Source organism: Callospermophilus lateralis, unplaced genomic scaffold (assembly GCF_048772815.1).
Source record: "Callospermophilus lateralis isolate mCalLat2 unplaced genomic scaffold, mCalLat2.hap1 Scaffold_66, whole genome shotgun sequence".
NCBI classification, from domain to species: Eukaryota; Metazoa; Chordata; class Mammalia; order Rodentia; family Sciuridae; genus Callospermophilus; species Callospermophilus lateralis.
The window spans coordinates 7,860,080-7,984,967 of NW_027514882.1; the positions used below are offsets into that span (position 1 = coordinate 7,860,080).

The 124,888-nt window shown below is 40.9% G+C and overlaps 1 protein-coding gene across 2 annotated transcripts; it reads left to right on the top strand.

The window, feature by feature from the left end:
* The first annotated feature begins 3,432 nt into the window (after positions 1 to 3,432).
* LOC143389847 (WW domain binding protein VOPP1-like) lies at positions 3,433 to 98,829 on the top strand. 2 transcript variants are annotated; one of them, XM_076842617.1, is made up of 5 exons: positions 3,433 to 3,644; positions 54,430 to 54,488; positions 75,575 to 75,652; positions 81,343 to 81,479; positions 98,598 to 98,829. In XM_076842617.1, the coding sequence occupies exons 1-5, from the start codon at positions 3,591 to 3,593 to the stop codon at positions 98,786 to 98,788; spliced, it is 519 nt and encodes a 172-aa protein (XP_076698732.1). In that variant the 5' UTR covers positions 3,433 to 3,590; the 3' UTR covers positions 98,789 to 98,829. The 2 variants fall into 2 exon arrangements, with proteins under 2 accessions (XP_076698732.1, XP_076698733.1); XM_076842618.1 differs by lacking the exon at positions 54,430 to 54,488 and having other exon boundaries at positions 3,598 to 3,644.
* The last annotated feature ends 26,059 nt before the right edge of the window (positions 98,830 to 124,888 follow it).

Below are 124,888 nucleotides of genomic sequence, written 5' to 3' on the forward strand. Positions count from 1 at the left end.
GAGGCTGGCTTTGAACTCACAATCCTCCTGCCTCAGCCTCTTGAGCTGCTGGGATTAAGGTGTGTGCCACCAAGCCTGGCCTTTCTTCATCTTTGAATTCAGGTCTCACTATCTTTATGAGAGTCTAGGTCTCCAGCCCCTCTGATCCTATCCCAGAGTCTTTGATTGATAATCTTGTTAGGTTTCCTTTCCTACCTGAATGTCTCTGCTCCTGGCAACTTGCCACAGGGATCTGGTTTGACACCCCTATGTTTAGTAACACTCAATCCTACTTCCCAAATGCTTTATTTAATTTATTTTTCTTCTTGGCACTTAGTTCCATTGGACATACACTTTTATTTACTTATTCTATTATTTGTCATCCCTCCTTAGATTGATGTGTACATGAGGGCAGTCACTCTGCCAGCTTTTCCCCCACTGCATTATCTATCTTGTTCAAGTGTATCAAAATCTAGACTAGTGTTCTGATCCAAGTAGATGTAGATAAATCTTTGTTATTTAAAATTCATCACCTGTTCATCACCATTCATGTAGACCCCAGAAAGTTTTGCAGGGCAGCTGCAGGTCAGGTTCAGTCTGTTATTCCCTTCCTTTGGTAACACAAATGTCTCAGCTTCTGGGTCCTGTCTTGCTAGCTCTTAACTGAGGTGTGTCCAGTCCTACCCCAAACAACTGATCAGAGAATTTCTTTCTCTGAAAGTTGTTCTGGTAAATACTGTTCTCTTGTTTTATTACTTTTTCAGTGATACTTGATGCCCTTACAATTTGTGCAATAGGAAACAGCCTGGCTTGCCTCTCACTCTCTTACTCCACCAAAACCAAGCAATCACCATGTCCTTCAAAACTAGACAGAAAAGACACATGAAGGGTATCAGAATGGGGGAAAGCATAGTTAGCATTCTAAATTCACACTCTGGATATTTTTATTCAAATTATATTAAGTTGAACTCATCAAAACAATCTTCTCAAGGTGGAGACAAAGAGTATTCTTGGTTTGTATCTGGAATACTGCCCCCACCACCCCCACCATCCAAAATCTCATGTGTTCAGAGGTGGGGCTTCAGGGAAGTGATTGGATTATGAGGCCTCTGACCTCATTCTGGGACTAATACACTGATGTTCAATGGATTACTGGGAGGTGGCACCTAGTTGGAGGAAGTAGGTCATTGGGGTCATGCCCTGGGAAAGGTTTATCTTCTTTCAGGCTTCTTTCTCCCACTCCCTTTTTACTTCCAGGATGCCTTGGGCTGAGCAGCTTTCACCCTCCATGCCCTGCCACCATGACATTCTGCTTACCCCAGGCTAATGCAGTGAAGCTGCCAATCACAGACTGAGACCTCTGAGATCCATAAGCCAAAATAAATCTTTGCTCCTCAAAGTTGTTCTTTTGAGGTATTTTGGTCACAGTGAGGAAAAACTGACTAACACAAATGTAGGAAGTGGATTGGATCAGGTATTAGTATATTGTTCAAAATGTAATAGAAACATAACATGCATATAAACACATGGTGAACACAGGTCAAAGTTCCAACTTAACTCATTAATGAAGGAACCAGTGTTGCTGAAAGGTCGGGCCTTGTCCTCAATGCTAATCCAATAATGAAGACATGGCCAGCTTTGGGAAAAAAAGAAAAAGAAGATTTATTGCTTTGCTGGCAAAGGAGAAACACAGGGGACTCCTGTCCTAGAGACTGATTCTGCCCAGCAGTAGGAACAGGAGCTTTTAAAGAAGTGATTCAAAGGCTACATTCCACATGTTCTGTGTTGGAGTTGTAATAGTCATTTCTGAGATCTTCTGGTGCCATACCCAAAGTCTGGATTACTTTATTCTTATGGTGGGTATGTATTCAAGGACAGATAAATCCACCTAAAATGAGGAACAAAGGTAATCCTATTTCCCTTGAGATTGGGGAGGGGAGATTAGGGACAAGCAAGGAGAGGAGAAAGAAACATGTCCTCTAAAAAAAATAAGTTTCAATGGCAAAGCAGCAAGGGCTACAGTCCAAGCATAAAGTGGACCACTGTTAAACCAGTAGGATGGCAAACTCCTTCAAAGAAGAAAACAGGTGATCACCCCTCTCCTGAGTATATAGCCAGTTGAAAAGTTGGGGGAAGGAAATTCTTGGAAAGAGAATGAAACATTAGAAAATTAAAGTTCTAACCCCAGCAAGGCACACTAAATTTTTACAGGACACTGATCATTTACATTGCCATGAGGTAAATGGTAATACTTGGGTCTCTTTCATACAACACACTTTTGGCTATTTTCTGCAAATTAATTTCTGACCTTAATTTTTTTTTTTTTTTAACTGTGGTGCTGGGGAACCAACTCAGAGGTTTGTCATGCCGAGACTGTGCTCTACCACTGGGATACATCCTCAGTCCTACTTCTGCCCTAAAAAGAATTGTAATTAAGGCCAAGTCACTACAATACACTGACTGACCCTTGGCAGCCTTGTGGTATAGTTCTTTTCTGCCTCACTTTTAAGTTCTAATAGGTACAGTCTGGTGGCGCACTGAAGACTGGAACAGTGAGGTAAAGGGTATTTGCCTCAAGTGACATTTATTTCCATGAATCCTTCTCCTTCCATCTCTAGTTATGGGTAGTCCCTGACCTTTATGCTCTTCTATTATCCTGTACTCTACACTCAGCACCCTGATAGTTAAGTGTTTCTCCCTCTAGACTACAGGAGTGTTTTTCTTGTCCACCTCTACACAATCTACCCGTTAGCTCAGGATTTAATACATCTTACAAATCTCAACAAATGTTCATTGAATATCTTTACAAATAAATGGGAACTGAATTGTGCTGTGAAAAAATCAAACGGCTTTGAGGGGTACTTCAAGGTGGGGTCAATGGTGTCAGGGCAGGAAGATATGCTGGAAGAAAAATATCAACATCTAAGTGAGAGGTGAGGTGCAGGGAGCCTTTATTCCACAGTCAACCTTCCTCGCCCTTTGTCCTCCCCATCACACTTGGGCGGGGTGCTCGACCCCCCACCCTGCTGTAGGCAGAAAAGGAAGGGAGAGAAAAAGGTGGAAACCAGGGGGCGGAGAGGGGGCGTGCAGAAAGAAAAGGAATGAGAAAAGAAACCAGAAAACCAGGAGGCAAGAATGGGTTCCTCTACAGCCACCTCCGCCCCTCCTCCATCCGCGGAGACTCTGCCACTTTTAAAAACCTTTTCGGTCTATCAGGTGGTGACACTATACCGTATCCCCCGAAAGAGAAGACATGTGGCAGCTCCTCTCACACTGGTAGGTCCGTGGGGTCCCTCAATCCATCCCTGGCTCATGCACTTCAGCATCTCGGGTCCCCGCGCCCGACAGCCGCGCCCCACTCTGGCCTTCGATTCCGGGTACCAGCGGACGCGCGCGCCGTGCGGGCAGGTCGGGAGCGCGCGCCGGCCGGGGGCGGAGCGCTGCGAGATCTGCGCCGCGCGTCCCACCTCCCGGCTAGCTTGCTGCTGGCCCAGCCTGCGCGCGCCGGCTCCCGGCTGGAGTCAGCCCATCTGCCCACCGCTCTGGGGACTTGCCCCGGACCCGCCTGCGAGCCGGCAGCCGGGCGCACCCGGAGAGGACAAGGAGGAGCCATGAGCCGCTTGCCCGTTAGGGTGGCGGCGCTGCTGTTGGGGCTGCTGGTGGAGGTAGGGACCGAGCCGCTCCCGGCGCCTCCCGAAGCGCTGGTGTGGCGCGGACAATGCTAGGACAGAAGGGGGGACGCAGTTATGAGGCTTCTCTACCCCGGGAGACTTCCTGGGGGAGTCGAATTGTCGAGCGGCTGAGAACTACAGCCCCACGGACCTGCATATGTCCGGGTACGGGAAGGTGTAGGAACCCCGGTGACAGGGAAGCTCTCCTGGCCCTTACGCTGCTTCTCCCTGTCCTTCCCCTTCTATCCGTGTCCCCTATCCCCAGCCCCCTCTTGGAAAGCTTATTTCTTCCGCTTCTTGCTCCGGTTTGCAGCACTCGGGAGTGACCTTTGTGCCCTGTCTGCCCACCCTCCCTGCTGAGGAGGGCCGGAGATCGGTGGGAGTTGGGGGGGGCGGGGGTCCCCGCGAGCAGAGCAGCGCAGGCGCGGAGAGTCTGGGACGCGAAGCGGTTCGGGGTTGTGGTGGGACGACTGGGGCGGGAGAGGGGGCGAGTTGCTAGTAGGCGGAAGGGAAGTGGTGAGAAATGTCACGCGAATGCCGGAGAAAATAGCCGAGATGGGCAGCAGGAAGAAACATCGGTGCTTTTGAAAGTGAAGCGCAAAGTCTTCAGGTGTGAGAAGAAAATTCCACCGAGAGCTCGGGTGGTGGGTGCTGATTGGAAGCCTAGGGAACTTGTGGAACTGCTAAGAGGGTGGAAGCGGCGCCCAGCGACCACAACCCTCGTGGGGACTGCGGCTCCTCCTGCCGAAAAGTTGCATCCTGTGACAGGGGCCACCCCCTTCTAGCTAAAGCGGGTTCTTTAAAATGGGCCCTGATGGATTCCAGTGTGGAGGATCTGAATTAGGACTTAACTCCCTGCTGAGCCTGTTTATTTGGAAAGAAATTTGTGTTACATTAATTAAGTCAATGTAAATGAGAAATGATTAACATACTTTTTTTTTTAATGTCCTAGTTTAGACAGTTGTAAAAACTCTCCCTTAATAGTTGAGCGATACTGGAAATGACGACTTTGTTTTTTCCGTGTATTAAAAAGAAATTGTTAGAAAATGTTAGAGGGCAAGTCTTAGTTCTCTGGAAAAGAAGGTTGATGGAAAAGTTTTTCCTTGCTCCAGGCTCTACCATAGCAGACTTCCTGTTTTTGTTTGAAATATCTCTCTCGTTTAGTATTTAATGTTTTTTTGTGGAATGCCTCCCTGCTCCAAATCTTTCCATTTGTTCAGAATTTTAAAACCTTAGGAATCACATCCCCTTGGTGACTCAACATAGAGAACAACAGAGAAATGAATCAGAGACCGCTATTTACATAAAAACAAACATGTGTGTACCTTAATGCATGGGTGTCTACATTTGCAATCCTTCTTGTTTTTAATCGCTGCTTAATATAATTAACTAGCCTTCCCTTTCCTCTGCATTTGTACCACCCTTGTCTCCCAGGCCTTTTTTTTCTCTGTGGTTTTGTGTCTGTGTGTATCCTAAAGAGCCTTGGAGACTTGGTTCTTTCCAAAACAGCTGTTTTGTTGCGTAGGAATTTATCATCTTAATCAGGAGTTCTGATCTTTCTGAAAGGTTGAAACATTATTAAAAGCAGAACCATGGCATAAAACTAAAACCTAAATGACTAAGAGGATGCTTTCATAGAGTTGTATATCTGGACATACAGATATACAACTGGTAATTTTTTTTGTTTGTGGGATGGTGTGGGGTACCCTTATTTGCATGCAATGATTATCCTGGGTACCTAATGTATGGTGGAGGAATTAAGGAGATTTCTTTATAGTTTATCACATGGAATTTTATATGTGAAACTTATATCTGTGATTTTTCATCTTAAATTGATTGCTCTAAATGTGTTTTATTGGCATACTTTTGATGCTTTTGAAGTCCCCAATCACATACATAAATGTGCGATTATGGATTGTGTGGGGAGCAAAGGGTACTCTTCATGTTGAGTGTTTTAAAATAATTGAGAGAGGTATTTGTTGGCTTCAGGCTTCTTTCTGACTGCTAGCTACAACCTGGGACATTTGTCTTTGTTTCTTTGTTCTATTTGAGCCAATTTCAATGTAGAAATTTAGTGTGTAGTTGATCATAAGGTAATAAGGGAAGCCTTGTGGCAGTGAGTGTTCTATTTCCACCCTCTGAAACCCTGTAACCCTGTTGCCAGCTGTCTTCATCCAGGATCAAGCATGTTTTTTTTGTTTTGTTTTGTTTTTTTAATTATTTTTTTAGTGTCAATGTACCTTTATTTTATTTATTGATATATGGTGCTGAGAATCGAACCCAGTGCCTCACAGATACTAGGCAAGCACTCTGCCATTGAGCGACAACCCCAGATAAAGCATGGGGTTTTTATGTCAGTGAGGGGTATCTGAATAGGGAGGGGATCTAAAAAGTTTTGAAAAGAGCCTTCCTGCCTTGCATCACCATTTCTTTGTATAAAATTATTTCCCTCTTAGACAAAACTGCATACTTATTTTTATTTGGTAAATATTCATAGAATGATTACCTGGTGCCAGGCACTGTTCTAAGCACTTTACAAATGTTAACTCATTAATCCTTTCTGGCACTTACTTTCATCCTCATCCTTGTTTCAAATGGGAAATGTTAAATAACTAGTCCCAAGTTTCACTGCTTTTAAGTATGAGGGGTTAGAGCTGTAAACCCTGAGAGTCTGGCTCCTGTCTGTGCCTTCACCATGATATTTGCTGCTTCTTCCATACTCTGTCTACATGGGGACATGCAGGAATTTGCACATTGTGTAACCCCAGGTCAGTAGTGGATTGGGAGAGGTTCGTGACCTAATTTACAGGTAAAGCAGCAAAATCCCTGCTAGAAACTCAGTCACCCTTTCATTGAGGGACCCTATAATTTAAAATGCGACACTTTGGAGAGTGAAATTGGGTATTGATTGTTTGTAATTGTGCCTGAAGAGGAGACATCAACAGTACTGTCTCGGAAAACGTGGGTTGTGTGCTTATCCTGAACATACATCCTGGGCAGAGCTCTAAGCAGGAACAGGCAGCTGACAGCACCATCCCGCCCCCAGGGAGGCTTCTTGGAGCTCATTAATGGAGTGACCTTTTTTCTCTTAACTCAGAATTTACTATGAATTATGCCAACAGCTAGTAAGGGCTTTATTTCTTCTCCTCCCTCCTGCTTCCCCCGGTTTCTCTGCCAGCTGCTTAAGTCCAGGGACTGGGTCACAAATGTAGAAGATTTTTTTATAGATTGGCCATAAGTTCTGGTTCCCACAAATAGGAAAACCCAAAGCCCTTTTGAATGTTTCTGTTCTGGTGATGAGATCTCCTGCGAAGTTCTTGTGTGAAGAATGAGGAGTCTAAGTTGTCTCCTGCTATTCTTGGTGGAGTAATTCCTAGGGGCTTTCACTGGGTCACAACAGCACCTTAGAAACCAAAAACAAAAAAAGAAGAAGAAGAGGGGGGAGGAAGAGGAAGAGGAAGAAGAGGAAAAAGAAGAAAAGAAAGCCCTGATTGTACTTTGGTTGAAACTGGAGAATAATTAGGCCTCAAGCATATGTACCTCCCTGGGGCTTTTCAACAATGTATTGTTTTCTAGACATTGTCATTGCACAGTTTGTCACTGCAGAGTTTCTAGGGCTTAGGTTATTGATACTTTTGAAATACATGTTGCCTTTGCCAGAAATGTATAGTATACTACTTTCATTTGTTTGTTTATTTATTTTTTTTTGTGTGTGTGGGGGTGCTGGGGATCAAACACTCCATCACTGAATTATACCTTACACCCCCCAGTATATTATTTGATATAACCTTTACCCATGCAAGTGCTATAGGTTCATTATGTTCATTCACAGAGGGGAAGAACTCATTTAAGGGACCAGCCTCAGTATCTTTCTGATATTTCCCTGGAGCCCAAAGCATTTTTTTTTTTTGGTACAAAGGAGTGAACTCAGGGGTGCTTTACCACTGAGCCACATCCCCTTTTTAATTTTTTTTTTTTTGAAACAGTGTCTTGCTTAATTGTTTAGGGCCTGGCTAAATTGCTTAGGCTGCCTTTGAACTTGTGATCCTTCTATTTCAACCTCCCAAGCCACTGGGAGTATAGGCATCTGCCACCATGCCCTGCCAAAACTGGACACTCTTAACTGAGGCTGCCTCATGCTTCAAAGTTCTGCAGAAGAATCAACAGCCCTTGAAAGGTTGGACAGTGAGCATTATCTTTGAAACTAGGAAAAAGGGGATTACTGAGTATTTTTCTACAGTCCTGTGTATTTTGATGCCTAGGAATCTCAAAATTAGAACCAAGTTATGGTTAAGGGTGTTTTTTTGTCTCTTGCCAAATGTTTTTTCATGCTCTGGAATTCCAACAAATGTGGCAGCCACTGGCTGCCAATTTTCTGAAATAAACCTTTCAACCCTCCTACTCTTTTTTAGTTTTTAGCATCTAAGCAACATGCAATTTGAGTGAAAAAGAAGACTATAGGGATTTATCTCTGGAAACTTCAGGGGAGCCTGGGTACTTATGGTTGAGAAAGAGGCAGCAATAAATGAACCAGTGAACCAGGTGGCAAAAACTTCACTCTGAAGTGGAACAAAGATGGGGCCAGGTGTTGGTGGTGGGAGGAGGTCTGGGAGACATCTCCCAGAGCTGGGCTCTACTTAGCCTTTGTTTTCATTTAACTGTTCAGACCATAAAGTCTAACTCGAGGGAAGAGACTCCAGAAATACATAACAAGGACAGGATCAGGGTAATGGCTCCTTATTTATCTAGTCTCAGGATGCATGTTTTTTTTTCCTAGAACTCACTTTTGTCATGTCTTCTTGATGAAGCCTCTCAGATATTACCTTCTTGATGAGACCTCACTTGACTACCTTACTTAAAATTCCATTCCACTTCCCCTCCCATTCCATCTTACTCCTTCTCTTTCCAGTATCCATCACTTTCAAAATATGATGGAATTTATATTCCACCAGATAAGCAGCTAGGGATGAAAATTGGTTCCCAGCCTGATACTATTGGGAGGTGCTAGAACCTTAAAGAGGGAGGGCCTAGTGGAAGGAATATCAGTCTCTTTCTCTCTTTTTGCTTCCCAGCCACCATGAGGTACACAAGTCTTCTCTATTATGTGCTTCTTCCACAAAGTACTATGCTGCCTATAAACAAACAGGGTCAAGCGATCATGTATTGAAACCTCTGAAACCAGGAGCCCTAAAAAAAAACATTCCTGCTTTTAAGTTGATTTGTCTCAGGTGTTTGTGATGGTGACAGAACGCTAACATAATATCTAAACCATAAAATACTGCTAAAAATGCTAACAGTCACATGAACTGTTGAAAAAAAAATGGTTGCCATAAAAAGACAATATCTATGAAGCACACTAAGGCAAAGTACCATAAAAACAGGTATGCCTGTACTCCACATCTGATCTGTGTTTGAACACCTCTTTAGGGAAATTCATTCTTTCAAGATAAAGCATCAACTTTTGGGAAAGGCCAGCATTGTTTCTACCTGGTCCTACTTCTGCACTCTTGGCCTTTTCAAAAGTATCACAATAATATCCCTTCAGCCTTTGGTCACAACTGTTATAGTCCCCAATAAGTGTGCTCTTGTCCAGGATTCATTTCCTATTGTCATTTCTCCCAAGATGTGATTTCAAATCATCTCATCACCCTCAAACCTGCATTTGAAAACTCTGAACTGGGCAGTAAGTGGAGAATCCTCATTGTCTAAAAATAATTGGACCTAGAAAAAGTTGCCTCAAAATGAATCCACTTGAACCAAATTTCAAAATGCCATGGTGAATAGTGGGTTAAAATGTTTGGTTGGGACTTTTTTTTGAAAAAAAAAATACAGTGCATGTTATAAAAATAATTTGTTTTATCCTGAGTGATTATTTTAGAATGATGTCTCAATTTGGAGGGCAGAGTGTCATTTTTTCTGACAAAATGCCATGATGCATAAAAAGAGAGTTTTCACTTGATTTCTATGGTATTATCATGACATACTGAGTTATTTGCTCTAGTTGCCAATCTCCTACCCATCCCCATCTCCAAATTCTCTTAGTCCTTTTGTTTTGTATTAGTCTGCTTTGAACAACTATTGGGTTATTAATAAATGGCTTATTTGCAGTATTCTTGGTTCCTTTCATTGACTTCATGGTTATACTTTATCTTCATGAGATCAGAAGGTTATTTTTCTGTCCACCTGTGTTATACTCTCCTGTGATCCTATGAGCAGAAATTGATTTACAGTTACTTGGGTTAAGAGAGGTGCTGGTGATCTGTTTTAGAAGGAATGGTAAATGTTCATTGTTGGTGAGTCAATTTTGTCAGGAAGTCATTGACTCACATTTCTTCCCCACTGACACTTATTTGAACAGTAAGGATGCTCTGTGCTTTAAATGTGGTCTGATTGCATTGTCTTGTTTGTACCTTGTCATCATGCAGTTTATATCTGTGTGTTGTCCCACCCCTAACCCACTGCCCTGCAGCCAAGAGATTCACATTGAGTTTGCCATGAGACTTCCATGGTTTTTTTTTTTTTTTACATATGTTATTGCTTACAACAATTATGGAGCTATTATTTTTTTAAGAAACTAAATTGATGGTTACACATTTACTCTGTTTCATACTTCATCCATTCTGTCTTCTTAAGTCTATCACAGTCTCTACATACTATTTTTAAAATCCAGTAACCTTATTTTGTACCCTAAACAGATTTGATTATCAGACCATTATTAGTTTTATTCAATCAATTAATAAAAATGTTGATTAGAGCAGAATAAAATACACAGACCCCCTTTTGAGGCATTTGAGATTTTGACTTGAACAGCGATGTCCTTAAGGAGTCAGAATTCAATTTTAGATGCTGGTTTTGAGGTGTGTGATGATGTGCCTTTGGTGAGACGAGATCCAACAAGATCTCGAGAGTCAGAGTTTAGTAGTTTTCTAAAATAGGGAGTTGTTTGCATTCAAAAACTGTGAAACAATAGAAAAGGAGTCCTCCAGAGACCCTTGTATTTGGTGATGGGAAATGATGACTTCACTTGTTGGGGTTAAAGAGCCCAGGGCTTAGTGAAGACAAGGAGGCAGTGGGTTTGCATTTCACAGTTTCAGGAAGTACAGCTGTTACACTTCAGTTTCTGACAAAAGAAGAATGTCTTCTGAATAGAACAAAGAGCTATCTTATGAAGTGAGGTTTGAAATTAATCAATACCTTGCTGAAAGCACAGAGGATATCCAGATGGTAGTTAGGTCTCCTGTTTGTGTGGCAACATGACCAACTATTACAGAATCTCAGTTCTTTGTGTATTGGCAGGGAGTCTGAGTAAAAATTATGTGCTTATGCTCTCGCTGACACAAAAACCAGTATGGAGAGTGGGGAGTATGCGTGGGCATGGATATGTGTGTGTGCGTGTGTGCCTGTTTTGAAGAGATTACTTTTATAGAAAGTTCTAGTTCCTGGTTCTTCCTTTAGATGGATTGAAAAGCCAGGTGTGGGTCCTGATAGCCTAATCTTTCTAAAACCGGTTCATATACCTTTAGAAAGAAAAATAGCTCAACATTGATGGAAGCTTTCCACAAAATCACCTGATTTGAATTTAACTTGTGCCACAGTTTGGATTAAGAGATTATGAGCATTGTCAATCATAAACAATGTTCTGTGACCCTGCAAGGATGGAGACTGCACATCTACAAAAATGGACAGCTCTAATTACGCTTCTGTTTAAAATTTGCGCTAGCTTATGTTGTTTAATATGTCAGTGGTTAGATTAAGAAACTTGGTCATAAATGTCCTTAACAAGGGAAAAGAAGATCATGATTACCATCATCCCTGGCTCTAATTTCTGCCATGGATTAAGACAATAAAAGGATAGAAACTAGTCTTCTCTTCCCCTAACATGCCATTGGGACAGCTGAGCAGAAGGCAATAGCATTTTGACATTTAATTAACTGGGAGTAAAGAAGAGTAAAGCTCTTTAGCTGGGCTCAGTCTCTTGGTGTTTTGTGAAGTGTTTAGTGTCATCAAAAGAGTTATAATTTGGCATTATGGAGAGAGGAAGGACAGGCCTTAAACCATTATGAAGAATAGGGAGTACGCATGGGTATGCGTGTGTGTGTGTGTGTGTGTGTGTGTGTGTGTGTGTGTGTGTAAGAGATTACTTTTGCAGAAAGTTCTAGTTCCTTGTTCTTCCTTCCTTAAGATGGATTGAGAAGTCAGGTATGGGTCCTGATAGCCTAAGGGTTCTTTCTAAAACCACAGCATCTCTTAGATAAAAGAGAAAACCTTTTAGAATCTTTTCAGAAACCTGTTTTCTCTTTTTCTAGCTTTCTCCCCACCCCCTTCCCCATATTCTTGTCCCTTTCTTTCTTTTTTTAACCTCTTTCCTTTGGAACCATTTTCTTTAGCTCAGAGATAGTTAAAGATTTTTGTTTGTGTGCTCTCTTAACGAGTTTTCAAAAACGACATTCTCTCTTACATAGTTTAAAGTTGAACATATAATCCTTTTTTTAATCATTGACTTTAAATGGTTGCAATGATTTGGTTCTTCATGTATTGTAAAAAAAAAAATGTTTAAAATTAAACCGTGGCATCACTCTTAAAGTATTCAGTGGAATCTAAATACCATTTGCAATTTGATTCTGTCACCAGAGGAGTTCCCAGAAAAGGGTGCCTTGACTGAGGATAGGTGGGGGTCCTTGAAGTACGTGACAGAAAAACTTCAGCATTTGTCAATAGCAGCACAGATATTTATTTAGGAAAACAAAGAAAACACATCTAAGAGAGAATGTCCATCTACAACTACAAAAAAAAAAAATTTAAAAAAAAGACTCTTGTGATTATATTTGGGCCTACCTAATGAACCAGGATAATCTCCCCATTTTAGGATCCTTAATTATGTCTGTAGAGTCCCTTTTTACAAGTTTCATGGATTAGGATACAGTCCTCTTTGTGGGGAGGAGAGGCATTAGTCTGCCTACCAGAAGGTTGAAAAAGGTATTGCTTGGAGCAATTACTGTCCCTAAGTTACTGGTTATAAAGGTTTTTACACTCTATTAAAACATTGTGATTTAATTCCAAGGGGCACTGTGCAGTCGGTCCAAAGCCTTGCTCAGGTGGACAGTGAGTGAGTGGATGCTGTCACAGTTCACTTCCCTTGATGCTGGGACAGAAGGCAGGGTGGGGAAAGGGTAACTAACATAGTACATAAGTCTGTTCATGCCTTGAATTTCTTCTTTCTTTCCTTCTTTCTTTTTTTTTTTTTTTTTTTTTTTTGCAGTGCTGGGGATGAAATCTAGGTCTTCACTCGTACTAGGCAAGGCTTTACCACTGAGCTAATCCCCAGCTCTATTTCATGCTTCGAGTTCTTAGTAGAAAGTGTAAAAATACCTGGTTCTTTTATTAATGGCTGGTCATAGTAGTGGAAGCTTGAGATTCAACTTTAACTTTGTGAATTACACAAGATACATTGCAGATGTATGCAGAGGCTTTTTCTCATAATGGGAACCTTGGACCAATTGAGACCACAGGTTAATTGATGCACTTGAGGCTTTGAACACTTCCTGGCAGAAAAGAAATGAGTCTTCAAAATCATGACCCTTGGGCTCTGATCGCCTGAGCCCGGTGTGAGAGTCCATCCACTGTGATGGCTTGTGGGTCTGCCAGTGGCACAGTCAGTACTTGGGGCAGTGGCTGCTCTCCAAGGCTTGCTGATGGACAAGTTATATTCCTCCCATAAGATAAAAAGGACAGGCTCCTCTCTGGTCCCTTTCCAAATGTCAGCATGACCTGGTGATGTGTTGAGTGAGGCTACTGAGAGTAGAGGTGGAATCATTTAGTGATGATTGTCATGACTAGAATCAGTACCATTTTGCGCTGCAAATCTTTTGATTAGAATTCAGTTGTGTGTGTAATATTTTTGTTTTTGTAATTTTTTTGGTAGTAGTTCAGGAGCTCATTGAAACTATCATCCCAGAGGAGGAGAGACCCAGATTAAAGAAATACTGTAATATCCACCTGGCAATTATTTACTTAAGTTGTTTATGAAGTTTGAGCACAAATATAATCAATACAGTTATGTCTTCAGAAGAACCTTAAAAGAGCATAACACATTCTTTGAGGCTAGCTGTTCTCTACCTTGAACACTGACTTTTCCTTTGTTTATTGTACTGAGTCTGCATTATTATTGCTTAAAAGGTCTCAACACTGAAATAGTTCTTTTTTGGCCAGTTGGCTTTTCTAATGATGCCAGGGTTTCATGTCATCCTTTTAGCCAAAGTATATTTTAGGCTGTACTCTGAAGTTCTTACTTTGTCTTTGGGAATCTTTGGCCCCGGGAAGCTGAGACTTGAGTATGGAAAGATAGATGGGTGAATACAAGACATGAGGGGCTCTACAGCACATGACCTATTCATGCAGTCTTGTATGAGGGCTCTCCAGAAGCAGAACACAGGTTGTTAGAAATTGGCATTATCAGAGCATTTCTGGGTGGTAGGACCCCTTCATAGATTACCACAGTATCTGTTGTCTGTGCAGTGTTCACATGTAAGTAAGATAGCCGGTGTGAAACATGCATGTTATTTATATGAGCTTTCATGTCTGAATGAACTTTAATGTAAACATAAAACAATTGGAAAGGTTTTCTTTTTCTAAAATTTTAACTTTTTTATTCAATTTTTCTATGTATGAAATATGTATATGATTAGCATAACCCACTTGATGAGTTTGGTAATGATTGTGCACTCATGAAACCATCTATACTCCATAAATCTATTATCTCCAAAAATTTCTACCTTTCCTCTTATTTATTATCGTTAGTATTATTATTTTGTGGTAGTGGGGATTGAACCCAAGGCTTCACCCATGGTAAGGAAGTGCTCTACCACTGAGCTACAAACCCAGCCCTGTTTTAAAATTTTTATTTTGAGACAGGGTCTTGCTGGGTTGCCCCCACTGCCCTTGAACTTGCAGCTCTCCTGCCTCAGCCTCCCCAAGTAGCTGGGACTACAGGTTTGTACCACCATGCATGGCCGTTATTATTACTTTTGTGTTGCTGATAAGAACAGATAACACATGACCTACTTGGAAATTTTTTTTTCAGTTGCTGATGGACTTTATTGTCTTTATTTTTATGTGGTGCTGAGGATTGAACCCAGTGCCTTATGCATGCTAGGCAAGCACGCTACCACTGAGCCACAACCTCAGCCCCATACCTTGGAAAGTTTGTAAGTCTACAGAATAATATTGCTAACTATATAATCACTTGGCTGCACAACAGATTCTCCATGACTCACTCATCTCACATAACAAATTCTGTGCCTTTTCTGACTAAACCTCCCCATAACCCCGGCAACCACCATTCCAGTCTCTTTAGGATTTTCTTATGTGTCTCTAGGTATAACACTCCGTGGAGTACTTATTATGCTGTGTGCTAATTAAAATGCTTTTGACCTAGAGTAACTGAAAATTCAATTCAAATGGTGTAATAAAATTTGAGGATGATTATTACCCAGTTTGATAAGAAATCTGGAGTTACTTCAAGCTTGGCTTGTTCAGTAGCTTGGTGCCATCCTGGGTCCTTTTGGCCTTTCTGTTCTGCTCTTCTTTGGAGCTTAGTCCCATCCTTGTGGTTGCTTAGTGGATTGCAGCTGCTCTTTATGCAGTGCAACAGAGTCAACATGGAGAGTGCCTCTCCTAGAGCATGTTTGTGGTTTTGTTTCATTATGGCCTGGCAATATTCCTTGACTCTCATTTTTCCCTCCCCCTATTGTTTCCCAAAGGGACATTTAGGTTGGGTGGAATAGTATTTGGATGGCTCCTTAAGGATCAATATTTTCAAATTGAAAATGAAACCAATGATTCAGATAGAACCAAACCTAGAAACCTTCTTGTCATCATGTGGAGATTTTTGTTTGTTTGTCTGTTTTTTTAAGTCCAGGCTGGCTTTGATCTTGGCTTAAGAGATCTTCCAGCTTTAGTTTCCTGAGTAACTGGTACCAGAGGCTTGCACCATCACACCTGGTTAATCATAGCATTTTCTTCTGTGAGGTTTCATCATGGTTTAGACTGGGGAAAAGTTCTGGATGATGGCTTATGTGGTGGGTATTCTGTTCATTAGGCACTGAGAAATTCTATCATGTTACCCTAAGTGATGTGTCTTTATTGTAAATAGGATATGAATTCAGAAGACGGGAATTTAGGCTCATAAAAACCAGATATGGATGATTAGGTCTGACAATTGGAAGGTGGCTCAGGAACCAGAATCGCTCATTGTGGGCCTAGGGATGGTCTTTGCAGCCTTTGAAGCTAAATGCAAATTATCATCTCCCACTGGACTGAGTGCCAACTGCCCACTGCCTCTCAGTTTGCTGGTAGCCGGAAGTCAGGGGCCCACACTGATCACTCAGTCTTTTGTGGGTTTGGTGAAGATCTCAGAAGGAGTTTAGGAAGCCATCTGGGAGAGGACATCTCCAGAAGCAGCTTGCAGAGACAATGGATGAGCACAGTGGCTTTCTAATTCCTAAACTAAGTACTTGGTACCCTGTATAAGTGTGCAAGTATTCCCGGTATGCAAATCCTGGTATGCAAACCCATGTCCCAACATGAGGAAGGGACAATGTGGTAACATCTGAGAATGAATGTAAAAGAAAACAAACCAGTGAGTTCTTTTTTTATAGGCTACTTTGTATTATCCATTAATTTATATTTATTTACTCTGGTTTTGGTTTATTAGTAGAGCTCATTGAAGTGAATCCAGTACAAGCAGTCTTTATAATATTTTAGTCCTTGAAAGTCCTTTGCAAACAGAACTTAGGTGAGCAAAGTTTGGTTTGCTTTAAAAGTTAATCATGGGAATTGTGTTCTCAGCCAGGGGCATGCTGCTTGTATAGAAAATAATTGACCACTACTGTTATGTTTAAAAATAATGAGGCATGGAGCAGGGAAATGAGGAAGAGCCCATCCTTCATGGATGCTTTACACTTCATGTTTAGCAAAAGGACCTCTAGAACAACACATTGGACCAAAATGGCACCAATGCTGCTAAGAGCTGGATCTTATCTAGCACTTAAAATATATGGGACACTGTTCTAGGTGTTCACCTTACCTGTGTTCCTCACAATAACTCAGTAAAATAAATATGGTCACTCATTATGCAGATGGGCAAACTGAGGCTGAGAAGTTACTTGACTTACTAGAGGTCATTTGTGTAGCAAATAGAGGTGGCAAGGGCTGTTCTTTCTAGTTGTTTGTTTACTTGTTTGTCTATTTATTTATTTATTTTTGGTTGTCAATGGACCTTTATTTATTCTTATGTGGTGCGGAGAATCGAACCCAGTGCCTCACACGTGCTAGGCCAGCACTCTGCCACTGAGCCACCACTCCAGTCCCTCTTTCCAGATTTTATGTATTGGGGAAACTGAAGACAATGGAGGTTAATGACTGTCCCAAGTCATAGTCTAAACTTTGATACTGTATCGTTCCAGAGGCCAGAGCTTTTGCTGGGAGGTAGAACGTGGGGGCCTGGGACCAGTAGCCTGTTCTCTCTTTCTTATCCCTTCCTGCCTTCCCTTCCCAGCTCCTGAATTTTGTTTCTTTAATTCCCTTTCTTTCTGTAACTTCTCCAAAGTCTACAGGCAGTTTGGTAATTTTATTTTAAGACTGTTTCTTTTCCTGAAAATATATTTCTCTATGTAACTTAAGTCTCGGGTGGATTTTTCTTTTGGCTTAGAGGCACGTTCCAATGAGAAGGTTGATTTTAGAAACAGCACCTCTTCAGGAAGATCACCTTTCGCTTGATTTTCTCCTTTACAAGAGGCGGCAGGATGCCCCCTCTTTAGTGCTTCTTCACTGGGTGCCTTCTTCATCCTGCTCCCAGACCTCATTTGAACCTCAGATATGGCAGTCTCCTATGCTTGGTTGAGAATTTCCTCCTCTTCCAATATGTTAAGGATCCTTGGGCATCTCATCCACATGTAAATCTTAAATGACAGACACTATTTGTTTTTTTATTGATTCTAAAAAAAATGACCGCGGAATACAATTCTTATTACACATATATATATATACCACAATCATGTTATTTATGCTGATATTTCCCAAATCTATATTTTCTATCTCAAGAATTCCCTGCTGAGCTCCAGAATGCCCTCACGTGTCTCAGGTATCTCCTCCAGGAAGGCCTAGCAGCCTCTCAGACACTGTATCTAAAGCAGAGCCCTCCCTTACCCTCAGGGATCCCCCCGGTGGTTTCTACCTCAGCCAAGGGCATTGCCACCCACCCAGGGTGCTACTCCAGGAACCAGGGACATTCCAGCCCCATCATCCCTGCGTGTGCTGCAGTTCCTGAGTCCTGCTGACTCTTCCTTATTACAGTTTCTATCACAGGCCTCTTTCAGGCCTTCATCTTCTCATTTGCCTCAACCCAGGCTATTCTCCCTCTGCCTCTGTGAACCCTTTCCCAATCCATCATTTGCCTAATCGAAGTCCCTTAAGTGCGCTGTTGGCCTACAGAAAACATTCCAATAATGCTTAGTTCACAGTGCTCTTCAGAACCCGGAAGGCTCCAAGATGTTCCTTCTTGAACCTGTCTGATGCCGCAACCTTGCCCTCAACCAGGTGCTACCTTAGACGGGGAGGTAGGGGACATCACATATGTTTTAGAAATATATTTTTACTTTCAACAGACACATAACAATTGTACATGTAAATGGGTTACCATGTGATGTTTCAATACATGTATTTTAAGGATCACATCCGGGGAACACCATACCTATCACCTCAAACTTTATCATTTTTTATTTTGTGTTGGTAATATTCAGAATCCTTCCTATTAGATATTTTGAAGTATGCAAGTGATTGTTATCATCCATAGTTATCCTGCTGTTCTGTAGAACATCATTCCTCCTATCCAGTGCACCTGTTAGTTCTGCTGTCTTTCTGTGCACCCTTCCTAAGCTCTGGTAATTACTGTTTCATTCTTCTGTGAGGTCACTTTTTTAGCATCCACATAAATGTGAAATGACATTGGTCTTTCTCTGTGTGGTTTATTTCACTTAGCAAAATGTCCTCCAGTTCCATCCATGTTGCTTCAAATTACAAAATTTGTGTGTGTGTGTGTGTGTGTGTTTATGGCCAAATAATGCTCCACTGTGTATATATATACCACATTCTTAATCTATTCATTCATTGATGGATATCTAGATTGATTCCATCTCTTCACTCTTGGAACACTGTTGTGTTCAAACAAGTGAGTGTAGATATTTTTTCTACATACTGGTTTCATTTATTTTGGATATGTACATACCCGGCTGTGGAATTGCTAGATCATATGTCAGTTCTATTCTAGTTTTTTGAAGAACCTCTGTTTTTTTTTTTTTTTTTTACATAAAAGATGTACTAATTAAAAATTCTACTAACAGGGTATGAGATTATGTCTTCACATCCTCTTCAGCATTTGAGATTTCTTGTCTTTTTCAGGACATGCCTGTCAAAGCATAATCTTTGTAAATGGCACCCCTGAGTTGTGCAGTACACAACCTGTTATACTGAACATGACAAACCCGAGAATATCCCTGCTATTATGCTCCAGGATCTGAAAGGAAATGATTCCTGATTCTAGGCCTAGGAAGGGTGTGTGTGTGTGTGTATGTGTATGTGCGCGCATGCGTGCGTGTGTGTTCATAGTAGTAGAGAAAGGAGCCCAGCAATACCAGTGGAATCCAGGACTCGGGTAGGGCTCCTTATGTCGTGATGTATGAGGTCAGCAGCTGTGGTGTGTGTAGTCTTAGGTTGTTGGGGTTAAAGACTGAGTGAGAGCTTCTGGTAGAATTAAAAGTATTTACTTTGAATCCCAGTTTGTCTCATTGGTCAATTTCAGGTAAATATTTAAAGCAAAACCAAAAAAGTGAGGCCTAGATCTGTACTCTAAATATAATTTGTTTTGTAGTCAGTAAGTTTGAGCTTACCCTGGTCATCTCTGGATCTGTGTCAAAAGAAAACGGCATGGCTCTCCAGGACATTTTTCTGTCTTCCTCATTTTGGGAAGCAGACCGCTTACAAAAATTCTTACTGGCAGCTCCTTCTCCCAAGAGCTGCAAAAGTGGAAATGGAAATGTAGCCCCAGTAAAATCCTGTAATAACTCCACTGAAAACTATCCCCCAAATGCCTCATTTTTGAAAAACAAAATCCATGAATCCAAAATTTAAAAATAGCCTCTACAACAGATGAACTGCTGTTTCTTCCGAACAATACCTCCTGCTAGGGTGACACATATATTGGGAATGAGGTTATGAGATATAATTAGCTCATGTGTCTATACTGTTATTCCCTGCGTGTTTCCAAGTGTGATCTATTTTAGGAAGATTGACGGTTGTGATTATGTTGTCAAGCTTTTGTCATGTTTTGCTGTAGCAGCATTGAAACCCAGACACAAAGCAACAACCTGACTTTGATTAGAGTAGTGCAAGTAATAGATTTGGGTTGCCTGCCTTCCTAAAGTGTTTGAGCCTTTGTTAGTAGTTTGTAGCCAGCAGAGTGTATAATTTTTTTTCCTGTGGGTTCAAGAATATAGTCTAGGAAATCCTACCTTGTTTTCATGGTGCTCCATCACCTCTCTGGTTTTAACAGTTGAATGGCTAAGCCACTGAGGTCTCTTGAGAGAACAGTGCCTTGTCCCTTACTTCTCTGAGTGCTATTTGCCAGAGACCTGGATGGAGATAAGACTCCTTCTGTAGGAAGAAGGTTAGGCTAAATGCTTGCCCAGTGTTTGGAGGTGGTGTAACGTGGAAGGAAAAGGACAACTTTGGAGGCACACAGACCTAGTTTTAGCGTTTCCTCTTTGGAGACATTAGTCACCTAGCTTTTGCCTGGATTTCATTAGTAGCACTGGAAAAATCATGTCTGTCATGTAGAAGATGCATAAGCTTAGAGATCCTGTGAGTGTGTACTTTTGACACATAGTGCATGTGTCGCAAATGGTAATTTAATATGTCCTTAATATGTGTCATCTGCTTTCTGATAAGAAAGGAAGATAAATATTTGCCACCCCATTCCTAGAGATCTTATGAGAACAGCTTTTTAAGCAATTAAAGATTCTTAGGAGAAGAGACATTTTGTGCAGAGGTTTTAAAATCAGCCAATTTATCGTATTTCTCTCATTGCCTTTCAAAATCCAAAAGGTGCTTGCATTGGTCCTTCTCATCTAAACTGTCAGTGGACTAGCTTGCCCCCATTGTAGTTTGAATGTGAGGTGTTCCTCCAAAGACTCGGGTGTTGAAAGTTTAGGCCCCACTGAAACAGGGTTCAGAGGTGGGACTTTTGGGACATGATTAAATCTCTCAGGCCTCTGACGGCATCAGTTAATGACCTCATCATTCATCCATTGAGGGATTTATAGCTGAGTGGACCACTGGGAAGTGGTGGAAACTGCAGGAAGTAGAATCTAGTTGGTGGGAGTGGATCCCTGGGGGAATGCCACAGGTACAGGTATAGAGCCTGCCAGGTCCAGCAGGTTCTTTCCAGCTGTTTCACTGGTCCTGAACCTCAACCTCAGCACCAATTTCATGTTCATTCTCCTGCTTCAGCTTTGACTTTCTCCGTCAGTGTGTCTGTTTGCCCTCACGGTATGCAACAGGCCTTCTTCCACTGCCATCCTAACGGGTCAGCTCTTTGACCCCTTCCCCACTCAGTGCTTCTTTGCTTTAGGAGAAAGGAATAAGGCCTCCCTCTCCCTGCTGTGAATTTAGACATTTGCTTCAAATGGGAGAATTGACTTTTGAGATGTGCTTGGGTAGCACTTGTAATCTGATTTAGCACTGAAAGCTGTTTTCTTTTTTTTTTTTTATTAAATATTTTTTTATTGGTTGTTCAAAACATTACAAAGCTCATGGCATATCATCTTCCATACATTTGATTCAAGTGGGTTATCAGCTCCCATTTTTACCCCAAATACAAGTTGCAGAATCACATCGGTTACACATCCACATTTTTACATAATACCATATTAATGACTGTTGTATTCTGCTACCTTTCCTATCCCCTACTATCCCCCCTCCCCTTCCCTCTCCTCTTCCCTCTCTACCCCATCTGCTGTGGTTTAATTCTCTCCCTTTTTTTTTCCCTTTCCCCTCACAAACTCTTATATGTAGTTTTATGTAACAATGAGGGTCTCCTTCCATTTCCATACAGTTTCCCTTCTCTCTCCCTCTCTCCCACCCCACTCGTCTCTGTTAAATGTTAATCTTTTCCTCATGCTCTTCTTCCCTGTTCTGATCTTGGTTGCTCTCTTTATATCAAAGGAGACATTTGGCATTTGTTTTTTAAGAATTGGCTAGCTTCACTTAGCATTATCTGCTCTAATGCCATCCATTTCCCTGCAAAATCCATAATTTTGTCATTTTTTAGTGCTGAGTAATACTCCATTGTGTATAGATGCCACAGTTTTTTAATCCATTCATCTATTGAAGGGCATCTAGGTTGATTCCAAAGTCTAGCTATTGTGAATTGTGCTGCTATGATCATTGAAGTGGCAGTATCCCTATTGTATGCTCTTTTGAGGTCCTCAGGGAATAGACTGAGAAGGGCAATAGCTGGGTCAAATGGTGGTTCCATTCCCAGCTTTCCTAGGTATCTCCATACTGCTTTCCATATTGGCCGCACCATTTTTCAGTCCCACCAACAATGTACAAGTGTACCCTTTTCCCCACATCCTCGCCAGCACTTGTTGTTACTTGACTTCATAATGGCTGCAGGCTAGCATCATTCTAAATGGAGAAAAACTGAAGGCATTCCCGCTAAAATCTGGAACAAGACAGGGATGCCCTCTCTCACCACTTCTATTTAATTTAGTCCTTGAAATACTAGCCAGAGCAATTAGACAGACAAAAGAAATTAAAGGCATAAAAATAGGAAAAGAAGAACTTAAAATATCACTATTTGCGGACGATATGATCCTATACCTAGAAGACCCAAAAGGGTCTACAAAGAAACTACTGAAAGCTGTTTTCATCCAGTGGGCAATTTCCGCCTACCTGGGTATATAGAAGGGTGTGCTTATGGTGCAGAGTTAGCCTGGCATTCTATGTCCTAATATCCCAGGGCATAGACCTAAATGAAAGTGATCAAACTACCACAGGCATGGCAAGTAAATTTCATGTAAAATGCTGTTGATCTTATTGGCAGAGATGGCCTGGAGAGCTTTCTTGGAAAGAAGTCTGGAAGAATGCACTGGATGATAAGGGGAATGGGCTCTGGGTGAAGGGGCTTGCATGCCTTATGTTTTCCCTCTACTGATTTGTGAACCAAATCAGAGCCTTCTGGGTTTCCATACTATTACTGCCCCTCTGGGGACATCCTTTCTCCTTGTCTTTCATTTCTTATTTCAGATGCAGCCTTCTCCAGGAAGCCTGTCCTAGGACCTTTAAGCCAATGCAATCTCTAACTTACAATTCGATTGTGGTTTACTTATTATGAAAATAAACCCAAATCATCCTAACTAAGGAATAATTAGAAAGTAGAGAAATACACAAAGAAACAAAAACTTGTAATTCACCACTCTAATATAGAAGCCTTTAGCATTTCATATTTTCTTTCCAGCTCTTTTCTTTGCATTTTCCATTTGGTGATCATAAAGTATATTTGATTTTGCATTTTTATGTCAGAAACACTTCCATTGCATTAAAAGTTACCAAAACTTTTCTTTACTATATATATAATACTTATTGATGTGGCTCTGGGATGCTTCTGATGTTGGATTTTGGCTTTTTCACATTTTCCTCTACTATAAGAATCCTAAGATTAACATCTTTGTGTATTTTGGAGTTTGTTTTTTTTTTTTTAAGGATAAGCTTCTAGAGTGGAACAACTAACCAGAAATTATCAGCAGATTTAAAGACATCTGATACATCTTGACAGAGTATCTTGACAGAGCGACAGAGTGACTTTCAGAAAGTTTATATTTGTAACCCAATTTATATTCCGTCCTATAGAATATGAGATCACAGGATTGTTAGCTTTCATTATCTAAGAAATATTACAGATAAATCAATCTATAAAGAAAAAAAGACTTATTTTGATTTTTGTTTTAAAGGTTCTAGTCCAAGACTGACTGGCTTTGTGACTTTGGGCCTGTGGAGAGGCAGCACATGGTGGCAGGAGTGTGTAGTGGAGCAGAACTGCTCACCTCATTGGTCAGGAACTAAAAAGGGGAAGAGGAAGGAACTGGAGTCCCACCATCCCTTTGAGGGCACACCCCAGTGACCTAAGTTACCCTCCACTGGGTTTGGCCTTTCAAAAGTTCTATCACCTCCCAGTAGTGCTATGGGTGTGGACCCTGCTTTTCACACATGGGCTTTTGGGGGATTTTCGACATCAAAACTGTAGGAGGGTTAAATATCATCTTTGCTTCTTTGAGCAGAAACAATAATTTCTGGTGTTAGGAAAGATTTACAATCTTAGCCCTTGTTTTCATGCAGTGGATTTAGTAGCTGGCCAGTGCAGTACCTGGCCTGTTCCTACACCTTAGAGACTAGGTCTCTTGGGCTGAAGGTGAAGTGGCATCTTCAGTTCTGAAGGCTGAATTATGTTGCACCAAGAAATGGATTTTGCTAGGAAGTCTTGGATTGATGTACAAAAGGAGATGCTGTGCTTTCCTCCAAAACAGGCATTTGGGGACATCCTCCCTCATCATGGGGAGTGGTGACTGTGACATAGTTTTTTGGTCCTCTTAACACAGGTTATGCAACATCCAGGCCATATGCTCTGGGGAGTGATTCAGCTTTTGATGTACGTGACCCATGGATTCTTTTCCTAGTCAGGATAGTCCATTTCTGCAGTGGTGGGAACAAAAACCCTTTTCTGATTTGAGAGCACGGTTCTCTTCAGGGAAGAGGGGAGTACAGCTTTTTAATATGTAGGATATTTTTTCTTTTCCTTTTTTTTTTCTGTGCATGGACTTTCTCTTCTCTCTCTCTCTCTTTTAAATACTTTTATTTGTTTGTTCATATGTGGTGCTGAGGATCGAACCCATGGCCTCGCACATGCTAGGCGAGCACTCTACCACTGAGCCACAACCCCAGCCCCTCTATGCAGGAACTTTCTTATAGAAATACACCATGCTCTCTTGACTGGAAAGAAGTATTCTTCATAGAGTTGGATGTGTGTCTGTTTGGAAAGTACTGTTAGGGTGAAGGAAGTAGATAAAAATCTTCTCATCAGCAGACATTTCCTCCTTTTGTTTCTGTTCCCAAGGTAACTGCACAGTGTACCAGGTGCATGGTTGGCCCTGCTGTGAAGTGTTAGACAATGTGTCTTTGCTTCTAACAGTCACCTTGGTGCAGATGCTTTTTCTGCAAGTAGAGAGAACAGAAAAGGGCTCTTGAGAATATCAAGCCCTGAGCAGGTGGCACACACCAGTAATCCCAGCGACTCTAGAGGCTAAGGCAGGAGGATCACAAATTAAAGCCAGCCTCAGCAAGTTAACGAGAACCTAAGCAACTTACCAAGATCCTATCTCAAAATGAAAAGGACTGAGGATGTGTCTCAGTGGTTAAGCACCCCTAGGTTCAATCCTGAATCCAAAAAAAAAAAAAAGAATATCAAGCTCTAGTTTAGCTACAGCTACAAAGTGATGCTTGGAAGATACCTTCCTTCTTTGGTTTTTGTCTAGACTAGCAACATATTTAGAATTTTAGTGGAAATTAAGCCATAGGCTACATGCACCTACCTGTTCCAAGGGAGTCTATGTGCCTGACCTTGGTTGTCAGTTGCCCTGGGGGAAGGGCAAATGATTAAAAGGCTTGGACCCCTTACAGTTTTGTTTTGTGTGGTCCAGTGACTGAGTATAGGAATAGGCCTTTGATTTAAGAGCTTGTATCTTTTTAATGACTTAGAGTGGTTTATGATGATCTGGCACTGTCTCCCTTATCAAATTTTAGTAATTTATAGTCCATTCATAAAACCTGATCTCTAACTGTCTGAGTATCCATTATCTGTTGGCAGACCTCTTGTATGCAGTATTGTTCCTGATGGACAGGACTGTACCTGCATATCCCCCAGTGCATAAGTCCACCAACTCCTATACCTCATAGTTGGTCTACTCCAGGATCCTGTGTCTTCAGGTGCCCAGACCCACTACAGGCACCCCTTGTTGTTATAGACTCAGACAGTGATAAAACAACATCCCTTCCCCAAGGTTATAGGTTTTGTTGGTTATATGAAATTCTAGGATTTCATTATTCTGAAATACAAACTGCAAAACCTATAGTGTATTCTGGCTTTCCTTCATCTTTTGTATACTTCGCTCTAATATGTGACTCTAGAGTAATAATGGAATATACTTTCCAGATTTCTGTATATGTGGTCTTCGGCCAAGAGGAAGGTGGCAAACCCTAGCACAAGTTGGTAAAAGTAAAGATGTTTAGAGCCTATTAGAGGTCGTACACAGGAGAGTTACCAAACTTGCCAACCCACATACTGCACATCTTCTTAGATGGTCTGCAGAGAAGCCACCCTGTTTTAAGAATGTGTAAATCATGTGAGTGATAAGTATTAGATCTGCACCTATATGAACTAATTTAGATTCCTCCAAGTGATGACAAATATCCATCCTGACAGTAATGTGAGAAAATGAATAAGGTGGCCAGCCAGGAATTCTCTGTGCAAAAGGTGGCAAGTGCAGGTGCCTACAGGGCTCAGGAAGTGGCACAAACATGCACATCCAGCCAAGCTATATCTTGGGCAGTGAAGGGATATGTAGTAAAATAGAAAAGGTTTCACATGGGAAAGGTATGGCAGGCAGGTGACAGAGAACCGGGCAGTTAATTGTTGGCAGATTTTTGGATTTTTCACAATGAGTTGGACATCTAGATTTTTGTGTAAAGTTTCATATTATTAAACTAATATGGGTTAGACAAAATACATTCATGGATGGCCAGTTGAAAATCACCATTCCAATTCAATTTCCAGTAAGATCTGTCAGTATAGCCAGGGATTGCATGACTGACACACTTAGTTTTTGTGTACAGATTTCTCTGCACAAAGACCTTTTCTTTAATTCACATGACATTTTGTAACTTCCCAGAAGTTGGAACAGTTGATTGGTATGCAAAGGCTTACATATTTGTATTATAGATTTCTATATTTAAATGTCAGAGAAGTACAGGACTTCTCTAAAATTAGCCAAAATGTCTTTCCTAGTCTCAGTGTCTGTATGGCTAATCATTTGAACCTCATCGGCCACCTGGCCTGCTTCTCCTCACATATATATATATATATATATATATATATATATATATATATATATATATATATATATATATTTTTTTTTTTTTTTGGTACTGGGGAGTGAACTCAGGGGCACTCAACCACTGAGCCACACCCCCAGCCCTATTTTGTGTTTTACTTAGAGACAGGGTCTCACTGAGTTGCTTAGCACCTCACTTTTGTTGAGGCTGGCTTTGAACTCTTGATCGTCCTCTCTCAGCCTCCCAAGCCGCTGGGATGACTGGCAGGTACTACCATTTCCAGCCAAGTAATTTTTCTTTTTTTTTTTTTAGAATTTACCCATTATTTATTTTTTTTTGTTTTTATGTGATGTTGAAGATCGAACCCAGTGCCTCACTAGTGCTAGTAAGCACTCTACCACTGAGCTACAACCCCAGCCCTCCTCACATTAATCTTTTTCTCTAGAGGAAAGATCACCTTGTTCCTGCCAGGATCCTATTATCCCTGGCTTCCCCAGAGTCTTGTTAGTCTCTCTTCCTAGCCTCAGGGGTGGGACAGTGTTGGGACTAAATGTGAGCAGGCATTAGGTGAAGACAGTACAATCAGTACGCAACCCACCAGTACCTCCCAGAGCCAGCTTTTCCCAAGACTTCACAGCTCCTGTGGGCTGTTAAAATCCAGGTCAGAGGGTTTATAATGTGCCTGGCCCTCTGCCAGTCAGCAGCTGGCATAATGTGGGCCAAGGGATCTGCTGAGTAATCTCAACTTCTGCTGTTTCATTCATCTGCAAACCGAAGGCTGCCTTTCTCTGTGTCTCCAAGGTTCACTGGACAGAAATGCCTGAAGCTTATGTTTATGGAGGGACTTCTCATAAGACTGAGGATAAAGACTCAAATTCTTCTAACAGGATCTTCAAAGCCCTACATGCCCTCATCCCTCAGGTCTGCTGCAGCCCCTTCTCCATCATTCCCACCTTGCTTTCTGCATTTCAAAGCCAAGGGCCTTAATTCAACTTCTTGTTGGTGTTTGTTTTTGTGTGGTGGTAGAGGGCACAACATATTTGTATAGTTTTAAGTCAGATTTAAATTTTGGAACAATTTTAGATTTACAGAAAAGTTGCAAAGCTTATACAGAGTTTCTACGTGGCTCTTAATGCCATCGCCACTAATGGAGCATCTCACATTGCCTTGCCACATTTGCATAAAAAAGAAACCAATATTGGTTTATTACTTAGTTGAACCAACCCTAGGCTTTATTTGAATCTCATTGGTTTTTATACTAATGGCCTTTTTTCTCTGTTCTGGGATACAATTCATGATATGATATTGAATTTAAGCTTAATTCAGTGCTTCCTATCACCTCCTGGTCTACAGGATGGACGATTAATGTTTTCCCTTTTCTTGAACATTCTGTTTGTACAACCATTCCCAGCTTAGTGAATTCCCTGGGGGTTAGACCTTGGTCTATGGGTTAGACTCTATATGTGTCTAGCTTCCTTGGATACTATGAGCTTCATAACGTAGGTACTAACTCCTCTCTGCTCACTGCTATGTCATCAGCTTCTAGGACTAAATAGTACTCAATATCTATGAATCTACTCCAACAGTTGGACTCAGTAAATCCACTTACTATTGATTTGCTTTTAAACTGTAAACACAATTTTATTACACAAAGCTTGTCACACAATAGAATATTTCTCTTTATGTGATTACTCTTCCTTTGCACAGGAAGGCTACTTCTGAGCTTCTCATCTGGTGATACTAACCCTAAAATCCTCATTTTGACATAATAATAGTAAAAATGTTTCAGTGACTTAAGTTAAAAGCACTACATTGTTATGTAGCTTTTTTGCACCCAGTATTAGGAATGTACAAATGTATTTTTATTTTAAAACATGCAAAAGAAATTATCTCTGGGCATGGACAGTGATAGCAATAAACCATTACATATTGTCAACTGAAATTAGTAACTGATGATTGCAGTGATTTCCTCAAACATCAGCCAGCCTTCTCTCTGGTCATTTTTCTCCAACTGACTTCTCTATAATTATTGGTGAGGAACTCTGCTTTGAGCTCCCTGTCACAGTTCATTAGTAACCAAAAAAGCTCTATTCTAGGAATCAGAAGTTGTTATCCCCATGCCATCAATTCATTCATTCATTTATTCTTTCTTTCTTTCATTCCAGATCCATCTGTTCTTTAGGGGTTTCTGTGACTATTTCTTCTGCTATACTTAACAAAGAGAATGCCCCAGCAGCGTCCAATAAAAGCATCATTGTTGAGGCAATGATTTCTTTTTCAACCACATTTACAAAGTCTCCAAGGACAACATCATCACCAACTTCTGAGGAGCTTTGCAGAATTTTCTCACTTTCAAAGATCCTTCAGCACCTGCATTCTTAGCAGCAGTCATTGAAGGAATTTTGAGTTTTCTTTTAATAATTTCTAGACCATTTTTTTAAAAATCTTCATGTGCTGGAGTTAATGAGTCTAAGGCTGAAATGCACCAGGATAGGGCACGACTGCCTCTCAGCAGCATTCAGAGCATCTGTAACTCTCTCTTTTCCTTTATGTCCCACCAACCCTCAGCACAACTACTCTTTTTAAACACAAGAGGTTCAACTCCCCCAATCAATAGTTCTTTTAGCCTTGAAGGTACACCACTGAAGACTAGTGCATATGTGATGTTGTCAGAGCAGGAACCTTAGAAACAGTAAGATCAGGTGGTATTTAGGAACAGCTGATGCCCCCTTGAGCTCTGTTAGGTATGTGACCAGTGTGACCTACAAATCCATCTCCAACTTCAGTCACATGTGTTTCATTTTTCCTGTCACATTGGGGTTTAATCACACCGTGTTTATCTTAAGGCAAATTCAGCTATGCACGCTGAGCCAGAAAGGGAACAGTATAAAAAAAAACCCTCCTCTTTCTCAGCCGGTACACTTCTGGGTTTCTCAGTTATGACACGTGTCAGATATGTGCTGCTCTATGTTGGGGTCATGGGACTCTGAAGGAGGCAGGAACTAATTGGCAGCAGCATATGCTCCCACCTTGGAGCACCAGAGGCTGCAGTGGCCAGCAGGATGACCCTCTTGATGAAAGAGTATTTTTCTTCTAACAGGGCTCATCTGGTGTCCTGTGAAAGAAATGGTAGTCATGAGTAATGTTCATCATAAGTGAATTTTCCTGGCAGGAAAGGCTTGTGTTCAGATTTTGAGTACACATTGGAGCATTAAGTTCAACATATTGTTCAGTTTAGAAATAGATCCAAATGAGGTATTGAATTTGCTCTTTATTGATTTGCTGTATGTAACAAGTTGATTTATTTTTTTAAGATTACCTTCAGGAAAGTAATACTTGCATATATGTAGAAGATTTTAAAATTAAAAGTACCAAAGCTTAAAAGTAAAAATAATGACGGGCCTTTCATGCCTTGCTATTTGTGTTGTTTCTCAGAGGCAACTACTTTTATTTCTTTTCTCTGGCTCTTTTAATGTTTACCTCCAAATTTTAAAATAGTGTACCTTTACTTGTAACTGTTAATTCAACACTATTAGACATTATTTATTTAATCTTTTTTCCTCTGTCCTCTCAGTGTATCCAGTTATATCACAAAATATACAATAAAAAAACTCTCTGTGTTTGTGAATGTGTGTAATGTATATATAATATTTTGTTATATCCATACTCAGTATTTAAACTTTGTTGACCATAGAGGTATATAGAATGCCAACATTTCACTTCTTTTATTGTACAACTTTTTTGTTTTTCCTTGAGTTCAAAGTGGCCTTATGTTTTAATTAGTTTACTTTATTTCACATGAGTGGCTTAGTTCGCAAGTCTTGCACCCATGGTATAAACCCTTCAACACAATTTTTCAGAGTTAAATGTCAGAATATATCTGCCAGTTTCAGTTCCCCCTCTGGTGAGCTCCTTTCTGAAATCCTCCACTCTTCCATGACATTTGGGACTGGGTTCTCTTTGGGAAGACCCTAAGAAAAATTTCCATCACATTTCAGTGTCACAAACTATTTGCTTCTCATTTTTTCTTTCATGTGATGGATACTGATACTGTGATATTTTGACTGAAGGTGTTTCCTGTTTTGCCTAGGTCCCCAGCAACCTTGGAGCCAAGAATAGGGCCATCCCTTCCTCCACCAGCCCTGTGGGCACAAACCACCAGACTTGCCATTTTATGTATTCAATTTTTTTCACTTTCATAGTATTTCCCTCTCTCTTTTCCCTTTTGGTCGGCAGCCATCTTTTAACAAACATATTTTATCAATTAATAAAAAAGAATACATGCTGGGCTTTCTTATATTTTTAAAATGCTTTTATTGAGATATAATTCACATGCAATCATCAAACAATTTAAAGTGTACAATTCAGTATTTTTTAGCATATTCACATGGCCATACAACCAATTTTAGTATATTTTGTTCTTCACAAAGGGAATCTGTTCCTACTAGTATTCAGTCCTTTGCCCACTTTTGATGGTTTGTATTTTTATTATTATGTGGTGAAATTTCTTTAATGGTTTCCTTATCAGCTATACAATTGGCAAATACTTTTTTTCTATTCATGGATATCTTTTAAAAATTTGTCTCTTTCCTGGAATCCAGGACCTCACCCATGCTGAGCAGCTATTCTACCACTGATCCCCAGTTTTACTTTCTTGATGTTTTTGTAGCCTGCAAATTTTATATTTTGATATTGTCATTACATCTGTTTTTGTCTTTTGTTACTTTTATATTTGGTGTCATATTTTTTCCTTGCATTTTTAATTGTATTTATTTCTATAAACATCCTCAGTCCCTTTTTGGATTATAAGATGAACTTGCCAATAAAACAAAGCCATATAACAATGGCATCAACTCTGTCCTAATGCTTTGTTCATAGTGAATTCAGTAGTAAGTTCCATGTGTGGATGTCTCAATAGAGTGAAGATATAAAAATGCTGCAAAGCAACCTTTAGTCTAGTTCAACAACTGCAGGGGACAGCATTCACAGTGACTGGAGAGATAGGGGGCTGCAGGTAGAACCTGTCAGAATGTTAATCCTTAAGAATAATGAAGTACAGAACCTACAAGAAACCCAGGTTTCTTGTGTTGACCAGGTGGCCTTACAGAAGGCATGGCTATTTCTCTTGTGCATCAAAGTAGGTAGAGGGAATAGTGTAGACACAAGATCTCCTCAGCAAACAGTTCTGGACCAAAATGGGAGTTATTTTATAAGCTAAACAGGATCTGTTGACTAACCAGAAATGTACACCATCGTTTCTGTGAGAAAATTAGCACTAAATTTTATATGATCAGAAAGTTGGGAATGTATTTGTGTTAATTCACTAGTGTTCTTTTCAATAGCTATTCCATTTTATGGGGGACATTTGTGTGCATGTGTGTGCATATACATATATATGTATATATTATATATATAAATGTATTTATCCATTTGTCCCAATTATTGTCTGTATCGTTGGCTCAGCAGCCATTTATGGAACCTGTCTGTGGCTGCTGTTGTTCCAGGTTCATGGCTGGGAGGCACACTACTCTAGGGCCTTGGTCCTCCCTCAAGACCTCGAGATCTGTCAGGGGTGAACATGAGCTTCATCCAAGTCAGGATCTATGTCAGGCTGTCAGCTCGCTCATGGACTCATGGCAGAGCTGATTATTCAGTTGTGAATTATTCAGATCCTTTGTTTCTCTTCCTTTCAGCCTCACATTTGGCTGTTTCACAGCCCATTAGTTTTGTTTTAAGGACAGGCAGAGGTTTGTGTCGGGGAGGAATATTGAAATGGCCTTCTTATATCATCTGGTGATTTAATCTGTATTGATCTTATTCCTTATTTTCATAATTGATTTGATGGTTTTGAATTTTTAAACAAAATGAATGTATGTAGAAAGGAATAACAAAATCTGTGGACCCTGTTTCCTCCCCAATTTATTATTCTCAAACCTAAACCCTCTCTGCAGAGGTGGATGCTGTTAAGTTTCTTGTGCAGCCCTCTGAATTTTTTAATTTGTGTACTCAAATATTTTGTTAAAAGTACACAGATGGGGGCTGGGGATGTGGCTCAAGCGGCGCGCTCGCCTGGAATGCGTGCGGCCCGGGTTCGATCCTCAGCACCACATACAAACAAAGATGTTGTGCCCGCTGATAACTAAAAAATAAATATTAAAAAAATTCTCTCTCTCTCTCTCTCTCTCTCTCTCTCTCTCTCTCCATCTCTCTCTCTTTAAAAAAAAAAAAAGTACACAGATGGGATCATTTTATGCACAGTGTTCTGCATCTTGTTTCTTCTTCTTTTTTCCCTAAAGAGATTTTGCTTGGAGATATTTCCATATTGGCAGAACAAACCCACTGGAATAACAAACCCCCCAGAATAATAAAGTGTTTTATTCTATTATATGAATGAGCATCACTCATTTTAATCAATTCTCTCTTGATGGACAGTTAAATAGTTTCTAGTTTCTTCCTGTTACACACAAAGTTCTTATAAAACTCTTAGGTAAGTATCTATCTTGTGCTTTAACTTACAAGTTTAACTGTTTGATTATTATGTTTGTCTTGAAGTCATGAGGGTTGCATATTTTTATGGTGATTTGTCAGCCAGGCTATGGGATAGTGAGGCTTTGGATGGTCAGGTGCTTCATTGTGTGTGGTTTGAATTCAGCCTGGCAGGAAAGGCTTGTGTTCAGATTTTGAGAACATATTGAAGCATTAAGTTCAACATATTGTTCAGTTTAGAAATAGATCCAAATGGGGTGTTGAATTTGCTCTTTATTGATTTGTAATGCTTTGGAGCTGGAGGGACCTTGGCTAAATCCTTCCTTGGGCTTCAAGAACAATAAGAGGTAGTAACTTGAATGGAGAAGAATTGTCCAAGTAGAAAACAAGTAGCTTTCCAAAGTGCAGAGAGCACAAGCTGTACTATTTGGGAATAGCGGCCCATTCTGGTTTGTTGTGATACTGACTTTGCAGTATTCTGTTCTGGAAACATTTTTGCAATGAGACGGGCCTGGGGACATGGTCTCTAGAGTAGATTAGCAGTAAGAGTTCTCTTCATTTCAGCTGAAGAAGAATCTTTTTTGGGGGGAAGGGGAAGGTCTTAAAGCCATAGAAACAGAAGACAGCTTGACATGGCTGAGCAAGGCAGTGTGTTGGGATCTGGCTGTGACAGCAATGCCAGGGACTTCCCTGCTTGGAGCATGAAGCTGCTGGTTTGCCCTGGCTGGTAGAGAGGAATAAGGGATGTGGGTAAAGGATATCAGCTCTGATTCTTTTCAGCCTCCACTCCTCTGTGTAACATTTGGTACTTATTAGTACTCAGTAAGTGGTAAGGATTTGGGGAGAATGAACTTCTGTGGGTGGTTTGAGATGTGAATTTTTGTTTCAATGGTTTGGAGTAGTTGAAGTGGGAGGAAAAAGTGAGGCTGTCAGAAGGTGATTATTTCTGGACTGGGAAAGGGAAAACAGACACATGCTTTTATACACATTATCTCCTCAGTAGATGTGGATATTAGCAGGGTCTAAAATTGAAGTCAAACAGAGGTTTTATTATGTTTGTGCTATAATTGTTTTCATTTCCCTAAGTTGACAGGGAACTGGGGCATAATCCACTGATTGTGCTTCTTTGCTTATAATGTTTTTAGCTCAGGTAAAGCTGAACTGAACACAGAGGATATGCTCACATGCTTAGGTGGTTGATTGGCTGATGGTTGAATTTGCTGAAGCCTAGCCCAAAGTCTGGGTTTCAGTTCTCAGATGGAAGAGCCTTGTTGGGAGTTATACATAGTTATACATAATCCTCCAGAAAAGTGGAACATAAAGTTATCTGACTTTTTTTTTAACCTCTGCAGTCTGAGTGGCCTAATAGATGTTATTTGTTGCATTTGGTTCAGGTAGATTTTCTCACAAGCTCAAGTGCCCAGGGGACCTGTTACAGAGATACTTCAATGAGATATTCTACTTAATCTTTCATGACGTGTTTGAGTTCTCTGGGTGCTTGGTGTACAAAATAGATGTGTTCAGCCCAAAGGAAACAAGCAAAAATCACAGAGGGTAGAGGGCAGAGTGTCAGTGCTAACTAAAAGGGAGGAAGCAGAGGCTGAGAATAGAAGTTCACCTGGAGCCTCTGAGGCAAGCTTTCTCTACCAGTAAACATCAGGAAGGATGTATTAGTCAGCTCCTCATTGCTGTGACAAAATACCAGTGATGGACAATGATAAGAAGGAAAAATTTATTTTGACTTATGTTTTTAAAAGTTTTAGTCCATGTTCTGTTTACCTTATTGCTTTTGGCCCTGATCAAGCAGCACATTATTGCAGGTAGTCTGAGGTAGAGTGAACTGCTCACTTCATGGTGGCTGGGAACAGAGACAGACCTCCAAAGACCTAACTTCCCACTAGGTCCCATTTGCTAAAGATTCCACCACCTCCTGATGGTGCCACAGGTTGGTAATCAAGCCTTTAGCATGTGGGCTTTGGGAGACAGAGTCAAACTATTCCAAAGAGTCAAGATATTACAAAGAGATTTCTTACAGTGTGAGGGAATTAGATGGGGTCAGGTTGAGAGGTTTGGAGTCATATCAACACTACTGCCAGAAAATGGCTGGCCCTTTCCTTCCAGAAGCTGCTTAGAATTTCTGTGCAATCCTTCAAACTTCTTAGACATAATAACTTCAAATCCCAGTGTTTGCTTCCAGGCAATATTCGTAGCCCCACATTCTGCTGAAAGAGCTCTGGATTTCATACTGTCTGAACTCCATTCTGTTCACTTTCTGTTATAGTTCAGGGCAATTAACGGAAAGTGAAGCTGGGTGCCTGTCTCAACTGAAATGGGCACGATGCCTTTTCCTGCAGCTGACACTCTACTTGAGCGATCAACCTCTCTATCCCAGTCTTTCATCCCGTGCCATGATCAGTGTTCCTCAACATAACAGCGTTGTGTGTCTGTATCTGTTTCATGGCTCAATCCTGTTTCCTGCCACACGCTTTGCCATAATGCTGTCTCTTCCTTTCCTCTGCTCTAAGAAAACATTTGGAGAGACATGGTCATCACTGAAGTGTGTCTGTCATTGTCTGCCTTAGCACATTGTGCTCCTGAATTCTCTGTCCCTTCTGTGCTAAATCTTGCCTGGGTTGTAGTCACCCCAAGTGAAGCAGTCAGGGCCAATCTCCAGGGTTTCTGGTCAAATCAAATCAACATTTCTGATTAGGCAGAGGAGGAAGGGGGTACATAAATATTTTAAAATTTTTTTATTTTATTTAATTTGCAGTTTTTTATTGTTGAATTATAGTTGTACATATTGATGGGATTTGTTATGCGTTCATACATGCAAAATATATGTAACAATATAATTTGGCCATTATCACTCCCCAGCACTTCTCCTCTCCCCCTTGGTCCCTTTGCTCTACTGATCTCCCTTTGACTTTCTTTTTCTCCCACCTTTTTTTTTTCTTTTTCCTCCCTAGCTTTTGCATATGAGAGAAAACATCTGACCCTTTACTTTCTGAGTTTGACTTATTTCACTTAACGTGGTAGCCCCTAGTTCCATCCATTTTTCTTCAGATGCTATGATCTTATTTTTATTTATGGCTGAATAAAACTCCATTATGTTTATCCATTTCCTACATTTTCTTTATCCATTCATTCATTCATTGATGAGCACCTAGGCTAGTTCCATAGTTTGGCTATTATGAATTATGCTGCTACAAGCATGGGTATCATGAGCATTTTTACAGAAATGTTTCTTGCACATGCAGCCTGATTCAGGTACTGGGGTTAAGCAGATAATTGAGGCAGGACCCTCATACTTGAGAGGCTCCTGAAAATGTAGAACTGCAGGAGGAAGCCGGGCCCTGCATGCATGATCATAGCACAGTAGCACAGCACAGGAGATTGTCACCAGGGGAAAAAAACACAACCTACGGAGGCAGCTGCAGACCAGCTATGGGATGGAAACCACATGCTGGGCTTCTATACAGAGGAAAGTCCTCCTCCAATTGGTTAGGCACTGAGCACACTTCCCGGCTGATAGTAGGCTCTTTTACACAGTATGGCTAGAAACTAAAGAGTTAATGTAAGTGAAAATTCATTTTAAGGTGAAGTGCTAGTCGTTACTATTTCAGAGCCTCAAGGAGAAAACAAATAACTGACAGTCTGGAAATTGGGGAAATTTTATCTAAGTGATGCTGATGTTAAATCCCCATGGTGGAAACTGTGAGGGAGGGCAATCTGAGATAGATGGAACCAGACTTTATGGGACAGGTGGGTAGAGGTGGTCGGGGTAGGGAGAGAGGTGGAGAGGAGACAGAGACAGGAAGTACTCAGTGGAGTGGGTGTACAACTGGGCCATCACAACGCTGCCAACGAGTCTGGAATTTGCCTCTCAGTGAGGCATCAGGGTTCTAAGAGAAAGCTAAGAGCACCCCAGGTTCTCTGAAGTTGGTCAGAGCCTCCTTTGTTTGTGTAATGGAGCCCCAATAAGAAAATGAGAGAGTTTGGTCAATGGTCCAGTATTACAGTCAGATAGGAGGAATAAGATTGGGTATTTGAGGGCATCCAATAGTGACTGTTGTTAACATTAATGTGTTATGTATCTCAGAAAATATAGAATGTACTCACCATAAGGAAATCATAAATGATTAAAGTGATGGATTTGTTAACTACCTGCCCTAAGTTCATCATTACACAATATAAAATATGGATAAGACATTAAATTGTACCTTATAATATTATGTGTCAAAAAAATGATTTTTTTAAAAAAGAATAAAGGGTTTTGTGACCTTAGCAGGTGGGAAGCCGTAATTAATGGGGAACCCCTGGAGATTTCATAGCTGGGAGATGTTGTGTTATGGTAGGTTCTTTCTGGGGTTTTTGACAGAGCCCTATATAGGCCCCTATGCTTTGTAGCATCCTATGAGAAGTTAGGGGGTGGGCTTGGGGTCAACCACCACCCAGACAGGATACCAGGTACTAGAGGTCATGGGCATTGTCTAGGATGCTGGAGTGATTCTGGGATTGGCTTAGCTCTCCCTTCTCCCTTAGTCTTTACCTGTATCTCCTTTTTCTCCCATCAGCAAGCTTACCTCTTGACCCCTGTTATCAGCAAGGATGGTAGTGGTTTTGATGGCAAGATAGGAAAGTGCTAGGGAGAGACAGGGCTTGATGGTCACATGGATGGAGTGGAAGAAGGGGACCTGGGGATGGCATTTGGCCAGTGTGAAGGTAGTGTGCTGTTCCCTGAAATCGAGAGCACGGGGTGGCAGAGGCTTTCAGCATTGGAGATGTCTGGTATGAGGTTCCTGTGGGAAGATTTTCTTACACCTGGTCAAGATTCTATGCAGCAGCTAGACAATGTCTCCCTGGCTCAGGAGAGAGACCCCTTCTGATGCTGTGCAGCATCTTATTCTGGTATTCTTTCATTAGCAGGACACCTGCAAGAAGGCTATAGCTAGAGAAATGTGTGGGCCCAGCCAGAATGGGATCAGAACTGGGCAAACCCTACAGTGAGCTCAAAAGTAAAAACCCAGTTCTGGGAAGATACACAGATTGGGACTCTGAATTACAGATGCTGAGATAATATCTTTGAGTTTCCTTTGAATCAGAGAGAGGCTTTTAGCAGCCCCAACTTCCTGACACAGCTGCTTACCAGAGGAAGTGAGAGTTGGCCTGAGTCATAGGTGCTATCACCAGGCTATGCACTGGCCAAAACTGAAGGATTTACAAAATTATATGAGAAATGAAGCAACAGATGATTGTCTTTTGACAGCTGAATTTATCAACAGAATCTAGATATTTGAACTAGAAAATCAGAGGATATCTATCGGGTTGTTATGTGTTTGTAGAAATTTTTATCAGCTGCTTACATTTGCTATTTCTTTACTTTGGTAGTACATTATCTTTTCTCCATCTCCTATTCTCCTAAGGGAGGAGGGGAGCACATGAAATAATTTCCAATATACCTTTTAACAAGAATAACGCAAAGGTAGCTATTAAAACTGGTAGCTGACAGAGATGGGAGACAGTCATAAAATGTTTGTTTGATATTATTCCATAAATGAGTTGTTCAAGGCAGAAAAGCCATTGCTTATTTGCAGTACTTAAATGAGTTGTTTTGCTTTTAGAACTGATTTCTACCATCTTCCTTCCTGTTATATTTTCATTCACCTTCCTACCACCAACCCACACACCAGTAAGACAAAAAGGAAAAAAATGAGGGTCAGAGGAAACTAGAAATAATCAGAAATAATCATGAGCTGAACCCATGAAATATACTGAATGTAGCTGTAAGTCAGAGGTGGGTAAGAAAGTCCCTCAAATCATGTGTCCAGCATGTTTTGGGTATATATTTCCTTTAATTTTTGAGCACATGGTATGCCCGTGTTTTCTTGTTTATGAGAATGAGAGGAAGTGAGTAGAAATTACCTGTATTAATCAATTTTCTTTTATTGTAACAAAGGACCTGAGGCTGGATACTTTATGAACAAAAGAAGTTTATTTAGCTCATGGTTTGGGGGGCTGATCAGTCAGGCAGTTCCATCTCTTTGGCCTTTGATAAGAGCCTCTCTGGCTGTTTCACAGCGTGATGAAATGTTGCACAAAGCAACATTGCTATATGCAGAAGGGACCGTAGAGTAAGACAAGAAGCAAGAGGGAGTCAAGGGCAATGCTTGTTTTTTTATGACAGCCTCCCCTCTCAGGAACTAACCAGGTCCTGTAAGAACTGTCTCCATCTCTTTCAAGGGAGATGATCCAGTAACTTAATTACCTCCCATCTCTTAAGAGTTCCACCACCTCTCACATCATCAAACTGGAAATCATTGTAATTGTGTAAAGCTACCAAAGAAGAAGTATGGGGTATAGAATGAGAGGGTCTGGCTCTCTAGGGGAAGGGAGGTGGGTGGCATCAAAGTCCTCATTGACAGATTCTTGTTTAGGAACAAATTCATATTTAAGTTAAATAGCATTTAGGTGGTATTGAGATAGGGTGCCATGGGTTTGGAATGGGGATGCACTGGTATATTGAAGCCCCAGGAAATTGTCTGGGACTTTGCAGGGCCAGAGAAGGGACTGGAGGTGCTTGACCTGAGAGAGGCGTCTGAGGTAGAGACACAGGCCCAGGTTAGGGTATGGCCTTGTATCCTGGGAGCTCTGGGATGGGGGCTGAGGTTTCTGGGTGAGCAGCGTTAAAATGAGGTGTGAGATTTTAAAATAGTATGATATAGGTTTGTAGTTGATTGTGGTCTAAGGCATTTGAATTAATTTGCATAGTAAATGATCATCATCTCCACATTGATAACTGAGAATAAAAGGCCAGGTGGGATTTAGGTCTAAAATGAGCACCCTTTGATGCATCCACATAGCAAACATATAATCCTGTTTTTGTTTACTCTGTATCTAACTCTTCTTTTCCATTCTCCCTTTAAGGGAATTTCTTTGGGTGGACAGTAAGAGGATTTCTGCAGAAGCTGAGAGTTGGGAATTTCCAGGCCTGAGACTGAGTCCGGATGCTTCCCTAATATCTTACCTCACAATGCTACCACTTCCTCTTTTGTAGCTAGAAGCCCAAGGTAAACAACACATAATCAATAATCCTGATCCCTAAAGCTGACTCACTCGAGGAGTTTTCTTTTGTGTTACGGGAAATTATAAATCAGAGTATTGTAAGGGACAGCTCTCTGGAGATCCTTAGATGGGACCTTCCTGAGGTAAAACTACCTGAGGGGTTGACAGTGGTGACCTTCCTGAGAGGGATGTTGTATTCTGCCTTGTCCCCTTGGGTGCTGCCCCATGGGAACATGTATGTAGAAGGTGCAGATAAATAAGCCTCTCTGTTTGTCCTGGAGGTAATTGATTGAACCAGCTTTAGTAATTGCCAGGTTTTTGTTCTCGGACTAAAAGGCCCAGGGGTTACTCCAATTGAACTGGGCTGACTGGGCTGCGCAAAATAACCACACAAGAGACACAAATACCTTTTCTTTGGGGTCACTGTGACGGCTCTTCTGACCTTAAGGGTCCACAGGAAGAAAAAGAGAGAGAGAGAGAGAGAGAGAGAGAGAGAGCGCACACACACACACACACACACACACACACACACACACATTGACCCCTTTTATTGAGGAGAAGCTATTCAAATGAGGCAAGGGGTCAGGTTTCAGGGGGCTGAGTCTACCTTCATGATGTCCACTGTCAGCAGGTTGACTGACACCTGGGTAGGCCACACCCAAGGGCACAGTAAGAGAAGGGGACACACACAAGGCACTTCCATGGAAGATTCTATCCTAAACAGGGCAAGGGGTTATATTACAAAGGAACAGGTGAGTATAGCTTCACCCATGGGGCTGTAGCAAGACCTACCCACATGAGACACCGACCCTCGAACCCAAGAAGGGTGGGGAAAGCTCTGCCACATTTCTGTGACTGAGCACCTCAGCACCCAGCTGGGGAGTGTGACTCAGTCTCATGCAAGGTTGGTCTCCTACAAGTAATCATTCTTGTGAGCTGGTGTTAAACAGAAAATGATCAAGTTGATGGTGTTCAGGATTGAGACAGAACTGACACTTAATGTTCTTAGCCCTCAAAATTTTAGCTTATACATGTGCAACATCTGAGTTCAGCCATCCAGTTATCCTCAGTTCCACTTTCCACAGTTTAGTTACATGTGGTCAGCCACAGCCTTAAAGTACAAAAAAAATATAGTAAGGTATTTTGAGAGAGCAAGGGAGAAACTATATTCATATAACTCTTATCACAATTATTGTTATGTTATATTTTATTATTATTATCATGCCTAATTTATAAATTAAAATTTATCATAGATATGTATATATAGGAACTTCATAGTATATATAGGGTTTAGGTACTAGCTATGGTTTCAAACATGCACTGGGAGTCTAATCCCCCAGATAAGAGCCAAGTGAATATACTTTTTAATAATAGTGTATCAGGACAGCACAGAACTGCCTTTCTGTTTCTCCCCAAAATTTGTCTATGAAAATTAGTCCCTTAACTTTTAAAAGTAAACCTATTCAAAAGAGAAAACAGTCTTCTAGACCCTTGGAAATAGCTTTTTGACTTTAGTATAGAATCCCAGGCGAGAGGCCTGACTCAGTAAGGGGGTCCTATCAAACCAGGTCTAGTTGTAAACTTTTAGTTTGTTCTAATTCACTATGGTTGAGTTCATAGGTTCTGTGTTCCCACTATCCATAGAGACATCATTGAATTTGAACTGCATCTTTGGTTGAGTTTTTTGTGACTATGGCTCTCAGGAGTAAGCCCTCTCAGTATTGGATATGACAACTTGCCAGAAGATGCCTATAGTAGTTGTACATGTGCAAGGCACTTTGTATGCCTTATTTCATTTAAACTTCAAGACAAGATAGGAATATGTCCTCTCCTTTTTGTAGAAGAACCCAGCTAGATGGCATCTGGTGACCTGACCAAGGCCACTCAAGCACAGAAGCAGGTGTTGGGCCAAGAAGTCATATTGGCTTTAAAATGTGGGTGACAGCAACATGGATTCAGCCTGAAGGCGTGTTTTAGTCACATCTCAACTTTTTTCAATTTCTAGTACATCTTTAAGTGAGAATGTAGACATTCGGGAATTTATGTCATCGAAGAATTTAACATGCACTCCTTCTAAAATGTAATCCAAGTGGGAGGGAGATATAAAACCTGTTAGAAAATTCTTATCCACTTTTTTTGACATTTTGTTCCTGCCTGTAATACTTAATTTTTTTAGGCATTTCTGTCCAAAAAGGGTGAAAAGTTGACATTTATTCCTTAGTCTTGATTATTAAGTTTTGGATTTACTGGCAGAGATTTTGGCCCGACTGGAGAAGAGGGTGTATTTCAGTTGTCCCATTCTGGGGGTACAAGTCATTGGAAACAGCGTTTCACCGTTTTCAGCCACATCCTATGATGTCATTCAAAGCAGGTGCCCCAGTTACAGGTCAGATGGTTGCAGAGCAGACCTGGAGACTTTTCTGTACCCCAGCTCTTACATTCTGTGTGATTACATTTAAAAGGGTGGATTTTCTGGATTAGGCCCTTAGGAAGAGCATCCAAAGGTTTGGGCTCTGTTAAGTGCTTTTGTTGGAATAGGGCCCATAATTAAGGTTGCTTATATTCATTAGTTGCCAGCAAATAACAGTAGCACTGCTATTTCCATCTGTTATCACTGCTTTCAGACCATTCTAATTAAATTTCCCAGTCATCAATTTTTGAATGAATGCTGTTTTGTGGCATTTGGAAAATTTGTCACATAAACCTTTTTGGCTGAAGCCCATATATCATTTCACATTGTTCTGTGTTCCAAAGTCGTACCTCTAAATAGTTTTAGCAGCTAAAAACTCTTTTCTGAGCTTACAAGATAATTTTTTCATGGGTCATCTCCTGGGTGAACTTTGGGCTCCTTTCCTTTGTGATTTATTTGTGATATGTTAGCCATTCTGAGCACAGAGACCATTCTGAGCACAGCCTCCTTAGCAAAACCGATCAGAGCTTTGTGCCTTATTTTATGCTGAGATGAGGAATGATGAAAGATAGTGTTTCTAGTAAGTTATAAAACTTATTTCAGAGGTACAGTAATACAATAAGGTCTTCCATAGGAATTCAGTTGTCATTTTAGTTTTCTTTTAGCTAGTAAAATAATGTCTACAATAAATCTTGGGCCATTTTCTTGTGTAAGATATGATGGACATTCCAAAGGACAGGAATTTGGATTTTGGTGACATCTCACCACCATCAGAGAAAATATGCAGACATTGTAGACCAGCAGACCTTAAGTCAAATCCCAACCTTCCACTTGTTTCTTGTGCTATCTTTGTAAGTTAATTCACATCTGTGAGAACTTTGTTTGACTATTTGTAAATGGATATGCCTCCTAACTCAGAGGGGTTATGCTTTTAAGTGAGATTTTGTATGAAAATCAATTGTAGATAATAAACATTCCACATATATGACAGCTACTGTTTTTACCTTTTAATTGAATTAGAGTGAAAAAATGCTCTTCATCATTAGGCATTAGGGAAATGACAGTTTAAACTACTATGACATGAAATTCATCTGGAAAAATAGGAGACCCAGAATAGTCAAAGCAGTCCTTAGGCAAGAAGAGTGAAGCAGGTGGCAACACTATACCAGATCTTAAACTATACTACAGAGTAATAGTAACAAAACAGCATGGTATTGACACCAAAACAGACTGGTAGACCAATGGTACAGAATAGAGGACATAGAGACTAACCCACATCAATACAGCTATCTCATATTAGACAAAGGTGCCCAAAACTCACATTGGAGAAAAGATAGCTTCTTCAACAAATGGTGCTGGGAAAACTGGAAATCCATATGTGCAAAATGAAATTAGCCCCTATCTCTCACCATGCACAAAACTCAACTCAAAGTGGATCAAAGACCTAGGAATTAAACCAGAGACCCTGTGCCTAATAGAAAAAAAAGTAAGCCCAAATCTCCATTATGTGGGATTAGGCCCCAACTTCCTTAATAAGACACCTATAGTGCAAGAAATAAAATCAAGAATCAATAAATGAGATGAATTCAAACTAAAAAACTTCTTCTCGGCAAAAGAAACAATCAGTGGGGTGAATAAAGCCTATAGAATGGGAGCCAATTTTTACCACACACACATCATATAGAGCACTAATCTCTAGGACATGTAAAGCACTCAAAAATCTTAACACCAAAAAAAATCCAATCAATAAATGGGCCAGAGAACTGAACAGACACTTCTCAGAGATGATATGTAATCGATCAACAAATATATGAAAAAATATTCAACATCTCTAGCAATCAGAAAATGCAAATCAAAACTACTCTAAGATTTCATCTCACTTCAGTCAGAATGGCAGCTTTTAAGAATACAAACAACAATAAGTGTTGGTGAGAATGTGGGGGGAAAGGTGCACTCATGCATTGCTGGTGGGACTGCAAATTGGTGCAACCAATCTGGAAAGCAGTATGGAGATTCCTTGAAAAACTTTGACTGGAACCACCATTTGACCCAGCTGTCCCACTCCTTGGTTTATAAGCAAAAGACTTAAAATCATCATACTTTAATAACACAGCCACATCAATGTTTAGAGTAGCACAATTCACAATAGCTAAATTGTGGAATTAACCTAGATGCCGTTCAGTAGATGAATGAATAAAAAAACTATGATATATATATACACAATGGAATATTATTCAGCAATAAAAGAGAATTAAATTGTGGCATTTGCAGGTGAATGGATGAATGCCAAATGTTTTCTCTGATGTGAAGATGCTGATCCATAATGGGGATGGGGTAGTGGGTAGCATGGGGGGAAACTTTAGATAGGAGGGGATGGAAGTGGGCAGGGGGGTAGGAAAGACGGTGAAATGAGATGGACATCATTACCCTTAGTACATGTATGAAGACATAAATGATGTGACTCTACTTTGTGTACATCCAGACATGAAAAATTGTGCTCTGTATGTGTACTATGAATTCAAATGCATTCTGCTGTCCTATATAACAAATTAGGACAAATAAATTTTAAAAAACTACTATGAGATGCTAATGTAGTACCAAATGGTTATTTTCTAAGAGACAGATGAAAAGTGTTGGCAAGGTTATGGAGAAACCAGAGCCTTTTTTGTTGTTGTTGGGAATATAAAGTTGTGTAGCTGCTTTGGAAATCTTTGACAGTTTCTCAAAAAGTTATATGTGAGCTGGGCATGGTGGTGCACAGCTGTTATCCCAGCTGCTTGTAAGGCTGAAGCAGGAGGATCACAAGTTTGAGGCTAGCCTGCATACCTTAACAAGATCCTGCCACAAAATAAAAAATAAAATAGAAAGGGCTAGGGATGTAGATCAGTGGTAAAGCTCCCCTGAAGTCAATCCCCAGTACCAAAACAAGAACCACAAAACAATAATAACAACAACAACAACAACAAATGCAAGCCAGGTGCAATGATGTGTGCATATAGTCTCAACTACTCTGGAGGCTAAGGCAGGAAGATCACTTGAGCCCAGGAACTGAAGGCCAGCCTGGACAACATAGCCAAACCCTGCCTTAGAAACAAAAAAGGAAGGAAGGAAGGGAGGGAGGGAGGGAGGGAGGGAGGGAAAAGTTATGTGAGGAGTTATCATGAGGGCTGGCAGTTTGGGACATGCATGCAATGTTTTAAGCAGGATTATTCACAATAATCAAAACATAGAAACAACCCATATGTCTATCAGCTGGTGAGTGGATAAATAAAAATGTAGTATATCCATTCAATGGAATACTGCAAAGAAGTGCTGATATGTGCAACAGGGTAGATGGATTGAATGCAGACATAAAAGACTATAACTTGCATAATTTCATTTAATAAACCTTGTAGAAAAGGCACAACTATAAAGATAGAAAGCAGGAAAGTACTGCCATGGTTTAGAATAGCAGATGGAGTTCACTACAGAATGGCATGAGGGAACTGTTTGGGGAAAAGGAAATATTCTAAGACTGGATTGGGGTGATGGAAGTATGAGTGTATACATTTCATAAAGTTTACCAAACTGTACATTGAAAATGAATGATTTTTATAGTATATAAATTAAGCCTCAGTAAATTGAGCTTGAAGTCACCTTCAATTATGAAGTCACCATGAATTATACTTTAAATGAATGGATAATTGTTTAAAAAGATGTCATGGTTTTCAGACCTGTTATTCTACATGAGAATGAGTAAGACTTCTGAATGTCTGAGTGTGTATGGGGTTTTCCAGTGGATCTCACCTTTTGCATTAATCTAAGACTCTTATATTCCCCTTGCTTTGGCCACAACAATTTCTAGCTATTGTTAGAAGAATTTAAGGCTTAAACTAAGAGATATTTTTAACATAATTTTCCCTATAAATTTAGCTTAAGTGATTACATTCTTTTTCATATTAATATGTGTGTGTGTGTGTGTGTGTGTGTGTGTGTGTGTGTGTGTGTATCAGTGAAATTAAACATATGCATTTTGGTGCAATGGGGGGGGCGGTGGGGGGAGAACCAGGGAATCACATCCCCAAACCTTTTGAATTTTTTTCTTATCTTTCTTTATTTCTTTTCTTTTCTTACTCCTCTGTTACTTTTTACTTAATCCCTAGTTGGATAGTTTTCTTTTTGTTTGTAACCACTTATATTTCTGTATGCTAAATATCTCTTCATATCAACTTTCCATTTCCATCTTGGATACTAGGTGGTCTGCTTTTTAAAGTAAAATTTATTTGAGATTTAAAATAAAATTCTATGAGTTCTATACAGAAAATTTGAAGACTACTTAAATCTACAATGCAAAGAAATCATCTCTACTATAACTGAAAAGATAATTAATTATCAGTATTTTGGTACTTACCTATTTTAATTTCTTCCTCCTACAATTTATAACAAAAATCCCTAATTCTAGGTATACTGTTTTATTGGCTTTTAAAAGCAGTATATTTTCATTTTAGCATGTAATAGTATCTCTATTTCAAATGCTGACTAATATATCTTTTGTAATATTTTGTTAACCAAAATTAAACTTTAAGTGTAATTTGAAATTTTATATCTTAAAATATAAATTTCAAATTTTTATTTTTGGTTATTTCTAGTTTTAAATTTTCTTAGTAATGCTTATTCAATTATTAATACTGTCTGTGGGTAAATGTCATAACCTCACTGAAATTATATATATTTCTGGATTTTTTTTTGATACGTGTTGAAAAATTTTCCTCCTGAGACATTACATTTATTTTTCCAGTAGTATTATGTGACATGGCTTTTGCCTCATACCTTTGTCAACAGTGGATGCTTAATAAAATTAAAAAAATAAAAATAAAACCACATTATGATTTACACTTGTTTGATTATTAATGAATACTGTGTCTTAATTTTTATTATTTGGGAATGAGATTTTTACCTGCTTGAGTTGGAGACCTTGAAGAAACCTGCTCCCCTACTTAAAAACTAAAGCAGAAAAATCAAAGAAAATTTATTCAGAGTAAGTCATGAGAGTTCACAGAATTTTCCCAGGGATATGTGGCTGGGACTAATTTATGTCTTACACTAAAAAATTTCCACAGAATCTTCAAAAGTAGGCAGTACCAGAACTCTGATCATTACTTGTGGCACTATCTGAATTGCTGATGTGTTTTTTTCTATAAGTGGAGGATGTTAAAAGTTTCTCTGTGTTCTTTCCTTTAATAAGTGATGCTTGTGAGAAGCCTCATACTCTTATCTGTAAAAAAAAATAATCAAGATGTGTTTCTTTTCATAAACCCAGGGATTAAGTAATTAGCACATAGGGAATTGATGAAAATTCCAGCATGGGAATTTAAAGTATGATCATTCCTATTTATTAATTGAAATTCAGAGACCTTTAGATAATTACCCTCAAGGGGTATGTCATCCTCTGCATAAATTCCTGTCGTGACTTGAATGGGCCTCTCACAGCTGCCCTCTGCCTCTGTCTCAGGTCCTGAGTACCAGAAAGGCCAGCATCCAAGAGGCTCCCTTTGTTCTCAGTCTCTACAGAGTGTAAAGTGCCCACTCTAATTGGGTTGGAACTGTGAACAGCCAGGATCTCATTGCCTGTGTGTCAAGTTCAGCTTTTGATGAATGTGAAAGCAGCACTGTGGCTTAGCAGGGGCCTCTCACCTTTGACAAAGACAGACTCCTGGGGCTGATCCTGCTGGGCTGTCCCACCACTTCAAAGCAAATCAGGAACTTACTGGCTCAGGACAGACTGTTTGGCTAAAACTATGGACATGATAAGTAAAATAAAGGCCTATTCTTTCAGGTGTCAGGGGGCCTAGTTCTGTTAGTGAATCACTAGTTTGCTAGTTTGTCTGCAATTCACCTGAAGATCTCACCTCAACTTCTACATTGAACAAAGGGGAGAGGTAGAATTTAAACAAAATTCACATTGATTTGAATCTCTTAGAGACCCTGCTATTTATTTCTGGGTGTCCCAAAGTCATAGCTTCAAATTCTCACAAATTCAACCATATCTTAGTGTGGTACAACTATTGCTTTAACTTGGGATTGAAAAAAGTGTTTATTATTTAATTTGGAAATTGTGTCCTGGGTCCTCCCATATTCTGTACAGGTAGATGTGGAAGAGTTTGTGTCAATTGAGGATTACTCTTGGAGATTAGCAAGGATTTGTTCTTCTGGTCTTATTTGGATCCTGACTAAATATGGATAACTATTTTTAGGATGGCTTAACTACCTCTGTAGGTATCCTGATCCTTGAATTCTTTTTTGAGTACGGATGTATTACAGACCTTTCCAGTTGAAATCATAGATTCCCTCAGTTGAGTTGTTCCTGATGTTAGCATGTTCTCATGATCCTGGATACTTTGTTAATAGTCTATGCATTGTGTATTACTACTCTTTGTGATCTCTTAAAGAAGAGATTTGTTGTTTCTGTTATACTTATGAAAGAAATATTACACAATAAGTTCACAGAGGACCTGTTGTTTGCCAGAACTTAGTACAATGTCCTGACTACTGAGGACGCAAGATAACAGCTGGCCTCTTCTGACAGATATTAAAGATTTATGTTCTGTTTTGGTAGATGGTCAGTCTTTAGGGAACCATGGTGGTATTTTGCAAAACAGGTAGAATTTAGGAGTGGGTAAGAACCCCTAAAATTGACTTTTTTTTTTAAGAGGGATTTTTTCTTTTTAGCAGATTTTGGAAACCAAATGTTGCATAAATATAATGTATTCCATATTTAGAATCTTTGTCCTCAAGAATTTTGAAAGCAATGGTTTTTGGTTAGAGGATAAATGATTATAATAAAACAAGCCTTGGATTCATTATCATTTATCCCAGACACATAAGAAAACTTGCTTTAAGATACACATTTAAGGACAGAGATGCTATCTGGCTGTGGCATTCATTGAACTAGGTAGGTCTCAATATGATATATTTAATTTCATTTTCTTCATAAAGGAATTTGAGAGATTAAGCAGGGAAAAGTATATTCTTTTTTAGAAATAAGGAATTTCAGACACAGACTAAATGGCAATGTGGTTGGTAAGTGTCAGTGAGAACCAGAATCTATTTGTCCAGTTCTTTGGTTCATGTTCCTCTGTGGGTTCTTCTTTGTCCCTCTACCTGGGTGCTTCTTGCAGTAAGACTGAACACAGTACCTTCTTTTTCACTTTCCCCAGTCCACATCCCCTGCTTGCCATTGGAAGCCACCTCTGAGAGCCCACTAGTGTTTGGGAATGCTCAGGAAACCCCTCTTCCTCATTCTTCACAAACTTCCCTTTAGACCACAGCTCCACAGTTCCTGCTGGCTGGCTTTGCCCTGCATATTGGAGCTTATCCTAGACTTGGACCTGGTAGGTGAAGCGGTCCTTCTCAGTGAACTTCAAGTTGATGTTATCTGCTCTTCAACCCTGGGTTGTTTCCTGTAGGAATTTTCCTCTCTACCTCCTGCCCCTATGAAACTACTCTGCATTCTAACCACAAAGGGAGTGTGTTCTCTTGCATCATTCTGCAGACTGGCTGACATCTAGTATTCAGTTGGCAAGCATTTATTAAAGGAAAGGCTCAACAATACAAATAATTCAGACTTCTGAGGCCTCATCCAGCCTCATTAATTAATTGAAATTTCAACTAATTAATGAGACTTTATAAATTTGTGGTCTTCATATTACTTAACTGTCAAGTGGAATAATGCCACATATTAACTTTAGTGAGATATTATATGTACACCTAATTATAATCTTACCACTCCTTAGAAGAAAGCTGTTGCAAAAATTCAGCTACCAAACCAGTGAAGATGTTTCCTATATATTAGCAAATTTCAAAAGCTTACACTATTTTCAGTAGTGACAAAAGCAAGCTGTATTTTAATGCTAGGTAGCTCAGTAGAAGAGGTGTTTTCTGCTTTAGGAAATATAGCTGTCCATTTCTGCTTTAGGAAACGTAGCTATCCATTTTCTTTTTATTTGTCTGTGGTATTGGGGATCAAACAAACCCAGGAAGAACTTCATGCATGCTGGGCAGACACTCTACCACTGAGCCACATCCCTAGCCCAACAGTCATCCATTTTCTTAAAAGTGGCTTTTAAAAAAGGGATGATGTGGGGTTTATACTTAGGTAAGAAAAAGTCATCAACAAATAACTGTGAATGAGCATGAGCAACGAGTAGGCACCAGTGAAGTTACAGAATATCCCAGCAAAAGTGCCAGAAAGAGGGCTGGGGACATAGCTCAGTTGGTAGAGTGCTTGCCTTACCTGTGCAAGGCCCTGGATTCAATCCTCAGCACCCCCCTCCCTCCAAAAAAAAAAAAAAAAGCCAGAAAGAAAGTTTTGAGAGGTATGAGGAAGAGTGAAATAGAAATGATGCCCTCACAAGGGAGGGTCCCAGGAACAGAGTGTGTGTGATTTTCTTGTGAGCACTAAATTTATAGTGTCTGTGCTACTTGGTTGCTTCTGGCTATGAAGTGGTATGTGCATACATATCATGATAGCCCTTAGTAAGTGTTTTCAGTCTCAGAACAGTGGGTTTTATTGTTTTATGTATTTATTTTGGGGTGCTAGGGATCAAACCCAGGGCTTTGTGCATGCTAAGCATGTATTCCATCACTGAGCAACACCTCCTGCCCTCAAGACTGTTTTTTTTTTAAACCTTTCAACTTTACTTTTTGTTTTAATGTGAAAAATACTCAATCCAAAAGTCAAACTATATAAAATATATCCTCAGAGAAATCTCATCCCTCCTTCCACCCAACCCAGACTCCAGAGTAAGCCCATGCTCATTAGTTTTTACTGTTTCACTCCCTGATATTCTTTTCTGTAAAAAGCCAAATGTACCATTTTCCTTTTTTATAGAGGATTGCACATGGTGTGCATCCTTTTGCATAATGTGGATTCACTTGGAAATATCTGGGGTCTCTGAGAACTGCGTTCTTTTGGGCTTCATAGTACTCTGGAATGTGAGTGAGCTGTCGTTTATTATTCAGCCTTCTCTGAACAGGCATTTGCCTCATTCCTAGGATTTTGATATTAGAAATAATGCCACAATAAGTAATCCTGTGCATATGGTATTTCATATTTATGAAGAAGGATCATAAGCAATTAAAGAGAAATACATCAGTAGTTTTCCTGACATTTTTGTAAATGTCTTTACCAATAGCCATGTCTGAGAGTACTTGGGAGTTGTGCTGCATATATATAACAGTTCAGTGCATTTATTGAACACCCACATACATAAATTCAAATACACACTCTACACACACACACACCAGAAGTGCAGCTGAAGGTCAAAAGGTGGAGGCTGGAAGAGTGTACTTTCCTCAAATTTTCTTAACCTACCAACGACAGAGCTGGGAGTACCATAAGTTCTGAATGTCTTCCTGTGCCTTTCTGCTATCCTGTAGTCTTAGAACAGTGCTAGGGAGCTGGAGCCAAACAAAATAGGCTTCTCAGGGTAATGTTGGTTAGGCCAGGAGAAACAATGCCAAGGGGTGTTAATTTCATTATTATAAAAAAACTTTGAGCAGAACACCCACCCTTTTCTGAGCAGGACACTCACTAAGGGTTTAAATTTGTGACATGGTATTCCTAACATTCACATATCCAGAGAAAATATAAATTCAGAAATGTAAAAGTACTTTGAAAGAAAAAAATCCTTTCTAAAGTTCAGTACATCAGTTCTATGTGTTTGGCATCTGAAGAACCAGGGAACCTGGGGCTGGTCTATCAAATTAGTGACCACTTTAGGGAACTCTTGAAAGGGAAATTCCAAAGCAGGCAATGCTGGAGGCAGGAGTCTTTATTTCTCCACATAGGTTTTGTCACCACTGACCCTCGTTCTTTGGCCTGTGGACTGAGTCTCTGCTGAGCTTTCCACAGGAGCAGCCAGTGCTACAGGAAGGGAGGGTTTCAACTAGAGTTCTGATGTTCCCTGACCTTTGGGGCCAGCAGCCATTAGGAGAACCTGTTTCCTGACTATGGCAAGCTTGAGCATCAAGTTCCAAGAAAGTTTGCTTCTGATGGAAAATAAAGTAGACCCATTTAAAGTGACACATGGAAGAAACACCCCGTCTCCCAGTTTATCACAGAAGACTCTGGTGAAATGAATTGTAATTTGGGGCAGAGACCTGAAATTGCTCTTCCCTGCCAAAATAAATTGATTTCTTCGGCTGTCTAAACCTCATTTCTTGAACTGGACAGGAGCTCACCTAAGCTAAATTAAACTCATTTTCCATTAATAAAAACTGGGTCACTCTGGACTGCTTGAGTATGCTTCTGAGTGTCTTAAAGCACATTCCAGAAAGCCCAGTGTTTCAATGCTATTTTCAAAACTCACCTAATTTAGCTAGCATAACCCATAACATTTGCACACACCTCTCCCTTGGTGTGCTGCTATAGATTTGGGGTCTATTTCTAACTTCGTTATATCTGTCAGTCAGATCGTAGCAGGAAGACATCCTTACACACCTAATGGGGCTGGAGAAAGGCCAAAGGGATGGACCGGCTGCCTGCCTACCTTGGGCCCCTGCCTTGCCCAAAGAAAGCTTGGTTTTCTCTGTGCCTTTGTTTTCTCTGTGCTACTCGTAGCTTTGCTCTACAGTATTCTGGAAGTTTTATTTATACCTAGGGGCCAAGAGACTGGATCTTGGAGGTAGAAGTTGTACAGTATAAAATAGATGCCATACGTGGAGCCATCTTAGAAAAGGTTTATTCAGGGAGGTCAGAGCATTTCTGATTTGAGATCTCCCTGAGCAGTTGGTGACATTGGCTTGTTCTTAATCATTGGAGGTGGATGTGAGCCACTAGGGTGACATCTGGTCTCCTACTCCAAGGCTTGTGCATATTCAGCTGCCCTACCTTTTTGTTTAGAAACCCATCTCTACCATGTCAGGAGTTGGACTTATTAGGAAAGCCCATTGTTCCCTCTCCCACCTTTCTCTTCCTGCAACTGAGAGAGGGCCTAGGGTGGGCCTCATGGGGGCTGCCCATGAATCCTGACTTACACTATCTGGAAGATATAAGTCCCAACTGTGGGGTGAATAGTTTAAATAAGGCATTTGGGATATTGTGAAATATAAAGATCTAGAAATATTAAAATAGTGGGAGATGTCTTTCAAATTAAAAAAATGAGAGGTGGATAAAAATCTTTGTAGTACTTTATTTCATGCATTCTTTACTAATCTGAAGAATCATACCATGTAACTTTTTAAAAATGGGACTGGAGGTATAGCTTAGTATAGTGCTTGCTAGCATCTGAGACCCTGGGTTCAATTACCAGCACCACAAAACAACAACAAAATTTACCTTTCTACTGAAATAGTCACAGTATTTAGAAATGTGGAAAGCCAGCCAAATAATAGGAAAATAAATGCTTACCCCTGTTTTCCTTCCTTTTTAAAAAATTTAAATGAACAGTCATGAGAAACAAGGGTGGGCCTCTCTTTAACTTTTGGCCTGCCCTGATTGATCACTCCAGATTTTCATGCTTTTACGCTATATTCTTTCCTCCTTCCTTGTTTGTTTGAGATCTTCTCAAAGATATTCAAGTTACTCACCACTGACAAAGTTTCTCTTACTTCTGTTTCTAGTGCACAGAGGCCAAAAAACATTGCTGGTATTTTGAAGGACTCTATCCAACATATTATATGTAAGTATTTGCCTCTCTGTTGATTTGAATCTGGGATCATCTCTTTTTCTGGGAATTATTTCTTTAATATGTAGTTGCCTGGGTTATGGGATGGGGAAAGCCCAGGCATGGCCCAACCTCCACCCCAGGATTTTGCCCTGCCTGTGCTCATAGATAGCAGGTGGCCTCCCTGAGGGCATTCAACCTGCTCAGACCAGTCACTCTGAGCACATGAAATAATACTACATGCTCTGTGAGGTATCTGAGCTCCTCCTAAATGATTGGTAAAAAGGTGCAAGGTGTTTTTGGAAGGCAAAACTTATGTTGGTTTATATTTTCCTAAGCAAAAGAAGAAGAACAATTGGAATAGATTTATGTCTTGAGCAAGACAAGAAATAGTTTTCAGCTGAGCTCATGTAGTATGTGCACTTGTATGGGGAGGAGGGATGAAAGAGAGAGAAGAGAGAGAGAGAGAGAGAGAGAGAGAGAGAGAGAGAGAGAGAGAGAATGAGAATGTGTGAAAGAGAAATCACAACTTCATCTCCCTCAAGCCACGCCCTAGACAGGTGCAGCTGTAGCTCTGCTCTGCATAGCTCTCCACTCAGGTGGCAGGGACTGTTCCTTCCTGTGCCCTCCTCAGTGTTTGTCAGGCTTGCTCTTATGAAAGTGTGCTGGGCTTTCTCCCTATTACTATTATTAATATCTGCTGGGTTAGCCACAAACTCTACACAGCCACCTGCCTAGGTAACTGGTTACCTCTCCAGGATATCAATTACTGTTTTTGTCTGTGTTTTGAAGTTCCATAGGTTTTGTGTGGACTGTTCCAAATCAATTTTTGCCAAAAGCTCTGATATCTTAATTTAATTCTGTAAAACATCAGATTTTTCAATAATATACACAAATTATATTATAGCAGAAGCACAGTACACTCCAGTATATAGACTAATTAGACAGGAAATGCATACTACAGCCAGCCAGACACAGATTATCCCCAAATTGCGTCTATTCTAAATGTATAGACTTTTTCCCTTGTCATTTTCCCCTAAACAATAGAGTGTAACTACTATTTACATAGAATTTGCATCATATTTGGTATTATAAGTAATCCAGAGATGATTCAGAGAGATATGCATGAGCTCTGTACAAATGTTAGGGTATTTTTTACGAGGGAGTTGAGCATCCTTGGATTTTGGTATCTGCAGGGGTACTGGAACCAATCCCCTTAGGTTTCCGGAGACAACTGTAATAACTAAAAGTGTTGTTTCTTAATTTGTCCAGGTTGTACATTGTTTTTTTTACATTGTACATTGTACATTGTTTTCTGTTATTCTTACCTGTCTAGGGAGACCAATCTGAAAGGAGGAAGACTTATGCATATGTGAAGCACAGGGAAATTGGCAATGTCTTGTCTTGGTTTCATACTGAAAATCAGGAGTCCTTAACACCCCACGTTGCAGGGGTCCTGGCAGAAAGCCTTTGCAACTGTAGAAAGACAAAACCCACTTATAAAATAAAGCAGCAGCATAAGGACTTTGATTCTAATTACAGAGCTATCAGGTTGAAGAAAAATTGTTATGAGATAACAGGGAGATCAAATATTTTGTTTCTTCTCTGTTTAATGAATATCCATTAGTCTACCTTCTTTCCTTGATTCAGCTTCTTGCATCAAGGTGCATTACCTGCTTCTTCAAATGTGTTCTTCCTTGAAAACAGATATTTCTCCAGTTGTTTTGTAGATCAATTTGTGAGAGTCAGCAGCTATTCTTATACTCATTCATTTGTTTCTTTCTTTATTTTTACTACATATTTTGAGAGTATTTTTGCATTAAGAGAGAACACAAAGACAAGTCCTGCTTTCATCATTCAGACCTGCTGTTTTGGTTTCCTTTCCTTTTCTCCAGTGGTGAGAAGGATCCAGATGTACTATCTCAAAAGATGAAAAGTCAAGTCACTTTAATGACTTAAGATACTGACATTAAAATACTGACACTCAACATAGAAATAATAACAAGTAATACTTATTGCACCTAATATAGGCTAGGCATACCCTAGACTTGAATTAATGCCGTTAATCTCATAGCCTTTGGAAAACCCAACCCACAGCCACTCGTCCTCTTGATTCTACTTCTGATCTTCCTGTATTTATAGTGCCCTCATTTGAACCCAGTCCTCTCTAAATGCTCATGTGAACCAAACAGAAAGTTTTGAATGCATCTTCTCTCCTCCAGATCTTATACCTTCTAAATTTTCATGTTCCTTTTATGAATACAAACATTACAGACAAAGTTTAGCTTGATCTTTCTTTCTTTTAAAAATATCTTCTTTCTTTATTTTGAATTCCATCAGAGCTATGACTTACACTTTTTGGAATTTCCTGTGCCTAGAATAGTGCCTGGCACATTCCTAAATGTTGAGGCAATGCCTGTCCCTCCAGTCCCCACTATGCACTCAGTAGGTGACTTTTTATTGAAGTCTTCCATGATTCCGTTTCCCTTCCCCTAAGTCAGAACTTCCTCCTTCCCCATTTGGCTCTGATATAGCACCTTGAATAGTCCTCACTAACACTAGTTGAACACATGGTGTGTTCCCTGAAGGCTCCCAGGAAGTGGCAGTGAAATATAAACATTTTACATACATAACTTTGTCCAATGCCTGACACAAGTCAATGTTTGTCCTCTGATTTGTGCAGCTTTCTATCCCTGTCATTATTTCTTATATTCTGGTATCCTTTCCCTAAGCATAGATTTTAAGTAGGTAAAAAAGATCTGGACTCAAATATTTGTTCAATTTTTTTTATTTGAGGTGAAACTCAGCAAATAAATTAACCCTTTTAAAGTGAACTATGTAGTAGCACAGAGGAATATCCTCTGTGCTACTGTTCACCACCTCTATCCAGTTCTAAATAGCTCCATTACTTCATCCTATTATTTACCAGCTCTTTGACCTCATCAATTTCCTCCTCTATAAAACGTGAAGACAAGTTCTGACCTTCTGGATCATGGTCAAAATTGAAGTCACATGTGAATATCTACATACTCAATGCTAACATACATTTCCACTATGTAGGTTCATGTGATTAATTCTTCCACAGACTAAATTTGCTACTTCTGTGCACATTTAAGGAATGTCAGAGTCCTGATGTAACCTTGAGCCCATCATGATGCCAAGAAGAAGAGCTACTTAACTTCAGGCAGCCAGCACTTGGGATAGTTAACACTCAAAAGCCATTCTCCCTGATCTCTAACAAGTTGGATAATGAAATGTTTTTATCCAAAGGGAGTAAGGAGAAATTGCTTCCATATCAAAGCTGGTCTTGCCCAAGGATAGATTTGCTGCAGGTCATGTGGTAGCCACAGAAGGCTCACAACACATACTAGAAGTGCTTGGGATTGCAGAAGACATGGCTGTCCAATTAAGCCAATTCTGGGGATTCTGTGGAGTTGAACCTGACATGGGTGCAGGTAATGGAAGACTCCTAGCCAGCCTGGGCTCACCGTGTTGCTCAGCCAGGACAGGATCAAGCCTCTCTATGGACTAGCGATCTGTTTTCTTTACACTGCCCCTGACCTCTACTCTCTACACATTTATGTGCAAGGTGCTCTCCAAAAGCAGTGACAGCTGCTCTTCATTCTCTCAAACCCAAGTATTTGTTGAGTGTCTGCCACATGTCATTTGTGTATTGCTGTGCTATACAGGACAGGGAAGGTACTTGGGCCTCAGGGTTATGGTGTAATACTGTGAGACTGGTTATTTCTGAAGCAACTCTAACATTACATTTAAAAACCTACAAGTTATAGCAGATCTCATTTTAAAAATACATTTCCAATGTATTATTCCTTTCATTTCTTCTGGGTAAAGTGCTTTATATAAGATTCTCCAAAATGGATAATTCCTTAAAGATATGTTGATTCAAGTTGGCATCCTTCCATGCTGTTATAGATTAATTTTTTTCCCATGCAGGAAATATATTTCAAATAACACTGCTGTTTTGTGACTGTAACTTACCATGTAGAATTCATTGGGGGAAAGAACATCTAGGTTGCAAACTTGTCTTGGAAACTTTGCTTTTATATTTGAAAATCTAATTTCTTTTTGTCTCACCAGAAATCCCATCTGACATTCCTCCTTCTTGCCTCTCTGCATGTCTCTGAATTTCATTTCACTGTTCTAAGCTCATAGAGGCTATTTTTTTTTAATGATACTTAAGTTTCCATTGGAGATACCTAGACATATATCACTCTCACCTGTTCGGATTTTGTTATGTTAAATTTAACACTCTTTCTGCCCTCTCCTTAGCAAGTTTTATTTCCATTTGATATTTTAAAAGAGTTGAGCTGAGAGACTACATATGTATATGTACCAAAAAAAAACATCTTATTTTTGAAGAAAAAATTTGTCCTTTGGGATCCATAGAGAAACACATATTTCAAGCCTCTCTCCTTTTTTTTTTTCTTTCCCTACTTTTCACTTCATAACCTTTCTTTACTGTTGCAGCTGCCCTTTAGAAAGCTCTTAATTAAAATGGAGTCTTTTTTTTTTGTACTTTGGTTCTGGGCTTACTAGATGTCTCCTCTTAGCAACAGTATGGTTTAAAAATAGCAACTGGTCATGTGGCCTCCCCAAATCCGGTTCCTTTGCTCAAGTCTGTACTTGAGTTTTCCTTCCACCCAGGATTCCCTCACTCAACCCCTTGTGTGCAAGGCTTAGAACACAGTGTGAGCTGCCAAGAGGCAGGAGATGAGAAGATAAGGAAAGGCCCTGCCAAGGAGCACAGCCAAGGGCCCTGCAGGCATGGATCCAAAGGAGTACTCTTTCCTCCCCGTCCAAAAAGTATAGCAGACAAAAGTGGCATTTATCAGAGAAGAGGCTCAATACAGTTTCATATCCGGGAGCTCACTTCCACACCCAGGTAGCTACAGGAAGCACTGTGACCTTCTATCTCATCATGCAATAGGGAGCTCCCACCCCTTGCAGGTTCTGCATCTGGTGCTTCTGCATGTGCAGAGCAGAAGCCACTATAAGGTACTATGCGTTCATATTACCTACCATCTTGGGTTGTTGTGCAGTGTATCATCAAGTTTGTGATATATAGAGGAAGGACTCAGTAACAATGTGTAATATCTGTACTGTGGGTAACACTTGTGATTTCATTATAGCAGTTTTTCACACACTGAAGCTTGGAGAGGCAGGGTTTGTGGCTGAAGAGGAAAGGATGGAACTCTGACTGTTAAGAATCGGGGACTACCGCCCCGAGGACAGACCTGCATCATTGTAGGGCGCTGATAATTCTGAGAGAGCCCTGCCATTTACAGCAGCTGCCAGAGGTTATTTGGAAGTCCCCTTGGTGCCTGAATTGATACCACATGGCAGTAACTGACCCCTTCCCGACAGTGGAGTCACATTTTAGATAAAGAGCAGTGTCTCTTGTCTACAAGAGATATACTTTCTAAAAGCTGAAGTTTGTGGTCTCAGCTCTCCAGAGGCTGTCCTGTCCATAGTCATATCCAGGGAAAGATCTGGTGTCTGGAAGATGGCTTGGAAACAGCAGCAGGTAGAGGTGATCTGGTCCATGTTAGTATGTCAGGCATATGATATGACACAAAGCCCAGGAATAAGAAGAGGTGATGTTTACACAGAGCACCAACTCTGTGCAATGTACCTTCCTACTGATCATAAATATATAATGCTCTTTAGAAATCCTTTGACAAGGGTCTTTCTCTCTTTCTTTCTCCCTGTTCTAGCTGAGGATTGTGTGTCTAAGAAGACCTCAGATCATGTTTCTTCACATGACTCATTGTTGGTGAAATGAAAGTCTGTTGTCTCCTCACTAGTCTGGGAGTTCATCAAGGGCACAGGTTCAGTCTTGCTGAGTTGCCTATCTTCTGCACTAACACAGGACCTGGCCCATAGAAAATATTCAATATATATTTAATAACTCAGGCAAATGGTAGCCTAGAGGAAGGATGGAAAATGGAGACGTGATTCAGGCAGCAGTCTTGGGTGTTGGAGAATGTTTTAGGGGCTGGAAGTCAAGAGACTTTTGTGGTTCAGCTCTGCCATCAGGTTGCTTTGTGGTATTGGGCAAATCTCCAAACCTTTCTGGGCCCCAGTTCCCTATGCTGCATAGTCCTCAAGGATTCATTGTGCTTGTTCCATGACACTCTAGCTGGCTGCTCACAATAATTTATAGCCTAGAGATTAAAAGGCAAATGATAGAAATGGTGCGTGTGTTATACCTGAGACAAAGCAGCAAATGTGAGATGGATTTTAGCTCATTAAGGGTCCAACCTACTTGCCAAATACAAATCTAGCACCTTATATTTTCCTTTCAAAGCAGTGAGTCTTCTGCAGGTCTGCATATTCTGACACAACAGTAGGAAAGGGTGTGAATCCCACAATTGGGTAGTTGGGTGGATCTGTGAGCCTGTGCCCACTCATTGGTCCAGATGTTGAAATTCCTTAAACATCATATTAGATCTGAATTGGAGCTTTCAAACTATCAGGTATATAAATATTAATTTGAACAACGACTTTTCTTCATGCCAAAGAATGCTGATGATCTAGATGTGCAAGTTCCTTGTTCTCTTAATGAAATAGAAGAGACTCTGTCATCACCCAGACAATCAAGGGTAGATTAGAAATGGTTGAGCTTTCTGAACTGGACATCAGTGATTTAAAAGAGTGAATAAACCCTAATGCCTTCTAAGGAGCTGGCAGGTAGAAAAGATTTTACCCCAAAGATGATGCCTAACTTACCATTATTCTTAGAATGCTGGGGATACCTTAAGACCATTACAATCTAATTTTACTAACGAATGACACCAAGATAGACTCATCATTTCCCTGGGCTTGAAGTATGATCAGCAGTCTTACATGACTGGACCACATTTCTGGTTGCCAGAGGGATGGAGCAGAGGTACAGGGCTCAAATGAATTCTTGGTGTTCTGTTGGCTCGCATATCTTAGTTGTTGATTCAGCTATAAGTGCCCTGAAAAAAAGAATGTGGAGAATCATTTTTGAAGTTAGCTTCATCTTCATTGAGACTATAGGGAATCTGCATGCTCTGTTGTTGAAGGGAGAGAACGGAAGGGAACAAATAGATGGACGGCGTTTTAGTAAAGATAACAAAAAGATAGGGTACATGAAGCAAATAAGGAATAGGTCCATCAAGGTCCTGCATTTCTGAGGACCTGTTATTTCCAGATTATCATTAAAAGGGAGAGAGCCAGCAGAGATGGTGTGGAGTCAAAGACCAGGAAGGCAGGGCCTGCCCTTTGGGCACTCCTGGTCCCTGGCTTATTCAGCAGTGGACAGAGGCTCTTCTTTCTAGTATTACTCTTCTCCGCTTATTAATTTCAACCAAACCATTCTCAGACCATATTTCTAAATCCCTTGTTGGAGTGTGAAACTTCTTTTAAAAGACTTATATTACCCTATGTGGTTGTCTCTCTCTGGATTCATTTCTCTGCTGTGAATAAATAATGTCATGAATGGCTAAAGTGATGTTCACAGGTATCAAATTAGGTTCCCCAAACAAGCTTTGCAGAGCCAGTGCCCAGCTGGGTCACTTTACCTAGAATAGGAGGTGCCAGGGTCAGATCCAGTGTCCACAGATACAAGGCCACCTTTGACCAGTAGGAAACATAGGTGTGAGCTCCCCTCAGGGTCCCATAGTCAGACACTGGGGCCTGATGTGTGCCATATACCAGGCTCTCCTTCTAGCATGGAGAACTTTGGGGATGTACAGGGTGGAAAAGGTGAGTGGAGGAGGGGAGGAGTGCTTGCTTCACTCTGCATTCTTCCACATGTCCCTTTCCAAACCTCTGCTGTTCTGTTCTAAGTGATGAAAGGGTTAAGCACTGCCTTTAGTTAGCAGCCTGGAGAGGCAGGCTGGGAAACAGATATTCTAAAGCAGGAATTCATTTCTCACTTTCAAGTTCTTGTTGAGCTTATCAATGAATATTCTTGGTATAAGAGATATTTTCTGCTTCATAACAGAGAGGAATATTTCACTTGTAATCTTCCACTCAAGAGCACTAGCTTGACCCCTAAAATGTGACCATTTATATATATATTTTGATTTTTTAAATTAATGATGCATAATAAAATTCTTCTAATTCTGTATGCAAAGCAACCTCATCTTTTTTGGTAGTGATAGAGATATACCATAATTTATTTTCACATTCCCCTATGATTATTGTCAATTCAGGAAGAAACAGCTTTGGAGGTTGTTGTTTGCTTGTTTGTTTTCTACTGTTAGAGGTTCACAGTTCCTTAACTGTATTCCTGAAATTTAAAGCAGTGCTCATAAGTGAATTTTCAGTATTCACTTGGCAGCTAGAACAGATTCGAACAGACATGAAGCTTTTCAAAATTCTATTTAGAATGATGTTTTCTATATTTCAAGGAAGATCCTGCTGGTGGTATTATATAACACATGGTGTTTCATCTCTTATCGTTTGTGAATCAGTTCTGAGTCCAAGAAGTTGGAAAAGGATTACAGTATGCCCCAGTAATTAATAAAGGCATCTTCCTACATACTGTCTTTATGCACTAGAACTTATTTTTTTGTCATGGGTTAGGTTGGCAGAAGTAGAATTGCTGAATCAAAGATTATGCTTATTTTATCTCTGAATAAATACTGCCAGATTATTCTCTCTGAAGGATGCCATGAGGTAATGACCCATCCTTGTGTGAAAGCACCTGTTTCAAACCATCCTCACCAGCTTTGTGTATTGACATTGTAATCACAGTGTGCTTTATACTCTTTGAGTTCATGTAAATTAATGAAGTGTTTCCATCTGTGGTGATTCTCTTTTCTGCTACAATATCACTTGTGCTTAAGGCAAAGCAGCTATGATGTGCCAGGAACCATGGTAGGCTCCTGACTAGACAGAGGAATGAAACGAACTAGCTCTTCAGCTTGTATCTGATGTGGATGACGGATGCCTTTAACAATTCACGACAAAATCGTGCATGGTGAAAATTATAAATTGGAATCCTGAAAAGGAAAAAAAAACATAATGAATGGGGGAGGACATGGGGCTTGTGTTGAGAAAGATTTCACAGAGCTGATTTAAATATATATATATATTTTTTTTTTTTTTTTCAGTGCTGGGCAAGTTTAGGCATACTGTACCACTAAGCTAAACTCCCAGGCCACAGAGCTGAACTTTGAAGCATGAGGGGCAGTTTCAGAGCATGTAAGAAGCATGGAAGGCATGAAAGTATGGAGACGTATGGTATTTGGGGGGAATCATAGGCTAGAATGATTGTAGGGTACCTGGAAGATGGCTGATGGCAGGAGAAAGGAAGGTGACGCTTAACCAGAAGGGTCTTAAGTGGCCTCCTGAGGAAACAGTACTTCCTTTTGCACTGAGCAAGGCAACACTGTCAGCTTGGTCTTTGAGAAGGGTGTTTGGAAACAGGGTGGTACTTAGATGGAAGGAGAATAAAATATGGAGAGTCTGATCTTTCAGTGGAAGGGAGCTGAGGAAGAGGGCTATGGGTTTAAAAAGCATTTCTCAAGATAACTGATATGAAGATACAGGGAGTCAAGTAATTCAGAGGTCTCTGGTTGGGCAACGAGAGAGAAATCTTGAAAAAAGTAGGTTGAAGTAAGCCTTTAGCAGAAGAGTGAGCGGAGAATATCATTTGTGTTTATGGTGTAGAAGTTCTTGCAGAATATCTAGAAAGTAGAGTCACTGGAGAATTTGCTTTTGTAGCTCAGGAGGGAGTCAAAGCTAGGATGTGGATTTAAGAGTTCTGGGCAGGTAAATAATAGCTAACCAACTGCTATGCTCTGAGTGTATGTCCCTCTAAATTTGCACTTTGGAACCTAGTATTTAGTATAATACATCAAGAGTTGGGGCCTTTGGGAAGTGATTAGTGCCTTCATAAAAGTTGGAGAGAATTACCTTGTCTTCTGCCTTGTGAAGTCACAGCAATAAGACATCATCTATGAAGACCTTACCAGATAGAAATTAGTTAATACCTCATCTTAGGCTTTTCAGACTCCAGAAGTGTCAGCAATAAATTTCTGTTATTTGCACAGCACCCAGCCTGTGCTGTTGGTTAAAACAGCCTGAAAGGACTAAGACATTGACTTAAGCAGAAGTAGAGTTAAGAAAGTAAGCCAGGTGTCAACCTGATTCTAAATTCCCAGATTTGGGGGTACTAGAATCTGTCTCCCTTCCATATCTCATTGCTAAACTCATATTATTCTGTTCATATTTATCATGCCTGTATGATTTCAAATATAAGAACATTATTGTCAAATTGAAATATCGTAAGATCATAGAATGGCTGTTTTGTTGTTGTTGTTTGGTTGGTTTTTGTCATTGTTGTTTTTTACTATATTATCTTACTATTCTGGCCAGGGTTTATTTTTTTAATCTTATATGTAATCAGCCGAAAATTAGAAGGATTTTTTTTTCAGAATAGAATTAGATAGAACTGATTTTTACATGAAACCAACAATTTACTGAAACAACAACAACAACAAAAATCTGTACCCCAGAAACACTAGGGTAGAATTTCAAAAACTGGAGTTAGCAAAGTACAGCTATAGTTTAAAAGCACGTCAGTTCATCTTGTCTCATCTCCTCACCTTGACTTTGGCTGCAGCTGGGCTATTCAATGGGTTAAAATGGCAAGAAAATGAGCACTTTCTAATCCACTTGGTTTGTTAATTATAGGGTTTCTAATAAGCATTTATAGTACTTTCTTCCATGGTAGAAATAAAAATAAAGTTTCCCTAGATAAATCCAATATGCCACCCAAAATACAGGCAGTTTGGGTTTATATTAGTTTGAGAAAAGTGTCTTCTGTAATAAATATGTCTTCAAAGGAAGGACTGGCAGGAAAGCCTTATCTCCCCTCAAAAGTTACTGACAGGCCTCCTCAGAGCCACTGTTGTCCCCTCCTAGAGCTCAGAGGTGTTTGACTTTTCCGTGGGACATGTTGACCAAATGAAAATTAAAGGATCATCAAAATATGCCTGTATGTCTAAATAAACAAGCACACTTCTGCCTGTCAGGGAAACTGCATCAAACTAGGAAGGAAGATTCTAATGTATGCGTTGTCAGAGTTGAGAGAGAAAAAAAAGTGTCAGTTCATCCTTAGTCTGCAAAGCTTTAGACTAATAGATAAAAAGTCTAAAACTTTGTGTCTGCCAATGTCTTTTTAAAATGTACCCATTAGCTGGGTGCAGTGGTGCACACCTGTAATCCCAGCAGCTGGGGAGGCTGAGGCAGGAGGATTATGAGTTCAAAACCAGCCTCAGCAAAAGCAAGGCACTAAGCAACTCAATGAGACCCTGCCTCTAAATAAAATACAAAAATAGGTCTGGGGATGAGGTTCAGTAGTCGAATGCCCCTGAATTTAATCCTTCCATACCAAAAAAATTAAATTAAATTAAATTAAATTAAAAAGTACACATTAAATATGCACAAATGCTATGGTATCATGGCATTTGCATATATTCAAGCTCTTGGTATACTAATTATATCTCAATAAAGCTTAAAAAAATGATCATAAAAGAAAAACAACATTCCCCACTCCAAACCCCACATATACCTGCTGGGTGCCATGAGAAGAATAATGGGCAAAAAGCCTCCAAATTTAGGTAATTGATTTTCAGCCCTGATTGTGTACTAGAATTGAGGAATGATTACAAATCAACAGGCACCAGTTTTATTTATTTATTTATTTATGTTTACTGTGGAATTAGGATTGAACAAAGGCCTCACATATGCTGGGCAATTGCTGTATCACTAAGCAACATCCTCAGCCCTTTTTATGTTTTATTTTTAGACAGAATTTTACTGAGTTTCCCAAGTTGGCCTTGAACTTATGGTCATCCTCCCTCAGCCTCCCAAGTAACTGGGATGACAGGCATATGCCACTCAGCCAGCCTAGGCAGAGGTATTTTTGTAAAGCTACCTGGTGATTCTAATGTGTCTTCTGGTAATAAATGTGTCTTCAATGCTGAGAACACAACTTGCCAGAGTGCTCATCACAGAGCAAGAACATCTGAAGCTGCTGAGGTCCCACCTGACCTCCTTCTCCCTACCTGAGTTATGCCCACATAGAAAGGGTTCTGCAGGAGTGGGATTCACTGCTGCCTGGTTCAAATGGAGAGGACCTTCCCAGGGTAGTTTGGAGTCCTAAAAGAAACACTGGAGATGTACTCTATAAGTGAAGCCCTAATAAGACTGGAAATAATTACATTTTTGTCTAATGAAAAAGCTTGTTAGAGGAAGTCAGAATTGATAGTGAGTGGGAGATTTTTAAGTAATAGACTCAGTATTAGGGAAGATTTGGGTGTGACTCTTTGATGTACACCTGAAAGGAAAGTGCTTAAGCTAGTTAGTGGGAAAATGTCACAATGCTGACAAATAACCTTTCTGTCGGATGGAAAAGTCAGGAATACCCAGGACACCAGTATGCTCAGGAAGCAAGCAGCCCACCATGCTGACATTTCAGAAGTATATGTGTGAAAGATGGAATTCAAGCTCTTTGCTGTGGGAAGTCACAGGAGTGGTGGGGACCACTAGGAAAGGGATGCTTTGTGATCATTTGGAACTAATTGGGGTTTGCCCCTCTAGTCTTAAATCAAGTTGGTCTTTTTTTTTTTTTTTTTTTCCTACCCCAGTGGGACCAGGAGACTGGGACATCTCTGACAGGGCATGGAGTTATTTGATATTGTCTTACTCAAATCTCAGCTGATAGATAGAAAATTCTAGTTTAAACAACTAGGCTAGTTAGGTGGACTGGTAACAGCAAATGACAATAAGTAAAATCCCAACATGGCAGGAAGGTCTCTAATGGAATTCACCATCGGCTCCATCACTGACATTTTATCATTGATTTTGATACTGCGGGTTATCGATGATGAGTTCCACTTCCCCACATGTTGAGGCTTGAACATTAGAGAAGCACGCCGAGGCAAGCATATAGAGCAGGCTTTATTTAAAAGGGATAACATAGACTTCTCCCAGGAGGGAGAAGCGGGCCATAGCTGGTATCCTGATATCCCAAGAAATGAGGTGTTCTGCCCTTTTTATATGTCCTAGGCTTCCTTTGTTCTCCTGCTTTTCCCCCCTTATCTTTTTCCTTCCTGCATATGTGACTAGGCCCTGTACTAGACCCAGGAATGCTTGCTGTGTTGGCCCAAAAGTGGGAAACTGGTGGGCTGAAGGGGGAAGGGCAGGATGGAGTAGCAAAGAACACTTAAGAACCTTATAGCTCCCTGTAGGGAGGGGCAATTCCTGGGACTGGTTACCTTGGCAGCAGGTTGGAGCTGGGGCAGGTTCTTGATAAGGATGGAGGAAGGGCTCAGAGGAATTAACATATCAATCTCTCAGGGGACAATCTCCAACTTCCCAGACTTAGTCAAAATTGGCCTCCTTGATCCGACCTGATTCTATTTACCTATTTATGCTGACTGCCTTTCTAATTCTGGCTTCAATTTGAATGAAAATATGGAAGGCATGCTATGGCAGTCATCAGGAAAAGAGGTGGTGTCCATTCTTCCTTCCCTGTCCCTCCTTCCCTCTCTCTTTTCCTTCCTTCCTTCCTAAATTGAGATATAATTCACATATCAGAGAGTTTATTTCCCCATTCATTTTATCAAGGAAACTGGTTTGCTCCATTTGCAGAGAAGACATCTAGCTGTGGGCTAGGCCATGTTTGTGAAGGCATCTTCCTCTTCTTGCCTCACCCTCCCTTGCCATCTACACTCCTGGTGTCTTCCTCTCTGATACTCCGTACAGCTAAGTGGACTCACTCTGTTTTGTGACATCTTTCTTTCTTTGATTTTCTTACTACAGGTAACCTGCTTTGACTTTAGGAAGCTCTCCTGTTTTATACCCCAGCTTTAGATCAGGGAAAGATTCTACTTCATTTTCAGGCCTAAGTCTCATCTCCATCTGACTAGACTATGGAGTCTTCAGACATTGTGCTAAGGCATCTGAGGCACAGAATCACTGCTGAAGGAGGAACAGAATTGACTGGGTGGCATTTGGAATTCCTGGCTCCCAACAAAACCTTAACTCTTATCCTTAAATGACAGAAATTGTAAGAAACAGTGAATGTTTGAGTGATAGAGTAGGATCCAAAAACTGTTGACAGGTGAAAATAATTGGTTAGATTTAATACATTAAAAAAATATGGACAAGTGTAAGATACTAAACCTTACTGGATCAGTACAGGATGGGAGATAAAACTTATGGAGAAAATCTTGGATGTTTTAGCTGATATAAGGCTCATTACAATTCACCTATGTCATGGTTGCTTAAAAAAAAAAAAAAAAAGGTTAATACTGTCTGAGGCTGCAGTAAGTGTGGAAATGGGAGCAAACTGGTATTCTTCCTAATGATGGGAAACCAACATTGTACCCAAACTTGACAGTTTCTTGGGGGAGAAAAGACCGAGGAACTCATGAGAGTCCCTTCAGGCACTAAGAGGAATGGCTTTGTCTGTTGAGAATCAGACCAACTATGGGCCAGTCTTGGATTCTGAACAAGAGGAATGCCCATTGACACAAGGCCTTGGGGATTCTCTGTCTGGCAGTGGACAGTCTCTGTGCAGGTAAGTTGAATGTTCCTTCACTGAATGTAGTTGGAATGGATTCCTTGTTCCAGGGATGGTGCAGAGTTCTTTAGGGTCTCATTATTTTTCCCAGGCTGAAGAGATTTTCCTAGTGTGTTAGATGAGCTAAGGATCAACCTTTCTCCAAACTGTGGCTTTGCGTTTGGAATTTTCTACTGAAACGTCACAGAGCTCTGTGTTTCATTTTTCCAGAACACTCAGTTTCTTACAGGTACTTAATTGATAAGCCTATGGTAAACCTCATTGTATTTCCTGATCCTAACTCAGGAAGCATGGAAACATCTGATGTAGGCCTAGTTCTGTGGGAAATTCAGATGTTAATAAGAATAATGTAGATGATAGGCCAGATATCGAACTAAAAAAATCTTGATATTAGACAGGAAAAAGAAAGTATTGTCCTGGCAGGAACATAGCATTCTACTTAGACTTAATCCTGCAGACAGGGGAAAGGATTAGAGTCTTGCTGTTGTTTGTTTGTTTAAACTGCGTCTCAGTATTTTGCCCAGGCTGTCCTGGAACTGGGCTTAAATGAATCTCCTGCCTCATCCTCCTAAGAAACTGAGGCTACAGATACATGCCACCATCCTGGCTCAGGATTAGATAGTAAATGGAATGATGTTGAAAGGAATTCACTTGAAATTCTGAGTTTTTCCTTTTAGCCATACCCTCTTATTTAACACCAATAATATTAATGATTATAATCATAATTATTATTATAGTTATTTACAACTCCCACACACTCTATTGCTAGATATGTACCTTGAATACTTACATTATAGTTGTTCCATCAGATGCAGAGAAAATTTTTTACTGATCAGTTTAAATATGACTAATTACTATTTAACATTGTCTTGTTCTGGACTACTATAAGAATACCAAAGGATAAATGGCTTAAACAACACTCATTTATTTCTCACCATTCTGGAGTTTGAAAGCCCACAATCCAGATGCTGGCAGATTGGGGTCCTAGGTTGGAGATACTGTAATTTCATAAGGTAGATAGCAGAGAGATAAGGAAGCCCTTCTCTGCCTCTTGTTATAAAGCACTCCACCCTCATGAACTAATCATCTCCCAAGACTCTTCCTCTTTATACCATTCCATTGGGGATTAGTGTTTCAACAAGTGAATCTGGCAGAAGGTGAGGGTACAGAAACATTCAGTCCACAATGATATCACATGAAAATGTTTACATGTCAACATTTGACTGTTATTAAAATAGAAATATTTTGTGACTTTATTAACATTGAAATTCCCTGACCTAATCTGTTTTTCTTTTCTTTTCTATGTTTGTTTTTCTTTTCTACTCTTGAGATACACATGACCTAGAGGCTAAGAATAAATGTGTCTTGTAGCTAGACACTCTTCACTCCTGGGCAGTACTAAGAATGACGTACTTATTTCTCAGGCTCCAGAATTTCCCAAAGGACCATCCAGTTATGTTTGCATCTAATCACTGCTGTGACATATTTCTCTCTTGTAGCCCATATGCTTCCAGACATGTGCTTCCTTGTACATTGTACATCTTAAGGATTGCCTATCATTTAGGAGAAAGGGGCTAGACACTTCTGATTTTATCTTTGTAATATACTGAGTTACAAATTAACACCTACTCACAGTGGACCTGACCCATTCTCTGACCTTATCCGAAATCTACATTTGGATCCTGGCATACAGTCAGGAGTACTTGGTTAACAGAAAGCAGTTCCAGAGACCATTTCCACCAAAGTACATACTCTTTCCACTCTTTTTAAGGATCATGTGCATTTCAGAGTCCCAGACCTATAATTAGATGTGCTGAAGGGCGGATTTGGTTATGAGTGATGTTTGTTCTTTTCTATTGTGAGCCTGAGAATTTTTACATCTGGCACATAGTAGAACAAGAAGGAAAATCCCAGTCTGTTGTCTCCATCCTCATTTGTTCTGCATCCAACTTAGCTTTGCAGAAGTCCATTGAAATTACAAGTGCCTTTTGGAGGCTTACAGCACTAGGAGCACTGGACTTGAAGTGTTGAATGATGGGCTTATTTAGTGTGCTAGACTGCCTGTAAATGTTTACTACTTTTAATTAAACTCAATGTTACAGTTAACATTTTGTTTATAATTTCAGCTAGTTACAATGTCAGTAGGTGTGTGCTTTGGGCCCCAATTTACCAGCAGCTTTATTGGAAGAAAGCAGCCAAGGGAAAAGGGGTAAGAATGTCACCCCATGAGTAATTGTGTGCTCCCTCGAGTGCCTGGCACTTGCCAACATCCACACTGGGAGCTGGGCCAGAACTACAGATGAGCCTCAAGGATGCTTATAGTAAACGGGTCTTCAGCTGAACAAGGGAGCATAAAGCATGCTCTGTGTTTTGAGAGAAGAGAGCAGATAATCAGTTGACAATATGTATTTGCTGCTGGTGTTTCAAAATTGGATCCTGAAAAGTGAGCTCAAGCACTTAGGTATTGAATCTTGCCAACAAGGAGGAGTTTCAGTTAGGAACTCACAATCCATTATACTTGTAGTGTAGAGTACTTTCAGGCTGAAGGGTGAATATATGTGTGTGTGCATGTACATATGCATCCTAGAATCTAAGACGAGGGGCTTTAAATGTGTCTAAAAGCTTTGACAGATTTTGGCCTGTTTCTTCTCATATGGGAAATAGGATGCTGCAGAGCTTAGGTCTCAAAGCAGCAAATGCTTCTATATAAGTGTAACCGTGAAAGTGAAGTATTTTAGAAATTCAGCTCTGGAAAGACGATTCAGTTACTAAATTTAGTACTGTATACCTGCTGTCCTTTTTTATACCAGGTTATGGTTATCAATATTGGATGTATTCCAAGCCCTGACATTTTAAAGTTTCCTGAAATGCTAGCCAAGTCCATTCTTGATATCAGCGGGCAGTGACCTGGATTGAGGGGTACAACATCCCCAGTGTCTTGTTTTCTAAACTTATTTAAAACACGGCACTAATAATATTTACCTTACATATGAATCCCAGACATTTGTGATGCACTTAACCTGGTGTCTGTTATATAAGAAGACTCATAACTTGGAATCGTTGTTTTTATTTATTCAGTTGCTGTCTAATAAATTACTAAAAGATTTCCAGATTGGAATAACATTCATAATTATTATCTCACAGATTCTGAAAGTCACAAACGTGGACACAGCATAGATGGATTCTCTGCTCAGGATCTCATAAGGCAGAAATCAAGGGTTGGCTCAGTTGTGTTCTCATCTGGCCCTTGGAGTCCTCCTTCAAGTTACTTCACTTCCTTCAGTTTGTTGGCAGGGTTCAGTTCCTTATGGTTTCAGGACAGCTGGGATTATTCACAGCTACTAGAAATCACATTCAGTTCTAGCCACATGGCTCTCCTATAACATGGCAGCTACTCCTCAAACCAACAGGATAATTCTCCCATCTATACTGTATCAGTTATATATATATTTACCATGCTTATTTACCATTTCATAATCATGGAAGTGGCCCAATGTGTGCATGGGATGGGAGATTTAAGGGGAGGGGATTATGCAGGGCATATACAATCAGGAGGGAGAATCTTGGGGCCATCTTTGAATTCTGCCTATAAAACTATCATATCATCAAGAACACTCACCCTGCAAACCCATGATAGGGAACAGTGAAATGTGTAAATACCACTGACTCTAACAGCAAGAAATCCTATATCTCCCTTGAATGCTCCCCCTCTTCCTCCACACATATATGCGTACGTGTGCACGCACACACACACACACAAACACACACACAGAGACAGACACATACACTTCTTACCAAAGAGCAAGAAGATTTTGAGAAAAAAGAACACTAAGCAATTACAGGTTGCTGTTTATATGGTGCTGGGCCCTTTGCCTAGTCCTGGTTCAGTACCCCCCACTCCACTGGGCATTTCATTCTCTCACGTTCTGTGTTTAAACACCCTTCTCCATAGTGCATCTGCGGGGCCTATGGACCAACGACTGGAGGGTCCCCCTGCTCCCAAACACAGCCCCTTCTGCTAGCACAGGTCATCTTGAGACTAAATTTTAATGTGGTTTCTGCTCAGATGTCACCTTCTCAGAGTCATCCCTGAACACCCTATTTAAAATCATGTTACCCATCACCCTGATTCTCTCAACCTGCTTTATTTTTCACTGCAGTAGAATTTATTACCATCTAAAACAGGTCCTGTTTTTCTTGTTTATTGTTTGTCTCCCTCCTTTAGAAAGAAAGTTCCTCCACAGGCGTTCCCATTTAGGTTTGATTTCTCCACGCCAGGACTCAGCAGTCCTGGGGTGGCTGTTCATCTGATGTGCACTCTTTAGGGGTCTCTGCTACATGTTAGTTGATGCAAGTCACTGCCTTACAGGAGCATCTCATTGAAATCATGACAATTTGGGTACTAGGTAGAGAAGTGCCTGGGAAAACTAGTTGTAAAAAACATCCATATTATTTGTGGGGTTTTTTTTTTGTGTGTGTGTGGGTGGGTATGTATGTGTGTATGGAGGGTGTGGTAGTTGTTGGGGGTGCCTCTCAGCTTAGTTAATCCTTGAAGAATATAGGATTTAGCTTCAGTCCATGCTGTGTGTTTACAAAGAGGCAGAACAAAGCTAAAAATTCCTACATATCCTGCTTTGATTTTTGGCATATGTGTGTTGAAATGTCACACAGCTTCTAGAAATTAACCCTATTAATATGTACAATTAATACATGTTAAGAAAAAAATACGTAAAACCTGCTAATAAATATAAGAAATTTGAACTGTATTTAAGAAAAATCAGAATAAACATAACCTTAGAGAAGTAGCTTTAGAGATCTGGTCTGCTGACTTCCAGGCCACTATCCTTTTTAACTAATATTTTCTACATTTTTTTAACTTAAAACAAGCCTGTCTGTATTGCAAATTCAGTGCCAAAAATCTTCATGGAATTGTATGTTTCTTCCAGCTACTTTTTTAAAGAAAAAAATTTTTTTCACAATTAGGTTATCATTTTACATTACTGAGGAGTAATCTACCACCATTCCCACCTGGACACAGATTGCTCTAATAAAAGCTTCTCTTTGGCAGAAGTTTCTCACAAAGGGTTTGAACTTTCCTAACATTTTCCCTTTCCAAAAAAAAAAAAAAACTAACAAAGGAAATGGGGAAGGGTAGAAATAAAAGGAACTGAATGACTCATCAGAGGCCTGCAGTGGGTCCCATTCTCAACTAGGGCCTTTCCCAGGTGGCTTTTCTGAGTCAGGACAGCTCCTGAGCGCATGCTCTCCCAGAGATTCCAAAGCCTCAGGTATGGTTAGGTATGTGGGGGAAGGAGGCAGCATGAATAATCCTAACCCTCATCAGCACTTTATGTATGGATCATGTCCTAAAAACTTAAATTATCACTCTGGTGTTATGGGCCAGGCTATATGGGTAATGACCAAACAGATTCCATTTTGCCCTGAGACTCCTTTTCATATAAGAAATGCTTCTCCCAGGAAAAGCCCCACCTCTGTACCCATCAACAGTTGTTTAGCATAGCATGTTTGACAACACAAAATGGCAATTCTTATACAATGTAAAAGTGTTCTCTCTTTGGTTCCTGTTTTTCTTGGACAATACATTCTGTCAGAGTTTGATTGTCCAGATGTTAGTAACCATTCTTTAACTTGTACACAACTAGGGATGTTTTAGCCCACTCTCTTTTCTCTTATGATTTTGGGTCTCATGACATTTTTTTGTGGTTTTGAATCATAGCAACAGCCACGTATGCTTTAATATGGTTTTGGACTATAAAAGGGGTACTCAAACCCTGGAAGGGGGTCAAAGGGTGTAGACCTACAACCTACCTCTTGGCCTGCCAGCTGGGGGATCCAAATCGCCTGGTGAATAAAGTTTCTGTCTCTTGCTTTAAGATTCACTTGGTGATTTATTGCAATCTCAACTTAACAAAGGGCCCAACCATTCCACTCATTTTGCAAATGAAGAAACTGAGCCTCATGAGGTTAACTTGCTAGAAGTCCCACCACTAGGAAGTGGCAAGATCAGGACTAAGCCTTCTAACTTTTTGGCTCCATTATCTCTGCTTTAGGCATTAGTGAACTTAGTGGGGGTAGTTCCACCTTTTCCCCATGATCAGGATTGTAAACTGATCAGAGATCAGTGCATATTGCTAATAGTCTGTGGTGGAGCTTCCTTCTGGGTGAAAATGTGGCAGGTTTTGAGTCATGATGCCTTCCCAGAGGATCCCATTGTGAGTTGGCACATGAAATACATAATAAACACAGAACTTTGCATGACGTGGGCTGCATCCATCTCATACCTTTCCTTTGGGCCACCAGACCGACAATAGGCAGCTCTGCTAGTTGTATGAAATGCAGTGGTGGCAGCAATGTCCTTTCACCCATCTGTTTTTTCCTTGTATAATGCTTATATTGAAACCTGGCCAGGACCATGTGACTGATTTGGCTCTTCCTTCTGACCCAGAATGGTGACCAACCAGCCTGTGCATTCTCTCTTTCTCTCTTGCAGATGCCGCTCCTATGAGGACTGCTGTGGCTCCAGGTGCTGTGTGCGGGCCCTCTCCATACAGAGGCTGTGGTATTTTTGGTAAGTCGTGATTCTCTCTTGTTCCCAAGTGCTGGTCTCTACCATTGCCCCCAATCCTCAAGAGCTCTGCCTACTGTCAGTATTGTTACTACCTCGGTTCTGTCACCTTCACCTTGGATTACGGCATTTGGGATGGCCTAGGCCAACGAAACCAGTACATAGGTTGGCTTCCTGAGAGTTGGTTATGCTCACAGAGTTTGCAGAAAGCTCATTCCACTTCCACAGGCTCCTGGCTGGGGAGGAAGAGTTATGCTTTTGGAGAGGGGGCTGGACAATAGCCTCTCCCTCCATCACCTGAGGAATGAATGGAGCTCTTTTGGGGAAATGGAGCTAAGGCTGATTATCTTAAGGAATTAGAATCAGCAGATTGAGACTTGTGATAAAGTTTCTGCTGTCTGGAAGGAAATTCTCTCCATTCACCCTATGTCAGCTGAATCTTAGCTTTCAAGATAGGCAGCCTGCATCCTTATCCCTCCTCCACCTCGTTGGAGGGGAAGTTTGAAGAGCCATGTGAAGTCTATCAAATTGGACTTAGGAGGATGGGATGCTGAGCTTCTACTCCAGAGAGAAGCCTCAATTTGGCTAACAATCCCCAGAGGATGCCCCTTTGGGGATTTCTGAGAATCCATTTGACACTACTGATAATAGGTATGTTAGTCAGCTCTTCATAGCTGTGACCAAAATACCTGACAAGAATTTATTTAGAGCTTATGGTTTCAGAGCTTCAGTCCATGGTTGGCTGACTTCATTGCTCTGGGTCTGAGATGAGGAAGAACATAATGGTGGAAGGGTGTGGGGGAGGAAAGCTGCTCAGCTCATGGCAGCCAGGAAGCCAGGTGGGTGGGGGCAGGAGCCAGGGACAAAATAGAATCCCCAAGGGCACATCCCCCATGACCTGCTTCCTCCAGCCATGCCCCACCTGCCTACAGTTACCACCCAGTAATCTATTGAAATTACAAATCCATCAAATGGATCAATCCACTGATTCATTTATAACTTTCTTAATCTAATCTTTTCACCTCTCAACATTCCTGCATTACCTAAATTAGCTTTTCAGCAGCCACCTCCTATCCAAACCACAGTAGTTTTTGCTTACGAAGTCAGATATGGCAGAGCACCATGGGGAGGAATTTCTTTAAAACCAAAAGAGCATTTCTTAGACCCACCCATTTCTCTGTTCTCATGTGATGGTGATATCCTCAGGTGAACTCCACTAAGGGTTAAGACTTCATGCTCTTCCTGACTTAAGCTCCTTTATGACTTTAAGATTCTGACCTTATTGGCACTTCAAAGATTTTAAAACCTTACTGAGAACATTATAGCAGCCACTTGAATTTTTGTGAGGTTTTCTTTAACAATTCTTCCCAATGTGTGGTCCGATAAGCCAACAGGGAGTGGGGGCTGCACTTGTCACATGAGCCTTTTCTTTAACAGCAATAGCTCCTTGATTGGACTTTAGACGTTTGGGAACTGAATCTCACCTGTACCCTTAGCACCTGGCCAGGCCTCCCTGAGGATCACCATAGGCAGCCTTGACTGGATGGCTGCACCCTACTGAATGGGAGAGTGTTGACGCCCTGCTTCCCCCACCTCACAGTTGCTAGTGTCCAAAACTATAGGGGAGGTTGGATTGCTTTAGCCCAAGACTTTACAAATGTAAACAACTTTATGTAAATTTCTAAGTGGAGAGGACTAGAACCAAAGTGGGAGAGGACAGGTGGGAAGTGGCATTTCAGAGAGTGACCTCGCTTGAGGACATGCTCTTACCCAGGATTATCTTCGTGGGACCTCATGGCAGATGGAGGCAGAACTGTCAACAGCATGAGATCCTGATCCCTGAAAGGATTTGGAAGTATTCGAGTTGTCTGAAGCACAAGATGAAAGATGATGAGTTTGTGGGAATGCCCTGGAAACAGACAAAACAAATGTCAAAGATTGTTATGTGATTAAAAAAGAAAAAAACAAAAATGAGCGTACACAAGAACTGCTAAGGCTTGGCAGCTTCTGTTGGTCTTCCTGGGAAATTTTACCTAAACTGGCAACCAGGTGCTCTAGAGCTGTTGGCTGGGGTCACCTGTCAGAAGCAGGATCCCTTGATATGATGGCACATGGTTACTTACCAGGATCCCATACACACAGAAGCTATGTGAGTCCTGTTGAATGAGGTCAGGCACTTGCAAGGTCAGATCAGAGTGCCAGCTGCCAGAAGGTTTCATCAAGTTGCTAGAACTGAGGTTCTGACATAAGGTTCAATTTGAGGTAGAGCCAGAGAACACCTTGCTATGTGAGTTTGAGGTGCCCCAGTTAAAATGCAAAGGATACTAAAGTATCCTTTCTGCCTCATGCCTTCCTTCTCTCAGTAAATATCAGATGCCTAATGCACACCACGTGTTCTGCTGTGGGTCCTGTGGAGAGGCCCTTATGGCAATCAGGCTTCTGAAAAAGACAGATGACTAAGTAGATAAGTACAGGTGGATAATTTTAAGCCAGTGTTCTGCAAATAGCTCACAGATCCTTTGATGAAGGTTGAGAAAAGCTAGAAAACTTTTGAGTAGGTAGATCTTCAGAGAGGGTGTCCCCATCAAAGAGACAGCACAGTGCAGGGACAGGAGCATAAGAAGAGTACACACAGGAAGAGAGTGATGGGAGGCTTCCAGCAGGGGATAGACATTTGGTGAAGAGGATAAAGCTGACCAACTCTAAAATCTTGAATGATCTTTAGCCAAGTAGATGTGAAAGAAATTGTCAGGGTTAGGATTGGGTGGGCTGGTGATACCCTTAATTACAACTGGAAAGCACACAGGGTCCGAGACTGGCAGGTCCAGCTCTATGGGTGAGCCTGCTGCTGGGGCTTCCCGTGCTGGGTTCTGGAGTGGGTTTCAGGCAACAGAGTTTGCGTAATAGCTGCACCCTGGCCACCATGGCTCTCAGAGTTGAGAAGGGCTATACTAAGGCCTAGGGGGAACACTGTGAAGAGTTGCAAAAACAAACTAAAATTAAGAAACTAAATTGCTTCTAATGATAGAAAAGGAACAAGACTTCCTCTCTTAATCCTTGGAAAGTTTCCAAACCCTACCAAGCAACAAAAGATTATATAGTGAATCAACTTGTAGCTCTTAATTCTTTAAGAACTACTTTTCTTTATGTATCATACCTTTATCTCTTCACTGGCCTGTTGTGGCCATATCATTCTTCTGCCCTTTTATCAGTTCCTTTCTTCTAAAATAAGTTCTCAGACTAATGAATTTCTACAAGGAATGAGTCAGGTGGCGATTGATACCTCAACTAGGAGTTGGTCTCCTGCCATGTGACTGTGTGCTATATGTTTGCCTCATACTTGTTATCTGTCACTCTACAGTATGAGGTACAAGGTCATTTTTCTTCAAGGAAAATTGTTTTTTTAAAAAAAGATCCATTTGGGAATGGAATCAACATTTTGGCTTTATTCATGGAAGAGACCAATATCTCAGATGACATCTGTATTTTGCAATTCCTGGGAATTGTTCTCTTAGCAGTCATAGTAAACCCTTGCATACACTCACTCAGCCTCTCTATGGTTTATATAGTACCACTTAAATGTTTTCAGTTGCATTCAGTGTTGAAGATCTGACTCCACCCAAGGGAAATGAGTTTTCTTTCTTTCTTTTTTGTTTTGGATTGGGGATTGAACCCAAGGGTACTTGACCCACTAATCCACATCCCCAGCCTTTTCTTTCTTTCTTTCTTTCTTTCTTTCTTTCTTTCTTTCTCTCTCTCTCTCTCTCTCTCTCTCTCTCTCTCTCTCTCTCTCTCTCTTTCCTTTTCTTTTCTTTTCTTTTCTTTTTTTTCTTTCTTTCTACAGGCTCTCACTAAGTTGCTAAGAGAGTCTGTCTTTGAACTTGTAATCCTCCTGCCTCAGATCAGCCTCAGGAGCCACTATGATTACAGGTGTGCTTCATTGCACCAGCAGGAAATTAGTTTTAAGAGACAAATTTGTTTTTCTCTGCAATCCCAGCATTCTTATTGCTGACAGCTGCCTTACTCATCAACACCTTGCAATTTGGATCTTTGACTACCAGGTCTGTACCCACTGTCCACACCTCCAGCCACAGAGCCTTTCTTTCTGGGTCTCTCCCCTGAACTTTTCCTGCCATGGCACCCTTACCTGCACTGTTCTTTCCACCCAGAATGCTCCTTCCCTCCTCTCCAGCTTGTCTCTTCTTATTTCGTAGGCTCCAGTTCAAATGTCACTGAAGGGCAGGATACTTTCTTGATCTTCCTCAGTACAACAGCTACCTTTGTGTAAACCTTGTGGTGCACTGAATTGGACATTGAAAAACGTTGAAAATTGTGAATTCTGTGTAATGTATATTTTATCACACACACACAAGAACCTGCAAAACCCATTCTTTTATCCCTCGTTTTTCTTTCTTTGTACGTATCAGAGTTATAAATAAGTAATTGTGTATATTTTTTGTTTACTGTCTCCATTCCCTGTTAGAAATTAAGTTGTGTAAGGGAACCCCACCTGCTTTTCCTCACTGTCATTCTCAGCATGGTGCCAGGGGCATTCAGGAACTTAACAATTGCTTGTTGAATGAATAATGAATTAGAAGGCAACACAAAGGCAACACATGCAGTTCCTCCCTCAATCATTTTCTGTCCCCTACCTCTGATTGTTTTCTCTGCTCGATGTTCCAAAGTTATCCAGTAGGTTCTTGTTATTTGACCTTGTACTTAGCATCATTATTAAGTGAAAGGTCTTACCATCAGCTCCTCCCTCCCCCCCCTATATATAATGGTGCCATTGACCATGACCAGCTCACCCTGTGCAAAGGTCTCATTAATAGGCTTTCCTCCGACAATGTGGTATGTTGTGTGAGATTCTGGTAGATTCTATGGGTCCCATCACAATTTAAGTTATGAAATGGGCAAGAGTTTCTCAATTTTGTCTGTTAAACAAAAGGTCTATGGGAAGAAGTCATTCATTCAGTCATCCTGTAATCAGTTGCTGAATGCTGATAATGTGAGTCAATGAGAATTTTTACATGAAATGCACAAAGGTGCTATGCTTAAGGCACTTGGAACCACAGTCAATTAGGTATTAGGGTCAAATGTTTATCCGTATTTAGAACCTGAAGTTTTCTAAATTGTCAGCTTTTCTGTTAATTATATTTTCTCCATTCTTGTAGTGTATCTATAATTAAGGTATGCTCTAGGAAGCATAGTTTTGTTTCATTACAGATGTTCATATAGCAATGGAGACAGCTGCTGGAAAGATTAAACATGTTCACTCTCATGGCTGTGACAGTGAAGAATGGAAAATGGGGAAAACAGGCAAAGTCTGTATCTGGTGTGGTTTTGAAACAGAATTAAGACAGCATCTTCTGTTCAGACTAAAATATTAACCTGATGTCAGAGCCATGGACGTCAGAAAGTAATTGCATCAGTGCTTTGAACCCAGCTAACCATTTGGAGCTGTTTGAGACAGACTTCTCACAGAGCACCTCAGTATCAATGGCTTCCATCCAAGGAGCTCCCAGGAGTCTACAGGCCAAGAATCCCTGTGGCCCCATCTCACTATGCCCTCTGACCCATCCCTGGATCCCCAGGGAGACCATGAAGCCTGCAAGTCACAGGCCTGAGCCCTGGGGCCTCCTCTCAACCTCCTGCCTGCTCTGAGCTCCAGCCTCATATCTGGCTCTCCTCAGGTTCCTCCTTATGATGGGTGTGCTCTTCTGCTGCAGAGCTGGCTTCTTCATCCGGAGGCGCATGTATCCCCCACCGCTGATCGAGGAGCCTGCTTTCAACGTGTCCTACACCAGGCAGCCCCCCAACTCGGCTCCAGGTCAGCCAGCCCCCTGTCCTTGTCTCTCCTCCCTATAGTTTTTCCTGTCTTCTATAAACATTTATAAAGGGTACTGCCACAGAGTATGCCTTGAGAGAGAAAATTCAGGCCATTTAATTCATTTAAATGTTGATGACCAAGATTAATATTCATTACCTCATATTCTTACGTCATTATTGATACGACTTGTATACCGTTCATATATGCATATTAGTTTGCTCTATTCCTTTTTCCTTAAAAATTATTTCATGTATAAGTTTCTGGGTAGGAACAGCAATTTCCCTGCCATTCTTAATGCCACTGAATTTACTGTTGTGTTACTAAGTAGAACTTGCTTAACTCCTCTATGATTGCTGATAATTTTTGGTTTTACCTTTTATTTATACATCTATTCAATGTATTTATAGTGCACTTACTAGTATTATAAGTGCCGCTGTAAACATTTTTCTTAAAGTTATATTTGGTCTTTTTAGAGCATATCACCTAAAGCAATGTGTCAGGGTCCAAGAAAATGAGCTATTTCTTAGTTATTTTAAAACATTTTGCCTTAACTTTGAATCTCCTATCTACTGTGGTGGGCAGCATTGGCTTTAAACATTGGCTGGTGCACTGGTTTTGACATTGTATGTGAGGTCCCACTTCCTTAGAAGGAGCTTTCTGAGAATACAAGAGAGCCCAGAGCCTCAGAGGGCTGGTAAGGCTCTGTTCATCAGAGCTCTGGGCTTGTGAACAGGTGTGCAGTGAGGATAAGGGTTAGGTTTGTGGCTTGTGTTCATGCTGCTCTGCTCCCAGTTTCTACCTGAGAGACGGGGTGTTGGGGGGTGATGACTAGTTGATTGCATACTGCAAGTGGATTATCAGAATTCCTGGAGCAGTTCTTGCCTTGCTTTTACAAAGTTCTGGTTAAACAAAATGAATTAGTCTTAGAGCATCCAGGCTAGGATGAATAAACTGTGATGTAATAATTAAAAATTTGTTAAGAGGGTAGGTCTTAATATTAAGTATTCTTATCACTCACAAAAAAAATACTAATAGTAAATAAGAGGCTAGAGAAAACTTTGGAGGAGATAGATATGTTTATGCTATACATTATAGTAATGATTTCATGGATATTTAGTCATTGGCAAACCCATGTTTTATACATTGCATATAGCTTTTTGCATATCAGTCACACCTCAAGAGTGTAGTTAAAATAAAAGAGAGAATTAGGGGGATTGAATGTAAAAAGGACAGACTGTCCTCAAGATGCAAAAAGAACAGAGATGGTCATTTACACATTGCTTTTTCATGGTTTTCTTCTACCAGATATTTTGCAGGATTTTCCTTTAAAAAAAGAATTTTCTAGGTTGGGCATGGTGGTTTGAGACCAGCCTTGGCAATTTAGTGCGACCCTGTCTCAAAACTAAAAAATAAAAAGGACTGGGGATATAGCTCAGTATTAATCTTCCCATGGGTTCAATCCCCAGTTCAACTCTACTGCCCCCCCCAAATAATTATATTTTTATTGATTATTTTTTAAAATGTAACCCAGAAAGATGAGTATAGAAATACATTAAACTGTCACTCAAGGCTAGTACCATTTTGTAAGTACACATGAATTTTATTCTTTCATGTTTTTGGTTTGTTTGTTTTGGGTTTGGGTTATTTATTTGTTGGCAATGCTGGAAATTGAATCCTAGGCCTAAGGAAGCACTCTACCCAGTGGAGGTACGTTGAGCTACACCCCAGCCCTTATTAGTGTTGAATTCATATTTGATCACAGTGTGAAATCCAAATTTTCAGCTAAACTGGAAAGCCAAAGCCATCATACATTGAATTTCATCTGGATTAATTAGAGAACTTTTGGTACAGGGGAAGCAGCCCAGGCCCTCGTTGGCACACATAGCCACACTGGCCCCACAGATGCAAGGTGCATGTGTCCTTGGTTCTTTGTGCTAGCTGAGTGTCAGGATATGTTGCTCCTCCATTCATCTGCACTGGGACAAACATAAGCAGGTGATGTTATTAGATCCACATTTTAGCTGTATAGTTTCCCTTGAATGTCCCATGGCATCTGGGTATTAGCAGAAGAGAATGCATCCCTGTTTGCTCTTCTTCCTCATGCTGGTCTCTGTTTTCTGTGTAGCCATGCACCATTTCTCTTGGTGGAAACATTTGTCTCCCTTGCCAACTGTATCCAACAAATAAGTCATTAGATTTTACTGAATTTTACTTCAGACCCTTATCTCACCCTGAGCAGCTCCTATTACAAGTTTTCCTAGTCATGGGTCTCCACTAACTCTTCTCTGTCTTCCACATATTCATCAGAAAGTTCTAAGAAAAAGAAGAATGTAATTAGTGTTATTGTTCTGCCTCAAACTCTTTGTTGGCTTCCTTTGCTCATAGATGCAAGTCTAGACTCCATAGCCAAGGACCCAGGCCACTTCATACCTCACCCAACTTCTCCCTACACCTCTACATCTGATCCTCTGTGCCCAGGCTGAGTGACCTCCTCCATCTAGTCCTGCCATCCCACAGGTCCCACACCTGCCTGAAAACACTCACTCTCCTCCAAGATGTTGCTCTGTGTTGCCCCCAGGGTGAGATCACCCCTGGCCATTCTCTCTCCTTCACTTTCTTCCCTGGGTGTTCTGCCTCCTGCTTTAACAGCTTTTACTATGGTGGGCTTTGGTCTTGGTCTATTCTGTGCTGCTATAACAGAATACCAGAGTCCAGATATTCATAAAAAACAAATTTATTTATCATGGTTCTGGAGGCTGGGAAGTCCAAGATTGAGGGGCCAGTATCTTACTGGGGCCTCCTTGCTATTTCATAATGTGGCATAAGCTATCACATGAGTGAGAACTATTAAGAGATTGAACTCATGGTCCCAAGCCCATTTGTAATTGGCATGTAATTCATTCTTGAAAGTAGAGACCTCAGTGACCTAAATGTCTCCAATTAGGCCCACCTCCAAACATTACTGCTTTGCAGATTAAGTTTCCAGCTTGCTTTTACAGGGGACACATTCAAATCATAGCATTGTTAGTCCTTCATGTGTACAATAGACTCCCCAATTCAGCTGTGAGCAGTACTCAGGTCTCAGGTACCAAGAAGATGCCCAGCCCATGTCTTGGGCCAAGGGAACTGCAGTTGCTCCTGGGTTTACAGCCTGGTAAAGTTGGGCTTAGAATACAGGGCAGCCATATTTGGAGCTTAGAGAAGCCCAGACCAGTAAGAATTATTCTTTTGGCACATATTTACTCTAAACCCACTAAGGTACCTGCAGGTGTGTGGGATACCAGTGCACAGCCTGAATTCCAGCCCTGTGTGCATTGCATAGCTTTCTCACTGGTGTGATAGCCCATAGCACAAAAATAACTAGTCTGCCCTCCATATCTGAATGTTCCACAACTGCAGATTCAACCAAGTATTTATTATATTTGAATAAAAAGCATCTGTACTAAACATGTAGAGACTTCCTTCCTTGTCATTATTCCCTAAACAATAGAGTATAACAAATATTTATATATTGTTTGCATCATATTAGGTATTATTAATGATCTAGTAATAATGTACTGAATATGGGAGGATGTGTGTAGGTTATATACAAATACTAAGCCATTTTGTGTAAGGGACTTGAATATCTGCAGATTTGAGTATTCAAGAGGGGTCTTAGAACCCAAGGATAACTACATATAGTTACTGACCATAATATATATAGTTACTGCACAAAGTTGAGGATGCTTAGAAACCATGTAAATGGAAAACTCCATCTGGAGCTCAGATCCAGGAGGATTCCCATGGAAAGGTCATTTGGACTGAAGAGTAAGTAGCAGCATTTAACCAAGACTGAAGTGGGAGAAGGGGTGGGAAACTGAGAACTGGAAAATGAGGTCCTATCCTGTCTCATCAGCCTTTTTAAAATGCCCACAGAGTCTCCTAAGTTACAGAGCTCCAAACAGCTGCTGTCAGTCCCAGAAGCCAGTGATAACTTTAGTATTCTTTTTTTTTTTTAAAAAAAAAAAAAAAGAAGAAGAAGAAAGAGTGAGAGACAGAGAGAGGGAGAGAGAATTTTTTTTTAATATTTATATTTTTTAGTTTTTGGTGGACACAACATCTTTGTTTGTATGTGGTGCTGAGGATCGAACCCGGGCTGCACGCATGCCAGGCAAGCACGCTACTGCTTGAGCCACATCCCCAGCCCTGTAGTATTCTTTAGAAGGGATAAATTTAACAATCTAAGTCAGGAGCCAGGAGTATATGCCTGTAATCCCAGTGGCTCAGGAGGCTGAGGCAGAAGAATGGCAATTTCATACCAGGCTCAGCAACTTAGTAAGGCTCTAACCAACCTAGTGCAATTTTGTCTCAAAAAGGGCTGGGGATCTGGCTTATTGCTTAAGCACCCTGGGTTTAATTCCCACTATTAAAAAAAGGGGGAAAAAAATCTAATCCAAGAGAAATAACAAAAAAAATCTCAACTATCTCTGTTGAGTACCTCTGAAAGCATTTCACTCTTTTTATTTTTTTTTAAGTTTATGTGTGTAGTGGTGACCAAAATGTAGCAAGAGAAAGTCAGAGATTCCTGAATGCTACAAACCCCACATCCTTCCCCATCGTGCTGCTGAGAGGGCCTCATCCATGTGCCCTCCATGTTAAAGAGAAAAAACAGATTTCATTCATTCTTTCTTTCAATAATTCACTCAGGAAGCATTAGCTAACTAACACCAGGGGCCAGGATTTGAGTGAAACATGCTCACTACCCTGTAGGAACACAAACAGTGGAGAAATCAAGGCAGAGCCATGACCTATAGGATAGGAGGGACTGGATTTCAGGAAAACCTGAGAGGTGGCCTCCACTCAACTCAGTGCTTTTGTGGTTGAATGAGAGGAGGGGGTAGTTCTGGAGCTACAAAGGAAAAGAAAATTAAATTATAGTCTGTCTTCTGTACGTGATATTACATAGCTACTGAAGCTGATAGGCAAGGTCAAGGCTACATAACTGTTTGGCAAGAAAATCAAAAGACACACTTAGCACAGAGAGAGGTAGGTAATATCTTCAGATGAACGGCTACCCCATTACCAGTGTGATCACACAAGTGTACGTAGAGAGATTGGGCTTAATGTTAATGAAATCTTTGGTGTTATTTTTATTTAAGTTTTTTTAAAAAAATATTTCTTTTGATATTTTGTTTTAATGATGTAGTTAGAAATAAATGGAGGACACCTCAGTTGGTTCCGTAACTTAGCTATCGTGAATTGTGCTGCTGTAAACTATAGTATGCTGATTTTAAATCCAGATTCTGCAGTCATGTACAACTAAAAAGAAGCAGAAGGGGGCGGGGGAAGTATGTGGAACATGCTCATTGGGAGATAGTCTCATTTCTTTCCAGCTGCACATTTGTAACGTTTTTATTGATGGTTTGCCGACTGTTCCAGTGTCTCAATCCTATAATAAATCTGTCAGCTCGCAGTGATGGTGGCCACCTAACTAAAGGACATCAACTGTAAGAAAATGGAAATGGGGGAGGGTGTTTTGACAGTTTAATTGCTTTCCAAATCACAGCTGAAATACAAACAGGGCTGCTTCCACAGTGAACAGTCATCTCATGGTACCCATGGGAGCTTGATTCCAGAACACCGCCCACTCCTGTGGATCCAAGGATGCTCAGGTCCCTAATTAAAAATGGTGTAGTATTTGCACATAACCTGTTCATAGCCTTCCATACACTTTAAATCATCTCTAGATGATCTGTAAATACGATACAAATGTCATGTAAATAATTATCCTATATTATTTAGGGGATAATTTCCAAGGGAAAGAAGTCTGTTCCTCTATGTTCAATATGGTCTGTTCTATGTTCAATATAGATGTGGTGTTCTCATGAATATTTCAACCTGTAATTAGTTGAATCTGAAGATGCAGAACCCAATGAGGGCCTACAATAATCATTTTTCTACATGATGGTACTTTAGCTTTGCAGAGATGGTTGTGGAGGAGTCTCTCCCCATCTCTAACCCCTGTAGCTCTTATATTCCCATTCTTGTTTTTTTCCCCCTGAGAGGAACAGTGGGTTGCGGAGATGTGGGTGGGTTTTTGGAGTCCTGTGCTTCATGGGGTCTCACATTCATGATTTTTCCACTTAAATGGCTCCCGATGGCCTTCTTCAGAGTGGCATTATTTTAGATTTTATGGTTTTAGTGAAAGAAATTAAGTGGAAGTATTTGAAGTTATTTGTTGAAAAAGCATAGGTGGCTATCTCCTAGTAACACTTTCATGGTTACCAGATTATTTCTTACCAGTTGTCCCTGATGGCAAAAGGTGACTGATTGGCAATGGAATTAAGGTAAAAAGCTTGTGGTTGTGACAGTGGCTTCATTTGGAGAAGCCCACAGTCTGTCATTGCCTCACAACGTGACGTGTCTCCTGCTGCCTAGGAGTATTTCTCCTCAGAGTTCAGTGCTGTCTGTCAGCCTGATTTTCTGTGTCTCTCCCTCTGTCATTCTGGCTCTAGTTGTTCTCTTTCCAACCTGGACATCCCCCTTCCCTTTCTCCAACAGCTCAATTACCCATTACAATTTATTTGCACTATCCAGTTCTCATAAAGTAGACACATAGAATGTTCTGCTGTACAAAAGTGAGAGGGCTTTTTGTTGGTTTTTGTTAAAAGGGACAGATATCACATTTCAAAAACAGTCTTTTCATACAAGAAGGGATTTTTTTTTGTTGTTGTTTTGATTTTCTGAGACAGGGTCTTGCCATGTTGCCCAGGCTGACCTTCAACTCCAGGGCTCAAGAGATTCGTCTGCCTTAGCTTCTTAAATAGCTGGGATTACAGATGTGTGCCACAAAGGACAGAACTTTTTACCTATTGTTAGAATTAATCACAAGGAGCTTTTAGACCCATAATCTTTGTTTAGGGGAGCAGAAACTTACAATAAATTTAAGTCCCCTGATAATTGTTCTCTGTTTTGCCAATGATAGAGCAAAACAGTCTGAGCCCCATTTAGAATGACTGTTATTGGTCCTTCCACAGGTGGAGAAAGGGGAAACTTGGGCCAAACAGTACTGAATGCTCATGTATTATAGTGAGGCCTATGGCTCCTCCATGTGTATACACCCTTCAGTCATTAACCAGATAACAAATGCTTTTTGAGCAGGTGTGTCCTGTGTGTTGGCACTGTGCTTATCCACTGGGCATACAGTAGTGTTAAAGAATAGCAGCCCCTGCCCCCAGATTCTAACCTTTGCTTCTAATAAATACTTCTAACCCCTTTTGTCTAATAGAAAAACATAGATGCTAATAAAGCCCAAAATAAAAACTGAATTTTGAAATCCTTTTTATTTCATTTATATGTTCAGATTATCTGTGAAACTTTAACAAAAATATGTGTTTTCCATTTTATCTTCTTTTTATCTTCTTAGTTGATAAGCAATAGTTTCTTGTGCTGTAATTTTCTCTTTTTAAAAAAACTTTTAGTGACTTCAAAACGATAGGAAGTCCTGTTTTCTTGTCTGCTATTTGTTGTGTATTAATATTTTAGACGTTACTTCTCTATGGAGGAAAAGCTGTCCAGTGGGAAAGTGGCCTGGCTACTCATATGAGACCTGTAAAGATTATCATTATTTTTCAAAACAAAGAGGAAGAGAGAGAGCATTCAGCTGGGAATGTAGCTGACAGAGATGTTTTATTAATTCCCTTTGATCTATTATAGACAGAAGGAGAGGGAAAAAATTATTAAATCATTTAGGAGTGGTCCTAAACAAAAAGAAGCTGTACAAATTGTTTAAATTATTAACTAAATTTTTGTTAGCATTATTGGTATTTTGATAGTGCTACCTGTGCATGTTGTAGGCTAGGAAAGCTTATGTTATAGGTAGTTGAGAAGAAGAAGATACATGTTGTATTAATTTCCTTAGATTCCTCTAACAAATTACTATAAACATGGTGGCTTAGAACAACAGAAATGTATTTTCCCACAGTTCTAGAGCCAGAAGTCCAAAACAAGGGTTTCAGTTGGGTTGGTTCTATTTGGAGACTCTAAGAAAATTAGCATGTACGTGTCTATACTATTCTGTAAGTCTTTTAAAGAAACAGTTACCTTTTTAGATATTTCTCCCTTTTCTTTTTGCTTTAAGGAACCCTTTTCCCTCCCTTTTTCTTAGCTTTGTTGCATGTTTATCTTGTTAAATATTTCAAAGAAAAAATTTTAAAAGAATCTCAGGGCTGGATGGGATTCTGAAGGAACCAGTAGGACTTACTAAAGCATTGGAGTGAAAGGGTGGTATCTGATCTTCTTATATGATTCAGATATCTCTTTTGTAAGGAGTAATGCTAATAATATTATGCCATGAGGATCAGTAGGCACTTATGAAGTTTCTTTCTCTTGTTACTCCAAGTGTGGGCCACAGACATACATGGTCCCTGGGAGCTTGTTATACAGGAAGACTCTCTTGCAATACCCCCAGCCCTGCCCAGACCTGCTGAATCAGAATCTATATTTTAACACAATCCCCCCATAATGCAGAATAGTGTCTGCACAGATAAGGTTTTTGATAAAGAACAAAAAAGAATAAAGGAAGGATGGGCCTTGGTGGCAACAGTAACATATCCTGCAGGTTAAGCATTAAAAATAACATGAGAACCTTTGAAAACCCACAGGATCAATGTGGAATTTAGTCTTTGTATCTGTTGGAGTAACATTATTGCTATAGTTTTAACTCGTGGCATATACTTCCAGATCTGTTCCAAAAAAAATTATTTTTATTAGCCTAGTTATTTTTGCTTTTGTTTTGAAACATCATCGGTAGTGAATAAAACTAAAGCTGTTTTTTTATTCAACTCCTGATTTATAAAACCAGGAATGAAAAAGTGAAAACTCTTCTTGGGGGCATTTTATGGGATATTAGAATGACCTTGGATTCTTAAGACAATGTCCATGTGTGTCTCAGCATTATTTCAAATGTATAACATCTACAAATATTGATGAGCCAGCCATACAAGCCTGCAACCTAATACAGATATGTCTTTTCACTCCCTTCCTCTCCTCTTCCCCAAAAAGCAATGGAAGAAGGTCTTTTTCTCTAGTGGATAATCTATGCACCTTTAGAGCAAACACACAAAGTCTCTTTTTCCCAGTCCCCTTCCTCAGAATTCTACCCTTTCTGCACTCAGTCTCCCCATCTCACTAAACGCACCTCTGCTCTTCCTAACTGGTCTTGTCTTTTTGTGCTCACTTTTCCCTGCTTCCATCTATTTCCTACAAAGCAGCCAGAGTCAAAAACTAAGAGTTTCTGCTTCCAAGTGTCCAGAGGTTACCCATAGCATCGACATCAAAAGTACTTTGCATGGCCAACATCCTTCTCAACTTCATGTCCTCCCAAGCTGCCTGGCAGGCTTGGACCTCACCCACTGCTCCCCACCTGGCCCATTCCACTCCTTCCACACATTGGCCTCTTGTTTTCCTCAGATCTCCAGGCTGCCATTTTGGTGTCTTATGCACTGAGATTCTTCTACCGGAAAGGCTCTTTCTCCATCCACACACACCCCTGTGCTTACCCTCTCACTAGATACACATTTTCATTTTTACTACTTATCACCAACTAACATACTTTTCTTATTTATCTTGATTCTTGTCTCTCTAAACTGCAAGAGCCATAAAAACTAAAGATTTTGTGTATTTTTTATTGCTACATTCTTAGTGCATTCAGCAAGAATTCAGTATCTTTTGAATATGAAAATGAATAAAGGAGTCAACAGACATGTGACTACAAACACAGATGCAGTGCATGTTAAGCTGACTTTTAGAAGTAGATTTGTAATCTAATTCTTCATTAAATTTAAAATATGAACGCAAATGAGCTGGGCTGTCCTCAAGAGTTTTAGAAACTAATCAAATAAATTTATAGAAAGTAGAAAACATAAAAATGAAAATAGAAATTAATTGTATAAAACAGAAAGATAAAATATCTGAAAGTGCTAGTGTTTGGCAAAAAATAATAAAATAAATAACATTGTATATCCCACCCCTGAAACTCCAATCAATAAAAGAGAAAAAAGCAAAAATATAAATATAAATTAAAAGACTACAGATCCAAAGGAGTTTAAAAATTAAGAAACATTCATGAATTGGGAAATTTTGGTAAGATGAGAAATTGTATGTTATAAAGATGAATCGAAGTACTGAAAATTTCAGTAAACGGAAAAGGAAGCGAAAACTTGAAGAAGTTTCTAAAGAATTATCTGCTTGAATGACTACATTCTTGTGGGGTTTTTAAAAACTTGTAAGAAAAAGTTCATAAATATATGGATTACTATAGAGCATGCAAAACTTAATGTTGTAAAGCTATTATAACTTGGAAACAAACCTCAAAATAAAATAATATTGAATTATATTTAGTAAGTACAGATCAAAATCAGGAAACAGCATTAAATAATATTTTAAAAGGATAAACCATCATAACCACACATGATCTAAGAAAGAAAAGATAATTTAATATTAGGCAGGCTAGGGCTGGGGTTGTGGCACAGCAGTAGAGCGCTCACCTAGCATGTGTGAGGTGCTGGGTTCAATCCTCAGCACAACATAAAGATAAATAAAATAAAGATATTTTGAATAGAAATGTTCAGTAAATATTTTTTTGTAAATAATTTTTGAACAAACTACATATGTTGATCCATTGCCAACATTACATTTAAAGAAACCATAAGAATTCCCCTAAAAATTAGGATGCTTAATATCAGTAATATTTAACATTATTACAGAATTTCTGACCTAAGTATTAATATGAAAAAAATATTGAACCATTAGGAAAGAAAAATAAAGCTATCTATGTTTGGAAACAGTATTTCAATGCAGGTAAAAAAATTCTTGAGATTTCAATGAAATGAAAAACATTATTAATAGCTGAGACAGTTTGTAAACATTAATAGTTATAACATAAAACCAGATCAAAATACAAGGCTTAGAGGAAAGAAAGGGACCAGTTAGAAAGGGGGAGATTTGTCAACTGATAATGAAAATATTCTCTGAGAGAATTAGTTCAGATGCTTTGAGCTACAAGTAACAGATACCCCAATTCAGCTAGTGTGAGAAATAAGGAAGACTTATTTCTTGTGATCAAAAGTCAAAAAGAATAAGGCTCCTGATCTAACCCCATGGCTTAACAGCATCTTCAGGGCCCCCAGTTCCCTCCATCTGTCCATGCTGACTGCCCCAGCTCTTCACTCACTAGGACCCACCCTGGCTGAAGTACAGCTGCCTTGGTTCTTACAGGTACAGATGTCCAGTAGAAGAAGACTGCCTTGGGCAAGTTGTGAAATTTATTTGTGCTTCAACTTTGGCTCTGTGAGATGGGAATAAGTAATAGGAATCTCATATTACTATAGGTCTTGAATGACATGATACCTGCGAGACACTTGTATTTGTCAAGAGACTGTCCTTAGCAGTACTGGTTCTTGTCCTTCCTTCCTGCTCTGAGAGGCACTTTGTCAGAGTTAAAGCAATCTGAATGCTCTCCCGCAAACCAATCAGTTCTTATTTGGGTGAGTCTTTTATTTTCCCTCACCCATTTTCTTTCCTTCAATTTTCAAACTATTCTTCTCTTTAGCAAAAAATAAGATTTGAGGCCCTTCTCTTTGCCATTTATCTTACTTTCCAAGCAAACGATAGGGCCCTGTTTTTGTCTAGTCTTTCTCCATGCTTCAGATCCCTGGGACTTAATTTTCATGACAGATGTATTTGTTTCTGGCATTAACCTCACTACACAGTTTTGTCCTTTGGAATCAATATATGGGCTTCATTTGGAATTGTTCAAGCTTTTGTTCTTACCATCCTTTTCTTGTGATATGGAGTTGACTAAAGGTGATTTTTAAGGTGCTGTTGGTTCCAGAGTTATGTGCCACAGAATCATTTCTATTTGGGGGAATGTCTTTGAAATGCACTCTCCGAAGCCTGGAGTCCTCACTAGTCCTATCTCCATGGGTTTTACACATGCAATGAAGGTTTCCTGCCTTTACTTCTAAATGAGTCTCTCTGCGTAAGCAAGAACTGGGTCCATCTTCTCTCTGTGGGACCTGAATGGTAAACTTGGCCAGTGTCTTGTCCAGAGTTCGACTTTTAGTCAAATGAGAAGAAATCTGGCCACTCCCTGGATCATGAACATCTTCTCGAAAAGCCACTGCCTCTGTCTGAGCTGATTATCTTCTTGCCTTATTGCCCACCTCTGGCTGAGGATCCCTCAGCTGCTCACCCCAGGGGGACAGCATCTGTCTCTGCTGCCCTCTATCTTCAATCACAGGTTTTCCAGCATTCCAGCATGTTCCATCCCTCTGGTTGCTGAGTTTTTTCACTAAAGGGTTCATGTTCATGACAAATACATAATTTATCCACCTCCTATCCGTTCTGTTTCTTTTGTATTCCAAGTACTTCTCCATGCTCAAATATTTAATCCCATCTTGCCACTCCTGCAAAATCCATGAGTCATGACTCCAGTATGAGTGAGTGGCTGTACTGCAGGGATACTACAGACACAGTCCAAGCGACATCTCTGGTACAAAGACCACAATCTTCCCCACCCTTATCCATGGTGGGGAGATGGGGTGACTCCTCAAACTCCTCTGGTCCTTGGGAGCAACAGGCTTGCTATAGATGGGAGCCGTTTCCTCCTGTCATAGCAGCAGTGTGTCTCAAGAACTTCCAAGTGTGGCCAGCACAATACAGCAGAGACAAAGCCCAAATCCAAATCACTTTTCAGCCCTTTTTCAATCATTCATCCCCTATATTTATGGAACATCTGCCATTGCCAGGTGCTATTCTGGCTCTGAGGGAACCAGGATATATCCTGTCCCATTCTCATGTGTTGAAAGCTCAGAAGATCATACTGGACTGTGGTGGTATGACATAAATAGGTTGTTCCAGATGTGCTGGGTTCCTGCTGCAGCCAGGAAGTGGGTCATAGACAGTATGAGGTTGCTTCTTGGAGTTGGTGATTCTGAGCTGGGACTTAAAAGGTAAATGAGAAATAGCTTGATGGGAAGTTGGGGGAAAGGAATGTGCCGGGAAGGACTGGCATTCCAGGAGGGAGGAGTGGTTGGGTGTTGAGCCCTCATGAGGTGCTTTCTATGAGACCTGGAGGGCAAACAAGCTACAGGCAATTTGGGGAGTGTTCGGATATAAAGAATAAAGCAGGACCATGAAAAGTAAGACTCAACTCTGAAGTGGACAGGAACTTGACTGTGGAAGGTCTTTATCCCTCAAGTAGCCCCATGAGTAACTGGGTAAATATGGTGTCACCACCCAAGAATGGGGCGGTGCATAGGAAGATGAGCTGGCCAAGTGATGGGGGAAGAGATGCATTCAAGTGTCTCCTGTGATGTGTTGAGTACCTGCCTCAATCTTCAGGTGCAGCCTGGGCAACGGGAGACAGATGCAGAAAGTCAGGAGGTGGACCCTGATTCAAACTAAGAATGTGGGCAGTTTGGAGAGTGAAAAATCACACACTAACTCAGAGCAGGGTTAGTTGTAAAGACAGGTGAAACCTAAGGGAATAGGAGCTCCATTGAGAATTGGTGCAGCTTCGGGCTGGTACCTCTCCCTCGCTCACATGCCCCATGCCCTCTCAGGCTGCCTCTTCCTCTTCCTGTTTTCATCCAGTCCTCTGCTGCCATCCAGATTCTTCACATCCCGGGAGAAGATTAACCCACCTTCTCTTCCCTGGTGTCTGGGCAGTCAACCGTGGTCAAAAGTAGCAGTCAGTTCCAGGAAGGAGGGTTGCCTGGCTGTCCCTTTGGCAAGACCAGTGGTGGAAGAGTCCCACTTAGGAAGGCCATTGTCCATTAACTTCTTAACATATTCTTATCAGTCCTTGCTGAACCTGGAGTTCCCTCCCAAATCATGCAAAACTCAAAATGAGGAAACAGATGACAGCACTGAAGAAAAAAACAACTTGAGCATTTTCTGGGGAACATTATGGGCCGTGGATAAGCGTGCTGGGGTCACACAGTCTGCAGTCAGCCCTAATCCTTGAATGGTCTACAGTCTTCTCTGGTTCTTCACCCCTCTCTGCCTCTCCGGCCTGGGCCGCTTCTCCCACTTCACCATCCTTGTATGAGAAATCGATTTGACAATGGAAAAATCTAGTTTCAACCACTGCTGGATTCAAATACTGGTGTGTGTGACCTTGGATGTGACTGAGCCTCACCCCCATCATCTCCCACAATCTGTATCCTGTCCCTGAAGTACTAATGCAAAACAGGTTAAGGTTATGGACACTTACTCTGTGAGGAACAGTTGGGGGCAGCATGCTCTGCCCTTGGCTCACACGCCTTTCCCAATCCTTTCCCCTTTGTCTCCACAGGGAAACAGTCTTCTGTAATTCCAACTTCTTCACACAATGCTCTCTATATTTTCTATAACCAAACTATCTGCCACAGACTTTAAAAACTGAAGTGCTAATTCTTTTCTCTCAGAATATGTGACCTATAGGGAAGATGGTGGTGTCCCTTGGCTCCTGGGTATGTATCACCCCCATGTAGCATGTCCCTTTCATGTGGAATCTCATTCCTGTTGGCTGTTGCTCCTGATCACTTTTTTTTTTTTTTTTTTGGTAAACACTTGTGACCATTATGTACTCTTCCCTTCTTCTCTGAGGACTGCACAAATCTGTTTGTTCTTTGCCCTCTCATGATCAACAAATGAATAATCTGGCACCTGCTTCCACTCCAGATAGAGGCTGTCTGCTCTGTGTATACTGTTCTTCCTCCTGCACACTGTGGGCTCTCCTGGGCTCAACCTGTTCTTCTTCAGACCATACCCTGTGCAGATTCTCTACCCATTTGAAATGTATTCAGCATCTTCCAGTACAGCAGGGTCTGGGGCTCAGCAATGGAGTCCAAGAGCTTTGTGCAGATGGATTCCAATGCTGTACTCATGAGCTTATATTCTTCCCCAAAATGCTTTTTGTCTCTCCTATATATCTGTCCTACACCCTGTAAACATACTCACAGATTTCTCATCCTAACAATGCATCTTCCTTGTTTAACTATCACCTATCTTATCTACTCATAACCCCTTATCCCTGAAATTGCTTTTCTTCTACTGTCATTTCTATCTTAAAGATTCCCCTTTCCTTGTGCTTCCATGACACAATGCCTAGTTTCCTACTTTTTACTATTTCTTCTCGGTTGCTTTTACATCCTTCTCATGAATCTTAAATATTTTATGTTCTTTTCCTGTCTTGAATGTTAATCTTTCCCACAACTTTCACCTCAGCTGTCTTTTATCCCTCCCTACACACTTCTGTAGTGCTTTTAATCCATACCCGTGTCTTTGTTTGCACATTTATACCAAAAGCTACAGTGCAGCCTTGACCTTGACAGAACCAGTGTGGAATTTTTCATCTGTCCTGCCCTTCTCGTGTATTGGTGAACTGCCTCTTTGAGACCAGAAATCAGGGCCCTTTCTTTTTAGATCATGTCTCCATCCTGGCTTTCCACATTGAGTTAGCCCCAGGTTAAGTCCTTGGTTAGCTCTTCCCATTATCTTTCTTGCCCTCTCTTCTCTATTTCTTCTGAAAAGTATTCAAAGGCCTACATCTGAACTGGCTTATCCAAAGTATTACAATGGCCTCTTTTTTTCAAATCATCAACTTTTTAATGATACAACATATAAAAGTATCCAGATATAAATAAATTATAATCTCTGCCCTTGAGAAACTCATGGTCGTGGCTAGTAACACATCCAAAGGCAGCTGATGAGATATACCAGTGGGAGCATGTGCCATCCGTGGGGTCATACCAGTGCAGGATGAGGCAGTCCTTGATAAAGGTGGCCTCTGGTTGCCTGCCATTCTTGATGACACCCTAGATACATGTTTGGCCTGTGTCTCTGTTCCACATTCTCTATTTCAGCACATTTGTAGAAGTCTAAGATCTACAGAATGCCAGCTTGGGAGGTTTGGGACATCTTACATACTTTGATGAGCATCTTTGTAGAAATCATCTCTTTTATTCAATTAAATGATCAGAGGGATATTTGCCCTTAAAAAAAAAACCCTACACAATATTTACACAGGGACAGCTTCTCTGATATTTGGAAATCTCCCTTTACTTAAGTAAAGCCTCATCCAAAGAGACCAGACTGCACCCACAAAATTTCTAGTTTCATTTCTTAATTCTGTAATTTTATATATATATATAAAATTACAGAATTAATTAATATATATATATATATATATATATATATATATATATATTTATCCACATGATCAAAGTAATCAGAACTAAAACCAGGCTCTTGAACACCAGCTCTCTAAGTTAGGGCCAGTTTGGGGCAGGGTGACCAGCCTGTTTGCTGCTCTTACCTTCTCCAGACAGCCATATAAACATACCCAGGTTGAGGTGTCAACCAGCATTTTAGATCCTCAGGCTTGGAGAAGAAAATCTGTGGCAGCATCCAGGGGAAATAGAGATTCCATAGATTCAACAACCCCTGTCCTGCCATCGGCATGTGCCCTGTAGGTTTTCTCCTGACTGTGAATTTGGGCTCTTCTAGATAACAGGTAGGTAGTCCCTGCTCTCATAAAATGCGAACTGAGGCAGGGAAAAATGGAGATCTTACATCAGAAATAGTCACTAGCAAACTGTGTGTTCACAAGGTGGATGGGGCTGCCTGTGTTAATCCTGTGCTAGGAGTTGGGAAACCGATGTTCCAGTTCTTCTTGCAATGAGGGAACATGTCCTATACCTTACTGTGACCCGTTTACCTCCTAAGGTGTACAACAGCCCTCTCAATTCCTGATCTTTTAGCACATGCTTCACTAGCTCTTCGCAGATCAGCATTTAGTTTCGGGTTAGAGAAACCTGAGCCTCCACCAAATCGCCTCCTTCAGTCATGCTTCCTTATAACTTACCCATGCTGTCACAGTTTATGTGTCACTTGTCAATGTCCCCCTCCAGTGGAGTTGAGGCCCATAAGGAGGGGGCCCCATGTGTCGCTCTTGTTTACAATATACCAGATGCCCCCTCTCTCTGAGCGTATAGAGTACTAGATGTACGTCAATTGAGTAAATGATATTGAGCTATACCCCTAGCCAAAGATTTTCTCTTTTGTGCTCACATATGATTGTCTGTCTTTCAGGAGCCCAGCAGCCGGGGCCACCATATTACACCGACCCTGGAGGACTAGGAGTGAATCCTGTGGGGAATACCATGGCAATGGCTTTCCAGGTCCAACCCAATTCACCCCAGGGAGGCACAGCCTACCCACCCCCTCCTTCCTACTGCAACACGCCCCCATCCCCGTATGAACAGGTGGTGAAGGACAAGTAGCAAGAGAATGCTCGTGGGAGGTGGAGAGGTGGGACAGGGCTCTTCACCAGGCCCTTCCCATCCCCATGGATGTTCCCATCCCCATTGAAGTTCACTTCCAGGGACGGTCCAAGGGCAAACTCCTCTTTGATATCTTCAAAGCAAGCACAGCTCCCTTTCAAGTTTTCCGTGGAGGACAATATTTGAATTCACACTGTGTCTCCTCTGTTGCTTCTGTTTCTAATGTAATCTGTGCTCTCTAGCAGTGTGGCAACAGTCCCAAGGGTTAACATTCTTGGGTGGTGTGGCCAGATCTTCAGGAGAGACTAAAAGGAAGAGGAAGGCAGAGCCAGCCTGTGAGAGGGACCGATGGAGGAGCCAGCCCAGGCGAGTCCTGCAGGCAGCAGGCAGCACAGCCCATGAAGCCAGATGAGGTTGGGCAGGGTGGCTGCCAGCCATCAAAGCCCATTTTTCCTCTTCCAGAAGCTGTTGGAGAAACGTGCAAGGGGGAAAAGACTCTTGACACTTTTTTTATCTCTCACATCCTGAAGATAGGCTTCCTTCTGCCTAAACAAGGAACAGCCGAGTGCTGCCGCTTCCACCTCCAGATGGATCTGAATCAGGCTCACGTTGGATGTCTGCGGTTATCTGAAGATCAATAAAGTTATTTAAATTTATGGGAAATTGATCCCTGCTCCAAACTGGGACATTTCATTTTATAAGCCCTTGTTCTGACTTGGGGAGAAAAATATATCCCCGTTTTTAGTGCATTCTTGGGAGTACATGTGTAGTGTCCTGTCCTTTGAGATCAGATAGGGAGTGTGTCCTTCCTGGATGCCAGTGCCCAGAAGGCTCTTGCATCCTTCCCCAAGGCAGCTGTGGGTGGATTTGATGGGCACTTTCAAAGCAGAAGGACACATCTGGCTGGGAAATCACATCAACCTTCAGAGGGAGAAAAAATAGCCAACATGCCCAGCAAGGCACAGCCAGCCTTGTTGAACCACAGCGAGCGGGAGGCAGTTGTGTCTGATCTGAGCAGTAGTGTGCTGGGCTCTGAAGATAGGGAGCTTACTGAGAAAGATGAAAAAAGTACTGATTTACTGACCATGTGATCAAAAATAGAATAAAGAAGATGTTAGAAATGCAAATCCCCAGAGGAGAATCCTATCTTGCCCCAGGGTCTTATAGTAGTTGCAGGTTTTGTTGACAGATAGCAGGGAGTTATGTTCCTCTGCGTAGCTAGCAGTGTTGACATGTATTTAAACCCAGATTGAGACCTGCCCGTGTCGTGTGTACTAAGAGCAAAGCAGCGTAGCAAAGATACCTAGATTACTCTGTGTGTAGTATCATGGGGAGTGGGGCTGGTTGGGGGGTGTTGCTTATTTTTTAATTGACCTAGTCAAAGCCTCTTAAGAAATTGCTACTCACTGAACTTTGTGCATCAAGATGTCTCTCAGGAGCAGATGTGGGATGATTTTCACTCCCCCAGAACAAGAAGCACAGTGTCTTTGCTCTGCTGGGGTATTTATGTGAGATGAAGGGTGAGGAAAAGCAGTGGGGCTCAAGTAACTGTGCGGACTTACTCTAAGGACAGAGAATGTGGGGACCTCCAGGGAATTCCACGGGAAGTGCCCGGGACCAAAACCAACACCCTGGGGACCAATCTATGGACACAGATGATGTTGCCTGTGTCTTTTACCCTTGCCACCCTCTGTGACCTCTGACCTCCTGTCCTTGACTGCAATACCTCCCCATGCTCGAGTCCTCGATTTCAATGAAGCAACAAAGCACAATGTCTGCTGTTTACAACTGAGACAACTGCATGGGTCCAAACAATTCCTCTGCCTCCAGGTCATTTGTTTTACATTTTCAATTTCTCCCATTACTTTTTTTTTTTTTTTAATAAAAAAGCACTCAGCACTGTCCCTGGAATTGGATCAGAGTGCAGCTGAGTGAGGCACCCAGTGCCCACAACTGAATTTTGTTTATCTTTTTCAACAACTGGTAGGGCTCAACAATTTTATATTCCCATGTTCATGTAAGATTTGTTTCCCATTGAACTTGGGTTAGACTCCTGTGCATTGAGCACTGACACTGTCCATGGAAGTTCCACTTCTGCTGACATTTCCTGGCCACTCTCATTTCCTTTGTGCTGCTGGTGGTTGATGACTACTTCTTAGACTGATTCCAGCTCCTGGTGCGTTGAAGTCCTGTAGAGTGGGTGGTTAGGAGTAAACTTTAGGCAGACCTGTGCATGCTTTTCCTCTGCAACACTTGGCTCACGTCTTTTTTTTGTTCTCTTTTGATAGGGTCCTATTTCCTATGTATGCACAATAAAAAATAAATTTGGGCATGTACTGTGGTTCTTTTGCTGGGGAGTAGGAAAGAGTGTAGAAATGAAGTTTCTAATGAGAAAGGATGTGTGGCGGGTCATGAGTTCAGCCATGTGTGGTAGGGGTGAGGGTGGATGATGTGCCTATTAAAGGAAATTAGGTATTATTATCAAGGAATATATTCTTCTTAGGTACGTCTGCCTTTACTTTAAAATTCCACTCTACATGGTTAAAAATTGTATTTCTCTCATAGATACTACCTAAGGATATAACTTCTATAGTTAAGCTGCAATGGCACCATATAGCAATTTTAAAGGTCTCCATAGTTTTTCCTTATATTATTATACTGGTGTATTTATCTTTAAAGGGTGATGTAAAATGACCCATTTCATGATAAATCTAACTTGGGGTATAGGGGCAGCCCCAAAGTACTGTATGGTTATAAAATGACCTTAAGACTATATAGGTGCTGGACTCAGTGACACATGCCTATAATCCCAGCCACTTGGGAGGCTGAAGAAGGAAGACTGCAAGTTTAAGACCAGCCTCAGCAACTCACCAAGGCCCAAGTATCTTAACTTTTAAAATTTAAAAAAAAAAAAAAAGAGCTGGGGATATGACTGAGTGGTTAAACACCCCTGGATTCAATCCTTAGTATTCACCCCCATCCCTACCCCAAAAAATACACAAACATAACTAGGCACAGCAGCCCTCAACTCAGTAAACTGAGGCAGGAGGATCGATTGAGCCCAGGAGTTCGAGCTCAGGCTCAGCAACATATTGAGACCTCATTCTCAAAAAACGAAAAAGAATGTCTAAATGAAACATGTTAGCCCCAGAGCATGTGGGCTTAGTCTGAGAAGCCTGACGGTGGCACCAGGGGTTCCTCAAAATAAAATGTATATTTTCCCACTTCTAGACATTTTGCCATGAAAATTTTAAAACATACAGAAAAACTGGGGGAAAAAAGTATACTGAAGAACTCTAAGCTTACTACCTAGGTTCTACAGCAATATTTATGATTAAAAATCATTTCTAACAACTAATGTGCTTTCTCTGTATTTTAAAGCATGATAATCATTTTGACCTTAGAATAAGGAAATAGACCCAATTTGAGCTTAAAAATTAGTCCCCAATGGCTGAGTTTCACCTCTCCCTTTTCTTTAGTCCTGGAGAAAATACCAGTCTACTTTTTCCAAACACTGCCTTAGTTACTCAACTGTCACTGTGACAAAATACCTGAGACAATCAACTTTAACAAAGCAAAGATTTATTTTGCCTCACAGTTTCCAAGGATTCATTTTATAGTCACTTGGTCTTGTTGCTTTGGGCCTGTGGTGGCACAGTACATTATGGCAGGAGCATGTGACAGAAGAGGTCTGTTCACCTCAAGGTAGCTGGGAATCAAAAAAGAAAAAGGAGCCGAAGTCTTAAAATTCCCTTAAGGGCATGTAGCCAGTGACCTAAGTTCCTTCAACTAGGCCCTACCTCCTAAAGGTCCCAATAATGGCACGGGCTGAGGACCAATCCTTCAATGTGCCTTCCTTTAGGGGACAATGCAGATCCAATAGCACTGCCTGAGTTCCCAGCCACCCATATTAACAGGAAAGTATTATATTCCTCTTAGACCCAATGTCCCATGGGACCCTGAGGTCTCACTCAGCCCTTAGAGTACAGGTATGTCTCCAAGTTGGTATGGGCGGCTTTTCTATGGATGGATGGATGTGTGTCTCCTCCAAACTTCCCATGCCAGACTCCACTCCAGTGCTATCCTGGATGATTTGTGCTGGGTCTGCCCAGCCTTCTACCCATAGTTCAGATCTGGCCACTAATCCAGACATACTTTCCCCTGAAGCTCCTCTGAGGTGTTATCTGCAGCAGAACCCAGGTGTCTTCATCATCTGAGAGATTTCTTAAAACATTTCACCTCAGCTGGGAAGTGGTCCAGCCTCAGGCCTTCTTCAGAAACTCCTTGGCACCTCTACAGATGTGCCCAGCTCATAATTCCACACCTGCACTGCACCCCTGGGCTGGCTGGAAGAAAGCAATGGGCTCCCTATTTATGAGATTTTCTGTTGACTCATCAGCACTTAGCTATAAATTTTGGAGAAAATAATTTACAGTTTAATTTGTTACGTGCATGGGAGTATTACTGTTTTACTTGATAGGAGTATATTACAAGGACAGATTTGGCAAATAAAAAATCTCATTCAAAACTCTTGTCATGGGGACAGGAAATAAAATGGAAGAGGTCTAGCCACTTGGCAGGCATTGCAGCCATGTTGCAGGGGGTGGGGGCATCTCATCAGATCAACTTACTTCAGTAAAATGGGAGCAGAGGTCATTTGCAAATCAAAGGTCATGAGACTTGAGATGGTAGAGTGCTCACTTTTGTCTGTCCTTCCCAAATTTCACTAAACTTCAAGAAATCTGTGACAGCTGTCAAAGCAAGACAGTGCAAGAACAAAAATGTTGAGTAATTTCTGAAATAAAAGAAGGCTGTGGGATTGATGGGTGGAGAAAACAAATCGGAGAAGATGGAGACAGCTTGTGCACAAAAGGCAGCTGGGGAGGGAAGAGCTGCTCCTTAGAGGAGCTCCATGGCACAGTAAGCTCAGGAGGAGATCAGAAGGGGCTGGGGGCAGATGAGGGTGTGAACCAACAACCATCCTGGAGAAGAGTCATGCCAGAATCTCCACCCTAGATCTGGACTGTTCCCAGAAGATGTGTGTTAAAGGCTTGGTTCCAGATTGGCACTATCGGAGGTGGTGGAACCTGCTAGAGGTGGGGCCTAGTGAGAGCACTTCCAATCTTTGGGAGTTTAATATTGAAAGGGGAGAGTGGGACCCTTGCCCATTCGCTTCCTTTTTCTTTCACTTCCTATCATGAGGCAAATGGCTTTGCTCTACCACACACTTCTGCCATGATGTGCCTTCTTGCCGTAGGCCAAAAGCAACAGGGCCAAACAGTGTTAGACTGAAAACGGTAACACTATAAGCCAAAATAATGGTTTTCTCTTTATAAGCTATTATTTCAGGTATTTGTTACAATAACGAAAACTCAACGTGCATCTTGTGTAAAGTAGGACCTTGAGGACCTGGAGAAGAAAATGACCCAGTCGATCACCAACAATGCCAGTCCTACTTCAGTATTTTCCCTGGCCTCAGAGGAAAGAAATTCAGTTCTGCTGGCACCTCCTCCTCCTTTGCCTCTGTCTACATGGTGACGGCATCTTCTTCCACAGAAAGTCATCTGCTATTTAGAATACCTTGTAGTAAATCAGAAATCTTCCTTTCCCTCTGTCTATCACTTAGTAGGAGGGAGAAAGCTCCTTCGGTAGTCTCCCGATTTGCACTATGCTAGCCTTTCTACCTAATCAACCAAGCATTTCTTACTAAGATGATCCTTAGTAGTTTGAATTTTTGCCTCAGTCCATTTAGGCTGCTATTTAAAAACAAACAAAAAAGCACCCAGCATAGACTGGATGGCTTGTAAATAACAAATATTTACTTCTCAGAGTTCTGGAGGCTGGAAATTCCAAGATCAAGGTGTTGGTGTCTAGCAAAGGCCTGCTTCCTGGGTCAGTTCCTGTCTTCTTGCTATAACCTCACTTGGCAGAGGGGTGGGGGATCTCTGGAACTGCTTATCCCATTCACCATTCATAAAGGCTCCTGCCTCATAGCCTCATCACGCCCCCAGTCCTCTGCCACCAGCAACAAAACCGTCACTTGGGATTAGGTTTCAGCACAGGAAGACACACATCCATAGAGGGAGGAGACACACCTTCATCCATAGAAGTTCTCAACTTCTAATATTCTTTGCCAAAGATGAGAACATGAAAGATATATGAGAGCAATCTGTATTATTCATGCTTATGTCATGGGAAGGCCAAGGGCACTGAAAATGGACAGCTTTGCTCAGTCCTGAGTCTACTAATTTTTAGCTGTCTTCAGGCAATTGATTTAATCTCAGATTTCAGATTCCTCCTGTATAAAATCAAGATGATATTACCCTATTGCCTCTACCAGACTTACACATAGTGGATAATCAACAAACATTAAAAATCCTCTGTGCCCTTATTTCACACTAGTCCAAGCAGAAGAAATAAGAACAGTGGGAGAGGAATAAACTCCAGCCCAATGCTTTGCTTATCTGTGAGGAGTCTCCCTCTCTGGTGTAACCAGAAGACTGGGAGTGGGGGGACTTCTTCAACATCTTCTCCAGTTGTGCTTGGTCTTTGGGACCATGATTATGCAGGGGAGGAAGCCAAGGAGTTTCATATACACCACCTCCAATGGCCTAACTTACCGGTGGGGACCTTACTGTGTTCCTTTTCTGACTTGGTTGGTGTGTGTTACCCAGTGCAGGGTGTTCAGCCAATCAGAGCAAGGAGAAAACTTGGGCAACCATCTTTCCCCCACCATTTAGCTAAAATGAGATCTGTGAGCATCCCAGAACAGGCCATAGATGGTAAACAGTATTTCGTACATTTATGTTTCTTTTTGGTATTTCTTTTGTCCCCATCATAATCCTCCTCAAACAATGATATAGTTTGAATATTCAGTGAGCTTCCAAAGGCCCCTGAGTCACAAACCTGTGTCACTATCGAGGGTGGTAGAACCTTTAGGAAGTGGGACCTAGGGAGGAAGACAGGTCACTGAGGGTATGCCTTTAAGACCCAGCCCCTTCTTTCCCTCCCTCCCTCCCTTCCTCCACCCACCCCCCTCGCCCTGAGGCTCATCTGCCATGAGATGAGCAGCTTTGCTCCACAATGGTATTCTCCCTGGAGAACATCAAAAGCAACAGAGGCAACTGACCATAGACTGAAACCATGAGCCAAAATAAGTCTTTCCTCCTTGAAAATTGATTATCTCAGGTACTTCTTTCAAGCAATGGAAAGCTGGCTTACAGATGGCTGTGCTGCATGTGGAAGAGGGATCCTGCTGCATACCTGTGGCAGTGTTGAAGGTTGCAACATCGTCATCCCACATGTGGCCTGGTGGATGTAGGAATGATTATCAAGACAAGAGTCTCCCCCAGCCCCTGCCACCCAAGAGGAAGGTGACAGGAATATGAGTTGGATCCTGCTGCATCTTCCTACTAGGAGTCCTCCCTCTGACAACAGCCCTGGAGATCTGGGCTTTACTTTTATAAAAGGGGATGATATTCTTGTGCAGGTTCCAAGAGTATAAAGAAGGAGCAGCAAAAAGACTTGATTTGTTTTCAGCAATAATTGGAATGCTGGAGAAGGCTGCCTTTGTCTTCCTCTCTAGATGTCAGAAATTACAGACAGTCCTGATGTCATGAAGCTTGAGTGATGTGCCCCAAACCCACGTACATACATAGGAACAAAAAAATTGATAACAAGCCAATACATGTGAAAATTGCCTGGGCGCAGCCCTTATAATTATCCCCCAGTTTTTGTGGTAGAAAGGTGCTACAATTTGGATGTGTTTTGCATGCTAAGCATTCACGTGTTGAAAGCTGGTCCTCATTATGGAGATGTGACAAGTAGTGGAAACTTTAAGAGGTGGGACCTACTGGGTGTGATGGCACATGCCTGTAATCCCAACTGCTAGGGAGGATCACAAGTTCAAAACCAGACTCAGCAATTTAGCAAGGCCTTAAGCAACTTAGCAAGACCCTGTCTCAAAATAAAAAAGGGCTGGGAATGTGGCTCAGTGGTTAAGTGCCCCTGGGTTCAGATCCTGGTACAAAAAAAGAGAGAGAGAGAGAGAGAGATAGGACCTATAATAACATGGGTAGGTCACTGGGGGGTGCTGCCCTTAGAAGAGATTAATATAGTTCTCATAGGACTCTGGATAGTTCCTCTCCCTCTAGGACATGTTTCTACCGTGATGCTCTCGACCATGAAGACTTCACAAAAGGGCAGACAAATGGAGCTAACAGAGCTTGACCTTTTAGCCTCCAAAACTGAGCTAAATAAACCATTTTTCTTTATACATTATGCAGCCTCAGGTATTTTGTTATAGCAACAGAAAACAGACTAATGCAAAAAGAACTTTGCAACTTGCCTTAAACTTTAAGAGAAATGCTTTTAGATATATGTTCTAGACCAGTCACTGTCCTTTAAAGATATGACAATATGTTGTTTTAAATTTTCATTAGCTACTTTAGAAACAAAAAAGTGAAGTTTATTTTAATAATGTATTCATCCTTTATTTCAAAATATTATTTCAGCATGTAACAATATAAAATACATTAACGAAAAATGTTATTCTTTTCCCCATACTATGTTCATTTTATTTTGTTTTGTTTGTTCCCTTTGTTTGTAGTATCAGGAATTGAACACAGGGCCTCACACATGCTAGGCAATTGTTCTACCACTGAGATACATCCCCAGCCATTTTTATTTTGAGACAGGGTCTCACTAAATTACCCAGGTTGACCTTGAACTTGCATCAGCCTCCTAAGTAGTGAATATTACAGGCATGCATATACTCATTAACACACATTTTTACCTGGAGGAGTACATTTCAAGTGCTCAATAACTAATCAGGGCTAATGATTTTATTTTATTTTTTCTAACTGCATACTGCAGGTCTGGAAAGCATAAGAAAATGTGCAGTTCCTATGTTCCGGCTGGTTACTTGTAACAAGATCAAGGGAGATCAAAATAAAGTTATTTATAAACAGGTTGATTGAGGAGAAAATTCAAACTCCTGTGATAACACCATTTACAATTTTCTAGTGAACCTACACAATTCTCTCAAACTCTGATCCTGCAGACCATTGGTCAGAAAGTGAATCTTAGGCTTGATTAACAAAAGGTGAGTGACATCCTGACACTGTAGCTGAGAGTGAGGATTGCTATGTCCCATTGTAGCTCAGCATTTTATTCCAGCCTTCAAAGGTGCTATGCGGTGGAAATGGCATCCAGTTGCTCCTGAGGAATACCTTGGGGAAGAGATCCCAGGACTCAAGTGAGCTCACAGGATTTGGTGCACAAGGTCTCAGAGATAATGCTAGAGCCAGCCCTCAAGTCTCCTCCCGCAAATGTCTCCCAGCCACAAATCTGTCACTGTTGGTTTTCACCAAGTTCTCCAAATCTCAGGCATTCCTGGAAAGAGTAATAGAAGAGCAAACAGAAGAGAGTAGGCAAAGATGTGGTGATTCCTCTTTTTTAATTTTTTTTCATCGCCATCACTGTCGGGAAGAACTTCCTCAACCCTCTCAGGGTTCACAAAGAGATTCAAGAAATAGAAAGGTTGCATAAATTGTGTCATCTCATCAGCATCCCCAAAGACCTGCTGACCACACAAGTGTTTCAGAGAAATATTTCCCCTCAAATGTGATAGGGTTGCACTCAAAGATTTCTAAGGCCTGACCACCTACAGCATCCAAGACCAGTCCTACAACCCAGATACAGAAGTGTATAGTGAGTGGAGGTCTCACAGGAGTTTGACAGCATTCACTGAGAGCAGAGTCGCCTCAGGGGGCAGGCAGGTGGTCTCTCTGGCTCTCTGATAGCTCCCACAAACCAGGCCAGGCCCAGGGCACCCTGTGTAAAACCTTTGCCTAAAAAATATTTCTGCTCTCCAGGGCCTTTCTCTGCCTTGGCCTGGGGAGATAAAGGCCAAGGCCCTCCTTCTAGTTTGGGAGGCAAGTGGTTCACAGGCGCTGGGAGACCAGCAGGTATGCCTTGTCTATACTTCAGGCACTGAAATGCCCCTGTGCCCTGAAGACAGCTCACTTCTGGGGAGAAGTCCTGGGGAGGGCAGGTCACCTCATAGCAGCTTTGGCCCTCTGTACCTCCTCTCAGGCGCCGGAAGTTGGGACCATTATATTAGTCCCAGAACCAGGGGAAAGAAGTAGATGCTCAGCTCACCTCCTCTCCCTGCTCTGCTCCCAGCTTTCCCTACCATCTTCCTGTCTCCTCGTTGCCTGGGCACGGAGGGCTTTGCACTCAAGTTGAGAAGCCAGAACCTGGACACAGAAAAGCCTTGAGATGCCAGCTGATATTTAGACTGACGTCTCCCCTGCTTGGAGAGCCCAGAGCTCGCCCTGGGTACTGGAGAGGCGGGGCCCAGGGAGACCAAGGCGCCAAGGCTGCGCGGGGGCAAGGCTCAGTCCCTTGGCGCCTGACTTGGCGTCGTCACCCAACGCAGGAGCGGGGAACCTCCTGGTACCTCGTTGCCTCCTCCAGAAAGTCGATTTGGGAGGCACGCACGGGTGTGGTGAGGATCAAACCCGCCCTGAGGAGTTCAGGGAAGGCGCGAGACTGGATCTGTTCTGGGGCGCGCAGTCGCCGCGATGGGAACGCCCAGCTCAGCAACGGAGACCCGGCCGCCGCTGGACCGCTGGCGAGCCAGGCCGTGAGGCATAGTGGTCTGGCAGGAGGCTGGCCCCCCACTCAGCCGAGCTGAGCTCAGGCAGTGCGCGGATGGGCCCTTCGAGTCCTTCCTACCCCGTGCTCTCAGGCAGTCTGGGCCTCTGGCACCCGCCGCGGTTGCGAGCATTACACCCGCGCACCGAGGGCGGGGCGTGGGCGGGGCGTCAAGAGCAGGTGAACCCCGGTGTTTTTAGAGCCGGGCACCTACCACTATGCAGTTTTTACTCGAAACCAAAACTATGGGATTTTTGTTTCTAGTTTAATTATGAAAATAATACATGTTCAGTGCGAGGAAAAAGGCGGGGTGGTGGTGGTGGGGAGACTGCAGAAAAGCACCCGAGTCCCTAGTTAGAATAACAATTGGGTCTATTTCCATTGCTTTCTCTTTGTCTTGCTCCAAAAACAGACACCCTGCATCAAAATAGGACTTTTTTTTTTTTTTTTAAGCCTGGATTTCTAAGGCTTTTCAACATTGCCATATGTCTTCTCTGATGACGATTAGCTAATATTCCGCTATATAATCGTTCTACAGTCTATTTTATTTAATCTCTTTTCTGATAGAATTTTTAGGTAGTTCCATTTTGGTTTTCATTTTGAAATAATCAAATATTTTATTCATTCACAATAATGAATGCAGCAAGAGTAAGACGTTGTTGCAGATACTGACTAGCCACTCAGGAGTGCCACTTTCTCTATTTTGTGGGTCCACATTTCCCAGCCCCAGCAGCCAGATCGCATTTGTGTCTTGTTTTGTTTCTTTGAATAAAGACGCTGGTGAACCAAGCACTTCCAGGTCTGGCCCTGCAATACTGCCAGGTCCTAAAAGTTGTCCCTTCCCTTTCTGGATCCTGGAATAGGAGGTCCAGTGGAGGACTTGAAGGTTGTAGGAGGTGATGGGATTCCTAGATAACTGTGGAACAGAGATCTCTTGCCAACTCCCAGGGTTATGGCTCTAGCAAATAATCAATCTTCATTGTGATGTCTGGGTTTGTTCTCATGGCTGTGCAAGATGCAGAACAAGTATGATACTAACATGAACAGAACTTAAGAAACAGAACTGAGACCCCCATGGATCTCTTCTGCCTTCTACTTCCCACTATTATTTCACATTTTGTGTTTATAATTTCCTTGATTTTCTTCATCACATGTGTCTTGTTTTGTTTGTTTCATTTTGAAGTTTGTGAGATTATTATATTTTATCCAATTGTTTTTTTAGTTCAAGTCATTGCTAATATTTTTCATTATGAATAATGCTGTGCTGAGCATGTTTGTCTATTTTTATATACATATATATTTATTTCTTCAGAATAAAATATTAGATCTCATTGTTGGATCAAAGCGTATGTGCATGGTTTAGGGCCTTGAACACATCATTTTCAAAAAGAATATACTAGTTTATTTTTCCAGCCTTTTCCAACACTGTATTATTGTCAATTACAAATAAAAAATCATAATAATTATGATTTTGAATGAATTAAAATGAATAATAATGATTTTGAATTAATTATAACGACTGTTACAATTACAATGAGTATAACTATAATGATTTAGTCCGTGTGTAATTGCTAATTTGAAGGGAGAAAAAGAAACCCCATCTTTCTTTCTTTTCTTAATGAATCTCTCACCACTTGTGGAAATTACTCTTCTTGAAAAGGTCTGCTGTTGGCAAAACCAAGACTGACAAGATTAAGCTCTCCAAAAAAGGGAGAGTTAGAAAACACAGGCTATAACATTAATTATATATTTATGAAATGTATGTGATATAGCACTGAACGTACATAGCATACATCTTAGCCTTGCATATATATGTTGTGTGTGTAGAAACAGAAATTCTCTAAATCCACATCACAAACACACCATCAGGCAATTCCTCTCAAATTGCCTTTTGGTCTTTAATGAGGTGGCTAAATCTCTGTCCAGGGTTGGCTTCTTCCATTCTTTGAGGACATGCAGACTCCACTGATAAGTAATTGAACCAGCCCCAGACTCAAGTAACACCAAAGTCCTCATCATAGATTTTCAGTGAATAAACCTTACTCATGAGCTTTGCAGTGAAAGCAGTTCTGCCACTTACCATATTCTACCACTCTATCAGTTCCCTCGTTGGAATCATGAGTACAGAAGAACTCTACTGTTGCTTGGCTTATCCAACCCCATTCCTAAACCTATTTTTTGCCTGTCTCTTTTACAGGATCTGGAAAAGCTACACATCATATTAATTTTCCTATTCTCCCTTGTACTAGGGGTTCAGGGAGATTATGTGATGTATTTTTGGCTAATGAAATACGCAGAACTCCTCTCTAGGACTTCTGAGAAAGATTTCCTTTTCTCAAAAATGGAACTGAAGTTGTTGGCATTGCCACATGCCTGTTCACCTTGTTATGATCATTGGTGTGGTATTTGGGGCTGCAGCAGCTGTCCTGTGACCAAGAGGGAAAGGCCAACAAAATCTAGGAACACCAGCTTTCATACTGTTGAACCTCTGAATGAGCCAATTCTAGGTTTCTTGTTACCTAAATAAATAAATAAATTCCTATTGATTAAATGTTCTGTTACTAACTTTAGCTCATAGGATGGCTTTGAGAATTATGTGATATGGTTTTCCTAAAGGCTAATGAAAACCCTAGCAGCGTTAAAGATTCAACAAAACATATTTTATGAACATTATTTGTAGTAGCTATAGCAGTACACTGATCTCAATTTCTGCAAGTATTTTAGCTCTGACGTATAAAGTGGTTCACAGGTAAGAAGATGATTGTTGAGGATCATTCTCTGCTGCCAAATAGCTATCAGTGATTTGGGGCAAATCATGAACTTTTATTGGCCTTGGTTTCCTCAGCTGCTTATAAAATAATATCAAAATTCCCATTCAGCCCTGAAATTCTTTGATTCTATTTTCTTTCACAAGAATACTTTTTCTGTCTTATGATATAGGATCCAGACTACAGAACCAGAGGAGGACATCTCGAGTGGAGAAGAGAGTAATATTTCTAATTTACATGCGTGAAGTTTAAAATAGTCCCCCAAGAGCACCCTGTACCTTCCAGCCAGCTTTTTTGTGTGATGTAATTGGCTATGCCAAATATCTACTAAAAGTAACAACACATGTTTAACCTGGATACCAGCTTAACTTGATGGCCTTGAGAGAAGTGTTATCCAGTAGTATTTTCTATGATGTTGGAAATGTTTTAGGCCTGCATTTTCAATATAGTAGCCACTACATGTGACTGTCCAGCACTTGAAATGAGACTAGTGAGAATGAGGAACATTATTTTAAATGTAAGTCAATCTTTATAAATTAAGTTTAAAAACCCATTTGCGGCCAGTGATCACCACATTCAGCATAATTCTAGAATCCAGACCTAACTTCTAGTTAAAGGAAGTGAGAAGCAGCAGAAAAAGTTATGACACCAATGGGAAGGAATCAGATAAAGCCACCTGTGGGGAATGGCTTTATCTGAACAGCCCTGGGGTCCTGAGAAAGACAATGCCATTTAAGACAACAAAGAAACAGCACGAGGGGATTGTCCCAAGGTAGAAGAGATGAAAGAAAAATCTAAAACATTTACTCTAATCTAATTGATAAAACAATGCAGACTTAAGAGATATTCTTGGGTCAATTGGTGAACATAGAATATGATTTGGCTGCAACATAATATTGTGTTTTGAAATATGTATTATTTGTTTTTTTAGGTTTGATATTGGCATTGTGATTATATGACAGTTATATTTTTTGAAAATGTATATGAAGTGTTTAGAAATAAAGAGTCATAATGCCTACAGCTTCCTTTCAAATGATGCAGCAGGTGTGTGTATGTGGTATGTGTGTGTGTGTGTGTGAGAGAGAGAGAGAGAGAGAGAGAGAGAGAGAGAGAGAGAGAGAGAGAGTTGGAAGAGGGAGAAGAGGGAGATGAGGAAAGTTTATGAAATACACTGGAAAGATATAAAATAGCAAAATGTTTTTATTTACTTTTGTCCTATTCAATTCTGTCTTGTCTGATACTTACGATACTTCTTTTGAGAAAGAAAGCAAAAAATACACCTATAAACCAAATGCCATAAAGGAGATTCCCCGGCAGAATGTTAAAAATACTGTCTGTATTTTTGTTCTTTATAGTAAAATGTGTAAGAAGATGGAAAAGCTAAAGAGAAAACTATTAAACACAAGAGAATCAAGTCTTGTTAATTTAAAAATTCTCAGAGTCAGATAGCCAACAAGTAAAATTTAAAAATGTCTTCCAGGCAAAAAGAAAACCCAGGGTACTGTCAGGAGAGTATGGTATAAAGTAAAAGGTGTAGCTATAAAATCTTTGTTAACTAGTTTTGCTAAGAGTAAACTCAGCCAGGTGTGGTAGTGCAGGCCTGTAATCCCATCTACCTTGGATACCTGAAGCAGAAAGATCTCAAGTTTGGGCCCAGTCTTGACAATTTAGAGAGGCCTTGTTTCAAAATAAAAAATAAAAAGGGATGGGGAATGTAGCTCAGAGGTAAAGCACCCTTGTGTTCAATCCCCTGTACTACAAAATTAAAAATAAGAAAATGAGAGAGGAGGGGCTATGGTTGTGGCTCAGCGGTAGAGCATTTGCCTAGCATGTGCAAGGCCTTGGGTTTGATCCTCAGCACCACATAAAAATAAAATAAAAATATTGTGTCCAAAAAAAAAAAAGAAAAGAAAAAGAAAATGAGAGAGGACACTCTGAGGTCATATCTCCAAGGCAACTGTTCAGACTTAAAAAAAAAAAAGAAAGAAAGAAAAGAAAAAAAAAGAAGCTTCAAAGGAGCTGAGAGGAATGTGCTGAACAGCCTAGCAGAGGCTGATGCTGTAATGGGACAGGCATTAGGGTAAGGGCAGTGGAAGGGGTGAGCATCTTCTGTAGGTGGAAGGATGTGAATCAGGTATCCAGCCTCCAAGATGCCTTCAATGGTCCCTGCCACCTGACATTTGTGTGCTTGTGTAGTCACTGAATGCACACTGTAGAGATGATGGTGTATAACTTCAAATGTTTGGCCATAAAAGATTGCAGTTTCTGCCTTGGGCTGTCTTAGATTCTTGCTCTGGGGGAATCCAATTACCATATCATATGGACACTAAAAAAGACCACAAAAAGAATGCACTAGATTGGACAGAGTCTCCACCCTCAAATTCACATGTGTCCTAGCCACTCAGAATGAGATCATATTTGGAAATAGAGTTGCAGACGTCACTGGTTAAGATATCATTGCAGACGTCTTGCTGGAGTAAGGTGGGCCCATCATCAATATGACTGGTTTCCTCATAAGAAGAGGAAAAGAGACAGACCCTGGAGAACAATTTGAGAGGATAGAAGCAGAGACTGGAGTGAGACATCCATAAGGCAATGATCACCAGGCATTGCTGGTAACACCAGAAGCTAAGAGAAAGGCACAGAACAGACCCTGCCCCGGAGCATTTAGAAACAGCATGACTCTGATGACACTTTGATTTCAGATGTCTAGCCCTCAGAACTGTCATTTCAAGCCACCTCACATTGTGGTGCTTTATTATGACAGTCCTAGAAACCTAAGGTAGAGAAGGAGACCTTCTGCCACAACAGCACCAAACTGCAAGCCCTGTGAGTGAACATCTTGGAAGTGGTCCTCCAGGTCCAGTGACATCACAGCCACAGACTCATGAGGGAGCCTTTGTCAAAACTGCTCAGCTAGACTGCTCTTTAATTTCTTTCACACAGAAACAGATATGTTTATTATTATTTTAACCCACTATGTATTGGGGTAATTTGTTCCACAGCAATAGATAACTAGTACTGCAAGAAATTTAGGGGAAGGCTATACCTAGGCATGAATGAATATATTGATTTCTTTATTTTATAATTTATCTATTGTAGTCTAGAGCTTTGATGGTGGTTTGGAGGTTGTCCTGAGTTATCAACTGACATTAGAGATACTTGAACTGGGATGGAAGGTAACGCAAAGCAGCATGGCCTTAGAAGTGCTTGGAAGACTGCTCTTCAGTCCGCAGAGCACCAAACCCCAGCACTGAACACTTCTTGGTTTTTTCCTTTGCTTCCAGATTCTATTAAGACACAGCATCTTCTCCACCCCTCCCCACTGCCTGGCCCCTAGTCCTACTCTCAGAGTATTGGTTTCATACAAACTTTTCCAGGACATTAGATTCCCATGATCCCAATCTTGAAGAATTTCAGAGAGTACTATTTTAGTCAGTTTTTTTTTTTTTTTTTTTTTTTTTTTTTTTAATCTGCTGTGACTAAAAGACCCAACCAGAACAATTGTAGAGGAGGAAAAGTTTATTTGAGGGCTCATGGTTTCAGAGGTCTTAGTCCATAGAAGGCAGGCTCCATTCTTTGTGGCTTGAGGTGAAGCTGAACATCATGGTGGGAGAGTGGCAGAGGGAAGCAGCTCACATTGTGATCAGAAAGCAGAGTTTCACTCTCCAGATAACAAATATATATCCAAAGCCATGCCCCAATTTCCACCTCCTCCAGCCACACCCTACCACTTCAGTTACCACTCAGTTAATCCTCATCAGGGGATTAAATCACTAATGGTTAAGACTCTTAAAACCCAATCATTTCTCTCTGAACCTTCTTGCATTGTCTCACACGTGAGCTTTTAGGGGACACCTCACATATAAACCTTAACTAGTACAGAAGAACAGAGATTATCATAATGAACTCTTATGTGCTTGTCACAAGCATCAACAATCAGAGTGTATGGTCAATCTTGTTTCTCACAGATTTCTCTGGCCTTTGCCTGGATTATTTGGAAGTAAATTTCAGACATTTTCTCCAAAAATATCTCTACATATAGCATATCACACTTAGTTAAAAATCAACAATAATTTTTTAATGTCTTTAAAGATCTTATCAGTATCTACATTTTCCTTCTCTCACAACTTTTTAAAAAATTGTGTCAGGATCCAAGTAAGATCCAAACCATAAAAATGATTTCTATATCTCTTGGAATATATAAGTTTCTCTATTTCTTTTTTATCTTTTTGCTTTTTTTTTCTTGGAAAAGAAATTGGGTCATTTGTCTTGCAGGTTTACCAACAGTCTGGAATTTGCGGACTGCATCCATCTTTAACAGTATTATTCAACATGTTTCTTTGCCCTAAGCTTCTGGATTTCTTGCAAACTAAGAAAAAAAAAATGATCACATTCAGTTGCTTTTTTCTTTTTGTTTACTTTCTTTTCTTTCTTTCTCTTTTCCTCTTCCTTCTTTTTCCTTTTAAAAAATATTCAGAAAAGCAAATATAATGGCAATTTGCAACAAAAGTCCACATGTAAGATTTTTCTTTTTCTTTTTAAGGGTCTACTTCAGCAGTGGGCATATTTCCATCAGAAGGCACACAATGTCTACTGATCTCCAAAGAGCCATGGATGATCACTGCATAATTAGGAGACAAAGCAGTTTCATTTACCCTCTAATATTCCTTCAAATGTATCATAGGTTATAACTCTGAGACCCATACTTGTTTGAAAAAAGTACCAAAAAGAAATAAAGCTCATGTACATGATTTTGTGCTTCGACTTGCGCACAGCTTTTCACTGCTGCTTCACTGTCCCTATTCACTAAACTCTAGATGTCGTGATGTCACACTACTGCCCATTCCAATGGCTCATCTTCTTCCCCTACCCTCACTCTTCAATAAGAATAGAGATCAGTTTCATATTTATCTTTGACCTTGAAACATCTGAATGTTATTCTGGTAAACTTGTGTTTGATTGAACATCTGCTCCACAACTCGCTGGCTATATGACTTTGGGTAATTCTCCCAACCCTCCCAGCCTAATAGGTAGTAAACTGTGGCTGATAAGCCTATGCAGAAGCCTCAGCAGGGCAAAATGGGATAATTGAATGCAATGATGCTTATCAAGTTGCTTTGCACAGTGCCCAGCTCAGTAAATGGTTGATATTATTATTATACATTAGAAATGAAATGCACTCAAGCAGTTAAACCCATTAAATGTATGAAAGCCTAGAATAAAGAATGTGAAGAATCCCTGTTGCTATGTCCCTTGAGTAGGCCCTTGGGAACATTACCAATGACTCAAGATGTGCTAATTTTAAATTAAATATCACATCTCTCTAAAAGAGCTAGCCATATGTCGGGTGTGTGTGCTGAAACTGCAGTGTCTAAGTGGAAAGAGCTGTTCTCTGAAGGAAGTGGTTGTTATTCCCAGGAGAAACAGGAAAATGGTGTTGTATAGGCAGAAAGAACCAATAAGAGCTCATTTACCTGGGACTGAAGCTGCCCTACTGCTCTCTGAGGCGGGTGCCAGCTGCAGAAGCAACCAATTCCATTATAAAATACTTTTTCTCCTAGAAAAATCATCTGATGTCTATTAATTTAAAAGTGGCATGTATTGAACATGTGCACAGTGCCAGGTGTGTTGCTCAGATTATTTTGTTTAATCCTTCCAACAACTCTTTAAATTAGCATTGAAAGTAGCAAAACTCAGATTGAAACCGAGAGAATTTGGATGTCAGTCATCATTCTTGTCACAGTCTCCATATACGTAGGTTGAGTTACTGAATAAACCATGCCTATATTTCCCCAAGGTGCTTTAATTTCACAACTTGTAAAATTATTTGGGTGAGGAATCAAGGAATTTCAGGCATCAGTGTAATGCATCTGTGAAGCTAGTACTCCTCAAGCTGGGGAAAGAGGGATGGTAGCCTTTGTCTTATCGTTGCACCACAGGACACTGCAATTGCTGCTTCCTTTGTCTTCCCTCTTCCCCCAGCCACCTCCTTCTGGTCTTCATGACCCCTAAAGTTGTCCTCCCAGAGAGAACTAAGAGAAACACAAAACAATTGAGAAACTGCAGTATCTTGCCAACACTAAATGTTCTTAGTTTGTGAATTTTTCCCTTTGACAAAAAATTAGTTGGCTTTCCTTATGAGACAAAATAAATAAATAAATAAAAAGACATTTGCAAAATCATTCAAAGTGAGAGAATGTCAAAGAACCCAGAATAGTCTGGCAATGTGGAGTGCAGACAATAGCGCCTTCCCCTGACTAGTCCCCAAGTCTGGTTTCAACACAAGAGCATGATGTTAAGAATGGAGACAAGGAGCAAAGGGATGTTTAAATTCTGTTCAATATGTAGTGATGATGGCTGTGCAGAGCTTAGAGTGACACAGGAAGAGTCACAGGAAGACTACCGACATTAAAACCCCTATGGGCTCAAAAATATCTGGCCACTCTCTGGCCCTTCAAATTTAAGCAGGAGCCTAAGACAGTGAGTTTCTGAGGAGCCTGGGCAAGAGCTTGTGACTAGGCACATTTGGACTTCCTTCCAAAGTCCCTACAGCCCAGGCTGTCCTCCCACCCAGGTGTCCCCCCACCCCATGGGAGAGGAGAAGAAACAGGCACAAAGTTGGGGAAGCCAAGAAGCAGATAAATGGGTGACAAATGACTGAGCAGAACATGGTAACAGGAGGACAGAGGAACACAAGTGAGCCCTGAGCACACAGTAAGGAGAGCAAGAGCCAGAACAAGGAGAATAAGGGAGAACCTGTCATTTACTTAGAATCCCAGCCCATAGCTGAGCACCTTTGATAGCAGTGAGGAGGTCAGGTCAAAGTAGGTTTAGACAACAATCTAGGTGCCCTCCCTTAGCCCAGTGCAAAACTGGAGACTTTTTTTTTTTCTTGGAAAAAGTAAACCAGAGAGGTTTTGACCAAACATTAAGGTCTGAGTGCATCCTATGTGCTGGGGTGTAGTTCAGTGGTAGAGCCCTTGCCTAGCATGTGTTAGTTCCTGGGTTCAATCCCAAGCAGTACATACACACAGATTACCATCTTGAAGAAATGGTGGCCTCTTAGCTCTCTTCCCCCATTCCTTCCTATTTTGTCGCAAGCAGGGAACTGGGTGGGCTCAGCAGGAACTGAGGAATCCCAGAAACTGACCTTCGTGGTTCCCAACTAAAAGGTCTATCCCAACCACACTAAATAGCCATGATTCATCTATGGCCAAATATTTTCCATCCACTTTATCCTCCCACTCATAACTCTGCAGCCTTCTGCAGCATGTCACTGTGTGAACCCTTTAATATCAAAGCTAAATAAGTATAGATGAAAAATAAATATTAGATAAATATTTATGGATGAAAACCGAAGCCAACAAACAGGAAAAGGCAATTCAGATGCCTTAAAAAGCAAGCTGACTGTGGCCAGAAGTTGACTGGTCTCAGCTATATGCCCAACCATGTGGGCCTTGGATGCTATCAATCTTACCTTCAGGCAGCTTGCCTCCAGACCAGCTGTTCTGGAGCAATGAGAGGACCCAAGGGAGAACCTGTTTTCCTGAAGTGGGATTCTGGATCAACAGCTTACTATGGAATATGTTAAAAATATAAACTTTTGGGCCCTATCCCGGGCCTATTGAAGAGGAGGAGGTTCGCCCCTCAATCTGTCTTTCGGCAAGTCCTTCAAGTGATCTTTTAAGCATGCTGAAGTTGGAGAACCACTCACTTGTTCTCCAATCCTCCTGGATAGTATTTCACACTGCTTCTTCTCTCTTCTAATCCCAACACCTCCTCCTCCTCCATCCTTACTTAGCAGATGCTGCCTTGCTTGCTTCGACTTCACTTCAGAGAAAACTGAAGCAATCAGGAGAGAATTTCCACAGCTCCTACCACCACCCACCGCCCACCAGCATCTGTTAACCAAAGTTAAATCAAATGTCCGTGCTCCCATCTGAAGCAGTTCAGCACTGGACACTAGTTCCCACCCCTCCTCTCCTATGCAAGGACAGCAAACCAGCACTTTCCCCTTTCTGTCCTACATCATCATTTTTTAACTGCCCATAACAGCACTCCCATCAATTAAAAACATGCTGTTATTTTTTGAAACTTAAAAGTGTTTTCTTGATCACATTGCTCTCACCAGTTATGTCTGTTTCTTTCCTCTCTTGTAATAAACCTCCTTTCAAGTGTGTCTATATCGAGGACCAACTAGCCAATGACGGCCATGCAGCTTAATCTTAAGGTCAATTCTCAGTCTTTATCTTACTTGTTAGAAGCATCAGAAACAGCTGACCACTCCTTTCTGCACATAGGTTCAGTGTTCTCACTGTTCTGCTTAAGGCTCTGTCTTCAGTGCCCCTCCTCCCCCGCTCTCTTACCCTCATTTCTTTGGTGATTTCATCTGGTCTCATGGATTTATATAATGTCAATATACAAATAACACCAAAGTGACAACTCTATTTCAGATTTTGCTTCATGCTCCAAACTACTCCATGTCTATTCAAACTCAACGTATTTAAAGCTCAACCCTCGTTTTGTTTCCATATCATTATTTTACAATGTATGAGAAATTTTTCTTATTTGTTAATTTTGTGTCTCCCCACCAGACTACCAATTCGTTATGGTAATGCTTTTCTTTCTTTTTTTTTTTTTTTTTACACGGGGGATTCAGCTTAGAGGCTGTATCCCCAGCCCTTTCTATTTTGAGACAGGGTCTTGCTTAATTGCTTAGGGCCTTATTAAGTAGATGAGGCTGCCCTCAAACTTGCAAACCTCCTGCCTCAACCTCCCAAGTTACTGGGATTACAGGTGTGCACCACCACACTGGCTTGGTAATGATCTTTGCCTGTTTTGTTCACTGATAGGATCCAAGCACCTAAAACAGGGTATGGTGTAGAGTAAGCACTGTGAATATTAGTTGAATAAATCAACATCATCAGAAAGAGATGATACTGCAACCACAAAAATAAAAATAGGATACCACAAATATAAAAGATAGGCTGAGAATAAGGAAAACTCCAGGAAAAGAAAAAATGAAATAGCCAATAAGAGGACTGAAAGATAAAGCTGAAATCTCAAGTGAGTAAAGCAAAAGAACAAAGAGGTGGTATAAAACATTAGAAGAAACCAGAGACCATAATTGAAGGTTTAACATGCAAATAATAGGTGTTCAATGAAAAGGGACAAGGTCATCAGAGAGGAAAAAAAAAACATTAAAGAAATAAATTAAGAAAATTTTCTAGACTTGAAAAATATGAGTTCACAGATTGGAAGGGCCTACCAAGAACCCAGGACTAGTCCTTCATGACAAATGAAAAACAAAATCCTACAACTTACAAAACAATTGTACAAAATATAAGATCATGTACAAAGAAATAACACAATAGCTGGGAAATTCCCAGTGGCAAAACTGAATGCTTGCAGATAGAATAATGCTTTGCAGTTCCAGTAGGAAAGGGATCTCCAACCAAGAATTCTGTAGGTAAATTGTGACTTAAGTGTCAGGACACAGTAAAGACATGTTTCAGGCAAGCAAGAACTCAAAACATTCACCTCAGCTTCAGCGAGGAAACAGCACTGCAGATGGACACAGCCCTTCTTTCCGCTACTGTCAGCCTCTAGAAGGGATCCTGGGGGCACCCAGGTGAGCTGGACTGGTTTACTGGAGAAATGTGGAGGTTGTTTCCTTCCTTTTTTTTCCTTCAGGGATACTCGACCAATGAGCCACATCCCAAGCCCTATTTTGTATTTTATTTAGAGACAGGGTCTCACTGAGTTGCTTAGCGCCTTGTTTTCACTGAGGCTGGCTTTGAACTCGTGATCCTCCTGCCTCAGCCTCTCAAGTCACTGGGATTATGGGTGTGTACCACTGTGCCCCACGGTTGTTTCTAGAAGCTTAGAGTGAAGTATTTGAGAACTTCATTACAGTCTCCACTGGAAAATTGTTTGCAAAGATGGCCTTGTTGGTTCTTAGAACTATTAAAAAATAAAATCTTTGATTATGGGTGAATGTATGATATGCTGTTTGGTACATGTTTTATCCTCCTATGGGTAATACTTTGAAGGGTAGGCTAAGATCCTATGTGACCTGCACTTTATCTGATAACTGGTCCTATGAGCCACAACATTATCTTGGACAGTTGTGGGTTAAGGGTGGGAGGTGGCACAGAACCAGGGAGATTTCCTAAGGAACTCAACACAGAAAAGGCCAAAGGAGCTGACAATTCAGCCTCTGAGCTCTCAAATTTTGAGCACACCTAAAATTGGACATGGATATCCTCTTTCTGTGGCACTTTTCCTTTTGAAATACTTTGGGTCAGTGAGAATCTTACTCCCTACCCACACACCCCCACCCACACAATGTGCACGCACAATACAGCTGGCCAACAGCTATGGGCTGACAAGCAGAGCAGTGATGAAGGCTTGTGGTGATACAAGGGATTTAGTCATTTATTTGTCCTGAAGATTGAACGCAGGGCCTTGTACATTGCTGAGCACATGTTCTTGCACTGAGCTACAAGTTCAGCCCAAGTATAGGATTTTGATGCTGGACAGATAGGTGCTTTCATTGTACTCTTTAGGCAAGTGAGCCTGTTTCTCCACATAAAAATTATAATACATCAACACTTTCAGCTCCCTATTATGGAGCACTTACATGTGCTGGATACCCGCCCCCCACTTTTTTTTTCATATTACTTCTTTTGACAACTGAATATGGCAGATTCTCTTTGTCTTGACTTTTATTGGAGTACTGGAGCATAAACCCAGGAGTGCTTAACCACCGAGCTACATCCCTAGCCCCCCTTTTTAAGTTATTTTTTGAGACAGAGATCTCACTATTAGTTGCTGAGGCTGGTTTTGAACTTGTGACACTCCTGCCTTAGCCTCTAGTTGCTGGGGTTATAGGCATGTGTCACCATGCCCAGCAATTGTCTTGATTTTAAGAAATAAAACCAAGCATTAGGAAATGGCTTAGGTTCACACTAAGTAAGTGGTCGAGCTCAGAGGTCAACACAAGCATCAAAAGTCCCCACTTTTTACCTACACTTCACTAGCCTAGCAGTAAAATGATGTTTTAATCATTTTTTTTTTCATCTCTGAAAGCCTTTAAAAGAACAATTAGAAGAGAAAAAGTTTTTGTCTCAATTTCAGAGATTTCAGTCCATAGAAGGCCAATTACTTTGCTCTGAGCCATGGTGAGGCAGAAAATCATGGTAAAAGAGTGTGCCCCAGGAAAGCAGGTCAGGACATGGCAACAAGAAAGCAGGAGAGAGAGCAAGCTCCACTTACCAGGGACAAAATATAAACCCCAAAGCATGTCCCCAGTGACTACTTGAACAGAATAGGCAATGAATAGAACACAGCCTTCCAGAAGCCTGATGGTCAGTTATGCAGTCTGAAACAGTGGCTGAGCAGGTAAATGATAGGCACCAACGGTTGAGTCAAATTGGAATTGACAACAGGCTCTCATCAAGAAAATCTGCTATGGAAAATTGAGACCTGCAGGTGACATCTTTCACTGATGTATTTGGGGGTCTTCCTAAATGAGCATGGTATCTGATTTTAGATTCCTCTGCCATGCTTATCTCCCACAGCATCTGTGGCTCCCTGCTTTGAGGCCCAGCTTGCCAATATACATTCTTTAATCCACAACCTGACACCTGTACCTTTTCTGGTCACAAACCACTTTGAGGCTCTGATGAAAACTAGTAACCCTCTCTCAGACAAAGACATAAAATTTTATATATGATTCAGTGGGCTCATAGCTTCCTGAAGATCATCTAAGTCCCCATCCCTACTACACATGCAGACTCTTGCCAAATGTAGAGGTTCATGAAAGGTAGATTCCCTACAAGCTGCAGCAAGGAGCCTGGGGTGAAGAGGGGACAGTTTTTAAAGAGGTTTTTTTGAGAAGCTGAACTTTAAACTTAGATAATTGTTCTTTTTTTGATTTAACAAATGAAACAATGGGTGTGAAACAGCCTAAGTTAAAGGTGTTTCCAATTATAACAAATGGTTGTAGAGTTCCTCCCTGCAGAGCAGGTTGTAGGGGAATGGAAATGATGAGGACATAGAGAGAATCCCTGCATGGGTCAGCCCTGCCTTCCATTTTCTAGTTGTATGCATATGGCCAGGTCCCAAAGCCTCTTGGGTTTCATTGGCTTACCTCTGCATCCGGCATGTCGGGGAAGAGAATTGAGTGCAGCTTAGAATTGCTAGGACCACTGGCAAGAATCTCCTGAACCCTGACTGTTCCATGAAGTAGGTGTGAGACTCTGGGAGAGTTCAGCATTTTCTCATTTTTTTAAGAAGGTAACAATAATATTGCCCATCTCCCCATGATGTTGAGAAGATAAAGGATCTGTCACAAAATTGAAGTTCAACATTTGTGATTGTTCTTCTTATTTTCCAAGTTTCAGAAGGTCTTGTTGAAATTAAAAAAAAAGTGCATGTATAAAGCCCATTAAATATAACATCATGGGTAACCACCACATTCACATAAAAAATCAAATCTTTAGCTCACTGTTAAAAGCACTTGCCTTGCATGTGTGAGGCACTGGGTTCAATCCTCAGCACAACATGAACACAAATAAATAAAGATATTATGTCCATCTACAACTAAAAAAATATTTTAAAAAAATCAAATCTTCAGAATAATTACCAGTGCATCTCACCCTTACTC

Excerpts from the sequence above, each read along its gene's own strand:
- LOC143389847 (XM_076842617.1), top strand. The coding sequence starts at position 3,591 with ATGAGCCGCTTGCCCGTTAGGGTGGCGGCGCTGCTGTTGGGGCTGCTG. Across the intron at positions 54,489-75,574 it reads CTCTATCCAACATATTATAT|ATGCCGCTCCTATGAGGACT; the intron begins GTAAGTATTTGC and ends TCTCTCTTGCAG. Across the intron at positions 75,653-81,342 it reads CAGAGGCTGTGGTATTTTTG|GTTCCTCCTTATGATGGGTG; the intron begins GTAAGTCGTGAT and ends GGCTCTCCTCAG.